The sequence below is a fragment of the Rhineura floridana genome, chromosome 2, assembly GCF_030035675.1.
Source record: "Rhineura floridana isolate rRhiFlo1 chromosome 2, rRhiFlo1.hap2, whole genome shotgun sequence".
In the NCBI taxonomy this organism is placed as follows: Eukaryota; Metazoa; Chordata; class Lepidosauria; order Squamata; family Rhineuridae; genus Rhineura; species Rhineura floridana.
This window is the reverse complement of record NC_084481.1, coordinates 105,083,029-105,227,207: the sequence shown is the minus strand read 5'-3', so window position 1 is coordinate 105,227,207 and position 144,179 is coordinate 105,083,029. Positions and strand designations below refer to the sequence as shown.

Sequence of the window (144,179 nt, the reverse complement as noted above, 5' to 3'; positions counted from 1 at the left end):
CTTTGGTGTTCAGTGACACATCTTTGCATTTGAGGACCTTTTCTAGTTCTCTCATAGCTGCCCTCCCCAGTCCTAGCCTTCTTCTAATTTTGTGACTATTGTCTCAATTTTGGTTAATGACTGTGCCAAGATATTGCTAATCCTAGCTAGAAACAGCATAGGTTTATGGTTTCATGAAGTTTTGTACTGGAGGCTTCTTTCCTGTCTTGATGTGTTGTATCTTGCAGAAATCCCTGAAATTGATCTTGGACAATTTCCTGACCTTGTTTCTGGATTTTATTTATTTATTTATTTAGTTTAATTTATATACCGCCCTAAGCCCGAAGGCTCTCTGGGCGGTGTACAAAAAGATAAAAACAAGCACAATATATAAATACAATAAATACAATAAATCAAAAAAACAAAACAAACAATAACGAACCAAACAACATCCAAAATATGGAAATGCTATTTAAAATACACTTTAAAATGCCTGGGAGTATAAAAAGGTTTTCACCTGGTGCCGAAAAGATAGTAGCGTCGGCGCCAGGCGCACCTCATCGGAGAAACTGTTCCACAGTTCAGGGGCCACTACTGAAAAGGCCCTGGTTCTAGTCATCACCCTCTGAGCCTCTCGATGGGATGGTACTCGGAGGAGGGCCTTAGATGTTGAGCGTAGTGTACGGGTAGGTTCATATTGGGAGAGGCGTTCCACCAGGTATTGCGGTCCCATGCCGTGTAGGGCTTTATAGGTCAAAACCAGCACTTTGAATCTAGCCCGGAAACAAATAGGAAGCCAGTGCAGACGGGCCAGAACAGGTGTTATATGAGCGGACCTTCTGGTCCGCGTCAACAATCTGGCCGCTGCATTCTGGACTAGCTGTAGTTTCCGAACAGTCTTCAAGGGCAGCCCCACGTAGAGCGTGTTGCAATAGTCCAATCTAGAAGTTACCAGAGCATGAACAACTGAAGCGAGGTCGTCACTGTCCAGATAGGGACGTAGCTGGGCTACCAATCGAAGATGGTAAAAAGCATTCCGTGCCACCGAGGCCACCTGGGCCTCAAGAGACAGGGAAGGATCGAAAAGAACTCCCAAGCTACGAACCTGTTCCTTCAAGGGGAGTGTAACCCCATCAAGAACAGGATGAACATCCACCATCTGAGCAGAGAAGGCACTCACCAACAGCGTCTCAGTCTTGTCTGGATTGAGCTTCAGTCTGTTAGCTCCCATCCAGTCCATTATCGTGGCCAGGCAACGGTTTAGCACGTTAACAGCCTCACCTGAGGAGGATGAAAAGGAGAAATAGAGCTGCGTGTCATCAGCGTACTGATGACAACGCACCCCAAAACTCCTGATGACCGCACCCAGCAGCTTCATGTAGATGTTGAAAAGCATGGGGGACAGTACCGATCCCTGTGGGACTCCACAATGGAGAGTCCAGGGTGTCGAGCAGTGTTCCCCAAGCACTACCTTCTGGTGACGACCCACCAAGTAGGAGCGGAGCCACTGCCAAGCAGTACCCCCAACTCCCAACTCCGTGAGTCTTCCCAGAAGGATACCATGGTCGATGGTATCAAAAGCAGCTGAGAGATCAAGGAGAATCAACAGAGTCACACTCCCCCTGTCCCTCTCCCGACAAAGGTCATCGTACAGGGCGACCAAGGCTGATTGTATTTGGACCCCAACTGATTCCCTGTGCTTGACCTTGACTTGTTTGGATTGTGTGGCACCAGCAACCCAGCCTATGTTACATGGAATAACTCTTCAGCAAAAAGCTCTCCTTTAAAAAAGGAGAAAAGAGAGTTAGATTTGCTTTCCGTTCCTGGCTGCGAAGGACAGAGGAAAATCCCATCCTCCTATCCCAAAACAGAGAGCTACCTTGGATTCATCTTTCCATCATAGCAATGAGTATGCCTAAGAGGAAATCCTTTACATGCACGACAATACACCCAAACATTCCAAATGACTGCTACTTATGGGCATAATTGCCCATTGATCTGTTGAAAGGCAAGCCAATTTCATCTTGTTGTTCCTGGTGGCTTCTTATGATGTGATCAATACTTCCTCTACTAAATCTTAATACCTGTTGTCATTGTTTAGCTGTTTTGTACAACGCTCAGAGATCTTTTTATATATTAAGTGGTATAGAAATAGTCTAAATTTCAATGTCCTTGTTTTCAACTTTAAAGTTACATAAATCTTCTGTTATTACTTTAGTCTTCTTGATGTTGAGCTGTAGTCCTACTTTTGTGCTTTCCTCTTTAACTTTCATCAGCATTCGTATACAAATATAGAATTTCTTTAAAAAAAAACTAAATTGAAAGTCTAAAAGCTTTGGAAAAAAGGAGGGTTTTTAAATAAGACTTGAAAACTGAAATTGAGGGAACAATCTGCAAGTGCTCTGGGAGACCATTCCAGCAATATGGAGCAGCAAGAGAAAATGGATAAAGTCGAGCTAAAGAGCAAACAACTCTGGGATGGGTAAGAAGCACAGAGTTTGAGGAGTGGAGATCCCGAGCAGTGCTATAATGAGAAATAAGAACTGAGAGATAAGGGGAAGCCAGATCGCATAAAGCTTTAAAAGTTAAAACAAGAAGCTTGTGCTGAATCCTGAAATAAACAAGGAGTCAGTGAAGGGACTTCAAAAGTGGAGTAACATGCTCAAAATGACAGGCAAATAACCTTGGCAGCCTTGAATAGAAACCAAGGGACTGATACGAGTTTGTGGAAGACCAGTCAAAAGAAGATTGCAACTGTCAAGGCAAGAAATAACTAAAGCATGAACTAGTGTCTTTGCAGTGGAAACAGACTAGCAATATTATGGGGGAGGGAAATGGACAAATTCGGGGGGGTTGTTCTGGTTTTTTTCCCTAGAAACTCTGGGGAGGAGGTGACATTTCCCCCCCTGATTTTTTCTAGGCCTTCACATCTCTATTTGCCAGTATCTGACTGAATCCCAACTGAAAATTGCAACAGTCCAGAAGCACCCAATGAAATCACTACCTGCTTTTGCATTACTTTCTAGAACAGCCTTTGCCAACCTGGTGCTGGCACTCTAGTCCAAAACAGCTGCAGGCATCAAGTCAGCAAAGGCTGATCTAGATGATCAGCAACATATGAGGAGGGAAGCTGAGAAATTATTGTTAGAATGCATTGCAAAGCACCAAAGAGAAAAATCTCTATCCAAATACATGGTACGCAGCTCTAACTAGGTGTGGAGTACTCTGATAAGAACAAAGAATTACTTAACTTGATCAGGTCAAGGTCCATCGAATCAAACATTCTGTCTGTTTCTGACAGCACCTAGACAGGACTTCTGGGAAGCTTTCAACTAGGGCATGAAGATGATGGTAATCCTCTGTTCTTTGTCCTTAGGATCTGTCTTCTCTTCTGATTAGCAGTTGGCTGTCTGAGGGTAGGTGTCTGAGGATATTTTGCTGTCTGAGGCAGAACAGCAAATCACCTCCACCTAGTCTTGGTGTATAGCACCCAAGGCTAGTCCAATTTATTTTGGAACCTGAAGCCAAAAATTCCACAATCACGTATCTCCCTCTCTGAAAGAAAAACAATATAATAATTATTAATATGTTAAATTAGTTAGTTAGTTAATTTGCAGCCTTTTCTTGACACCCACAGCAGCTGTGTAGCCAGTCTTCCTCGTTCAGTGGGGCAGCCACATTTCTAGGTGGGGCATTGGGGGAGAGGCACATACCTCCAGCCAATCCCTCCTCACCTTCACAGGTGGAGAGGATGTGAGGGCCAAGCCAGGAGAAGGGAAAAAGGATGACCTTCCCCCTCACTCCTTCTTCATTACATGAATGAAGTTTAATCTGTTGAATTGTCTTACCCTTTTTTGAGAGATCCCCAGGAATACCAGACTCAAAAGTTTGACTTTGCCTATAACTACAGTTCCTTTTCACCTGTGGTCTGTCCTGGTGTTCTGACTCTTCATGAACTGAACTACTCTGGTAAGACAGTGAGCTCGATGCTGCATTAGGTATCTCAATTTTAGATTCCACCTGAATCTTTAGATTCCTGATCTTTAGATTTTCCTTCCTGTTGGAGAATCAAGGGAAAACATTTTAACTGGCTGCTATATAAAGGATGAACCAAGCAATTGGAAACTAATTGTGGAAAGCAATCAGAATGTTTTTACTGGTTGCTGGGTTGATTTTTCTGTCCAGAAACACTGAAAAGGCCTCATGCTGAGCTGTACATATTGGGAAAATCAGAAATTACGCCTGAGTTACAGCTTAGGAGTCCAGCCAGTCAGCTAGCTAACTGCAGTGTACACACCAAGACTATATTTCTATTCCTGTTGGTCTGTTTTCATCCTTTGCCATCAGGTAATCCAGAAAAAAAAATAGCCACTATGATTGTGAGTATAGTGAGTGATTTAAAAGAGTAAAGGGTAGCCATTTTTTCAGATCACTTTAAGTTATCTTTTTATTTCACCCTTTAGCAATAAGCACCCAATCCCAGAGCTTGGCAGTAACTCATTATTTTTAACGAGTTACTTTTAATTCGTTACAATTTTAAATAACGAGTGGGTAATTCCATTACATTTGGCAAGTAACGGAACGAACAGTAATTTCCCTACTTTTCAGCTTCAACTTTAACGTTTCCACGTTAGGTTGGACGTTACTTGGGGGCAGGAACAAGGGGAAGTCAGCTCCTGGCTGTGATTGGTTAACACAAGACATGTGCCTCACACTGATTGGACCTCTGCGCAGACTGTCTCTTCCCTCGTGCTCTGTGTTAGGAGGCACGATAGAAGAGATGAATAGGCAGGGGGAGCCTGCTAGGGTCTGACTCTGAGAGGAAAAAATGGACGCCGGAGGAAAAAGCCAGGGCAAGGAAGGCAGAATGGCAAAGAGCTGTGGAGGTGAGTGACGATGATTTGTGTGTGTGTGTGCCCCGGTGTGTGTGTTTTCGGCTGGAGTCTCTGGTTTTTTTGGGGGGGGCTCTGGCTGTCTGGCTACCACCCCTTACTCTCTGGACTCTCCGCTTCAATTAAAAAAAAAAGTTTCTAGATGGTCTAATTCCCGAGATATACACCAAAACGTAACCCCCCCTGCACAACTTTTTTTTAAACAGATCATGCTCTAGCTACAACTCCCATCAGCCCAATCCAGTGGCCATGCTGGCTGGGGCTGATGGGAGTTGTAGTTTAAAGTAACTTTTCAAAGCTCTGGCTGCAACCCCGCCCTTTCATGATTGTGAGTAAAGTGCAGACTTGTGTTTGTGTTGTAAATCTCTCTCCCTCCAACCCTATTTTTAAAGAAATTAGGCAGGGTTTATCACAGTTTTTATTATGTAGGAAACTAATACTCATTTTTTAAAAAAATGAATGAAGTTTATTTATTTATTTTTATTATTTTATTTATATCCCACCCTTCCTCCCAGTAGGAGCCCAGGGCAGCAAACAAAAGCACTAAAAACACTTTAAAAATCATAAAAACAGACTTTAAAATATATTAAAACAAAACATCTTTAAAAACATTTTTAAAAGCTTTAAAAACATTTTTTTAAGAAAAAATTTAAAAACATATTAAAAAGCAATTTCAACACAGACGCAGACTGGGATAAGCTCTCAACTTAAAGGACTTGTTAAAAGAACAAGTTCCTTATCACTTGAGGCTGCAGTTTTCCCTGGTTGAGTAAGCCCCATTGAATACATTGGGACTTGCTTCTGAGTAAACAAACATAGGATTGCACTATAAATATCTTTACAGGTTATATAAATAAACATATTTGATAGTCATGCTTATATAAATATTTTCATAGAATCATAGAATAGTAGAGTTGGAAGGGGCCTATAAGCCATCAAGTCCACCCCTCTGCTCAATGCAGGAATCCAAATCAAAGCATTCCCGACAGATGGCTGTCCAGCTGCCTCTTGAATGCCTCCAGTGTCGGAGATCCCACTACCTCTCTAGTAATTAGTTCCATTGTTGTATGGCTCTAACAGTTAGGAAGCTTTTCCTGATGTCCAGTCGAAATCTGGCTTCCTGCAACTTGAGCCCATTATTCTGTGTCCTGCACTCTGGGATCATTGAGAAGAGATCCCGGCCCTCCTCTGTGTGGCAACCTTTCAAATACTTGAAGAGTGCTATCATATCTCCCCTCAGTCTTCTCTTCTCCAGGTTAAATATGCCCAGTTCCTTCAGTCTCTCCTCATAGGGCGTTGTTTCCAGTCCCCTGATCATCCTTGTTGCCCTCCTCTGAACCTGTTCCAGTTTGTCTGCATCCTTCTTGAAGTGCAGAGACCAGAACTGGACACAGCACTCAAGATGAGGCCTAACCAGTGCTGAATAGAGGTAAACTAATACTTCACATGATTTGGAAACTATACTTCTGTTAATGCAGCCTGATATAGCATTTGCCTTTTTTGCAGCCACATCACACTGTTGGCTCATATTCAGCTTGTGATCAACAACAATTCCAAGATCCTTCTTGCATGTCGTACTGCTGAGCCAAGTATCCCCCATCTTATAACTGTGCATTTGGTTTCTTTTTCCTAAGTGTAGAACTTTTACTTCCACCCAGTTTTGTCATGCTGTGTCCCTATAAGTATCCAATTGCATACTATGGTTGTACAATACTTCCTTTACATTTTAAGTATGCCTTGGGGTAGTCATGGTTCTCCATTGTTTTCATCCTGAGGGGCAGATAGGCTGAGAAATGGTGAGTAGCCCATGGTCACCCACTACACTTTATAGCTTATTTTCATTTTGAAAAATTAATTAAAACAATTTACATGCAGGCAAAATTTATTAAGCGGATTCACACAATATGTGTAAAGCACATCCAAGTCGCATTTAAAGCGCATGACTTCCCCTAAAGAATTCTGGGAAGTGTCATTTCCCCCTCACAGTTATAGTTCTCACCACTCTTAACAAACTGCAGTTCCCATGATTCTGTGGTGGGATTCATGTGCTTCAAATGGATGTTGAATGTGCTTTAAAGGAATGGTGTGGATCTGCCCTAGGTATGATGTTCATTCAAGAGTGAATTGAAAAGAACAATTTTAAAAGATACTTCTTACTCTTACTCATTTTTCAGACCTCTTTCTGAAGTAAAGGGTCAAATCTGTAAAAATATTTGGAGCAGCCACATTAAAAGATAAGGGCAGGGTATTCCAGGCAGGGGGTTGCCAACCCTGCTTGGATATGGATGTCTTTGCAGAAGAACCCTAGTCAAGGTTTACCAACAGCACAGTCCAAACTATATCTACTTAGAAGTCAGTCCTGTTGAATTCTATGGGGCTTAATCCCTTAGTAAGTGTGTTTAGAATTGCAGCCTTCAGGAGCCTCCATCTTTACTCCCCAAAGCTCCCATCTAACATCTCCACAACACTAGGCTCCTTTGTCTCTGCTGTGGCCTTCTGGTGACTGCCCTAGCCTGAAGGCACTTAACCCTTCTTGCTGAAAGCAAGTAGGCTAGATTAAATGTTCCCTACCCAGGCTCATATATATAAAATATAAACGGCATTTTGTCAAAAGTATTTTTGTCTACATTTTATACCTCATTCTTGGTTTTCCAAGCTTGGCATGGAATGCTTCTCATACAGAATTAATTTGAAATGCTGCATATTTATTATCATAATCATCATATTCAAAATAAAAATATATGTACCGCCTTCAAGTTGATTCCAACTTATGGTGACCCTATGAATAGGGTTTTCATGAGGCTGAGAGGCAGTGACTGGCCCAAGGTCACTCAGTGAGCTTCATGGCTATGTGGGGATTTGAACCCTAGTCTCATTTTGTTCTCACAACAACCCTGTGAGATAGTAGGTTAGACTGGCCCAGGCAGGGTTATTCAGTGAGCAAATAGGATCTCTTTTAATTGTGCTATCGACCTGCTTACTTCCACTCTGACTGGGGGATCTTGCAGCATGGGGAAGAGATGGGGGCACATCACAGCTGAAGTTTACCCATATAGGAGCATTATCTCTTGTTTATTACAGAGACGCCTGTTGCAGGTTTTGCTGCTGAGAGCAGCAGTCAGTTAGTGCGACCACTTGAGTCACAGCTTGTTGATCCTGAGGAGGCAAAACTAGAAAGTGAGGTTCAGAAAGGAGGCCCTGTGCACGAGGAGGAGGAGGGCATGAAGCAGTGCCAGTTGCCCACAGCCACATCTGCAGAACAGCAAGTACCATGGTTTGGCTTTGAGAAAGCTTGTACATTTGTGAGCCAGAGTGGGAAAATGTTGTTGTACGATGCAATTACTGCCTTCCAAGGATCAAAAATCTGAGATCAGCTGTTTCCCCCTCATCCAATGTGAAGAAACATTTTGAGGTAAGCCTTTGTCATGCTGGTCCTCAAAGAGTGTCCATTGTCTATTTATGTTTAAATTGTGAAGTTCCTCTTCCATTTTTTCTTGGATTCATGCTTTGTTCTTCTTCCTCAGAGGGCACACCCTGAGAAGCTGAGAGCAATTGAAGACGCAATAAAGGCAAGGAGACGTGGCCTTCCTGAACCAATGCATGACACCCCTCCTCCCAAAATGCTGACGCAGCAGCAGACAACCCTTGAGAGGTGGGGATCTGGCAGGGATCTGCTTCTTCTGGCAGTCTGCGTACACCCTCGCTTCAAACTAGATCAGCTGGAATCGTGTCAGGCCACCACCCATACCAACAAGTAAGAACATTAGGGAAGCCCTTTGGGTGGATTACTCCAAGGGAAATGTTGTCTCAAGGGAGGCATCAGAGGGCTTAAGGTGGTAGGCAGGGGCTGGGCCTTTTCTTCCTGGGGCTCCTCATCACAACCTTGGGTTGCTGCAGGTAATCCTTAAGGGTCTGCTGTGCTGCCCCATCAGTGTGGTGACTTGGTCACCTTCCTACCTTCCATGTCATCATCCACAGGCTCAGGCTGGACCCTGAACCAGGGGACATGACAAGCATCAGGAAATGAAGAGCAGATGATGGTTTCCTAACATATATGTGTTAACAGATCCTCTCTCTTTCTTAGATACACAATGGAAGCCTTGTTGAAAGCTGAAATAAAGATGGGTGTACTTAATGAGGACAGTGATCAGTCTTCAGATAAAGACCAGGAAGGAGATGACTTAGAAGATGACTTCTTTAACTTTCTGCCCCAGGGCAAGAAGTCAGCAGTGGACACTGCTGAGGAGGAACTGGTGAGGTACCTGAGGTCTCCCAGCAGGGAAGTGTCATCACTCCATGGCTTTCCACGTGTGCTGAGGTGTTTTTTGCAGCACAACACAGGCATGCCTTCAAGCACCGCAGTAGAACGCCTGTTCAGTACTGGTGGCAACGTAATGACTGTAAAAAGACATTCCTTGTCTGACATGCTCTTTGAGCATCTTGTTCTTTTGAGACATAACAGAAACATATTATAAAAGCATTTCAAGTGTAAAATTTGATTTCAAGAGTTGGGGTATCTTCATTGCTTGGGGGGATGTGAGATTCTGTTATGCCATTATGTTAATCTTATGGATAAATTTTTTTATTCTACTACCCCCTGTATGTGTGTGTTTATTTTTAATATTGTTTTAGGCTTCTTAGATGTGCAGCAGCCAAGGCCAGCACCTTGTAGGAGTTTTTTTTAAAAAGTAACTGAAATGTAATTGTAGTGATTACTTTTGAGAAAAAGTAAAGTAATCAGTTACTTTCAGAGCAATTGTAATTGTAACGGTAATTACTACTTTTGGGCCAAGTAATTGTAACTGTAATTTATTACTTTTTAAAAGTAATCTTCCAAGCTCTGCCCAATCCTGTCTACTCGTTATAATAATTGCAGAATAAACAAACACTTACTTATTGCTGGCTTAATAGACAGCACAAATGAAACTGAAAATAAAAAGCACAGCAAAGGAAAGTCCAGGTTCCAATATACCAAGTTCTAATATTTAACTCATAAGCCCATAATACCAAGTTCTAATATTTAACTCTTCAAGGGTCATGTTACTATACAGGCTGATTTAAGTAATTATAGGGTAATTATGATCATGAAAAATCCACCCTCAGTCATGGAAAGTCTTGAGTAAACAGACTTTGCAGGGCTCTTCCAGATGAGGCTTTTGTTGTGCACTCACCATGCCTTATTCACTGAAATTTTCAGAGGGTCTTATTCTCAAATTGCTCCTGTTCTTAAAACAAGCTATCATTCTTTAAATGGAGGTAGTCATTGTCTGTCATATCACAAATTAAAAAGAACACAATTAAAAAAAATCAGGGGGGGTGAAGCACAGCTTGGGGGGGCAGTGCCCCCAACTACAGGACTGACCCACAGTCACCTACCTGAGGCATCTGCCTTACTCAGCTTAATGATAGGACCAGCCCTATCAGGGACGTCTTTTTCCACACTCTCTGTCTCCAGACTGTCAGGGATTCAAGTGCATACCAGAAATTTAGGTTTTCAAAAATGTTATTTTTTGTGGTTAGGAACATGATGGGGAAATGTACTGAAAAGTGTGGGACGAATGAATTATACATGAAAAAAAGTATAAACACCACACAAGCAAATCAGGATGAATTTGCTCATTGTCGTATAACCTCCCATAAAGAAATCAGAATGCATGTTCAATAGAGACTAGACATAATCCAACCTCTGTGTAAGCTTTGTATAAGCAAATCTGGAGGGATGTTCAGTAAGCAGGTCATCTGGAGGAGCCCTAAGAACTTAAACACAAGCAATGTGCTTGTGAAAGAGCAGAGAGGCAGCTGGGTGCCATTTCTCTCTTTCTACAGCCCAAAGCGCTTTGGGGGTAAAACCTTTGAAGCATATTTAGTGATGACTTCAGAACTATAAAAGGGACACTTCTCACTTCTGCATATGGATTCCTTTGGCACATGCAGTTTAACCTGCCACTTTTCTCAGCAAAATGCACGAAGCGATGGTTAAGAAAGGGAAGCTGCTTCTGTGTATCTTTTCCTCAGAAAAATCCCATGATTTAAACATATACACACCATTCACAAGTTACTGACACAAGTGATGTGTGTGTGGGTGGAAATGGTGCCTGTTCAAAGATGAATGTGTGGGATGTATAGTTTTTTTCATGTCCAAACAAATTGCAGTTGCTCCTGACCTAACTAGACTGCCACCTCAACATACTCCTGCAATGCAGCCTGCTGCAGTGCAGGCACATGGCACAATGCAGTCCAGCAAGTTGCATGTGCATTGAAGCATATGTAAAAGGGAACAAAACCTGTGGGAATGTCATGGAGCAGCCCACATTTGTCAAAGTCAAACACTCTTCTGCTGATAAACAGAATCGTAAGACTAGAAGCCCAGATCCTGTGATTCCCTAAGAATCGGATCCTCAGGGTCAAAAGAAGGCCACTTAGGACTAGAGCCTCAGTAGATGATAGGGAGGCATTGTCATATCCAGGCACTTGTCGGTTCCATACCTGAATAAACACTTCACCCTACTTTGTGAAATGGACTAACTTCTTCAAAACTACATAGTATTTTCAACATGCTCTCTCAATCACAAGACAGCCCACTCATGTGCAACAGCAGTACAGAAAATTCAGCAAGAGAATCTTGCCCCTCAAATATGTACCCTAGCTCAGCAGTTAGCAATAGAGCCAGAGCAAGCCTAGCTGGCTAGATATGCGATTCTGATTTTTGCAGAGGCATCTCAGTTGCCACTACCCATTTCACAGTGGTTAATTCATCCTTCCTCATTTGTCAGTATCGAGATAGAAAGCTTGGCTTTCTATACTTGTCGTATCTGTGTTTCTGGCCTCCCAGGTTTACTTTTTCCATGCCTTGGAATGAGCGAATGGAGTCATAAAACTGAAAGGTCATCTGGTTAATCTAGTAATCTGCTCTAATTTATGGCATAAAGTAATAGTACTGTGCCTGTGTTAGCTATTCTGATATGGAGTGCCCATATAGATGAGATTGGTGGACAGATGCTGGAAGCAAGTAAGCTATGAAGGGCTCAGGTGAGTGAAGATATTGTTGCAGTTTAGGGCACCACATCTGGGGACAGGAATACGAGCTGCTACTGCTATCTGATGTTCATCAACTCTTCCCTCTTCTTACTCAGGCCAATGATTCTTTGCTGGATTACAGCGTAGGAACAAAATATATAAACCTTACTTGGCACTCTTCAAAAGCTGGAAGAAGCTGAGTCCACACCTAATGGAAAACCTAAGAAAAGAGCAGACGGATTAGGGGCAGGTCCATACCATACATTTAAAACACATGACTTCCCCCAAAGAATCAGGGGAAGTATAATTTGTTGAGAATGGTGGGAATTTGTAGTTCTGTGCAGGAGAAACCACAGTGTTTCCCATCTTCTGCATTACAAGAATTCAGGATGACTCTTATTAATCTTTGAGGAGGGGGAGAGTACATAGTGTTATCGGTTTGGAGTTGAGATGGATGATTTAAATGAGTCCCCTTCCAGCCTCTGATTTGGAATCCTGCTCTTGGGAGTGAGAAACTCGCTGTGCTGGATCTAACAGAGTGGCCAGGTGAGTTAATGCCCATTAACTGGGACAGGGAGATCCTATTGTTATTGAAACTCTTCAGGAGAGTCCCCCCCCCCGGGGGGCCAAGGAGAGGCTTGAGTTTTTAGTAGAGAGAGAGGAAATGCTGGGAACTGGACACACAGAGAGAGGCTGGCTTCCTGCACCATGGCAGTGCCTCCTGTAAGCCTGATGGAAAAGTAAGATACTGGACTGCTGAGACTTTGAACCCCCCCATCTTTAGCTCAGGTTGGAATGTGTGTAAATAAATAAACCATATTTCATAAAGACACCACAGTCTCCGCTGACCTTTCCAGGGCAACCAAACCCTGGGTAAGCACAGGGACCCCTGGAGATCTCTCAGCGCTTGGAGATTGGGGTGGCATGCAACAATATGCTTGTGTTAGTAACTTGTTTCATTCCATTCTCTCCCACTCCTATGCACAGCATTCATTTCCAAGTCTTTATTCACTTTTCATATGGAGATGACATCACAGTCCATGGCAAGTGCCTGCTGGGCCCTTTTCATATAAAAGAGACACTTCTTCACAGAGAAGGAACTTTAGAACAATCAAAATCTCAAAGAAGAGTTGGGAAGACCCTATCATACTTCTAAATTAATCAGGATATCTTCTCCATGCAAGTCACAGATTCTAGTGAAATAGTGTTTTCCTCATGAGTTACCCTGAAAATATTTCTGCAGACTTCACGTTCAGAGCTCCCAAAGGAAGCTGCAAAAACTAACTGTGGTCCAGTTCTGAGGTAATATTTAGGACAGACAAGATGTTTCCTGGAATGGTTCTTGTGGGTGCATAGAAGCAAGATGAATGGACGATACATTAAGGAAGAACTCTTTACTACTATATAGAGATAGATGAATACGCCCTGATTCTCTTCAGGCTGACCTACAGATGAACTGATCTCTTTCCCTCAAAAGTTGAAATAAATTGGTTCATATCCCAATACAATCCAAGGAGCTCAGAAACTGAAGAGGCACAGGTCGCTCCAGACTAACACTGTTTTGCAGAAGGGATTCAGTCACATATCCAGAAATTTAGGTTTGTGTGATTAAAATGGGTTAAAGCATTCTAGTGCAACAAATCCACTTGTTTCTTAAAAATGGACTTTTTGCAGTTAGGAACATAATGAAGAAATGCACTAAAACATGACAGGGGAATGACAGGAAGACATATAACATCAGTGCAAACAAATCAGGATGAAATTGGGATGAATGTTCATTTTTGTGTAACTTCCCTGCAAACAAATAGGAATGAATTCTCAGTAAAGAGCAGACATCGTATAGCCTCTGCACAAGCTTTGTGCAAGCAAATCAGAATGAATGCTGAATAAATAGGTTCCTGGAAAAGTCCACAAAATCTCTGCTCCTGTTCCCTCTTGTCAGCAACTAAAGGGAAGGGAGTGCTTGGGGGACAGGGCTAGTGGGAGGGCTTTTGTGGATAAGGATGGCTAGGATAGGGAGGAGGGAAGCCAGGAATTCTCTGATTTAGAGTAAAATTCTGCTTTCTGTATTTATTGGTATTTAAAACCTTTTTTTGTTTTAAAATGTTATTTTAAAAAAATGTTTAAATGTAATCTGCCTTTGGGGCCCTTGAATGGAAAGGTGGGGTTAATATGTTTTTAATAAAGAAAGAAAAGGAAGGAAGTGTATGTGCGCTGTCTCCCCCACACTCATTATCAAACATAGGCAGCCTCAGACCATTAGACCAGGGATGAGAAACCTGTGGCCTTCCAGATGTTGTTATCTGGTCCCTGACCACTGGCCATGTTGGCTAGGGCTGATGGGAGCTAAAGTCCAGTAACATCTGGAGGGCCACAGGTTCCCCAGCTCTACATTAGACTGCTGGTCAATCTAATCCAATATTGTCTATTTTGACCAGTGGTGGCTCTCCAAGATTTCAGGCAAGGGGCTTGCTTCTGAGTAGACAGACATAGGATTACATTGTAGATGAGGTCCCCAATGAAATTTAGTTAATGTTCTATTAAGGAATAAATCTAGTTTGTGGCTATAATACAAGCCATTCATTTACAAACCAAAGCCAAGTCTTCCAATATCATCACTTCTTTTATTACTAGCAGCAATTCCCTTGCCACTTGTTTTATTATGAGGCACTCACTGCTATACCAGGTGCCAACCTCCTGCTTCAAGAAAGAGAACGCTCACCTCTCTTAAAGGGAAATACATGCCTGTTTTCCTTAATGCTGTATGTCATGTCACATCAGGCCACACAGACTGATAATAAACACATAGGAACCATGCTTAGTACACTAAAGAGTTAAAGGTAAAGGTGTCCCCGCACTTGTAGTGCGAATCGTTTCTGACTCTTAGGGTGACATCTTGCGACGTTTACAAGGCAGAACGTATATATGGGGTGGGATTGTCAGTTCCATCCCCGGCCTTTCTTTACCCCCCCCCAGCATATGCCGGGTACTCATTTTACCGACCACGGATGGATGGAAGGCTGAGTGGACCTGGACCCCTTTTACCGGAGATTCGACTTCCTCCTTTTGTTGGAATTGAACTCCGGCCGTGAGCAGAGCTTCGGCTGCGTTACCACCGCTTACCACTCTGCGCCACAGAGGATCTTACTAAAGAGTTACTCTAACATTAATGAGTGTTAATGTATTTAAGTAAAGGGGGAAATGACTACTCAGTGAGACCTTAAGGGCAGAGCTTGGAAAAGTTACTTTTTTGAACTACAACTCCCATCAGCCCAATCCATTGGCCATGCTGGCTGGGGCTGATGGGAGTTGTAGTTCAAAAAAGTAACTTTTCCAAGCTCTGCAGGGTACAGTAATGTCTGATTTACTTTGCAATTTTAGTGAAGTTTTCTATAGGAAATCATTTTCTTTTGCTTTTGTTTCTATGAATATGTGAAGTACAGCAACACTTTGCAAAATTTATACTAAAAAAACTCCAAACATAATTGTGGAATAATGGCACTGACTTCTGCAAAATAGTCTCCAGTGGACCTCAGAAGTGTCTCAATTTGCACAAGATAAAACAGTGGGAGGTGAAATATATTCTAGCAAAATGCTAGGTGTGCTCTATGTTTTTAATTGATCGTGAACACCTTGCCTTAAATAAAGTGGTTTAAACATAGCAGGCTGAAAACATGCATCCTTTTTTTCCCAACAACTAGAGTCATTGCTAAAGTAGCAGCATATTGTAATCAGTCTGATTTTACATTAAACTGCGGTTTCAGGTCCAACTGTTAATGCACCCAAAATAGAAATAGACCATAACCTCCAGTTTGAAACAAAAAAGGCTATCTTCACCATCATATGACATTGACCAATAAAAAAGGCTTTGAAATGAATAAAAATAAATTTGACACAGATTTCTAGGATGAATAATGAGGGAGATAAAATTTTCTAGTTTAGATTCTCTGTAGAAACATTAGTAACACAGGAAAGAAGCAAAGTAAGAAGAACACCAACAAACATACAAAAATATAATTCTCCATCTTTGGAGATGGCAGGTGTTGCCACCACTCACCATATGCTCAGAGGCACATGTTACCAAATTCTTCCAAGCTACACAGCAAGTGGATTGGACTGTGAAAGACCAACCCAAATTGTGTTTGCATTTTGACAACTTTGTAGGGCAGTACAATATCTCAGAGAGGAGGTCAGGTCTCCTGCTCCCCTGGTGCAATCACTATAGCTACCCAATTTCCCTGCTTTTTAAAGTTTGGTAGAAATATCTGTGGGCTATAGGTACATTCTTAAACCGCAAGGTTTTTTGCCTATTAGTGAATATGTAGTACTTCTAAATGATCATACCTTATTATTTCATACTGAGCATATGTGAAAACTATGTTATAGTTATTTTTGCACAGATTTACAAACACAATGCGACAACTAAATGCATAGCTGCTAAAGGCTAAGGCTGCAATCCATGTCTACTCTGAAGTAGGCTTCATTGGATTCAGTAGGACGTACTCCCAGTTAAGTGTGTACTAGATTGCAGCCTTAGTCTGGTTTCCGTTTCTTTTTTTTAAAACAAATTATATAAAACTCGCAATTTAGGGTTTATCATCATTATTATTATTATTATATAGATGCCCCTCATAACCTGAGGCCCTAAATTGTAGCTTACCGTATTTTCCGGCGTATAAGACGACTTTTTAACCCAGGAAAATCTTCTCAAAAGTCGGGGGTCGTCTTATACGCCGGGTGTCATCTTATAGGGCGGGTGCTGAAACTTCCGAACCGGACTAGAGAATCTGCGGTCGCTGCATATGGTGGGGGGAGCTCAAAAATGGCCGCGGCCGCATCCCCACCGTATGGGGCGACCATATGAAAGCAGCAAGGGCGGTGCTGTACAAGTACGGTAGAAGAAAATCCACTCACCAGGATTCGTGGAAAGAAGTGACTTAACGCGGTCCCGATGACTCCTGAGGACTGCAGTGAAGCGGCGCAGGCGCGCATGTGCGAGATCTGAGAGGCAGAGAAGGAGGTAATAGGATACAAGGGCGGGCCAGACGGGTGAAAGAGGCGTGTTTGCGCTACCGCTCTGATAGTCTTGGAGACAGGGAGGGCTGGGCAGGCAGGGAGAGCTGACCAATCCAAGCAGGCTTTGTATACAACAACCAGCCAATCGCCGGTAAGGTACATCGCTTGCCGTGATTGGCTGGTTGTTGTATACTGGGTACAACATACAGTACAGCACCAGTATCTGTACCTGTTCATACAGTATAGCACCAGTACATACAGTACAGTATACAAATGTCCAACAGTTAAAACCCCATCATGGCTCCACCAGCAAGAAGAAAGAAATATGAAGCCAGTTTCAAACTTAAAGTTGTAAACTTTGCCATGGAACATAATAACTGCGCTGCTGCAAGACAATATGGAGTAACAGAAAAGATGGTTCGGGACTGGAAAGCAAATGAAAAAGCATTAAAGAGTATGCCAAGGGGTAAGTGTGCATTAAGAAGAGGCACCCCACATTGGCCAGAACTCAAAAAACATGTAGCAGACATGGTGAATGAGCATCGCCAAAACGGTTATGTAGTGACACGAAATAAAATACGTTTGTTTGCATTTCAGTGGGCCAAATCTAACCCAGATCACAGCAACAGATTTAAGGCCACTGTATCCCGGTGTACTAGATTCATGGGAAGGCATAATATGGTACTGAGGCAAAAGACAAAAATTGCCCAAAAATTACCTGCAGATCTTGATAGCAAAGTAAATAGTTTCCCTCGATACGTAATACAACAGCACACTAAACTTGGCTATGCGTTAAGTAGTATTGGAAATATGGATGAAACTCCAATGAATTTTGATATGGTTGGAAATAAAACTGTCCATCAAAAAAGTGAAAAAACAATTTTAATTAAAACAACAGGACATGAGAAGTCCAGTTTTACAGTGGTACTAGGATGCACAGCTGATGGCGCCAAACTGAGACCAATGATTATTTTTAAAAGAAAAACAATGCCGAAACTCAAGTTCCCTGTTGGTTGTTTTGTACATGTGAATGAAAAAGGCTGGATGGATGAAGAAGGGGTAAAGCTATGGCTTGATAATGTATGGAGCAGGCGACCAGGTGGACTTATTCAAAAACGTAGTCTACTGGTGTGGGATATGTTCAGGGCTCATTTAACTCCCAGCACCAAGCAAAGGCTTGCAAGACTAAACACAGATGCGGCAGTTATTCCTGCAGGATTGACATCATTGGTACAGCCACTGGATGTGTGCCTAAACAAGCCATTTAAAGATCGCATTTGAGAACAATGGAATGAATGGATGGTTAGCGGCGAAAAGTCATTCACAAAAGGAGGAAACATGCATGCTCCACAGTTGGATGTTTTGTGCAAGTTTGTCATAAAAGCCTGGAATGATATTGATGCAGAAACAGTAATCAAGTCTTTCAAGAAGTGTGGCATATCAAATTCATTAGATGGTATGGAGGACGACTACTTGTGGCAAGATGAAGAGGAAGCCGAAGCTGAGACCACACCATCTGATACGGAATTCGATCCATACGATGACTGCCTTACAAATATATCACAAGATGTCATTGATGTACTTATGATATCAGATGACGAACAGGAGGATTTTGAAGGCTTTTAAAGGGAAACTGTCACGCCAGCAAAACCTGTAAAAATACCGTAGCTTGCAGTTATGATGGGCGTTGCTAACTCGCCAGGGACTTGCCCGGCACTTGCTCTCTATTGTTTGTTATCTTCCTCCTATCATCATCAGTTCCAGTTTGGTTGTCAGCTTAGAAAACAAACAGCATGGCAGCTCCCATGGGTTTATTGTCTTATCCTTCCTTTCAGCTTTAGAGTGAATTAGGAAAAGTTTAATCCACTTGCACTGTTTTATGTTTACATGTTTGATGACAAACAGCCTTATGTTTATAAGTGACAGTTTTCCTGCTAAGTACCTGCATGTCATAAGCAGGGGTAGTCTTATACGGCGAGTATATCCCAAACTCTATATTTTAACTGGAAAAGTTGGGGGTCGTCTTATACGCCCAGTCGTCTTATACGCTGGAATATACGGTACTTAACATGTGCATAAATCTGGCATTGCTGTTACCTTTGGTACCCTCTGACACCATAAAGGCTTGTCATGTCTTCAGTGAGCTTTGTGCCAGTCTAACATTTAGTGAACTACATATTACAAGCCAGATATGGAGTTCCACTACCCATCTTTGTCTCATGGGGACATGGGGATATTTTCAGGAGAGAAATAGCAGGTGGGCAGGTACTTAATGCTTCCCCTCCTGTTGATTGCACCCTGCAATCTTTCCCCCTAGCTGTTTTATACCAGTTGACTCTTAGAGCAGATATAAGCCCAGCTGGGCAGGGGAGGGCCTCTGGATGGGTTTACAGGGAACAATAGGCAGGTGAGGGGAAAAATTAAGCAAGCCCATTTTCACCCACAAATGCCCTTCCTAGCCATACATTGTTGGTTTTAAAATGTTATTTATACATACTTGTTATTGCCAGAACTAACAAGAAGGGGAAGAAGTTCTGACCCAAAGGTGGCTGCACTGCTTTCTGCAGGTAGATCAGAGCAGTACCTGTAAAATGCTGCTTTGTACAGCTGCTCAAAGGGCTCCAGTCAAAAGCTTTGTTGGCTGGTAGCTCAGAGGGGGCAGGGTAAAGTAACCTTTGTTCCCTGTCACAGAAATGTTTTCTCTTCGGCTCTGTAGGGTAGATGTGTGGTACTATCAACTCTATATATAATATAAAAGGCTTTTTAAAAACAAAGGCTGAGTATACGCTATACATTTAAAGCACATTGTCATAGCATTCAGGGAGCTGTAGTTTATCCCTTGCAGAGCTATAATCCCCAACACTCTTAACAACTACATTTCCCAGGATTCTTTGGGAAAAGTCATGTGCTTTAAATGTATGGTGTGTACAAAGTCACAGTTCCAAATCTGCAGAGGCATGGTGTGGAGGGTAGGTATTGGTTCTCATTAGTGATGTCACAGGGACATTGTCCAATAGGTGGCTGTGGCAATCACACAAAAATGTAGAGTAGTACAGGGTGCGCTTCTGGAAGTTGTGGAGTGGGGAGCTGGGATTTTAGCATATATCTCCTGAAGTGCTATGGTTTGTAAGGCCAGCTTTACCAGAAAACATGAAGCAAACATTTTAGGCAGCAGATTTGGAGTGTGTGCATCATTTTCTAGCATCTTTTTTGTCTTATTTTGTTTGTTTGTTTCATAAATAGCATATGTGCCTCATCCTTCTCTGCAAGCAGCAGACACAAGGAAGCTAACAGCAAAACAAGATAAATAAACTATACGCCAATAAAAATGAATTAAAACACAATAAAATACTAGTTAAAACAACAGGGAGAGAGACAGCCCTTGTCCAGAAGAAGCTGGGAGTATCATCATTTTGGATTTTGGCCTTCAGATGTGAAAGTATCTCATCAGCTGTGCTAGTTTAGCAGTGATCTTAGAGCAACACGGAGAAAAACATGCATCACTCGCATAAAAAGAAAATGAAAGCACTTTCTTATTTCTAAAGGTGTGCAGTCGGTCAACATCCTAAGAACATTCACTTCCACAACAGGTATCTATATTGTGACCTGCAGCAAAGGGTTTTGTGATGGTAGGGCACTGAATCGGCAAGCCCATAACTTGCTAGCTACAGTGGGATAATGGTGATGTTCACATTGTGATCCAGTGTGGTGGGGCAACCATAGCGTCAAATTTCTGCCATAGATGTACTGCTTTCTCCATTTCCACCTCTGGTTGATGCATTTGCTGATCTGGTTGCTGTGGGGAGTAATATCTGCAAGCATCTTCACATTTAGCAGTGTTCTTGAGAACCTAACAAGGAATCAGAGACCACAACTATGTCCAGATAGCCGTTTCCTCAGTGATAATGGATCTCTTCTTTCCCCCACCTTTCATACATACACCACGATCACAGCAGCCCATAGGGAAAGGCCCATCGCTCAGTGGAAAAGCATCTGCCTTGCATGCAGAACATCCCACATTCAAGATAATACAGTAGGTAGTATTGAACTAATTGGACTAATGGTCTGACTCAATATAAAGCAGCTTCCAATGTTCCTGTCCAACCACTTTCCCACAGTATGATCTTTCACTGCAGGGGAGTGTGTGTGTGACTATCAGAAGCAGGTGGCTATGGTTGAGCACATGGGTCTTTCCTCCTTGACTGGCATTCACATAAGATTAGCAGCACTCACATGGTTGTGAACTTGTGGTATTCACACACACTTCCTAGAGGCATGGGATGGCACCCTTGGGAGGTGCCTTCCACACTGTTGGGTATGTATGAAGGGGGACTTTGATACAAACCCTGAAGTAAAGGGAAAGGTACCTCAGCCAAAGTAACCCAAGGGGATTAAACTGTTGTGCTGAGTTGCTAATTTGGGCTATCCCTCTTGTCCTGATTCATCTAGTCTGTACTAGCGGCGATCAGTAAGCCTGAGGACTAGCATATTCCTATTTCCACCCACTGATCTGGAAGTATATATCAGGAAAATAAGTTCAAACATTGATTGATTGATTGATTGTATTTATATACCACCCCATAGCCGAAGCTCTCTGGGAGATTTACAATAACTAAAAACATTAAAAACAAATATACAAATTTAAAAACACATATTTTAAAAATCATTTAAAACACAATTTAAAACCATTTAAAACACATGCTAAAATGCCTGGTAGAAGTCTTCACCTGGCGCTGAAATGATAACAGTGTTGGCACCAGGCACACCTCGTCATCAAGATAATTCCATAATTTGTGGGCCACCACTGAGAAGACCCTCTCCCTTGTTGCCAGCCTCCCAGCTTCCCTCCAAGTAGATACCCGGAGGAGGGCCTCGGATGTTGAGCATAGCGTACAGGTGGGTTCGTTTCGGGAGAGGCGTTCCATCAGGTATTGTGGTCCCAAGCCGTGTAAGGCTTTATAGGTTAAAATCAGCACCTTGAATCAAGCTCGGAAACATACAGGCAGCCAATGCAAGCGGGCCAGAATCAGTTTTATATGTTCGGACCATCTGGTCCCTGTTACCAATCTGGCCGCTGCATTTTGCACAAGCTGCAGTTTCCGAACCGTCTCCAAAGGCAGCCCCACGTAGAGCGCATTGCAGTAATCTAGCTTGGAGGTTACCAGAGCATGGACAACTGAAGCCACATTATCCCTGTTCAGATAGGGGCATAGCTGGGCCACCAACCGAAGTTGGTAGAAAGCACTCCGTGCCACCAAGGCTACCTGAGTCTCAAGTGACAGAGATGGTTCTAGGAGAACCCCCAAGCTACAAACCTGCTCCTTCAGGGGGAGTGCAACCCCATCCAGGACAGGTTGGACATCCACCATCCGGTCAGAAGAACCACCCACTAGCAGCATCTCAGTCTTGTCTGGATTGGGCCTCAGTTTATTAGCCCTCATCCAGTCCATTGTCACAGCCAGGCACCGGTTCAGCACATTGACAGCTTCACCTGAAGAAGATGAAAAGGAGAAATAGAGCTGTGTGTCATCAGCATATTGATGCCAATGCACTCCAAAGCTCCGGATGACCGCACCCAACTGTTTCATGTAGATGTTGAACAGCATGGGGGACAGGACTGACCCCTGTGGAACCCCCTACTGGAGAGTCCAGGGTGCCGAGCAATGTTCCCCAAGCACCACCTTCTGGAGCCGACCCGTCAAGTAGGAATAGAACCACCACCCACTCCCAACTCAGCCAGTCTTCCCAGAAGGATACCATGGTCAATGGTATCGAAAGCCACTGAGAGATCAAGAAGAATCCACAGAGTCACACTCCCCCTGTCTCTCTCCCAACAAAGGTCATCATACAGGGTGACCAGGCCCAAAAACCAACTGAAATGGATCCAGATAATCAGTGTCATCCAAGAGGGTCTGGAGCTGGCCCGCAACCACTCGTTCAAGGACCTTGCCCAGGAATGGAGCATTTGCCACCGGCCTACAGTTATTAAGATTTTCTGAGTCCAGGAAGGGTCTCTTACCACCTCTTTCAGGCAGCCAGGGACCACCCCCTCTCACAGAGAGGTATTAATCACTTCCCTGGCCCAGCCAGCTGTTCCATCCCTACTAGCTTTTATTAGCCAAGAAGGGCAAGGATCCAGCACAGAAGTGGTTGCACAAACCTGTCCAAGCACCTTGTCAAAGTCCTCAAGCTGTACCAACTGAAACTCACCCAAGAAATTGGGACAAGGCTGTGCTCTGGATACCTCACTTGATTCACCAGCTATAACATTGGAGTCTAAGTCCTGGTGGATGCTAGAGATTTTATCCTGGAAGTGCCTAGGAAATTCATTACAGTGGGCCTCAGATGATTCTACCATGTCCCTGGGGCCAGAGTGTAATAGCCCCCAGACAATTCTGAAGAGCTCCGCTGGGCGGCAGATTGATGGCACATGACTAGGGTTGCCATATTGCCCGGATAGCTGGGTTTTACCCGGATTCTATGCATGCCACCTGGCGCCCGGCTAGCCCCGTACATGGCCCGGATTCTCAGCTTTAATTTAAAAAAAAAAGTAAGTTTCTAGGTGGTCCAGTTCTCGAGATATACATAAAAACATCAGCCACCCCCCTCGACTGTTAAATCTTTCTTTAAACAGTACTGTACTATAGCACTTTGTAGCTTTAACCCCGCCCGTTCAGCATTGCAGCCAATCAGGGATTGTGTTTCAGTTTCATTGACCTCAGGCAGTGTCTAGAAAACAAAATGGTGGACCCACCCCACCCCACCCCGGTTTTCAGGTTTTTTTCCTCTTGTGTGCAGGAGTCGGAGCTTGGGCAGTGTTTTGAAAACCTTCCCAATACTTGCTTTTTGTAAAAGCAATGCTAATCCCATATGCCCAAAGTAAATCCCATTTAATTCAATAGGATTTACTTTGAGTAGACATGTTATGAATGTGCTGAAAATCAATGGGACTTTGGAGTGAATGTAAAAAAGAATTATGTTTGTGTTCTAACTCTTTCTGTTTCCAGTCCAATTTTAAAGCAAGTACGCAGGGCTTACTTAGGTATTACAGTTTTTATTCTGTAGGAAAGTAATACTGATTTTTCTGCAATGACCAACTGGTTTGACAATAAACTATTATATGGGCTGTATGTATTTATACATCTGCTGTGTGTGCGTGTGCGTGTATGGAGTCTTTCCAACACCCCTGTGAGGTAGGGTTGGAAACCAATGCAACTGCCAACAAGAAATAAAGCCATTTAAAATCCAATGACCATAAAACAAGTATAAACAGTTGCAAAACAGCGTAAAGTGGCATGATTCGGAATTTTGGGTTGTGTGAATGAAGTTGCTTATCACTTGAGGTTGCAGTTCTGTCCCTGTTTGAGTAAGCCCCACTGAATACGCTGGGACTTGCTTCTGAATAAATAAACTTAGGATTGCACTATAAATATCTTTACAGTTTGTGTAAATAATAAATATATTTGATAGTCATGCTTATATACATATTTCTTCATTTATCATATTTTTGGTTTTTGATTAGGAATCCTGACTGGTTGTGAGATGCTTAGTTTTTTGCCTTACTCATTGGAATCTTGTTGTGGTTGGTATGGTATTACATTTAGGAAAGTGTTACTGCCTTCTGTGTTTTTTTTTCCTATTTGCATTTCGCTTATCTTTAACCTCACTCCGTTACAGCCATAGAAGCAACAGCAGCATATGCAAGATAATTAACTCCCATTAGTGATAAGAACAAGAATTTATAATTATTATTTCAATTAAAACAAGAGGCTTATCAATACTTTGAAGAGGACCAGATATTTATTTTCTTTCTGAGCCCAGGACTGGGTCTTTCATGATGCCCGGGGAGCAGGAGAGTAGTCAATAAGACAGACATCCTGGCATTGGTAATCTAATTAGCAAGGTATGTGTGGGGTTGTTGCACACTTCCAGGCCCAGTTTCATTTTGAGTATGGAGGTGGAACCTGTGTAGATGTGGTTGAGAATTTTTGAGTTAAGCAAAGCTCTGCTTTTATAAAACCTAAGAAACATACAGATACTTTGAATGTCTGAGTGCCTGCCCCAGTGGAATACTGGAGGAACTTGTAAAACTTGCTGCAACAGTATTTACAACTGAGCATGTGGTGTGAAAGACTCCTTTTCCTAACATTTTGGCTTGTTTTTCTCCACTCACCACATCTCTGAAATATATTGTATATGTTATGGTTAACCGTGCTGCTGCCCTGACTTACTTTATGTTTGTTGCTATTTTGTGTTTTTATTATGTTTTTATATTGATTGTGTATTTTTATTGTTTTTATTATATTTGTAAGCTGTGCTGAGCTGTTTTTAACAGCAAAAGGGCAGGATATAAATTCTCTTAATCAATCAATAAATACTCCATAGTGTTGGAAACTAGGCATTTAAGGCTGAAAATGTTGCTTAAAAAAAAAAGATATCTCACATCTTTCCCCAGTTTTTGGTGGTAATTCCTAGGCACAAAAACAAAACAACTGGACAATCCAAATATTAATATGCAAACATTTGCATAATATGCAAATAATATGCAAATAATTTGCATAATATGCAAATTAACCTGCCTGGATTTGTGGAACTGGAATATGGCAACCCTACACATGACTCAAGACCCACAAAAAGGCAGGCAAAGCAGGAGCTGTATCAGCCAGCCAGCTTATGTATTCCCTCCAGAGAAGGGACAGGTGGATGATATCAGCAACAGCTGGCTGAGTACCTGGGGCCTGGTCCTGCAAGGCATGACACCTGCAGAGCAGAAGTCCAACAGGGAGAGGGTGGTGGTGGTAGTAGCTGAGCAGCAGCAAGCAAGCAAGAAGGCAGGCAAGCAGGCAGGCATGGTGTGTAACACCTGTCTGGTGCTTTGACTCCCCTTTATAGGCACTAGACTATGCCAGGCAGCTATAAGTATTTCTCAGCTCAAGGGAAATAAAACATTTGTTATTGGAAGGTACAGCTTTAGACAAAGCTCTAAAACACTGGCTATGTTTAGTTTAGACTCAGCCTTCTCTCTGAAGGATCTCATTAATTTGATTTAGAATTATCTGTCATGGTACACAAGTCAAGGGACTAGCAGCTTTGAGCCATCAGAAACATTAGCAGAGACAAAGAATACAACTAATAGGCAACTTCACATACTGTCATAGGGGGCAGGGTTATACATGCTTTAGTACAGTCTCTGATTAGACTCAAGAAAACTCTATAGTTTGCTGTGATGTTATTTCCTCTTTGATTCTTTTCCCCCTCCTCTTCCTCCTTGCTCTGCTGCCTTTTTGAATTCGCCATTACCACATGGAGCAAACAGGTATGGTGTTGCTTGCCAGAAGTTGAAAATTGTGGACTAAAAGTGACTTCCATTTCTTCTTTCTAATTTCCTAAGCTGTGCCTGTATCACTGTATACATGAAGTGTTTGTGAGTAAACTGCTTTTATATACTTTACTGGGGAAAATGTGATTGCTTTATTCTGCTAGACTGTGTGAGTCAGTACGAAGGGTGGAGAGTGGGACTGGTTATTGCTCATTCTGTTTTTTGCCATTTTACTTTGCTAGAGATAGAACCACATAATTGTTTTAACCCATAAACCCCAACACCTCTTGGGGCCCGTGTATGGCATAACATCAGTGGAATTCAAACTATTTATTCTCCATCAGTCTATTCCTGCCCCCCAAAATAAGCAGTTCGAAGAAGGGAGGTTTGGTTGTCCTTTTGATTTTTACCAAAGAGAAATCTGAGTGGTATTAACAAGGAGAGATGAGAATGTTTGGTGCAGTTTTCCGTTTACATTCCTCAGCTCTTTCAGTTACCTGGATCCTAAATGTGTATGTCTAGACCCCCTACATATTCTCCACAGTAAGGATGGATGGACTATTTCCTTGATTAAATATCCCATAAATTTTGCTTAAGGTCTGAGAGTATGCTTGCCAATAACATTATTTTCTTTCTAGTGAAATAAACTGGTTTTTAATGCATGTTTATAGAGGTCCGGATGGATGAGAAATATTGCTTGGTGGCGGGGGAGGGAAAGATGTTGATTTGCCAAGATAGCCTCAGAACTTTTACATTTCAAAACAGCATTTTTAAGCCAAACCCTCATCACAAACAATATCTAAGACAAAGGTTTTAGTTCATGTATTTAACAACTTACATAATGGAGAGTAACTTGAAGACAGCAAAAAAGAGTAGATCCATGTACTGAATGGGTTCTACAGATTTAATTTGTCATTAATGAAAAGATGTTTACTATAAATCTTTTTTCATCAAAATATCTGGAAATAAAAAACTATAATTATCATATGTTATAGATGGAATAATTAAGAGCATTGGAAGCTCCAAGTGGGCAGAGGGTCCCTGTCTGTTATTCAGAGGACAGCAGCCAAGATAAGCCCATAGAGGGGCTGCCAAAATGGGTTTAGATTCTTCAGTACGAAATATTAATTTCAAAATATGTAATATATAATAAGTCCAATAATAAAGGGCAAGTCTCCACACTGTGTAAGATTCTTTTAGATACTGACTCAGGCACACACACACAAAATAGTAATATGTAATTTGTTGTATGCTTAAAAATACTTTTAAAAATCAGATTTTTATTTTTTAGCCAAATAAAATGCCCCCCCTCATGCTACATTGTAAAAATTAAACACACAAGCAGCAAAAAACAAAGCAAAACCCCACGGACTGAGACAGTAGAGGTGGTTAGGTAATTTTGGTCTTTGAACTTACGGCCACCTCCCTCTTCAGATGGTAATGCCCCCCACCCTTGTTTAGATGGTAATGTGTATTACATCCGTTACTTCAGAATGTGGTAAGCCGGTTCTGCTGTGTTCAGAGGACTTCCTTCCTGATCACTCTGCTGACGGGGGCCCCGAAGTCCTGCCCTGACAGCACCACTGGGCTGAGAAACAGAAATGTAAATTCACACTCAATCACTGCAACCACTGCAGACACTAGCATGGTAGGATCCTGCAAAGTAATCCATTTGAAGTCAGTGAGTAAGTATTGTGTCATCAGATGTGAGACCTAGATCAAATGGGGGCAGCTTTATGTCCCTTCACCACAAAATGTCCACATGCCTGTTATTTCTATGGGAAGCTCTGGCTCATTGTTGGCAAGAATGTACAAGATTGTTTCTTGCACCAATAATGTTCATAAATGATATATTCTACACTGATACTATTCTACACTGATACTCATGTGACATAGTGAGGGGGAGTCAAAAAAGCATGCATAATGGGACTGGTGGAAATTGACTTTTCAACCCACTCCCTTCCCCTGAAAATGCCCTGGGTGACCCAACTGAATTGAATAGGCTGTGGATGGCGGGGGGGGGGAAGATGAGGGTGACAGGAGAAAGTCTGGAAATTGGATAAAGAGCCACCCAGCAGTGTGGAGTATGGGGAGGGGGGCTGGGGGGCTAACGTGGAATAGGAAAGTCAGCTTCTGCCATCTCCATCATGTGCACTTTTCTCTGTACCTAGTTTTTGTAAAAGAGCATAAAAGTGTGGGTATGGGCAGCAAGTTATATTGCTCAGCTCTATGATGTCATGGCATTAGTTACTAGGTGGCTGTGATGTCTGTACAACCACACTTCAGGCTGCACAAATGGTCATCATAAGCCCATTAACTGGAAGAGGTGAAATGGTATTTCCACCATCATTGTGTTTTTGTGTTGGGAAATTGCAATTTCCATGCAAAATAAGTTCCTCCTTGAGAGAAATGTCTAGCTTTTCCCTGACAACTGAGTAACATCCCACTTTTTATCATGCAAAATAGTTTGGAAATGCTAAAAGCTTTGCAGTAGATGACCTTTGTTTAGCCATTTTCACTGCTGAATGCCACTTAGGATTATGCCATATTTTAAACTCAAATGAAAAGAAAGCCACTCTGTCCAGAGACCCAAATAAAATGTGCACAAAAACCAAATTCTCAGAATACAATTTTAATACAAGTACCAGAAACAGCCCAAAATGTTCTGGGGCCTGAAGCAGAAAATCCAAATGGAACCTGTCACTGTGATAAAAATATAACAGACTAAAGAATTGACAGCTTATAGCTCAACAGTACCCAAACCAAGAGGGGAGCTATCTCTCCTCAGCTGTCTTCATGGTAGGGCTGGCTCCAACACATCCAGACCTCTACTATGCTCCTAGCAGCTTTAGCCAACCCCCACTAAAATCTCTGTCCATCTCTCTCAATTAAAATTGCAGCAATAAAACCAAGCTGTGTCTGAGCCCCCTCCCACTAGCTAATGGGTGTCACCTCCCAAAGACATTCCAAAAGTTGTAGAGAACCTCCCAGCTCTCAAGGACCATTACTGTTCTTTTGTTAAATTCCCTGGCTTGGTTTCCTATTGACAGTAACGTAAACAGTCTGCATTCATAATGGTGCGGCTCAGGCAAGTTCTGTTTAGCTTATATGATATTGAATCAGAAGACTTGAGCCAACAGAAGTGTGGCTGCAGGCCAGTAACAGAAAGGCAGCCTGTCAGGTCTAAGTCTCGTGAACACCAATTTCTTTTTCCATGGCTGGCATTTAGATACTAGCAAGTTGGAGGGGATACAGAGCTGACATAGCAGATGTGTACTTAGGTTGCAGTGAAATATTTCACATGCATTCGAGATCTCTGTTGTATTCAGGGAAAGATAATGATGTTGGGTTTTTTACACTTAATAGTTTCAACGCAGATCATAGCAAGCTGCTTTACATTAGTTTAAAGAAGTGAAGTGATAGCAAACATAACAAAATAGACTATCATTAGGGGAGCAAGGATTTAATCCATGCTATATAAAGGTAAAGGTGTCCCCGCACTTATAGTGCGAGTCGTTTCCGACTCTTAGGGTGACATCTTGCGATGTTTACTAGGCAGACCGTATATATGGGGTGGGATTGCCATTTCCTTCCCTGGCCTTTCTTTACCCCACAGCATATGCTGGGTACTCATTTTACCGACCACGGTGTCCTGTCCAGAGCCGAAAGAATGAGGCTGGAGTGTGTGTGCAAGTAAATCTCATTTTATTAGAGTAATGGATACATCAAAGGCATTGCGCTTCATGGAAACTATACACTAACTCACTAAAGTCCCTAACTATACTCTAGACATGCTCTGCAACGTGTGAAGGAAGTTGACTCAACGACCCCCCCCCCCCCCGGGAGCAGCAGGCTTATATAGGAAATGTTTTTGAATGTAATCTCTGACTCCTTCGTAATTCCTGTCTTTGCCCTGTCCGTTTCTCTCGGCGGCGGGAACAAGGAGACAGGGGACGCGCCTCCAACTGCTCATCCGAAGACACCTGCTCCCGAGCAACAGGCTCGAGGTCAGGAGGCAGTGCCACACTGGAATCCTCCTGGGAACTGCTTGGAAAAGGAGGGACTGGCACTGACTCCGAAGCTTCCTCCCACAAGTTCTCTGCGTCAACTGGGGGCGGCGCGGGCGGCTCCTCGGAAAGGGCATTATTCATGGGAACTGGCTGGAGAGAAGGCTGCCCCCCTCCCGTACGCTCCTGCTCAGACACAACAATCCCCAACTCTGCTTCTTCTGACTGCGAAGGAGCCTGAAACTCATGCCTCCCCCCTTCCTGTCCCTTCTGAGTTGGCTGCAGCGCAACACACGGATGGATGGAATATGCTATGATAGACAACGGGGGGAGCAAATGGAGAATCAGCAAATATTTTGAGAGTGTCTGCTAACACTTCACTACCCCTTGGAATCATCATCCCTGCCACTTTTCTCAGGGTGTGAATGAGGAATTAGATGGCCCTCTCCCAACAATAAACCATTGTTTCCTGTGTTATTATGTATTGTTGTCTGTTTTCATATGCACAGTCAACAGCTTAGGCTGTGTACATATTACCATTTACTCTGGCTCCAGTGCACTCCCACTGCTAGTTTTTGAATCTGTGTACACATGCCATTAGACACAGTCCAAAGGTATCCTGTAGTTTCTTGTGAAATGCTGCCATTTAATGTGTTTTCCCCCCAAGCTAGCTTTGATCAGTCTTGAAAACTAGCATTGTTCAAGACGCAGTGAATAACAGGTGTGTGCATTTGAAACACCAGGGAAAGAAAATTTGCCAGAGAAAGGAGACTTTAATGGGTTTAGATCACCAAGTGGATTATAGACAACAGTAAGTTTTCCAGCACATTGGAAGATTAGCTGCATGATCCTAACCATATCTACTCAGATGTAAATTCTATTGAATTCCATCTGGTTTACTCCCAGGTAAGGGGTGTTAGGATTGCTACCTTGAGATGTAATCCTATTCCCCCCCTTTACTTGATAGTATGCTCTACTGAACTCAGTGAGACTTCTGAGTAGTCATACACAGAGTTGCAGTTTCCAGCTGCAAACTTAGGCCTTCACACTTACTTGGAATTATGATAGATGCATGAAGATGATTTCTGGGGGTGGGGGTGGGGGTGGGGATGAAAGAGTCACTAATTGGAGGTGGAGGGGTGGGGAAACCAACCAGGCAACTCACATCAGGTGATGACTTCTCCACCCCTACTGTGGGCAGAGAGCAGGTCACGTGGAAACAGATAAAAGCATAGCGATCTGTACAGTGTGCACATTTGAACTGAAACACATTGGGAGGAAAGCTGACTTTGCTATGTTTTAAGACGGTAATGTGTACACAGCTTTAATATTTGTGTCTTCTCCAAGGAGTGTTTAGGTTATGACTTGTACATTTTGCATTTCAGGATGATGCTGTTGTTTGTATGCCTGTTCTCTTTGTTTCTTTCTTTGTGTGCCTCAACTGATATATGTATGTATGTATCATTTTTTCAGCATGGGATGAGGTTATTGTTACCTACAGAAGGAAGTCCATGCTGTGATGGAGAAAGGGTACATTTACAGGTATTAAAAATAACCAAGGCCAGATTTTGACCCCTTAGCTGCATTAAGGTTCCATTACCTCACTGGTGCCATGAGAAGCTCCTTCCATATCAGAGACAGCATCTAGGAAATCCACTTAGAAAGAGGTGTCATGATAGTAAACAGGGGCAGGAAGAGTTTTTTTCAGAGATACAGGAGATGTTTCACACTCCATGCCTAACTGCACATCAAGTTTGCTAGAGCAAACCTTTTGTTCTTTTAAAAAATACTGCCTGTCTGACTCCATTCCCATCTGTATCCTCTTCTTCCCAAATTAACCTCTCAATATGAAGAACCTGTTTTGATTGCTGAACTTGCACACTCAGGAGTTTATTCCCACATGCTGGGTAGATTGTCTGTGCTGCAGGGGGGAAAAACAGGAGGCAGGAAAGGGAAAACTGACTGGACTACCTCTCAGCAGAGGATAAAAGCTGTCTGGCCCAGGAACATCTGCTCGGAGCCTAATCTTCACCGCTCAAGTAGCTCTATCCTTAGGGGCAGTGTATTGAGCAGGGGTGGGGAACCTTTGGCCCTCTGGATGATGTTGGACTACAACTCCCATCAGCCTTGGCTATTGACCATGCTGACTGGGAGATGTAGTTCAGCAGCATCTGGAGGGTTTCCCACTCCTCATATAGGGCACAGAGCTGGTAGCAGGTTTACCTGCAATCAAATTCTTCATGACAAGGCAATGATTTAGAGGTGCAACAGCAAAAAGGAAATGGTTCCTCGGATGGACCAGTTATCTCCTCACTACCCACTTCTACTGCAGCAGTGACTATTGACAATGGCCCTGACTGGCAAGAAGAGCTAGTGTTAAGTAGGGTAACCAGGAAGGGGCACATCTAGAGACTGGGGCACAAAATGGGCAAAAGATCTTGACATACATCAATTGCTGTTAAAATCAACCTAAGTTAAGTAATGTTCTCTTTTCCATAAGGAATAATTAAACATGTTTTCAAGATGGCAGAGGAAAAGTAAGGTATTGGCAAACTCCAAGGTTTAATGATGACAGAAGACCATACAGAGTGGGAGCAGTGTAGTTTCCTGATGATGCTGTGTGGGCAACCTAACACAATAAACAGCTGTGGAGAACCTCATTTTAGTTTCAGAAGGCTCAAAGCCTAACCATTTCACAACAGCACCTTGCATGCCTACACATAGTTATGCCTCTGTGCAAATGGACGGGCTGTCAGCTGGCAGGCACTTTTCCCAAATATTTTCTTTCATTGTTGCCTATAAGCTATGCTATTAAGTACTTCCATAACGGTTGAGGAAAGTTGGCACAGATGGTTAAAAATAATGTCCTTGTAAAGTTTTTTTTCTAACAGGTTGCACCATAGTGGGCCATTGGTGGAGGAAGGTGTTACAGTCTCATTTGGTCTCTTCAGCCATTGAATAAGGTCATACCACTGAGCCACACAATCTTCTTCCAAGTCCTGCCATCTCAAAGCTCAGACTTGGCTGGAAATCTTCTCAGCTACTGCATTATTCCATACATAGTTATATCATTCTTGTTCTGTACATCCATCCTCCTCTTTCCAACACTTTCCTGTTATTTGTCTTGCAGCTACCAATAAAAAGGTGAACATCTCTTTCAGTAGTATTGCTTTGTTTTGTTTGTCAAAAGAGTCAATAACACCAAAATGTTTTTTAAAAGATTAGTGTGCCCAACTAATTTGCTACACTCCACCAACACCTTATCCAAAAATTCTTGAATATTTGGACAACCCAACCACATATGTTAGTATTCCCAAAGCAATATAATCCTTTTTCCAGCACTTAAGTTCAACAGAGCCATAGACAGAACTTAACCTTTGAGGTGTAAGGTACCATTTTCATAAAACTTTAAGTATATTTTCCTATCAAGGGTTTGGTTTGCTTTGAGCAGGGGCAGGCTAAGTAGTGAGAATGTTGAATTTCAGCAGCAGTGCCCTTACAGGTTCATAACCATGCTTAACTAACCCTGGTGCCACTTCCTTTGGTGATAGTAGAGCATGTAACTGGGCATAGAAATGACTGTTTACGGCTTTCTGGCATATAGTCCTGTAGACAGTGAGTTGGGCCTGGATATAAAACATAGGGACCAACTTCCTGCTCAACCATGGCCATTCTCAAATTAGTCGCCCTCTGACTCAGTTCACCACTGCAAAATGGGAAGAATACAAGGTTGTCATGACAATAAAAGAGTAAGAATAAAGATAGTAAACTATTTGGCGCATAAAATGATACAGAAATTAATAATGTCTGTTTTATTAGTTTGACTAGAAGAACTACTGGGCTCTTCAAATATAGCATTTCCTAAGTTATTATGTACCCAATTATGACTGAGCTATGAAGATGTTTCATATGTGCCAATGACTAGAGTTCTACTATTTTTCTAAGGCATTACCTAAAGCAGCTCAGACACAACAGCGAGTAGCAAGCAATAAATCCATTGGCCCATGACTTCATAGTCAACATTGGGGGATATCTAAGACTCCACTTTAACACCAATGTAGTCTGACAAGCTCCCTTTGAAACTGTACAGTGTATATATGTACGTGTGTGTGTCCATGCATGTGTGAGTGTTCTATGAATGAATGAATCATAGAGTTAAAAAGGGAAGTATCTGCATTGCTTATTAGCTAGACATCCCCCACACGTCTGCCACAAACACTGCAACATCCAAATGATTTGTGACGGTTCATCCATAGCCAATAATTACTGCAAGCAGTTGCCTGCCAGAGGACTAAAGAGAGATGAAGGGATTGCACCTGTAGGAAGTGTTGTGATTAATTACCTTCAGTAATCAGTAATTACCTTCAGTAATCGGCCCACATCCCTGACCCACAGTGGAGAGGGGAGCACAATTTCACTCATGTTATTCTGCCAATTCTGGCAATGAAACATCTTAAATATGTCCCACTAGGTAAGAACACAGCATAATCAGCTGAAATTCCATCCTCCTGTTTTAGCCAGTGTGATGTGGTTAGAGTGCCAAATTAGGACCTGGCAGATCAGAGCTCAAATCCCCAGTTAGCCAGAATGCTCACTGGGTGACCTTGGGCCAGTCATTCTCTTACAGCCTATCCTACTTCATAGGGTTGTTGTGGGAATAAAAAAGGGGGGGAAAGAACTATATGCATGCCACCTTGAGCTCCTTGGAGGCAAGGTGGATATAAAGGTAATAAATAAGTGCATATCCTATTCACCTGGCCCAGTGTTTCATTTTATTGTAACTCTCAATTCTTCTGCTGAGGACAGTTAACAACAATAATAAAAACAGAAAAAAGAAAATGATAATTTAAAACAGCAAAATATCTTGCTTGTGAGCTTCCAGTTTACATTTGCTTGGCCATTGTGGAAGAGCATTCTGGACTGAACAGTTGTTTGACATAATCAAGCAGGGCACTTCTCGACAAAGTCCTGGAAATTAGTTCTCACCTGCTCTTCTCTCAGGCTCTGTCTTGATGAGAGCAGATGTACTGAAGAAACACAACCGATCCTTACACACACACAAAAAGCCTTTGGCATCTATATTGCCTGAAACGCCATCTGGGATTTTATCTTTGAATGCATCTGTTAGCACCAACAAAGGAGGAAACATTCATGTGCTTAACATATACTCATGCATCCATGATTACAGCTGGATGGCTAAAGTATAAAATGATGCAAAGATACTCACATTCACACACATGCAACTCTGAACATAAATAGCCGGGGGGGGGGGCCTTGAGGAGTACTTACCATACTGATAAAGATTCAGTTACTGATCCTTCCTGAAAATATATGAGTGTTTGTTTTGTTCCAAGGGCCTTTATAAAGCTGTCTGTCCAAGTACTTCTTGTACATGAACACATCTAATTTTTATACTCCTACAAACCCATATTTTCGTCCGCGGAAGAGTGAGGGTGCAATAAGGGGCTAACAATAATTGCAGACCATCCAGCAAACAGAGCCAGAGGCCTGGGGCTTCTCTGCCATTACTAAGAGGCACATGCAATATGCTGTTTTAATTGCTGCATGCACTAAAAGTGCAGTAGAAGGGGGTGGGGCTGGAGCCAGTATTCTGTGTTTATTGCAACACCCAGGCTGGGAACAGCTTGCGTGCCATCCTCTCAGCATACTTGATTCTATCTCTCATCACCATGATTAAGCATAAGTAATGTCAAGCTGTTCAGTGCCTAGGCAAAGTAAAATAAATAGAGACATATTATAGGAGGACACTGCCAAAACATTTTCTCATATATTTTCCGCCTAGGGTGTTCCCAGTTCATATATATATGCGTTCATATATATACCCATCTACAGTTGTTGACATACTGTCGGCATGTGGCTAAATTGCACACCAGACTTGACTAATATTTATGTACTCTATATAAGGTGCTCAGAGGGCAACATCAGTTCTTTCAGCGGCTAGGTAGGTTTAGACACCTGCATTTCTCTGACTAGGCTTTTCATCCTGAAGCATGATTTGGGTCATTCTGTTTTTGGTAGATTTTAGGCTTATGGGCTGATTTTGACAGCTGTTTAGTGCCAACAGCTTTATACCTGGCCGGGTGAAGTCAGTGGGGAAGATGAGACATACATCTCCTAGGCAAACTAGGCCAAACTGGTCTAATATTTGGCAGGGCTTGGTTTCTAAAATGAGGCTTAACAGATTTGTGATCCTGCTTAGATGCTCTATGGCCTGGAAGCCTTTTCTCCTAATCCGGGTTATGAAGGTCCTGGTTCTGGTGAAAGAAAGGCACATTAGAGGTGCTTTTCTAGTCTCTGCTTCTCATGTATTCAGGAGCAGGGCTCCAGCACAGTTTATGTATGTTTGGAAGGGAGAAGTAGCAGTTCATATTTGACACTGTCCACAAGTGTTTTGTACTCTAGTATGAGTTTCTGAGTACAAAAAAGTAATGTAAGAGAGCCAGTAGCTTAGGGGTCATCAGCTGGCAACCCTGAGCCAAATCTGCCCCAAATACACTTACCAATGGTAAGCTTAGCATCAAAAGTTGTGTGGCTGAATAATACTTAGCTGCAAGACTTTTTGGGGAGGGACATCCTCCATTATTGTTGCACACTGACCCTATAGCAAAACTAGTTGCTAACGGGGCATTAAACAAGAATCAGAATGGCATCTTATTCAGACGGTGGAAACAGATTGCTGACAACCTTCAAAAGGCTATGGAAGGAAATGTAAATTGTGCCTCCTGAAGCTGTTTATATCATTATATGCCACATGATTCCGTACAGGGCTTTTTTCTTAATTAACTCGTATCAATACATATTAGTCCCAAACAGGCATTTGTAAGACAAACTCAAAATAAAGGACAAAGTTAAGAGAGTTGGTGGCAGTAAATCCACCTAAGCTTATTAGAGCTTAACTCTGGAAACTGTTTCCCTGTACAAATGCTTAGCTCCGTAACAGGTAAAGTAATGAGAATGTGCCTTGGAGCATGAGAGTTGCTTTTCTCTTGTCATTGGGAAAACCAGAATCACCATCTCAGGAATTATGGATAAGGGTTTCCAGGGCAGCAGAGGGCATGACTTCCAACTCTGAAACAAACCCAGAAACATCTGCTCTCCCTCCTCCTAAATGCCTTTCAGGCCTAGCTGTAGTTTTAGGGAAAAGTACATGTGGCAAGATCTGCTCATGGAGCCTAATCAAGTGTCCAAGTTAGGTTGCATGACCAGTAATTTTATATAGCTAACATGAATAGGCAGTAGCATAATCTTCTTCCCTGCCAGTCCACCGCAGCAGCACTTGCACTGGTGTGGTACTATGACTGAGCATCTCCCTACTGTTGTATGGGTGACAATAATTCCAAGCATCAGTGGGGAAACTATGCTAAAGGCACAATCAACCTGTGTGTGTGTGCCACACATGTGTGCATTCAGATGGCACACACATGTTGAAAGAACATATGAGAGGAGCTGTGTTAGGGGGACTGGCTGCTGCACAGATCTGCAGTGGAGGTGGGGTAAACTCCTGCAATCTCACAATCCTCCTTGTGTGTTCTTTCAATGCATGCTTGCATGTCTGAATACTATTTATCTTAGGCTGTGAACACACTAGTCACCAGAACAAAGCGTTTCCATTAGCCACACCCTGGAGGGGGAACAGATTGATCTCCCAATCAGTTGCAAAATATATTTGAAGCTGAATTTAAAAAAACAAAAACACTCAAGCTGCTCCCACCAGGTTTTACAGTAAAAAGGGGTGGGGTTTGACTAGCGTGGTGTGCCCCCGTTTCCAGAAGAGAGAGGTGGAGACGCACTGAAACTTGCACAACAGTGAGTGTGTTTCTACCCTTAGTCCACCAGAAGAAAAAGTGTTGGGTAGAGTGTATGTCCTTTTTATATAGAGCGTTATCATTTACCATATGAAAGCGGTATGGGATAGCTACAATATATTCCTTTTATCAAAGTAAGATGTGCACTATTGGCTAAATTATGGGAATTGGAATATTTGAATTTCCATTAATGTACAGATATAAACATAAGAAGCTGAATTTTCCCCAGATCTACTTGGAGAGGCTGGGGATTGAACCTGGAAACTTCCACATGCACAGCAGATTCCCTATAAGTGCAAGTTGAAATTCCTTTGGGAGTAGAATCAGGATTTTTAAAAGGCTCTACTGTACACACTATCACAAGCTGAGAATCCCTTCAAAAGCATTGCATACCATTTAAACACTATTCTTCAATTTTGGGTTCCCAGATGTTGGTGGACTACAACTCTCATCATCCCCAGACAGCATGGTCAGGGATGATGGGAGTTGTAGTCCATCAACATCTGGGGACCCAAAGGTAAACAACACAGACTTGAGGCACTTACATGCTTTGCTGTGATGATGAGTCACAGTAGATGCAAAACAGGAAGTACCTCATAAAAATTATTTTTCATGTTGCAAGCATTTAAAGCTATCATTCTTTAAATCCTTGCAAATGTAAAGAAGGGCTGAAGCACAGAATCCTCTTCTGTATTTTTTCTAAACTATCTCCAATCAGAATGGGGAATGCTTCCAGAATGTGTGATTTGCAGGTGAATGATCTGTTTCTCCAGACGGACAATCACCAACAAAGCTCTTTTGGGGGAGAACACTCTTCATCTGCAATCCCATACATACTTACCTAGGAGCAAGCATTGAAAACAATGAGACTTCTGATCTTAGACATGTATAAATTGCACTGCTTGATTTGCTTTCTCAGCAACCAGTATGTAAAAAAGCAAGCAGGTGTAAATCTCACAGGACAAACAGAACCTGCTTTTCTAGTTGTGTCTTCCCAAGTCATACCTAATTGCATGTTTGATGTATAGTGAATGTTCATGAATATAATTTTTTGAAAATGTGGGAGTTCTTGGAATTGGCCTAAGAATAAACTTGTCCTGCAGATATTTTGTTCTTTTTTTTTTAACCTTGCTGGAACCATAAAAAACGATTTCATGAATCCTAGAGGGTTGTCTGTTCTTTGAACTTTGGATTACAAGTGGATATCATTTTTGTTTCTGAAGAAACAGCAACTGAGAATGAGGGCTCGGACTCAGAAAGTCTTGTGGAGAAATTGCCAGTTGTGTTCCAGACTGGCAAGATGAAAAGAAGATTGCCTCACATTTCTTAAAAGGAACTGTACTTGTGACAGTGGTTCAACGGGTGTTATTTATACCAACTTGATTAAATCTGAAGATCACATCTGATCTAGGAGCAGGGTGTTCAAAATGAGCCCAAAAGGATTTCCTGGGCCTGGTACACTGTATATAGATTGATCCCCCTACATTCCCACCCCCACCTCCTGGCAATCTACTGGGAAGAACTGCCACATAGGTACATATATTAACAATATGAATAGTTATTTTGAATCCCTGTTAACAATAGACAAAAAATACTCAAAGTATGTGTCGCTTCCCAACATCGGTGACAGAACCAACTCTCAGCCTAACCTACCTCACAAGGTTGTTGCAAAGATGAAAGGGGAAGGAAGACCCAGGAAGAAAAGTGAGGTGCAAATACATCATGTCATATTCACAAACCATGCAGTGTGTGTGGGGGGGCAAAACATGCACAAAGGCATCTCCCCCAATTGCTTTAACTGCAACATTCCACACTCCTGATATTTTACAGCAAATTACAAAAAAATCAACAACTTGCCAACATACACAAATTCTTTAAACATGTGCAGCTTAACTGAACCCTCAGCCTAACCTACCCCACATGGTTGTTGCAAAGATAAAAGGGGAAGGAGGACCCAGGAAGAAAAGTGAGGCGCAAATATATCATGCCATATTCAGACATTATGCAGTGAGGAGGGAAAACATGAAGAAAGGCAGCGCTCCCTTTGCTTTAATGACAACATCCCACAGTTCTGATATTTTACAGCAAAATACCAAAACCAACAAAAGCTTGCCAACACACACATGCATGCTCTAAACATGTACAGCTTGACTGAATCTACCTCACAAGGTTGTTGGAAAGACTCAGTACAAACACACTGGAGATGTAAAAATACATATACCCCTTATAACAGTTTATTGTCAAAACCAGTTGTTCATTGCAGAACTTTTAAAAAAATCAGTATTAGTTTCCTACCAAACAACAGCATTGATACCTAAGTAAGCCATGCCTAATTGCTTAAAAATAGGACTGGAAGAGGAGAGACAGAGAGAGAGATTAACAACACAATCCTATGCTATGTTTACTGAAAAGTCCCATGAACCTACAGCACAATTCTAGCTATGTCAGCTCAAAAGTATGTCCTATTGAATTCAATAGGGTTTACTCTCATGCACTGCAGCTTTACTCCTAAAAAAAGAAGCCCCTCTTTAAAACTGTTGCTGTAGATGCTGCTGATTGGGCCATGAGCAGAGTGAAAGAGATGAGCAAGAGAGGATTTCAAGTGTGTTTCAGCCCCCCATGCTACTTTTACCGTAAAAAATGTTTGCACATTAACATTACACACAGCCCTAATCAGCATCCTCTGAAAGAAATGAGTAATAACTGCCTGATTTTTCTAACAAAATTAAGATCACATGAGAAGATCCTACAGACATATAGGCTTGGGTGCCTTAGCCAGCATTAGATAGCAGGTTATAAAGTTATTTTGACTGTTGTTTTATAAAATGTGTTTGGCTAGATTTAATACTTCTTGCCATTTCTGAATACCTCCGAGTGTATGGTATGAAAAGAATGTTTGATGTGTGCAAACGACTGGGATCCAGGTTGTTGCTTTTTTCCATACCATGCGCAGTATACTCCTGAACACCATATGCTGTGGAGGAACAACAGGGAAAGGCTGCTGCCTTGTGCCTTCACGTCCTGCTTGAAAGCTTTCCGAGGCATCTGACTGGCCAATTGTTAAAAAAAGGTTATTGGACGACAGGGACTTTTAATCCAATCTAGCAGAATTCTTCTTAGGTTTGTTTCTGCTACCACTCTGTCTCTTGGTCAAATGCCCTCCTTTGTGATCCTTACCAGATAAAAAAGCTTGTTTTTATGCGTGCCGTCTGCTGTGTTCCTGCTTCAGTCATGTTGAGGAGGCAGACACTCGGTGCTATTTTTGGACTCTTGTGGCATTTCTGGTTTGGACCCAGCCTATGGCAACTAATGCATTTTGGCCTTGCATTTCCTATGGCCACATCATGCTGCTGGTCTATCATGCTGTAGCTTCATTTCAATTGAAAGGTTCATTGGATTGTGGAACAGGAAGAAGGCAGGGAACTCTCTCACACACATAATTGCAAACATATGCAAATGATCTGTACAGAGCACAGTTTGTAATCCTGATCATGGAGGAGGAAGGGGCAATCACTTATCTCTGATTCTCACAATGGTCCATAGAATCTGAAACACTGGTCCCCCTGTAAACATGTAATCATGCAAGAGTGCTTAGGAAATGTGTGCAGACTGCATTTCCTTCAAAAAATGGTGCCATCTGGAAAATAATCACTTTGGAAAGACAGCTTGTGCTTTTCTGTGTGCCCATCACTAAAAGAAGCCAAATCAGGGGAAAAGCACAGGAAACCAGTTCAAAACGGAGTTTAACCCTCCTGGCTTTTTTCCCATTCAACAAACATAGGCTCAAGAGAGACAGAGGAGTTGAAGATAAGTGGTGTAAGGCAAGGGTTAGCCTCAGACAAAGAGGGGGAGTACTCACCTATTCCTTCTCCTCTTTAGCTCCTGGTACTCTCCCTGACCGGAGAGTCCACAGAGCTCCTTTCTCCATGACCTCCCATGCCTTTTATATGCCCTTTTCCAAGTAAGTCTGCTTCCTACCCTCCTTGCTGGTTTTTCATGTCCACCCTGTCCTCAAAACCTGGGAGTGCAACTAGATGTGCTGGGCCACACACTCTGTTCCCTATACAGTGAGGGAAGGGAGATTTACACTGTGGCAGTGGGGAGTGGGAGCCAAGCCTTCCCTCTTCCCCACAAGGTGGATAATGTAAAAAATATTAACCAATGTGTTCACCTCCAGCCACATAATGAATTAAAAAGTCTTTAAAACCTTCCACAAGATGCCCAGACCTTGAAGAGAATGGGCCACAGGCAATGGTAGCCAATAGAGCACCTTGGACAGTTCCTTGAAAGTTCAGACTAAAACCTGGAGTAGATTCAACTGCTCCGCTGACATGGAACCATCAGCTGCCACTGACCATAGAATAGACTGAATATCTCTCTCCACTACTGCAGAGTTTTTTATAACTGAGAACTGGTTGTTATGAATGCCTCTCTATGCTCTTACCATTATACCTGTAAGAGCATAGAGAGCTGGCATGTAAGAGTCCCAGCTGCATCACAGGACTCACTGATGCCAATTCCTCCCCTGGATCGCTAACTTTGAGTGGCAGCAGTAGCAGCAGATAGCCATTTTAATTTCTTACAATGCATTTGATTTAGTGTCTTTCTCCAGGGCACTGTGGGAAATTGAAATGATTGTCTATTATTGTTCTGCAAGGTAAGCCTGTAGCTGGGGCCCACCACCCTGGAGTCTACACTGGAAAGCATTATCAAGAGTCACTCTCAGCAGACCATAATATAACATTGCAGGAAGGCAATGGTCTCAAAAAGTATTTAAGGGCCAAGCTGAAGACCTAAGTCTTAAGGTACAATCTTATGGCCCCTGGGAAGAGGTTCCAGGGGACACAGGATAGCTGGATATTCCTCTCCAGATGCTGGAGACAGAGCTCTGATACTAGGGAGGGAGATCAGATGTTGGATCCCTCCCACATGCCAATGAGGCCTCCTGTGCCTTGACCAAACCAACACTGGAGTTCCAACAACTGTAAAGGTTGGAGGGGCATGCCAAGGGAGGACTGGAAACTAAGTCGTTTGGATCTGAAGGGTCCAAAGCTATCCCAGTCCCCTGACTAGAGATGTAAACTTTCTGGAACTTTTGAAGCCATGGGGGGGGGGACTGGTTTTGTTTCCTTTGTTTTTTCTTCCCAGAAAAAAACAAGACGCAGAGGAGGAGCACACCTATGCTGTATCCTTATTTCCAGATGACAACCACATCTCCATCGATGGCACAACTTCACAAAACATTTTTCAAAAACTGCTTTGGGAGGGAGTGATCAAGAACAGAGATGTGTCAGGGTGTAAAGAGTGATAAAATAAGACATTCTCCATACTGTTTTTCTTTTTTACATCTATAAGTTACTTATTACTCAACTCAACAATTATCTTTTAAATACTATTTCAACTGCACATCTCAATCAATTTGATATGCTGGGTCCTATCATAAGTACACCTAGATCAGATAGTTTCTTGACCTTCTGGGATTATCCTTCTAAAAAACCTTTAAAAATAAATAAAGAATGCAAGTCATAAAACAGGCAAATATGGCAGTCAGTTTACTTCTTGTGTTTTTCAGCAGGGCAGATTTTCTTCATTAATATCTTTCGACATTCATTCATATTCCTTTCTTTTTCTGTTCAAGGCACAGAAGCACCCCGCTGTGCATTTCAACATACCTGCTTTCAAAACGGTCCACAAAACATTCAAGGCCTTAAATGTCATTCAGAGCACAATCCTATGCATTGTCTACTCAGAGGTACACTGGGTTCAGTTTAAGTGTCTGCATAGGATTGTAGCCTAACAGATTTATTTCTTTGAGAGCCTTGTGATCGATCAAGCAACGAGCGAGTGGCTTGCTGGACACTGTCATTTAAGAACATAAGAACATAAGAAGAGCCTGCTGGATCAGGCCAGTGGCCCATCTAGTCCAGCATCCTGTTCTCACAGTGGCCAACCAGGTGCCTGGGGGAAGCCCGCAAGCAGGACCCGAGTGCAAGAACACTCTCCCCTCCTGAGGCTTCCGGCAACTGGTTTTCAGAAGCATGCTGCCTCTGACTAGGGTGGCACAGCACAGCCATCATGGCTAGTAGCCATTGATAGCCCTGTCCTCCATGAATTTGTCTAATCTTCTTTTAAAGCCGTCCAAGCTGGTGGCCATTACTGCATTTTGTGGGAGCAAATTCCATAGTTTAACTATGCGCTGAGTAAAGAAGTACTTCCTTTTGTCTGTCCTGAATCTTCCAACATTCAGCTTCTTTGAATGTCCACGAGTTCTAGTATTATGAGAGAGGGAGAACTTTTCTCTATCCACTTTCTCAATGCCATGCATAATTTTATACACTTCTATCATGTCTCCTCTGACCCGCCTTTTCTCTAAACTAAAAAGCCCCAAATGCTGCAACCTTTCCTCGTAAGGGAGTCGCTCCATCCCCTTGATCATTCTGGTTGCCCTCTTCTGAACCTTTTCCAACTCTAGAATATCCTTTTTGAGATGAGGCGACCAGAACTGTACACAGTATTCCAAATGCGGCCGCACCATAGATTTATACAATGACATTATGATATCGGCTGTTTTATTTTCAATACCTTTCCTAATTATCGCTAGCATGGAATTTGCCTTTTTCACAGCTGCCGCACACTGGGTCGACATTTTCATCGTGCTGTCCACTACAACCCCGAGGTCTCTCTCCTGGTCGGTCACCGCCAGTTCAGACCCCATGAGCGTATATGTGAAATTAAGATTTTTTGCTCCAATATGCATAATTTTACACTTGTTTATATTGAATTGCATTTGCCATTTTTCTGCCCATTCACTCAGTTTGGAGAGGTCTTTTTGGAGCTCTTCGCAATCCCTTTTTGTTTTAACAACCCTGAACAATTTAGTGTCATCAGCAAACTTGGCCACTTCACTGCTCACTCCTAATTCTAGGTCATTAATGAACAAGTTGAAAAGTACAGGTCCCAATACCGATCCTTGAGGGACTCCACTTTCTACAGCCCTCCATTGGGAGAACTGTCCATTGATTCCTACTCTCTGCTTTCTGCTTCTTAACCAATTTCTTATCCACAAGAGGACCTCTCCTCTTATTCCATGACTGCTAAGCTTCCTCAGAAGCCTTTGGTGAGGTACCTTGTCAAACGCTTTTTGAAAGTCTAAGTACACTATGTCCACTGGATCACCTCTATCTATATGCTCCCTCTGTTTGTGCTCCCTCTGCTGGTTGGCTATTCCACCAACAAACCATGTGGGAACTATATACAGGGGAGGAGAGGTGTGGTTTTTTAATTCCTTATTCACAAAATAAGTTCTTATTTGCAAACTGGTTGCCCTGTATGATGACCTATGTCAGGAGAGAGATAGGGGGAGTGTGTCCCTATTAATCCTCCTTTGTCTCTCAGCAGCTTCCAATTCCATCAACCTTGGTATACTTCTGGAGCAACTGTCCAAGTTGTGGGTGGATGGCACTGCTTTGCAGTGGTTACGGTCCTGCTTGGATGGTTACACTCAGAGGGTGGTACTTGGGGAGTATCAATGGGCCCCGTGGTGCCTTCAGTGCAGGGTCCCTCAGGGTTCAATTTAATCCCCCATGCTATTTAACATCTACATGAAACTGCTGAGTGGGGTCATCCAGAGATGTGGAGTACGATGTCAGCAATATGCTGACTATACACAATTCTATCTCTCCTTTACAATTCCAGGTGTGGCAGTAGATGTGCTGGACCAAAGTCTTGCCTTGGTAATGGGCTGGATGAGAGACAATAAACTGAAGCTCAATCCAGACAAGACTGAGGTGCTGTTAGTGGGTAGTTCCCTAGACCAAATGGAGAGGATGTGGCCTGCTATTGATGGGGTTACATTCGCTCTGAAGGAGCAGGTGCATAGCTTGGGTGTACTTCTGGATCCATTACTGTCGCTTGAGGCGCAAGTGGCCTCAGTGGCGAGGAGTGCCTTCCATCAACTTCAGCTGGTGGCCCTGTTATGACCCTATCTGGACAGTGATAGCCTGACTTCTATTGTCTATCCTCTAGGCTTGATTACTGCAATTCATTATATGTGGGGCTGCCTTTGAAGACAGTTTGGAAACTGCAGCTGGGGCAGAATTCAGCAGCCAGTTTACTCTCCAGGGCAAGATGGTCTGAGCACATAACACCAGTTTTGGCACAACTGCACTAGCAATTAGTTTCTGGGCTCAATTCCGCCCCACTGGGAGAAACGGATGGATATTAAATAAACAAACAGACAAATAAATAAATTCAAAGTATTGATTTTGACCTATAGAGCCTTATACTGCTCAGGTCCCCAATACCTCAAGGACTGCCTCTCCTTGTATTAACCAACCTGGACCCTGCATTCAGCATCTGAGGCCCTTCTTTGTGTGCCTTCTCCGAGGGAGGTGCGGAGGGTGGCGACACGTGATCAGGCCTTCTCAGTGGTGCCCCCCCGCTTATGGAACACTCTCCCCAGAGAGGTACACCTGGCACCATCATTATATATATTTTTAGGCTCCAGGCAAAAATATTCCTCTTATCCCAGGCATTTGGCTCTTAATTTTTGTTGAGTTTTGGGAGAGCTTTTGTCATTGTAGCCCTTTTTAAAGGGTGGGTTGTTCTACTGTCTTATTCGTGTATTGTGTTTTTTTAACTTTCTAGTTCTGTTAGTTTTATATTGATTTTAATCTTTTTATTGGGTTCATTTTATGAAGAAACTCAATCTTTGGGTTCATTTTATGAAGAAAAGCAACTAATAAATTTAAAAAATAATAATACAAATAATATATAATAAAACAACTAAATAAAATCAGAATGTACTTTCCATTATAAATGTGCTGGTCAGATGAACCAGCAACAGAGTACTTCCTCCCCTAAAGATCAAGCAATTGAAGATCTGCCAAAGTATATGTTTAACATATAGAATGGCATTTTCCAGGTTTGTTAAAGGGCTGTTCCACAAATAGCATTTTTTCAGGTGTACACTAAGATGTTTGAAGTGAATAGGTAAAAAAGTTAATGTATAAATGACAAAAAACACATTTTGGAGACACATGAAGTGCATTTCTCTTGAAGACATAGATGGCTGCAGCTCCCTGCTGAGTGTGCTCTTGGCGGCAAGCCGAAGTCTGGTGCTGCATAATGTGTGAAATGGCTCAGCGACCAAAGGATAAAAATATGCTACGATCTTTGAAAGGCTTCATTTCACACTGAAATCAACAAAGGGGTAGCTGTCTTAGTCTACTGTGGTAAAAAAACCCAACAGAGTCCTATGGCACCTGAGATACTAAAGGCGATATCCAAGTGTGTTGTCCCACTTGCGCAATGGACTTTCTCTTGCACAGATGGGATAACCTTCCTCCCTGCAACTCCCTATGTGCCCCAAAAATTACCTCTGAAGGGTTGGGGGACCCTCTGAAACAGAATGGGGGCACAGAGGGCTGCAAGGGGGAGGGGAGGAAAGGGAATTCTACAGCATCTGCTGGCATGATACTGGATTTTGTCCAAATAAGTTTACCGTTTTTAAGAGCGAGAGCATAATTATAGTTGATTGGAAGGCCTTGCTTCCCCAAAAGACTGAACTGCTTGTGATAAGAAAAATGACAAGAAAATGAGGGATGAATGAATGAGTTATTCTGACTGGTTAATGAAAACTTTGTCATTGGCTGCTTCCAGACTGCTGATATATTCCGGTGGGGTTCAATCACATACTGGCAGCTGTAGGTTACACAGTTATAGCTGATTGGGAGGCTTTGCGTAACAAACCCCACATCCCCAAAATATTTTTTGCAACAAGGAAAGTGACAAATGCACTGGAAAGTGTGGAAGAACACTTAATTTGACATAATATAACCTAACCTCCTTGCAAACAAATTAGAATGAATGCTCATTAAATAGCCAGTGTCATCTAACCTTCCTGCAAACAAATCAGGATGAATATTCAATAAACAGGTTGTTCAGAAGGGACCATCGTTAGATAATTTAGTCTTGTTTAAAAGCTGTTTGAATAAGATTGAATCAATGTTTTCCCTGTACAGTAGGGCCTCGCTTTACAGCGTTCCACTTTAAGGCGTTCCGCTGATGCGGCGCCTTTCATTTTCAATTTTAAAGGTTTTTTCCCCTTTTGCGACGTTTTGCGCCATTTTCGCGTCATTTTCACGTGACGCGGCCCATTAAAGTCAATGGGGTTCCGCTTTACGGTGTTTTCCGCTTTACGGCGGGGGTCCGGAACGGAACCCGCCGTATAAGCGGGGCCCTACTGTAACTGTGTGTGTTTCACTGCCTTGTCCTATGAATGCTAAACTCCTGCAATCCAATTTGTCCAAATTCACATATATATGCACTGATACAGTTAATTTATTTTAGAGTCTGGATTTCATGGTCTTATTTGGGGGGGGGCTTAGATGGTAATGTGTATTACTTCACTTACTTCAAAATGTGATGAGCCAGTCCTGCTGCATTTGGGAGTCTTTCTGCTCATTCCGCTGAATGGGGCCCTGGACTTCTCCCCCAAAGCCTAGGAGTAATGGCACCACTATACTGATCAGATCAATCTTTTTACAGACTACTAGCCTTTCCCTGCCCCACACCAAAGATACTACACAGCCAGAAGTTGTTTCAATAACTCTACCAAGGTTGGATCAATTCATTCACCAGATCACTTTCATGAAAAACATCTGTGGGAGCTGCACACTGTGTGCGCTTCATTCCTCCCCCACTCCTGCTACTGCTACACAAACCATAGTCTGGTTTATCACATCATCCAAACCAAAGCTCACAGTTTGTTTCTCTCCAAATAAACCTTGAGGTGTAAGCCAAGAACAAACATTAGCTTCTGCTCACGGTTTGTTTGTAGAGAAACAAACATGAGTTTGGACTCAGACAACATGACAAGCCAGGCCATGGCTTATTTCCTGACAAAGTGGAGGTGGTGGTGATGATGGTGAGAAATTAAATCCTTACTATTTCAGCAACATACACCACCATGCTGCTCATTTACATTAAACCACCATTTGTTTTAACTGTGCTTATTGTGGCATTTGAACCAGGTCGGTCAATCTCTAAGCATGTAAAGGACAAAATGTTGCATTTATTTTTCAGAATGGTAGAGAAAGAGTAACTGAGATATAAGCTGTTGTAAATCTTATAAACCTTGGAACTAACATCAATAGTCTGTACTTGCATGGGACTTCAGAGCTTTTATAAGACATAATTTAACAAGGTGTAAATGAAGATAAAATGGATGCCATTAATCTTCCAAGGGGGGGCGAGAGGCACATAAGCATGCAAGATGCACGTAGTAATTTGACAGTAAAAAGGATGATAAAGAAAGAAAGAAAGAAAGAAAGAAAGAAAGAAAGAAAGAAAGAAAGAAAGAAAGAAAGAAAGAAAGAAGCTTATTTCCGGCTCCATGTATCACACTTCATTGCACTTTGTTACCTGGCAATATCTAATAGTAATTCAAAGTTTTGCTTTAATTTACACAGAAAGATTAATTTTCTAGTGGGAGAGAAGACAACCTAATCAAACAGGCATTATGTGGTATATGCCAGACCAGATATATAACCAGAAATGGCCAAACAAGGCTCTGACCATTATAGAAGCATCACTGCATACATTTAAAGGCTTACCCATATTAAAGCACTTTCTTCCCATGATTCCTAATGCTATTTAGCTTTTCTAACTTGCATTGTAAAGGCCACCTGCATATTAAATGTTTACAGGCTGCTGGCTTACCACTTGATGAGTCCTCCCTTGTTCTCAAGTCCGTTGTTGCACATTTTGAGAGTCCAGCTAGGGAGAGCTGTGCCCCATCTCGGATCAGTTCTGTCAATAGGGATAACTTTGACTGGTTCTTCCCCTTTCACAGTACCTTGATGTCACAAGCCCAGCTCTCTCTCTCTCTCTCTCTCTCTCAAGCATTTTGATAATTTTAAGTAAAGTATTAACATACAAACAAAAATGCATGACTATGGCTAAGTTAATGTTCTCCTTAGACGCTATAACTGTGTATTTAAATGGAAAATGGAAGATGCTGAATAGGTGGGAAGAGGGAAGATTTATGTGGTGGAGGGAATGGGGTAAAGTAGTATTGTTTAGATTGTTGATGAATATATATGTTTTTTCAAAACTTCTAAATAAAAAATAATAGCAAACAAAAACACATTTGCATGTTACTTTTGTACACTTCCAACGGTACCGATGTTCATCAGTTACAAGCCATTTGCCGAGAGACCCACCTTGAGCCATGACAGATGATTGTTTGAGAAGGAGATCTCTCCAGAAGACTTTCTGCACCTATTGTATTTTTCTTCTTCAGTCCTGTTATGCATAAATGTTATAAAGGGAAAACAAAGAGAAACAAAGCAATCCCACTACACCATTCCATGGAGTACCCTATTATGCTGTTTCAACTCCTCTGACAAAGCCAAACTCTCCTCATTGGCTTCTGTCTACAGAGCAAGTGCTGGGGGGATGCCTTGCCTTTTGGGGATAGTGAGTGGGCAGAGTTAACATTTTTGACTCATCCTGAATAATTTAATATTTTAGCTTTAAAAAAACAGGAATAAGACTTTTGCATAATTGCTTTGTCTCAGTGACACTAAGAGAGTGGTGATGTGCTTATATTCATGCTCAGCATCGATAAGAGCACTTGAGCACTTCACATACAGTAATCCTTACGGGAACCCTACAAGTCAGTACTCATCAACTCCATGTCATAAAGGGAGGGCTGAGGCTGAGAGAGAGAAAGCGACTTGTCAAAGGCCACCTAGTGAGCTCACAGCAAAGGCAAGCTTTGACCTGGGGAATTCTGAGCTTACAACTCAAATATCTGAAGAACTAGGATAGCCAATGAAAAAGGGAGGAGGGCTCTTGGATCTTAAATAGCTGTGCAGAAGGAACCTTAGCAGGTTGTCATGCAAGTGGCACCCACTGAGATTCCCTCTTCTGCTGAGTCATTAAAGGTTGAAAACATGTTACAAGGCAAAGCTGGGGCTCCAAACCCAGGGTCTACCTTATAATATGAATGCAGAGATGGAGGGAGCCTTTGTAGTGGAGACTGTGTGGATGGAAGTGTTAACCCCTCCCCCACTTACAGTGGCTGCATACACACCATACATTTAAAGTGCATTATTTTCCCTGAAGAGTCCAGGGAACTGTAGTTTGTTAAGGGTGCTGGGAACTGTAGCTCTGTGAAGGGGTAAACTACAGTTCCTAGGATTCTTTGGGGGAAATAATGTGCTTTAAGTGCCTTCAAATCCCACACCCAGGTCATTTTTAGCATGCCTTCCCCCAGAGCTGGTCTTTGAAACTGCTGATGGTGGGAAAACATTCATGGGGGGGGGAGCATTTCCTGAGAAGAAGTGTCTGGTAATAGAAGGGTTAAACATTCCTCCTCCACCACCACCCACTCACCAATTATCCCTTCAAATGTTGCCCTCACAAGTGTGTTACCTCAGCTAATGTAAATTTGGGAACACACATTTACTGGCATATTACGTAGTTCTACCCTTTACCACTGTCCTATGATAGACTTTGCTTTTATAACAAGGGTTTCGTGGATAAATTAAATTTATTGGAATTATGGTTTAAGAAGTGACCTCCGTAAATTAGTCTGTGCCAGGGCTTGGAGAGTGAAAATAGCTGCTGTGGGGGAAGGAAAAGGTGCCTCTCATCTGTGCACAAGTCCACTGTCTTCTCTATAGCTCTTCTGTAGTTGTGGCTGCAAGCAGATGTATGAATTTGACCTTTCTATCCCCATGTTCATCCATGTAAGAGACACAGCAAGGCTTCAAGCTGAGACAACTAAGCTAGGCTGGTAACATGCCCAAGCACAACTTCTTGACCATGCACCACAATAATCCTGCTCAGGTCACTGGTTGCAGTGGAAACATGACAAACCCATTTATCCACTGACATAACAAGAAAACCCCCACTGTGTTCAAATAGTGTCATATGTAGGCAGCCTTTTGAAAATATAAACTGAGAGAATTTTTCCAGTGCTAATTTTATTTCAAGTTGAATTAAGCCAAATATAATGACTATATTTTTTTTTGTTTCAAAGCAGCAAGTCCAACCTGGAACCACCCCTCACTGTGGTTATTCTAAATGTACCTACTCCTTAACATGGTCATGCTCAAAAAAATATGGTTCTGCAAGCTTGAAGCAGAAGCAGCCAGTGTACAACCCTGATTGGCTGGTCCCTCTTTATTGAAGTTTGGTATGTATAGCAATAGAGTGCAGATGAATAGTCTGGTAAGACTGGTGACTGAAATAATAAAGAAGGTTTATTACTACTGGGAAATAAGGCCATTCTGACTACAGGTATACACGTGGCCATTGTAGAGCCAGGACGCTAGCACTCACTCAAACTAACTAGATGAAAGAGGAAGGAAATAACGCCTGAGAAAAACAAACAAGTTGTTACTAAAGAAGGAATCAGTGAGGGAAGAATAGGTAGCCTTTCTGTCTATCACACAAACACACACTGGGTCAGGTTACTTGTTACAAGCGTTGGTGCTTTTCTTGCAACACTCGATGTCATCACCAGAAAACCTACCCTTCATATCTTTGGAGCAGTTGTACACTTTAAGAAATAAATCATTATTTTATTTTGTTTAATATCTAGACTACGACCTGGGAGACCAGGGTTCGAATCCCCACACAGCCAGGAAGCTCACTGGGTGACCTTGGGCCAGTCACTGCTTCTCAGCCTCAGAGGAAGGCAATGGTAAACCCCCTCTGAATACCACTTACCATGAAAACCCTATTCACAGGGTCGCCATAAGGACTCGGGATCAACTTGAAGGCAGACCATTTCCATTTCATAGTTGACAAATGAACACACAAAAGCTCATGTGGAACTTTAAACTTTTTTTAAAAAAGCAAACAGTCCATCTGAAGCACGGGAGAGGAGCCCAGACAGATGACATAGCCAGCGTTCAGTTTGCTGCTATGTGAGTCTGTCATTTCATTTGCAAAATTAGAAGGCAGTCATAATTCACCCCAGCAGTGAAAAATTCAGTGTTTAGCAATGTTTTTATATAAAGTCTTCACTCTGCCACCCTAGACTCCTGCTGGGAGGAACGGCAGGATATAAATAAAATAATAAATAAATAAAATAAAATGATATTTTTAACGCTGCTATAATTCTGGTGGAAATTACACTCAGTGTAATTATTTTACTTTAACTGCAATCATTCTTGGACTGAAAATTGGGACATACAGTAATAAGTACTTTATTTGTTGTCATTTGTTGCCTTTCAGAGTCTAAACAAGTGGTGAGATGAAATTTGGTACCTATTTGAATGTTTGAAACTTGTCTAGCCAGGAGAGAAGTACTCTATTGGTCAACAGACATTAATCAACAGTATTAGAAGGATACGGAATGCTCTCTTCTCTGAGTTACATCTGGCACCAACTTTGATTATTTTTCAGATGTACCATCACCACTTTGCTCAGACAATTAAAGGGTATTGATGTAAAAAGGTCAGTGTCTCACCTTCTGTGTTTTTATGATTGTCTTGGTAATTTTTATCTGTTTTAAATATCTTGCATTTTAACAGGAAATGTGATTTGATTTAAAGGAGCGTCCCTCCAAGCTGTCAGCCCATGCTTTGTGATCAGTAGGGGAGGCCCTACTTGTGATCTGTTCAAATGCTGCAGCCAGAATAATTTCTGGTTTTTGCTTTTCTGACCATATTACTCTGGATTAAATAATACTGGCTTCAAGCTCATATGTTCCACAAAAGGCCTAACCTTTTACTTAAACAGCCCTAAATGGCTTGGGACCTGAACAGTTGAAGAACTGTCTCTTCTCTCATGAACCTGACCACTTGCAGTTATCTTCTGAGGCCCTGCTCTGTACTCCATCAAGAGAGCTGCAAATGGTGTGGGTGTGGGACAGGGCCTTTTCAGTGACAGCACCCCAACTGTGAAACTACCTCCCCAAACAAGATACATTGTCCCCTTCTCTGTTGTCTTTTTCGATAGGTGATTAATAATTTTTTCTTCCTCCACACTTTTAGTGGGTTTTAATCTTGCTATCTATTTTTTTTAACTCTTTGATTCTGGCATTAATGCTCCCATTTTTTAAGGTGTATTGAGATTTTACTTTTGTAAACACCTTGGGGTGGTGGTCTTAGGGTCAAAAGGTAGTATAAAAACATGCTTTATAAATAAATAAATAATTAAATAAATTGTTTTTTTAGATTTACTCTTGAAGTCTGTTGTAAAAATTTGTTTGAATTCATGATGATGAATGTAATGGCAATAATGTCACATTTTAACTTTCCAAATATGTTATTTTATACATTGTCCTCCATCCCCATATCCAGCAACATTCATAATCAGGGATGTAGGAGATACTACAGTTCTAGTGTTGATCCAATGATGTAATGTAGTGGTTTACCCAGCTCATCAGTGGGGCATAGAGACCTTGCATCAACTGCCAGCAGTAGTAGGAGCTTAACTGAATGTTGCCATGAAAGTACATTTCTTCAAAATTGTATATCAACTGCATTATAACCTTGTTTGATTCAAGAAAATGGGTGGATTAAGGCATACTCCTGTAAATCAAATATGGTATATTCATGCTTGGTTGGAACGTAACCATTTGGAATGTAACAATTTTAAACAAATTGTTAGCAATTATGCAGTGTCAGATCAGAAAAATACATCTGATCGAAGTATTTGTGAATGAGTGGTATTTATTTACTTGTTATTGGAATAAGAGTGTTATGCAGGATGTCAAAGCCTGTGTTTGATATATGTTCTTTAAAAGAATTTTCTAGAGACCTTCCTTTTTCTCTCCCCCCCTTTTAAAAGTGTTTTCATTATGTATTGTTTATGTTCCAGTTTATGGACTTTTTTTTGTTTTTATTTTTATGGATGAGTTTTGCAATATAGGTTGGCTTATTATTAATGCTTTATTTTTAAATGCACACACACATATATAACTCAGAAGAGCTATGAAGTACAAGAAGTCCCTTTAAAATTACAATTATCACTATATCTCTCTCCATTGGGTATAAATGAGGGGGGAGGAATGGCTTTCTGCACAGGAGACAGACTGAGACAGGGAAACAGTTAGGATGCTGGAGGCTTCTATTCCCTCCCCCCCAAAAGGGGGGCTACATATATGCCCCAGTCTTTAAAGGGTATGGTGGGCGTGTGGGTGTCATATTGTGAATTTCATTTCATTCCAAGATTTCAAGATCACTTGAAAGGGCCTTACAAAAAATGGGAAGAAAAACAGACACAAAAAGATGGAATGACTTTTCCCAGCCAATCTAGGAACATTCCTAGCTCCTAATATAAAAAAGGAAGTGAAATTGATCTTCAGGCAAGACAGGTACACTGCATTCCAGAACTGGGAAACAGCTGCACATGTAATGCACAGACATGATTTGTAGGGGAGCATTTTACTCACCATGGCTGCATGCTTTCTGTCTCCTTGCTTGTCTCCCTTTAGTAACTTAAGATGTCAGATTAAGATAGATGTAACATCCTCCGAGTAGTAGTAGTAGTGTATTTGGGGTGTATACTCCCAGTTCCTTATTTCTTTCTACAGATTATGGCTATTATTTTTGTGGGTACAGTCCCTTGACAGGGTCTCTCAATGCATTTTCTCAAAAGCATTTTCTACAGTTCCTTTATTTTCTACAGACTTTGTCTATTATTGCCATGGGTACAATCCTTTGACAGTGTCTTGTGCCTGACGAAAGCACTGGTCATCCTGGCCATCTTCACTGGATTCAGACTCGGATTCACTGATGTGTTTTTCTCCATTATATTTAATGCAAAATCTCAGTTTTGAGCATTTCATAGATCAGCTTACATAGAATTCTGCATCTCTACACAGCATAACTAGGTATGACTACTCAAGCTAAGATGTCGTTGCAGCAATTAGACATACCTCTTGAAATAGGTTCCGGATGGGCATTCTGTTTGTGTGGGGAGGGTTTATTTGAATGGAACCGGGCTAGCCATCTGGCACTCCTATGAACAGGTTGAAAAGCTGGCACCCTCTGTGATGGTACTTCATTGAGATCCTCCTTGTACACTGCCTCTGGTTGAACCTCCGATCCCTCCTCCTTGAGAGGAGGTGTGAGCAGCAGCAACTTGGGCTATTACGAAGGGCTGAGGGGAGGGAAAGGGGCTGGCTCATTGTCAGATAGCGTTTCAGATGCAACTGGAACTACATGGGCAGAGCGGTCAAAAGTCCTGAAGCCTTCTCCTGTTTCAGTCCCCTCCTGGTGCAACCCACTGGTTCCCTCCCCTGAATCCCAGACTTTTTTTTTTCTTGATCACTCTAGGAACACTCCATGTGGCCCATGACACTAGGCTGGATGCAATTCAATGCCATCTCATAGAACATACTGCCCTGAATGTGGGGCTGTATGGTTTGTGGTGGCCCAGAACATACTTTAGAATGTACATCCACAGTTCCTTTTCTACATATTTGAGTATTATTGGCATGGATCTGCACACCTGACCATGTCTTGCATCCAAGGAAAACATCGGGCTGATGTGATTCAATGCTGTCTTCTACAGGATGCCCTCCTAGGGTATGGGTGTATGATCTTTGGAGTGTATATCACTTCCAGTTCCTTGTTTTCCCATATATATTCTGGCTGTTATTGGCGTGGGGGCACCATGTTTGACAGTACCTTGCTCCCAAAGGAAGTATTGGACCATCTGCAATTCAATTCCATCTTATAGAGGACACTCTCCTGGAGGTGCAGATGTATGATTTGGGGTGGCCCAAAGTTTACTCTGAGGGGCACACCCTGAGTTCCTTATTTGTTATTGTCATCATGCATTCATCAGTGTTGCACCAACATGGTCATTCTGATTGCAAAAATTATTGCAGACCTCGAAGGGAACAATCTTCCAGTTGTGGAGATATGTGATATGAAGTATACCAAAGCTTGCTTTGGGATTAGGGACATATGCATTTTAGTTTTTTTTCAGGTTTTCTGACTAAGCTGTGTTATAAACTGTTGTGCAAATAAGGAACAGGGGTTTTGTAATTAACTTCAGCATTACTTTACTGCTTCCAGACCAAAACCGCCTACCAGTATAGGAAAAAAAACACAAAAATTCTGAAACTTTGAAGCAGAAGCCAGCTGTGCGTGGTGCTGATTAGCTGGCCCCCTGTGATGTCACCAAGAAGCCCCCCAATCCCTCAGCAGTTCTGCACTTAAAAAAAAATCATTAAAATAATTAATAAGATGATGACAAATGCATGATAATCCATGAAACATGTTTAAAAGTAAATGGTAGACAGCTTGCCGGAAGCATGGGAAGGAGCAAGACTGAGGGCTGAGTCCCCAGGATGATGTGAAGGTTGCTCTGCAGTTGGGGGACTTGCTATGAGCTCATTTTTGTCTACATCTTTGCCTTCATCCTTCTTCATCTCTTAATTATTACCCTACCATCCACATCTCTCTTTAAATTTCTTAAGACATTTCAGGACTTTAACCACTAGGTGTCATGAGTATTCAGCTCCAAATGTCTTTCTTACATTTTAATTGCCCAGCACTCAAGAAAATTCAGTTTGGTTCCCAGTGGAGGCTGTCTCTGCTCATGACCATCCAGAAAAAAAGTCACATGACTGAAGTCACTGCTCTACCCAACAAAGGCAAAACAAGTCTTATGCATACCTCCTTGGTAGTTAATCCCATTGAACCCAGTGAGACTTAGGGTTGTATTCAATGTAGTGCTAAGGCAAATGTTCTGCCAGCACACAGATTTCTCTTTGCGCAACAAAATGTTCTCCACCTCTCCTCTCCCCATGCATCCCCTAAATCTGTCCTGGGGATTCCCCTAACCCTCTGGAGCAGATTTGGGAATGGTGCATAGCACACATGGGGGGCGGGGGGAGGAAAGGGAAAAGTCCCATTCTGCTAGTGCTAATTCTTGCATTAGCGCAATTATTTCATTGCATACTGCCCTTAGTTCTGAGTCTGCAAACATGTGTAAGGGTCTAGCTGTGCTCTTGCTTCAGCTTGTTTTTAATATTTTTTAAATTAAAATTTGCAAATAGATAACAAGGAAACAACAGAGGCCCCTCTTGCTTCAGCTTTTAACTGCTAAAGACCTTAATTAATTAAAGTAAGGTAATGTCAACCTCTGTTGTAGAACTTCAATATGCTGGTGATAATGTAGTCTCTGCACATTCAGAGAAAGATCTTCAAACTATCCTAAATGTCTTCGCAGAAGCATATGGAAAGCTTGGGCTCTCACTTAATATTAAAAAAAACAAAGTGCTTCATCAACAGGTGCGAACTAGTCCCTCTGTAGCACCATCAATCCAGCTTAATGGTGTAACGTTGGAGAATGTTGATCACTTCCCCTATCTTGGCAGCCATCTCTCTGTAAAAGCTGACATCGATGCTGAAATTCAACATCGTCTGAGCTCTTCGAGTGCCACATTCTCCCGAATGAAGCGTAGTGTTCGAGGATCAGGATATTTGCAGGGAGACCAAAATGCTTATTTACAAAGCCATTATACTACCAACCTTACTGTATGCCTGTGAAACATGGACCATTTATAAACGCCACTCCCAACTGCTTGAAAGATTCCACCAACACTGCCTCTGGAAAATTCTGCAAATTACTTGGGAAGACAGACGGACTAATTTTAGCATTTTGGAAGAAGCAAAGACTACCAGCGTTGAAACAATGATCCTTCAACACTGACTTTGCTGGACCAGCCATGCGGTTCGAATGCCTAATCACTGTCTTCCAAAGCAGCTATTTTACTCCCAACTTAAGGATGGAAAATGGAACAATGGTGGACAGCAAGAGAGGTTTAAAGATGTTCTTAAAGCGAATCTAAAAAAATGTAGCATGAACATCGACAACTGGGAAGTCTTGGCCCATGAACATCCCAAATGGAGGTCGGCTATTATCAAAGGTGCTGTGGACTTAGAAGAAGTACGAATACAGGGCGAACGGGACAAATGAGCTAAGCAGAAGGCAGGTCAAACAAATCCTCATTGTGACCATCTTCCATCTGGAAACCTATGTCCTCACTGTGGGAGGCTGTATGGATCCAGAATTGGCCTCCACATTCACTTATGGGCCCACTGTTAAAGACCTTATCTTGGAAGACAATCTTACTCGACCACAAGTGATTGCCAATGAATGAATGAATGAAAAGCAGCAGTGGCTAAACATTTTTGGCCTAAAGGCCACATTCACACTTGGCAAACCCTCCAGGGGACACATGCCAGCAGTGGGTGTGGCTACCGCACTCTCTCACATACAAGTGCACACAGGGCATACACATCTCTCCACCTACCACTGTTCCGTGTCTACTTGTAATTTGTTTTCTTTTGGTCACTGCCGCCAAAATTGGTGAGGTCTTGGAAGACCAGAAAAATTTGCTGGGGAGGGGCATTCAGATCAGGCATAACCTGCACCAATGCTTTTAGATCTTGCATCATATTTTAGTAAACAGCATCTCTCTGTTTGTCTCCAAAGGGGTTCACTTAAAAAGCGCTGCAGTTGGCCATAGTTGTGTTTAATTTCCTCAATCCAAGTTGGGGAAGTGCTCTGATGCTGAAATCATTCATATATCCTACTCCAAACAGAGAAAGAAAAGGTTACTGTATTCGGGCAGCAAGGAGTAGGGTAATGAGCAACATCACCTAAGTGCAGTCTTTGCATGTGGCTTTCTAAATTAATATCCATGCAACATAATCCTATGCATGCCTGCTCAGATGTAAATCCCACTGAGCAGTGCGATTTGCTCCCTCATAAAACAGCTGGTATAGCACAGTGGGGAGGAGAGCCTGGCTGGGAGTCCAGAGTCTGTGAGTTCAAATCCCTGCTCATGTCTCCTGGGTGTCAAGTAGGGTTGCCAGGTTCAGGGCCTGAGACTGATCCTGTATCTTTAGGAGAAGAGAAAGTTAGCCAAGTGCAGATATTTTTGCAACATTGTAATGGGAAAAACCACCAGGTGGAATTCTCCCTTCCCCCTGCACAATTTTTAAAGATACGGAAGACCTCCTGGAGGCTGGGCCTGGCAACCAAGAGGTCTTCTGCATCTTTAGCAGAAACCAGTAATGATTTGAAACAAATGCTGTTGAAAGTTAAAGAGGAAAGCACAAAAGCAAGACTACAGCTCAATGTCAAGAAGTCTAAAGTAATGACAACAAAAGATTTATGTAACTTTAAAGTTGATAATGAGGACATTGAATTTGTCAAGGATTATCAATACCTTGGCACAGTCATTAACCACAATGGAGACAATAGTCAAGAAATTAGAAGGCGGCTAGGACTGGGGAGGGCAGCTATGACAGAACTAGAAAAGGTCCTCAAATGCAAAGATGTGTCACTGAACACCAAAGTCAGGATCATTCAGACCATGGTATTCCCAATCTCTATGTATGGTTGTGAACGTTGGACAGTGAAAAAAGTGGGTAAGAGAAAAATCAACTCATTTGAAATGTGGTGTTGGAGGAGAACTTTGCGCGTACCATGGACCGCAAAAAAAGACAAATAATTGGGTGTTAGAACAAACTAAACCAGAACTATCACTATTATTTATTCATTTATTATTATTATTTGATTTATATCCCGCCCTTCCTCCCAGCAGGAGCCCAGGATGGCAAACAAAAGCACTAAAAACTTTTTAAAACATCATAAAAACAAACTTTAAAACACATTAAAACAAAACATCCTTAAAAACGTTTCTTAAAAAAAGCTATCAAAACATAGTCTAAGATTAAAGCTAAAGACTACAAGCTAAAATGATGAAACTGAGGACACATCATGAGAAGACATGATTCACTAGAAAAAACAATAATGCTGGGAAAAGCAGAAGGGAGAAGAAAAAGACGAAGGCCAAACAAGAGATGGATTGATTCCATAAAGGAAGCCACAGACCTGAACTTACAAGATCTGAACAAGATGGTTTATAACAGATGCTATCGGAGGTTGCTGATTCATAGGGTCGTCATAACTCAAAATCGACTTGAAGGCACATAACAACAAAACCCGCTCTACTCATAATAAACGCAGAAAAAACAAACGCTTACTACTTACTGCAGGCAAACAAACATGTTTCTTTATTGCTGGCTGGGTAGAGAATTCAACTGAAACTGAATAGCAGAGCAAAGGAAAGTTGATGGGATGCAGTCTAAAGCTGGCCCATAACAAAGTTCTAATATTTAACTCTTCAAAGGTTATGTTACTGCACAGGCTGTTTCTTTCAGGATTACTTAAGTAATTATAGGGTGATTGTGATAATGAAAAATCCACCCTCAATCAGGGAAAGTCTTGAGTGGGAAGATTTTGGGGGACTCTTCCAGATGAGGCGTTTGTTGTACACTTGCCCTGCCTTATTCACTCAGTTTTTCAGAGGGTCTTATTCTTAAATTGCTTCTTTTCTTAAAACAAACTATCATTCTTTAAATGGAGGTTGTCAACGTCTGCCATGACAAATTAAAAAGCCAATTCCCCCCAAAAAAATCCTGGGGTGGGGGGATACCTCCCCCCAGGGCTGAGTACAGGTGATCTTGAATTTTCTACCACAGCTGCATGCACTTCTGATTAGCTCAGCTGCTTTTCTGTTCAACACATAAGAGTGGCCCAGGTTGTATGATGAGTAGCACGACATATGATTATTAAATAAGCAAAAGTTCATTAGGATACTATTTTCTTGTCTTAATTTTTAATTCATTTCCCCACTTTTCTAAAAAAATAAGCAGGGAAATAAAAGTAAACAGAGATACATTTACAGATGAAAAACATATACAGGAGGCTGACCTGAAGAATTATTATTCATCAAAGAATCATAGAACAGTAGAGTTGGAAGGGGCCTATAAGGCCATTGAGTCCAACCCACTGCTTGATATAGGAATCCAAATTAAAGCATACCCGACAGGTGGCTGTCCAGCTACCTCTTGAATGCCTCCAGTGTTGGAGAGCTCACCACCTCCCTAGGTAACTGGCTCCATTGTTGTACTGCTCTAACAGTTAGGATGTTTTTCCTTAAGTTCAGCCGAAATGTGGCTTCCTATAACTTGAGCCCATTATTCCGGGTCCTGCATTCTGGGACGATCAAGAAGAGATCCTGGCTCTCCTCTCTGTGGCAACCTTTCAAGTACTTGAAAAGTGCTATCATATTTCCCCTCAGTCTTCTTTATAGTAAAATGTCTTCTACTTCTTTTCTGCTGCCTTTTTACGACTGTAGCAATACCCATAGCAGCCAGTGAAGATTAGGGCTGTGTACACAAAGCAATTTAATGTGGACTTGATGCATCCCATGTGCATGTTCTTTGCACCATTCACATGATGTTGCCCTAATCCAAGAGGTAGCCCTCACTTTTCCCCCATTTAATTTTGAATTTCCCAATCCATGGATAATGTGGTAAGGGGAAAAAATCCAACATAAAACCACATGTTGCCTAACTGTGGACGTAATGAAGTGCATTGTCTGTGAAGGGTTTTTTTTTACATGCTAGGTGCCATCTATCACAACATCCCCTATTTAAGCTGACTAGGTGCTCCTTGTTGGGATGCTGGTGGGGCTGGAAACAACGCACACACACATTTTAAAATAAGTTGTTTAAATCCACTCTTATATGCAAGTCTGTTCTCTCTGAAAACTTTTGTCTCAATTTAAAACAAACAAACAGGCACAGGCACAGATAAACAAATCCTGCTGCTGCATGCATGCCTACAATGGACCTCAGATTTCTGCACCTCAGAAAGGATGGGGAAGTACTAATTGAGAGGAGGAGACAACAACACACAGTGCAAATACATGTCATCAAGCACTGGCCATTACTGTAGACAGAAAACACTGAGACAGAAGGGCAGTGGCCTGAGGCCTGAGCCAAATTGGGCCCATTCAGATGTTTCTGGGCCTCCTCGGCCAAGTAGGGTTCTGACAGCCATCGATCGGATTCCATGAGCCAGAGCAACCCGGGGATGTCGGGGCATGGTACCAGGCAGGAAGAAGAGGCAGCGATCCTCTGGGGTGCAGGTGCTGTTTTGCAAAACAGCATTGTGCAGGATCATTCCCTCTTCTCATGAGCCTAGAGGGGAATCCTGGGTGATGCTGTTTTGCAAAGCAGCATCAGGCAGGGTAAACTGACCCCGCTCTCAGTAGGGAGGGAGGAAGGAGACACATGTTTAATTAGTTTTTTTTTTAACTTTAATTAAACATGAGCCCCACCCCCTTGAACTTATTTGAGAGTGGCTCTGAGCTGGGGCGGGTGGTGCCTGGGTTGACCCAGGCTGGGTCAGCCTAATGCCCTCTCTCCATATTGAAGCCATGGAGCAGATAGAAATAGTGTGCACAGCCCTTTGGGATAGTCCAATTGAGAGCATGCATGTGTGGATGAATGTGCACAAAAGTGCATATAGAAAAATTGGATCTGTGCGACCCAGGGGTGCATTAACACTCTGGTGCATACACAGCTTAGAAGGCTCTGACTGTTTTCCCTGGACTGTAGAGGATATTGCCCAGCTAACAAAGTACTTAGTTGCCTCTGTGCGCTTTCAGTAGCTTTCGTGTACATGTTTGGCACTCTGGACAGTTGTCTAGTTTGTATCTGTTGGTGGATCAGCTCCATTCTGAGTGTTAGTAAGCGGGGGGGGGGTAGGGTTGCCAGATGCAAAGAAGACAAGGCTCCTGCACCTTTAACTGTCATGTAGTAGCAGAGAGGATTTCAGCAAGTGTAGTTTCTCACACAGCTGCTGCCATTTCCTCTTCTACACTACTATTAAAACCCTCTTTTTCACCTTTCCCCCAGGTTGGGTGCCAATCACTCTGCCAAGCACAGAAAAAAAAGGGCCATCCCTCCCAGGTTCCTGATTGCTCTGCTTCTGTAACCTTTGCTTCTTGTTCTTGCTAGAGGAAGTTAATTTGGTGCCAAAAGTGACATCAACTTGTATTTAGGCACCTGTATTCTCCCACAAAGCAGAGACATGCTCTGATAAACATTGCTGAATACACACACAATGATTGACCAATTAACCTCTTCTGATATTGTCATAGTCATCAGATATCTCTCCAGTGCAATTCTTGCCAGGTTAAAATTTAAGGGTTATTCAGGAGGTCATAAAAGAATAACCCTCAGCTTCATTTTAGCCTTTGCACAATATTAATATAAGTTTCCAAATGTAAAGGCCGTAGCACAATATCAGATGATCAGATGTAATGGGTAGTTAGGCTGCTGGGGGACAGACATATAGACGTTTATCCCAGTTGGTTGTGACATCCTTCCCCAGCACCATCTGTGAAGCTCTCACTTGTGGCTACCAGCAGACAGGATCGTCAGGTTTATTTTTACCTTTCACCGCACTAGCACAGATCTCAGAAGATCCCCCTGCTAGGCCTTACTACCCAACACTCTGTATCTCTTATAACCTTTAGACTGTGCCTTAGTCTCTGCCAGGCTATCTCGATACCTTGTGTCTATGGGTATAGGTAATTCCCAACCGCCCCTGCAGCCTCTTGCACTGAAGCTTACAGCCCTGGGTTTCTCTGTGGTACTGGATACAATATCTTTTCCTCCGCTGCTGCCACCATTTGATACAACTGTTCAGCCTTGGTTACTTGCTATCCCCCCTGGTTTGTGTTTCCCAGCTGAAGGAATAAGGCTTTTGTTTAACCGAGAAATATTGATTAAGAATTAGAAATAACATGATTACTTAAGAAATGTTTCACAAGCGTATGGTTTCATCTATATTCTGTTATGTACTTGACTTACTAATTGCCTCAGAACTCCGACTCACTCTCAACAACAACAACAACCTCCAAACACCACCTCACAGCCACCACTTCAATTCACCACCAAACCTCCACACAGATTCAACTGTCATTCTTCCATTTATACTCCCAGCCATTCAAACGCTCAGCCAATCCTTCAGCATTCTGCTGCTCATGTACGCCTCCTCCTCTTTCACTCCACTTACCATATATCTTCTATATAACCAGTACTTACCATATTTACAATATAAGCAGGAACATCACATTGGTATCTGTAATGGATTTGAATTGATTTTATGTATGTGCAAGCTGTTTTTATACTGTATATAATTTTTAAAAATTGATTTTATATATGCAGTTGTTATATAACTTTTATATATGTTTTTCTTATATTTTAACTTGTGTCAGGATGCCAGATGGGAAGCGATTCATAAGTGAAATAAATAATAAACAATAATGTTTCCCCCTTTAAAAATAAGATCAGGATAGGTATAGTTGGAGAGGAGACATGCATGGCTTCCAAATAGCATTGTAAAATAAGACTGAACAGCATTAAATGTTGTGTGGCATTGGTGCAGATATTTGTGTATGCCATTTTTGTGTTTAAAGGCTTAGATAAGTATTGGCAGGAATGTTGTGGTAGAGCTCAGGTCTAAAGCATGTTGAAAAATAAACAGAACAAAAGCATTAGCTGGATGGAAGACATTTTGATTTCATGCAACAAATTAGTACAGCCCCTAGCCTCCACCTCCTCATCATAATTGGGACCATTCCTGATTCATGCTAGATAAAGGGCAGATTATTTGGCTATGGCTACTGGAAATCCACTGTGCACTGTTTGGCTCTCTGCCTAGTATTGAGCTGATCATGTGCTGGTGCCACCACAAAAAAGGATTGGCTTTGTGCATACCTGGTGATATGCTCCAAGCACAGCCTTGGGTATAGGGGCAACTGAATATTACTGTCTCATCATAGGCAAGGAATGAATAAATACAGAAATTTTGGGTGGCCATCATGCCACTGAAGGTACACTCAAAAGAGAGACACAGCCAGCCTAAACCAGGGCAGGGAAACATGCGGCCCTCCAGATACTGCTGGACTCTATCTCCCATCAACCCCAGCCAGCATTGTCAGCGATAATGGGAGACATAATCCAACTTCTGAAGGGCCACAGGTTCCTCAATCTGATCTAAACTCTGTGACAAATATACCTGTATAATACACATGTCTGGAATCATGTTCATACTTGGACTTCCGGGAAGGGTGACTTCGCTTGTGCCTGCTTTTGGGACGGGCTCCCGCCTCAAAAGAAGCTTATTCAGATATAAATCAGTCAGAACATTTTTTTTTTTGACTGATGAAATTTCTCCCGGGCAGGGAGAAACGTAGAGATCAACCTCAAAAGCCTGTTTTTGTTGGGAGGACTGGATTTCATTAATTTATGAGATAAGGTCCAGCCAACAATGCCGGACGGACTTTCGAACAAGCTCTATCTGCTTAAGCGATACGTTTATCTTTTCTTTAAAGAGAGAACGGACTAACAGGCAAGCACCCTTCTTTCTATTATTTTTTTTACTTAGTTTAAATTGTTGCAGCAAAAGGAGATTTGTCAGATTGATCGGCTTTGGACAGCTTCTGGGTGAGCTATAACTCTTCTCTGTTATCCACAAAATTAACAGCTTATCTCTGTTTCTGTCGCAAAAAGCTGTCCTGGAAGTGCATTCTAAAGATATACACAGAAGAGGGATTTCTATTCCTGATTTCTATTCCAAGGAATATTATATTGTCTGGGACTATTCTCTTTTTGGTCTATTTTATTTTGACGAATCTGCTTCTTCACGACGCCACTAACTGTTTTGATGCTGGGAACTAAATTTGTTTTGCATTCTTGAACATAGAGAGATAAGGCAGGTTGCTCTGTTTATACTGTGATGTCATCAAGCCTGGAATATTAACCCAATTGTTGCTGAAATAAGAAGTGGTTTTTCTTTATTTTTGTTTTGCTTTGTTTTCGTGGTTTTAAAAATGGCAATCAAGAAAGTGGCTGAGAATCTGGAAGTAACTATGTTTCAGAAAATAATGGATGAGATTGAGATAACGAAACAAACCCTGCGACAGGGTAGTAAGGAGCTGAAAACTGAACTGAGCAAAATGACGCAGGAGTTTAAAGAAATAGGGGATCCTGTGAGAGAGGAGAATGAGATCAGAGATGAGAAAAGAAAAAATAAAGGGAAGATACAAGCCCTAGAGATTGGAACAAATGTGGAATTGGAAAAAGATCTGGAGTTTATGGATTTTAGAAATAAAATCTATTGTTTGGAATTTAACGTTATCTCTGAAGAAATTAATGAAGATATTAGAGATAAAGTTATCAATGGCTTGGATAATCTTCTGGACTGGAATGATGTCATGGAGCTTGATATAGAGAAAATCTATGGAATTAACTGCAGCCATGTGACAATGGAAAAACTCTTAAGAGATGAGCCAGTGCATTTTGTAAAAAAGAAGAACACAGATATGACTTTACAACAGTATTTCAGCAACTTATTCAGAATGGATGGCAAGAAAATATTTGGGATAGAGGAAATTCCCATCAGACTCTTATTATATGACTATGGCTACAACAGCAAGATTATTATGGAATACTGATAATGGAAGATTGGACACTGAAATTACTGGACTTAACAGGACTATTGAAGATGGAAGATGGAACTAATAGGGATAATGGAATAATGGCTATTGAAATTATTGGACCTAACAGATTCTGATGAGATGGATTAATCGAAATGTTTATTTGGACTATGGTTATGACAATAAGATTATTATAATTATTAACGAGATGGATTAATTGACATGTTTATTTGGAGAAAAAATGATAGATATATTTCTTAAAGAATTGAAACCTCTCTTTGACTTTTTGTGGAAAGAATAAAGTAATGTTTATGAGATTTGATGATTAATTAAGATAACTACTGGAGGAAAGTGATTTTATAATATGATTTAAGAGACAGGATTGTTATATATTGTAGACCTATAACTGATTTGATATGTGACAAATGGGAAGTCAACATTTTATTTTTTTTTGTTTAATCATTTTTGTTTTGTTTTGTTTTTCGTCTTTGAATGTTTTATGATTTTGTTTTCTATGTTTTATGAAAATTTGAATAAAAATTATTGTAAAAAAAAAAGGAATCATGTTCATACTTAACAATTTTTTAAAAATTTATTACATTTATATCCTGCCCTTCCTCTCAGAGGGACCCCAGGGCAGCAAACAAAAACACAAAAAGCACTTTAAAATATATTAAAAACAAAATTCTTTAAAACATATTAAACCAAACATCTTGAGAAACATATTAAAACCAAACATCTTAAAAACATATTTAAAAAACAATTAAAAAAAACTTAAAAAGCAATTCCAGCACAGACACAGACTGGGATAAGGTCTCTACTTAAAAGGCTTGTTGAAAAAGAAAGGTCTTCAATAGGTGCCAAAAAGATAACAGATAGTGCCTGTCTAATATTTAAGGGCAGAGAATTCCAAAGTGTCTGTTCTACAACACTAAAAGTCTGCTTCCTGTGTTGTGCTGAATGGACCTCCTGATAAGATGGTATCTGCAGGAGGCCCTCACCTGTACAGCACAGTGATTGACTAGATATATAAGGGATAAGATGGTCTTTCAGGTATCCTGGTCCCAATCTGCATAGCGCTTTGTACACCCAAACCAGAATCTGCACACCAAAACCAGGACCTTGAACTTGGCCCAATTTTGAGGTGTACATTTTTAAAAAAAGTTAAGCTGTAACCTAAAAAACTTAATGTCTGCAAAAGTTACAAGGCAAAAGTAGGTACATTTTATAATACCAATCAGTATGCAACTAGAAATTCAAGAGCCTGATGTTTAAAATTTGAAAATATTACCTCTCTTTTTCTGTCTGTGAATTTAAAGAGGGATAAGACTTCTGAACTGTGTTTATTTCCTCATAGACCTGCATTTTCCAACACAGCTAATCTCCCTAGAAATAGGTGAGTGATGTGGTGTGAAGCTGGCTCCCTGGGTATGATTTTGTTTTTAGGGTAGCTGAAGGCACTCAGGGTGGGAATCTGTCACGTTAAGGCAGGCTCCCTGTTGTTCTAAGGCACCCTGTGCAGTTAAGCTGCCATATTCATCATTGTGCAGTCACTCGCCGCTAAGGAATGAATCCAGCACTGGTTTTAGTCCTAGCCTGGGGTTTCTCCCCTCCAGAAAGTAAGTGTTGGGAGGAATTGCCAGATCCTTAAGGATATACTCCTTGGCAAAAAGGATATAAATCTCTACTGACAATAGCTTTCATTTATAGCACATAAGAGCAAATGGTGGCTGAAGATGCATTAATCATGTAAGGCTGAGGTCCAAATGCTGGTGCTGGACATAATGCACATTGAACAGAGTTTGTGTCAAGAATAATTACACTACTTCATTCATCACAGTACTGCAGTGGTGGGAGAAGTTGCATATGCCAAAATTCTCCCTTTTATGAAGCTATAAGAAACACAAAACCTTTGCTCCGTAATGAATCTGGCAACTCCATCCAGGTGAAAAGGATGCATAAACACTATTTCATAATGTAATATAGGTGAGCCACAAGTAGAACCCAGACTTTTGCAGTGGCATTACCACTGCTGATCATCTCCTACCCAGGCAGTTATTCTCATTTTTCCTTACAGATGCTCTGCACCTTTAACAGCTACAAGTCATGCAGAATTCCAGTGGGTTCTGCTTTCTCCATCACTACATGCATGGACAACCTGCACCAACTGACTCTCTGCCTTTTGGAGAACAAAGTTATCAGGAGAACAGGTAGCAAACAAACTTATTTCCAGGACAGGAAAATGGAAGCTAAAACACATAAAGGCAAGGGGAGCTGCATTCAAAGCAGTGCTGCTTTTTTCCCGTGGGATCTACTCTAGTTTGGAAGATGCAGTACCAAAAAGAGTTGACATCTGGATATGGTACCTAAACTTTTAAATTAAATGCTCTGATGGTATAGCACTTATGGAATACAATAGGACAGGTCCCTGTCTCAGGGGGCTTACAATCTAAGGGCTTGTCCACACTGGAGTTTAATGTGGATTTGAAGCTGCTTGTGTTTCTATTTTTAATGTTTTGCAGCATCCCCTTGATATCCTTGTCATCCAAGTGGCAGCTCGCAATTTGCCTGTTAGGTTTTCTTGCTCTGTGGATAATCCAATAAGAGGAAAAACATCTAGTATATAAAAATTGTATGTTCCTTGGCTGTGGACATACTGAAGCACAATGTGTGGCTGGAGTTGTTTTTTTAACATGTGTGATGACCTTTCACTGAATGCTGCCAATCGCCACACCTCCCTACATCCATTTTGCTTCCATCAGTTTGCCTTTTTCCGTCAGTTGTTGCTGAAGGCAAATTTGCATTTTTTTTAATTTTTAAAACTGCTCTTTTGCACAGAACTGCTCTTGCATGAAACAGCTGTATTGAAAATAAAACGTGTCATTGCAGTTAAAGGAGGCAGAAAAGCAAAAACAGGAGGAAAAGACATGACAGCTTTCATGCTAGCGACATCAAATCCTTTTCTGGCTTAGAGTGACACACACTTTTTTTTACTTGTGACTGCTCTTTTGTGCAAATCTAGTATATCAAAAACTTGTATTTCAAAAATAAAACATTAAAAGCTATGTGCACACAGGTAAGCAAATACCCTGCCTGCATGCCCACAAGGGACTTCAGTTTTCCTGGTTTGGAGCAACACACAAATTTATTATTATTGACATCTCTTTTGTGCAAATCTGTAGATCAAAAAACGTATTTTGAAAAAGATGCGCACATGCCCACAATGGACCTCAGGTTTCTGAACCGTGTTTTGAATTGGTAAGTACTGATGGAAGGGAGGGGACAAAAACACACAGCTCGAATATATCCCATCAGGTATTGCTCAATAATGTGAATAAATTCAGAGTGCTCATGTGTGGGCAAAAGCGGCCAAAAGCACAAATGGAAACAGTGACCCATGTATGCGTCAACATCTTAATGTGGATACAGACTAAAATCTGACACAAGAAACAACAGAGAGATGGGAGGGAAGTGGAGACAGGAGTAAAACAGGGGACAAAATATACTTGCAGCTGTTTCAGTTATTCATGTTTAAGCTTGGTTACAGCTTAGTTGCAGGAGGGCATGGAAACTGGGAAGGGTTGGAGATACTATGTTGTCTGTCTTTGGTTCTTTTTCCATATTCTTTGCAACCACCTTGTGCATCATATTCTAGGCTATAATTGGCAAAAAGACTTGTTTCCAGATGTGTGGCAAGCCTTTGAATGGCCTTGCCGTGAAACAGTGATGAGTGATTCAAGAAAATGTAGGATCACTTACCCCATATTGTGATATTATGGTGTGTTTCTCCATCCACACTCCACTGATTGATGGGGAAACATAATAAGATGATGCAATCAGGTAGGGGAAATGATCCTTTGCTGTTTTGGGGATTAGCCCCATGCTGGTTATGCATTTCCGCTCTTATAGGAGGTAGCATTTGGTGGTTGTATTTAAATAAGTAGGGAGATGATTGTATGTTTATATTGGTATATTTTATGGGTTCTATTAAACACAGCGCTGAGGTTAGCATTCCATCAGCACAAAGGATTTCTCCTTGTGCAGCCAAATGTTCTCCCCCTCTCCTTCCCCTGTGTGCCCCAAATCTGTTCGGGGGGGGGGAATTCCCTTACACTCCAGAGTTGGAGATAATGTGGGGCACGTGCGGGGGGGGGAAGAGGGAGGAAGTCCTGTTGTGCAAGCGGAAGTTGTTCCGCTCCTGCAATTATTTGGTTGAATACTGCCCTATATATTTACCTTGTTTAAAGCACCCTTAGCCATGCTGAGCCTTAGGCAGCAAGCAAATGTAAGTAAAACAAATCCTTAATTAAAATAGGCACAACTACAAATCAGAGCTATATACAATTTCTGAAGAGGCTGGCTGATGTTTTTCCTTTGAGGAGAAGGGATGGAACAGCAAGTGCCTGCAGTGGTTCTCTCATAATTAATACCGACATTTCTCATGCAACACAAAGGGTGCATGCAGCTTGCCTGAGACTCTTTCTCTGCGTGCCTCTTTGCTCCCACACATCAAGACTTTTTATAGCGTGGATTACTGACATATTTCTTTGTTCAGATACATTCTTTGAGTGCTCCATTTGCACACAGGGATGCTTTTAATACCAAGCTAGAACGGAAAAGCCTAGCTTTGATCAGTCTTAGATTATGATCCCAAACACCCTCACTTGAAAGTTTAGTTCAATTAAAGTTTAGTATCCTTTAGTGTACTTTGTGCCCCACTCTTCTTCCAATGATCTCAGCATACATGTGGATTATCTATTTTTATCCTTAGAACAGCCAATAAGGTAGATTAGGTTGAGAGTTAGTGCCTGGCCCAAGGTAACCCCATGAGTTTCATGGCTTGAACCCATGAAAAGTTAACAGCCCTAGCAACTAACTACCCAGTTGTTGTTCACAACAGCAACTCAAGGCATTAATTAGGCCAGAGTCCTATGCATCCTTACAGCCAGGCATTTTTCTGTATTAAGCTCTTGATTTTGCAAGATATTTGCATGGACCAAGACAAAGAAAGAATAAGAGCTTAACAAGTAGTAAGGCAGGACTTCCGGGAAGGGTGACTTAGCCTGTGCCTGCTTTTGAGACGGGCTCCTGCCTCAAAAGAAGCTTATTCAGATATATCAGTCAGTTTTTTCTTTTTTTTTTGACTGATTAAACTTCTCCCGGGTAGGGAGAAACGAAGAGATTAACCTCAAAGCCTATTTTTGTTGGGACGACCAGATCTCATTAATTTATGGGACGAGGTCCAGCCGACGAAGGTGGGACGGATTTTCAACAGCAAGCTCTATCTGATAAAGCGAACGTTCACCTTATCTTCTAAGAGAGAACGCACTAACAGGCAAGCACCCTTCTTTCTATATTTTTCTTTTACTTGACTTAAATTGTTGCTGTTTAAAAGAGATTTGCCAGATTGATCGGTTTTTGACATCTCACTGGGGAGCCGTAACTTCTCTCTGCTACGCACTAATTAATAGCTTATCTCTGTTTTTGTTGCAAAAAGCTGTCCTGGATTTGCATTCTAAAGATATACACAGAAGAGGGATTTCTATTCCAGATTTTTATTTTGAAAAATATTATACTGTTTTGAGACTACTCTCTTTTTGGTCTATTTTATTTTGACGAATCTGTTTCTTGACGATTGCCATTAATTGTTTCGATCCTGGGAACTGCATTTTGTTTACTTAACTATTGGAGAGATAAGGCTGTCTGCTCTGTTTATACTGTGATGTCACCAAGTTTGGAGTATTAACCCAATTGTTGCTGAAATAAGAAGTGGTTTTCCTATATTTTTCTTTTAAAATGGCAATTAAGAAAGTGGCTGAGAATCTGGAAATAACTATGTTTCAGAAAATAATGGATGAGATTGAGATAATGAAAATTGAATTGAGTAAAATGAAGCAGGAGATTAAAGATATAAGGGTCCCTGTGAGAGAGGTGACCCTGGAAGGGGTCCCTGTGAGAGGGGAGACCCCGGAGATTGGAACAGGGGTCCCTGTGAGAGAGGAGACCCTGGAGACTGGAATAGGGGTCCCTGTGAGAGAGGAGATCCCGGAGATTGGAACAAACGTGGAACAGGAACAAGATTTGGAGTCTATGGACTTTAGAAATAAAATCTATTGTTTGGAACTCAATGTTATCTCTGAAGAAATTAATGAAGATTCTAGAGATAAAGTTATCAATGGCATGGACTATCTTCTGGACTGGAATGATGTGATGGAGCCCAATATAGAGAAAATCTATGGAATTAACTGCAGCCATGTGACAATGGAAAAACTTTTAAGAGATGACCCAGTGTATTTTGAAAAAAAGAACAGAGATATGATTTTACAGCAGTATTTCAGCAACCTATTCAGAATGGATGGCAAGAAAATATTTGGGATAGAGGTAATTCCCATCAGACTCTTACTATATGACTATGGCTTTGACAGCAAGATTATTATGGAATACTGATAATGGAAGATTGGATATTGAAATTACTGGACTTAACAAGACTACTGAAGATGGAAGATGGAAAATGGAATTACTAGAGATAATAGAACAATGGCTATTGAAATTACTGAACCTAACAGATTCTGATGTGATGGATTAATTGAAATGTTTATTTTGACTATGGTTATGACAATAAGATTATCATAATTAGTAATGAGATGGATTAATCGATATGCTTATCTGGAAAAAAAAATTGATAGATATATTTCTTAAAGAATTGAAACCTCTCTTTGACTTTTTGTGGAAAGAATAAAGTAATGTTTATGAGATTTGATGATTAAGTAAGATAACTACTGGAGGAAAGTGATTTTATAATATGACTTAAGAGACAGGATTGTTATATATTATAGACTTATAACTGATTTGATCTTTGACAAATGGGAAGTCAATATTTTACTCTTTATTTTTTATTTTTGTTTTTTTTTTTCTTTTTTTCTTTTTGTTTAACTATTTTTGATTTTGTTTTTTGTCTTTGAATGTTTTATGATTTTGTCTTGTATGTTTTATGAAAATCTGAATAAAAATTATTGAAAAAAAAAAAAAAAACAAGTAGTAAGGCAGAGGGCTGTAGTTATTTTATTCACATAGTTTTGCATTATTCTATTGGATTTTATATGTTGCTCAACAGGCATTCAACCACATCTTTTCTGGCTTGCAGGGAAGCTAGTATCTTTTGCAAGCTACTGGAGGAGGTCTGCTGTCTAAAGGTATTAAGTTCTATAGCAAGCCAGCCTGTTTAAAAGAACACATCCTAGTTAACTTCACAATGGCGCCTTTAGATTTTGTGATTTGGATTTTCCAGATCTGGGTAGTTCTGCTTGAGTAATTTGATTCAGGCTTCTTCTTAAAGGTGATTTGAATGATACATAGCTAGTTAAGAGCACAACCTGAACAGTACCCTTCTCACCCCAGGGAATGGAGGATAGCAAGAAAGAGAGTTGGAAATGCTTCTTTTACTGCTAAATGTGGTTCTCTCCCCCCTCCCCCTCCCCCACCCCACAACTGGGTCACACAGAGGGGTGGCATTATGATGTGTTAATAAATCAGCCACCTGCGATGTTTGCCTGGTAAATGTATTACTAGAATTCCAGGTGGAGAGCAAAAAAACTGGGAACATCAACGGAGGTTTATTTGTTAAGGGTTAAATGCATCTCATCTCCTGTATACATCACTACAGCTCACCTATACCTAGGTCTCCCAGCCATGGAAATTCTCTGCCTTGCATGCTATGCCCATGCAGGCTGTGACCTCTGCATAACTTTTAGCATGATGTCTGTGCAGGTTTTTTGCTGCCCTCTGTGAAACTATTCCTGTGCCACATTTCTGACTGCTTTTAAAAGCTTCCCTCCTCTGAGTTTAGCATTACTGTGCCAAATACCATGTGGGAAACTCCTGTGCTGGCACACCCAAATAAAACAATTTATTACTGAACAGTTTTTCATAGCAGGGAACTGAAAGCACAATTTTTTATAGTTTATCAATTAACAGTGCAATCCTAACCATGTTTACTCAAAAGTATGTCCTACTTAATTTTACCTGGAGCTTACTCCCAGGTAAGTGAGATTAGGATTGCAGCTTAATATAGGATCTAAATATCTTTAGGTAAAATGGAAGAACACAAGGGGGATAATAATAATAATAATATAATAAATTTTATTTCTAGGCCGCCTATCTGGCCGCACAAGCAGCCACTCTAGGCGGCGTACAAGATCAAGTAAAATACAACATACAAACTACATAAAAACCCAAGAACTACAATATAAAACGAAACCGAACCCACCCATAGCTAAAACCAATAAAATTAGGCTACCCCAGGGATCTTGTAGGCCTGCCTGAATAGCCAGGTTTTCAAGGCTTGGCGAAAACTTGGCAGGGAGGGGGCATGGCGAAGATCATAAGGGAGAGAGTTCCAGAGGGTGGGGGCCACGATTGAAAATGCCCTCTCTCTGGTCCGCACCAGTCTAGCTGTTTTGACTGGTGGGACCGAGAGAAGGTCTTGAGTGGCTGATCTAGTCAGGCGGCATATTTGTTGATGCTGGAGGCGTTCCTTCAGATAAGCTGGGCCGAGACCGTATAGGGCTTTAAAGGTTAGTACCAACACCTTGAATTGGGCCCAGTAAACAACTGGTAACCAGTGTAGATCTTGTAACACCGGAGTGATGTGATCGCGGCGACGGCTGTTCGTAATCAAACGTGCCACCGCATTCTGTACCAGCTGCAGTTTCCGGACCGTTTTCAAGGGTAACCCAACGTAGAGCGCATTACAGTAGTCTAAGCGAGAGGACACCAGGGCATGTACTACCCGTGGGAGAAGATGGACAGGCAGATAGGGTCGCAGCCTCTGTATTAGATGTAATTGAAACCAAGCTGCCCAGCTCACTGCCAAAAACTGAGCCTCCATGGACAGCTGGGAATCAAGGATGACCCCGAGGCTGCGGACCTGGTCCTTCAGGGGCAGTTTTACCCCATTGAGCACCAGGTCTAAAGCTCCTAATCTTTTCCTGTCTCCCACGAGCAGTACCTTGGTCTTGTCAGGGTTTAGCTTCAGCCTATTTCCTCCCATCCATTCACTTACTGACCCCAGGCACTTGGAAATGGTCTCCACAGCCAACTCTGGCGAGGACTTAAACGAGAGATAGAGCTGGGTATCATCCGCATATTGGTGGCACCGCAGCCCAAATCTCCTGATGATGGCTCCCAGCGGCTTTACATAGATGTTGAATAGCATGGGGGCAAGGATAGAACCCTGTGGCACACCACAATTGAGAGGCCAAGGGTCCGAGACCTTATCCCCCAATGCCACCCGTTGATGTCTGTCTGAGAGATAGGAACGGAACCACCGTAGAACAGTGCCCCCTATTCCCATTCTCTCCAGACGATCTAAAAGGATACCGTGGTCGATGGTATCGAAAGCCGCTGAGAGATCCAGGAGGACGAGGAATGCATGTTCTCCTTTATCCAACGCCCTCCTTAAATCATCCACCATAGCAACCAAAGCTGTTTCAGTTCCATGACCAGTCCTGAAGCCAGACTGGAATGGATCCAGATAATCTGCTTCATCCAAGTGTGTCTTTAACTGTTCGGCCACCACTCGCTCGATGACCTTGCCCAAGAATGGAAGATTAGAAACTGGGCGAAAGTTGTTTAAATCTTGGGGATCCAAGGAGGACTTTTTCAGAATGGGCTTTATTACCGCCTCCTTGAGGGCTAATGGCACCACACCTTCTTCTAAAGAAGCATTCACCACTGCCTTGATCCCTTCGCTCAGTTTCTCTTTACAGCCCACAATGAGCCATGTAGGGCAAGGATCAAACAAGCAAGTGGTTGGCTTCACAGTAGAGAGCACCTTGTCCACTTCCTCAGAGGGAAGTGGCTGAAACCGATCCCACCAGACCGGAATGCAACTGGCCAACTCTGGCACACTTCCTGTATCCACGGCATACGGAATCGCACTCTTTAGGCGTGTCTTCTTAGCGCAGTAGACTGTCCTGATCAGCAGGTGCATCTCTGTATCATTATTCTTTTTTTCTTTGTTTCTTTTTACAAGCAGGAACCATAGATTTCCAGGCTGTTTTTTTTACTTAAAATTGGCCTCCAAAGCTGGGATCTACCTCTTAAGCTACTGGTCAGGAGGATGGTTGGTGTACTTATAGAGTACGATGTTTATTAGCTACTCAGGCAGCTAAGGTTTGGTAGACTGCAGGAAGGGCAGTGTGTATTCCATAAACACAAGGGGGGGGAATTAACACTGAGTGCAGAATTCAGCAATCCAAGAAACCCAGTTTCCCCGCCTCTTCTAAAGTAAGTTTCTAGTCCTGGTTTCTGGTCTGGTAGGAAGAATATTGGAAGCTAGAAGACATTGCAGTAGGATTTCCTGAAGTTGTTGGCAGAGGGAGAAATTGACTTGAGTACCCGGCATAATTTCTCCCCCTTTCTATAAAAAGCAGGATAAATTATGCAAAATAAGCAAATTTGGGTCAATAGGTTTATTTAGAATAATTAATACAGGTTGTAGAATTCTGATTTCCTTGTTAGAAAAACTGGCTTACTTTGATTGGAACTGGTTTTTTAAATTTTTATTTTAAGCACACACAAAGCCTGGGTTGTGTAGGCACCTACTTGATGAGGTAATAGCATCTGGGCAGAGCTTGGAAATGTTACTTTTTTGAACTACAACTCCCATCAACCCCAGCCAGCATGGCCACTGGATTGGGCTGATGGGACTTGTAGTTCAAAAAAGTAACTTTTCCAAGCTCTGCATCTGGGTAACATTAGATTTAGCCAGCACCTGAATGACTATGTCCAGGGCAAGTTTCTTAGCGAAGTCTCCACTCATCCTACTTAAAAAACAAAGATACAAAAAACAACCACCTCTGAAACAAACCCAAACTGCAACCATTCCTTCCTGTCATTTTCTGTTCAGTGGGCTACATTAGACTGAACACAATCCTTCACCCACCATCTTGGTGCGCAGCCTGTGTTTTCATTGGCCTGTTTCAGAGTTCCACTAAGGAAGGGGAGGTGGGATTGTGAGGCTCACTGAGTCCTGGCAAAGTTGTTCATCTCCTTTAGCTAAGGGGGCTAGGCTGAGGCAGGAGGGATAGAGTGGTCTTTCAGTGGCAGCTGCTTGCTTAGCCTCAAAGGATGTAATGCCAGTTTAGATTATCTTGCAAAGCATCCAAGAGTTTTTCCTGTCACCACTTGGGGGCAGGGGATTGAATAAGTAATCAGACCAGATGCATGTGGCATTGTGAAATAAACCACAAAGGGGTTTTGTTGCCTTGCACTTCTCCTTTGTTCTGCCACTGGAGTGCCAAGCTTCTGGCTTGTGGGTTACCATTTCTTCATGTTGGCACAAGGCTGTAATATAAGTCAATTCAAGATCTCTTTGGGCAGGAGGGATGTGATTACTTATTTTGCAGCATCTTTATTGGACTATCTGAGAATGGTAATTTATAGTTTTAACTAGGAGAGAAAATGCCTGTGCCAAACTGATCATTGCATAATACATACAGATAACCAAAATCAAGAGATGCCATGATAGTTCAGAAAACAACCAGCTCATTAAAGTTTCAGGTTTAATTTTTTGGAAAAGGAGGAGTAGGAGGATGTGCATGTATGTAAAAAATAAATAAATAAAAGGAAGCAGCAGGTCATTGTGTGTCTGCATGTTCAAAATACAAAAGTAACATTTTAAAGCCTATGTTGGTAATTATTTCACTTGCCTTGTGAATGCTGTACTGATGCTGCTAGTCTGATGTGTGCAGATAATAAAGCAATATCTGATCCTCCACATTCCTAATAAATCCATCTTCCTGATATTATCAGATTATATATATAGTATTGGGTAGGGCCAGAGAGAGAGAGAGAGAGAGAGATGAAGTTATTAGTAGACATTCCAGAGGATATTACAATAAAACACCAATAATATTTTTTTCACAAAGAATCATGAGTCCTTAATTCATATGAATTCTCCTTGAATCAAATTCATTCTGTATTTACATCACATCCAAAACAGCCTTCCCAGTTTTTGTATATTGGGTTTTAAAACTGTATATACTGTTCAACCACTGATATATCCCTACAGGACAGGTTACATTTGGAGAAGAGAATACTGCAGAATTTATGAGTGATGGTTGTACACACATTTATTTCAGTATACATGTGTGCAGAAAATAAACAAAAATGCAAACTCCTATTTAGTGGGTCCTGATCTTAATAGACCTTGAAGTCAGATTCACTAGGAACAGACTAGTTGCTCAATTTCACACATTCTGATTATCTTGGCTGTAGTTCATTGGCTCCAAGGTCCTACAGATTCCCCCTCCCCGTCTGAATTTTGTATGCTGGTAATACAAGCATTCAATCAATACCATTGCACCTTCTGTGTCATAGTACTGCAATCTGTATGTATTTATAAGAACATATCTAGACCTCTTTTCAGCCTTAAAGCAAAGCGCCCCCCCCAGTTTACAATACACAAAAACAGTCAAATCATCAAATGATTTAAAATGGGCAGGGAATCTTTTTTGAGCCTAGGGCCATATTATCCCAGCGGAAAACTATCGGGGACCACATTCCAGTGGTGGGTGGGGCAGATTCACACACAGTCACACATCTTTAACACAAAGACAGGCTGTGTACACACCAGGAAGTTAATGCGCACATTAGTCACACAGATCAGATTTTTCCATGTCTGCTTTTGTCCACACAGAAGCACTTCCAATTTAAATCTGTCTCAGTGTTTCCTGTCTACCCTCCCCGCCATTAATACTTCCCTAACCCTCTGTAATTACCAGAAAGCTGAGATCTGTTGTGGGCATGTGCACGGGTATTTGTTTACCTGCGTGCATGCACCTTTTAAAAAAATTATTTTGTCTGTGGAATTGCACAACAACAAATTTCCACAAATGGAATTGCACAAAAGAGCAATTTCAAGAATAATTTTTAAAATGTCATGCTGTGTCCGACCAGACAGAGAACCAGCGGCCCACTAAGGAGCACCTCATCAGGGTAAAGAGTGGTCAGGCAGAGGGCAGCATAGATGCCTTCAATCTGCAGACCCTCCCTCTTCCCAACACAGAAAAGCTTGGAGAAGAACAAAGAGACATTTCACACACAACCACAAATGGCTAAGGCAGGAGAAGGAACATGATTTGGGGAAAGGGATTTAGAAATTGAGCAAGTGTTTTTCTTTTTCTTTCCCCATTTCCTTTCCCAACTCCTATACCTGCAAGGGCAACATTTTTATTTTGAATAGAGCTATTTTTCAAACAAGCAGTTCTGCACAAACTGCTCTTGTAAAATCTTTTTTTTTTAAGTGTGAATGTGCCTTCAGTAACAACCAGCAGAAACAGACATGCTGTATCCTTTCCTTTGGGCTGGTGAAAACAAAATGGCTAGGCTGTGCTCAGGTAAGAAGCAAATGAAAATAGAAAGTGTGGTAATAGCACAAAGCAAAAACTTCACCACACTTATAAAAGAAAAACACCCACACAATGCACTTCAGTCTGTCTACACTCAGGATCGTACAGGTTTATGCTGATTTTTTTCCTCACATTATCCACAGATCAGGAAAATCTGAATTAAATTGGGGGAAGTACAGGCAGCCACTTGAATGAGCATGACAGGAAAAACTTGCACACGTGAGATGCATGGAATCCACTTGAAACTGCTGTGTGTACACACCCACATAATCACAAACCTTTTCCCCTCCATGGAAACAGAGGCATCTATGAACAGGACAATCCAACCTGTGGGTGGGCAGAAGTAGGCTGCCATGGAACCACTGCTGCATCCACAGCTCCATTGCTCACACCAGCCAAAGTGGAAGGGTAAAGGGGAGGCAAACTTTCCACCAGCTTCGAGCTGGTGACATGATCAGGCTCAAAGCCTTCAAGCAACGGCAGCGAGGCTGGCTTGGGATGCAGCAGATCCCAGGCTGGCTCAGCCTCATCTTGCCTCCAGAATGCCCCATTGTGGATCTTTCTGTAGACTACCAGTGATGGGGATCCCACCAGTAGTACTTTTGCCTGCATGTTCGACAGGCAAAACTGAGAACTCTGTGCTGCTGGAGTGATGCTGGTGTCACTCTGTGGGCAGAGGCCAGCAAGACTGGATGGAGACACCCACACCCACCCAACTCCTCCTCCAAGCCCATCACAAAGGGGGTTTGGATTGCACCTGTAGTAACTCAATTCAAGTTTCACCTTCCATTTACTCCATGCCCTTTTTTTTAAACCAACATCCTCTCCAGTATGCTTTCTCTCCTGACTGTCCAAAAAGCAATCCCGCCCCTAGTCCCAGCAAAAGAATGCAAATATCAGTGACAGCTAAACTGCAAACCTCACTCCAACTTCAAACTGCAACTGCAAACTGCAACTTTTTGCATATTTGCAAGGAACACTAACCTATATCTGCTAAGGCATTTCCCCTTCTGTTTTGATTCTCTTGCAGCAGTTCTTCTTGCAGAGGAAGACTTTGTAAAACATCAAAGTTCTTTCCCCTGTCTGCAGTTGATGGGTAGAAGGGAATTCCCAGGCAGAATGAAATTCAGCTGTGGGTCGGGGATTCCATACCCTGATGTATGAGGTAGGTACATGTATATTTAGGGGTGGGCAAATCTGTCAGCTCTGTTTCTAATTTTTCCAAACTTAAGTTCAATTCTCCACATTTTCACATCATTTTGAGGATTTTTTTAAAGTCTTCCTGAAAATTCATCAGCGTTTTGGTGCAAATACACACATTTTGGCAATTTTCCCTAACAGAATGCATTCCTGCATGTTACTGACTATATGCATTTTTATGCACACTTTACCATAGTATTACTTGGATGAAAGAAGCACATTACAAAATTTTGGAAGTGCAAATTGCAAAGAAGAGCTCTGGTTCAATTCACAAATTGGTTCAGAAAATGTGTGTTTGGGAGGTTTGCCTTTAAACGCAAACTGAATCAAATTTCTTTCCTATGTGTATTCCAACCTGCCTCCACAGGAGTATTAGAAGTAATATGAAACCATATACGCGCTGCTATCATGTGTCCTTGAGGGGGTGTACTGGGCCATCTTGGAAGCATTATTTCCATATTCCCAATGCCAGCTTCAGCAATAAAGTCACGGATAATCTTGCCTCTGGAAGTGGTGGTGGTAGTGTTATAATGCATCCAGCATGATGCCGCCCTGGGTTCCTGCTGGGAAGAAGGGCAGGATATAAATCAAGCAATAAATAAATAAATAAATAAAAATGATAACTTACTTCCATTTAACTGTTTTAGGTTAGGGTACCGGTGTACAGTGACCCCACATTCATTATGGCACCATTTTGGAAGAATCGTTTACCCTGTCACCATTAGAGAAGCAGGGCTGTCTACACAGGTGGGAATGTCTAAGTTAGGAATAAAACTTTTAAAAATGATTTTGAATACTTATTCGAGTTTGATATAGTTTAAATTTCAGTCCCAGTCTTGTCACCTGAAACCATAGCCTTGTTGTTCCTCATGTTAGGGCCACATGCCCCCATTTTCAACATAAAGAATCCACTAAACACCCCCTACTCCTCTTATTTAAATATCATTTATTACTTTACAGTGTTATAAACTGCAAATTCTCCCAAGGATTATCTGGCAGGTAACAGCAGTTCAGGAAAACATCATCCAACACTTCTGAGAAGTTCCATTCTTTACTCTCAGAAGTGTACATTTTTTTTGCCCTTTTCCACCTCACCTTCTTTGCTGGATTGGAGCTGGGGTGCTGCTTCTTTGCTGTATATAGTGTGGTAACTTTGCATAAAGGGCAAAAAAATAATGTGATTGGTGGTAATGCTTAACCTAATTGATGACAGTTATTGCTTCTGGCACAGAGACTTTTCCATGATGATGGAAAGACCCTGGGATTAACTCACCTATACAAGCTTGTAAAACTCATAACCCATATTTTCTAACAAAAGGAAAAATATCTGTACTTTATTATTTTTTAACCAAACTTTCCCATGAATCGTTTTCACCTGAAGCAACCACAATTTTTCCTGGATTTATTGTGATTTAAATAGGCCTTGACTCACCTTGCCAGGCCCATTACCCATTTTCACTCTTGGACACTGTACTTGCCCAGAAACAGGTATGATTATATTTAGAAGCTCTCCAAGGCACTAAGACAGTGTCCTACTGCTGCGCCCCCCACCCTGTTTCTTCATGATTCCCCTTGCTTAACCTTCTACGCTGCCTGCCCTAGGACAGAATTAGAATCTTGCTGGCCACAGCAGCCAGGGAAAGAGGTTGGATGAGGGGATCCATGGAGGAACCAGACAGGATGCCAGCAGTTGTTTCCTTTGGACCCACCGTGGCATCTGCAATGGAACTATTATTAGGTCAGGCTGGAGCGAGACATTATTTACTATTTTATTTATATCCCACTTTTCCTCCAAGGAACTCAAAGTGGAGTGCAAACATAGTCTTCCCCATCCCAATTTTATTCTCACAACAGCCTTGTGGGGTAGGTTAGGCTGAGCGGCAGTGACTGTTCACCCAATGCATTTCATGGCTGAGTGGGGATTTGAACCCTGGTCTCCCAGATCCCAGTCGAACACTCTAACTGCTACACCACACTGGCCTTCAGTGTCACTGACACTGAGTGTTTACAAAATAATTGAGTGGTTATTTTACACATGTATACCTGACATTTTAAGCTGAGGTTCCTTTTACAAATCAAGCTTGTTTTGCATAATTTATTCCACCTCTGCAAATCAAGGGGAGGGGCAAAGAAGCAACAAGGCAGTGAAGCACCACCTCCTAACCAATGGAAAGACTGTCTGCTTCCCCATACATCCAGACAGACACCTCAGTTTCATATTCCCAGGTATTGTTCCAAGTACTTTGTAGACTGCAACCTTACAGGCTTCAGATATATTTTGAAAAGGCTCCTCACCACTGCTCTGATTGCTCCCTGCGGTTGCTTCTCCGTGCAAGAGGAGACAATCCCACTGAACTAGCCACTGCATCAACCACCACAGTTTGTTGAAAGGTTCCACCATGGCTGCCTCTCACTTCTTTGGCTTTGCAGTATTTCACAAAGAAGATGTTATCCATCCAAAATGTAAAACTCTAACTGCTCTGCTGATTTTTTAAAAAAGATGCAGATGGTTCAATGACACATTAATTCAGATTCTGATTTATTGTACAGATCTCTAAATCAGGTGTGATTGAATAATACTTAAGTGTCCTTTGGTGCCATTTTATCACAATTTTAGTGTGGCATGCTTCACTGGGCTTTAAAGTACTTATGGCACTCCCACAAACTGAAATAACCTGTTTTAAAGGTTCCTTTGTATGTGGCCAACAGCTCAGTCATCTGCATGTATTTTCCAGGTAAGTAGGTATAGGTTTGCAGTCTAAGGAAAGTCATCTCAGTCTACTCTAGATCTCAAGTTTTGCGGATGAGGAAATGGCATTCTGGTTCACTGGACAGCATTCTGAGGTCTGTATATGCCTAGCGGACAATGCATTTTTTTATAATACTCGACTGATAGGATTTTTAAAAATGCTATTCTCATTGCAAGGCTCCCCAAATCCTTTAGAATTAGGTAGGATAAAAAGTGGTGTATAAAATAAATATCTTATTGAGTTAGTTATAAAAAATGTTGTTGTGGCTGCTGCTCTTATCTTTTTCCTTCTCCGTCAATTAAAAGCCGCTGCTTATTCCTAAAAAAGTCATGAAAAACGCAAGCCAGCCTCCAACCTCCCACGCGCCCATAAGAAAAGATATCACTAAAAAGCTATCGAGAAAGACAGAGAGTACAATGAGCAATTTCTATAAACGACTGCAGCCCCTGCACCACGAAACGCGGTCCCTTTACGTCACAAAAGGCGACTGCCGAATGGAGCGATAGAAAAAGGGGGGGAAGAAACTATGAAGGGTTAGGTCCGGAGAAGCCATAATTTCCGGGTTCTAACTGATGACGTTTCTTGTTTGAGAAGTATGGATTGAGGATGGGACGGGGCTAGAGGGAGCGACCGTGGGAGGGGCGTGGCTTCGCTCGGATGACGCCAATGCTGAAGGGGTTGTGGGCGTGGCTTCTATATCCATAGGCGGGGCTTAGGTAGCCGGGGGCGCGGCTTTGCGGAGGCATGTGGCGGACCCGCCGCGGTGGGGACTGTCGCCTCTCTTTCCTTTTGCTTCTGCGGCAGCACTCCTTCCAAGCGGGCCCGGAGGGGATGTGGCTGCTTTGGGGAGGGTAATCGAGTCTTCTTTCTTTGGGTTCTTTTCGTGGGCGCGTTGGGACCCTCGGGCTTTGCAACCTGTGGGAGCGCTTCGGGCAGCGCAGGTGGAGAAAGGAGGAGGGGGAGGTTGGTTGGTGGGTCCCACGGCGCCTCCCGAGTTCTCGTTGTACCTTGCTAACTTTGAGCCGTGAGGACGGCCAGATCCCATGGCCTTGGATGCGTCCTGTGCACCCTAAAGGGCGAATCATCAATCCTGCCAACCAAAGCTGCTTTTTTTGGGGGGGGGTCAGTATCATTTAAGTTAGTGCCTCGTCCGATTGCGAATTGTCACCTGCCCTCTAACTCACCTCAGCTTTGCCCTGCTGGCCACCCAAGTTTTCCCCTTTTCCTCCTGCGAGGAATGAACGCGCACCTGGATTTTGCACGGTTTCATTCTTACGTTGGCAGAGGGTGGAGTTAACGTTTCGTTTGGCATAATACAGCTGGGGTTTTGTTTTTTCCATTGGTATTCCAGCCCTCTCCACTTCTCTTGATTATCTCTCCCTCCCCCCCCCGCCTTGAAAAAAAGCTAGTTATCTCTAAAGGTGGGGTGGGTAATTTTTTTTGGGGGGGGGTATGAAGATGACAGACCTGCAGATTGGAATTCTTTCCCTGGAGCAGTTGAGGCAATTGTTGAGTGAGCATTTTTTACACTGGCTCAAAAATGTGTCACTGCAACTCTAAAAGTAGCATCTGAAATCACAGTTCTGTCTGTATACTGTACTGGGAGAATGTTATGTTATCCAGTTGTTATTTTTCTTCCCTATGAAAGGGTAGGTGAAGTACTATACCAATAATATTTCTTGGGCAACTGTTGACCTGCTAAAGATATTTTAATAAATATCTAATTTAATAAATATGCTAATAAAGATATTGTTGACCTTTACTCTTCCTCACGCAGTTTAAGTAGCTAGAAAAAGTTGGCTGTTAAAGAAAATGGATAAAGAAACCTTAAATATTAGATAGATGCCATCTCTGTTATTTTTTGGCACCTTCTGAAGACCTTCCTCTTTTAACAAGCTTTTTAAGTAGAGACCTTATCCCAATCTGTGTTGGAATTGCTTTTTAATGAGTTTTGAAAGCTTTTTGAAAAAAGATGTTTCTAGAGATGTTTCATTTTAATATTTTTTAAGGATGTTTTGTTGTAATATATTTTAAAGTCTGTTTTCATGATGTTTTAGAGTGTTTTTAGTGCTTTTGTTTGCTGCCCTGGGCTCCTGCTGGGAGGAAGGGTGGGATACAAATCCAACAAATAAGTGAGACTCCTACACAGAAATCCAGGGAACCATGCCTCTAGATTTTGTCTTTCTTCCTGGCGTGTTCTCACTTTAAATTAAACTTTTAAAAACATAGCAGAAAGGCATGTTGTATATATTCTCCTCTCTTTAAATAAATTGACTTTATACAATTGTAACCATATCTTCAGACATAATAGGATTGCATGCAGAATTATGGCTTGTATCGTAATACATCAAGGAATTCAAACTTGTGAGGTTTTATCCAGTATTTTATAAATTGACAGTCTGAATCAACTGCATCTATTATTTTTCTGCTTTATCTCTTGCATTCCTGAGCATCACTTCCTGACAGCAATTCGAGACTGCTACTTTTATTGCAGTCACTTTGCTCTCAGGAGCATGAGAGGGATATAGCCAAAGAAATAGGAAAATAACGCCGTTTATTCCTCCTGTACTGGTGCTCCAATTGACTCCATCTGCAGTCCAGACTGGTACCCCAAACTTGATAATGAGGTTGCGAACCAGTGTTTAGGGTGCAATGCTTTGCAGCCAATTGTGTTTGCCACAAGTCTGCATGGATGCTGCTTGCTTTTTATTTCTGAACTCAGTATTCAGGGTGTATATTGGTCCTATGAGGATAGATCTTGATTTTGCATTCTATTGAAAGACTTTTTGAAGTGAACTTGTCAGTTTTGTGCAAAGTTATACTTGTAACTAACTTGCATTCACACTGTATTTTTTTTCCTTGCATGTATATCAGTGCAGGATATCCTTGGAGATTTGCCTGTGGGGAAACATAATACCAGTTCAGCCAGCCCTAATTTCTTTGACTGAACGTCTGCTGTGATAGTGGAAATTCCTGCTGGCCGCTTCTGTGATTGGCTGCATTTCTGTCCAGGAGAGTAGTTGCCGGTGAGCAGGTGGGATTGCTTGTGTACATAGAAAATATTGTTTGAACTGCTTGCAACATCTCTCACAATCAGCTTGACAAAAGTACATCTTGAATCCAAATAGAAAACTATGCTTGTGCTTGCAGCAAGTTTATTTGGAGAGTTCTCCGACACTGGAGGCATTCAAGACGCAGCTGGACAGCCATCTGTTGGGAATGCTTTGATTTGGATTCCTGCATTGAGCAGGAGTTGGACTTGATGGCATTATAGGCCTCTTCCAACTCTATTTTATTATTCTATAAATAAGGGCAGTTCACATAGAAAATACTGAAATTATCTGTGTTTGTAATTCTTGCCTTTCCACTGAAGAGTTATCTGCTTCATACATTGGACCCCTGCTCTACTTAACTAAAGTCCCAACTGCTTTACTTCTATGACCCACACAGAAGCCCAATTTCCTATCCTTCATTCTTTTTTATGTTGGGCTGGCTTGTATATCATAGCTTGGCTGGCTTAGTTGTGTCATCTGGAGATAGGTGCCCACACAGCACATTTTTTCCAATCTGCTATATGATTGGGCCACACTTAGGAACATAAGAACAACCCTCCTGGATCAGGCCAAAGCCCTTTCTAGGCATGCTATCCTCACGGTGGCCAAGCTGTTCTCAAAGCCATTTTGTTTTCACAGTGGCCAACCAGGTGCCACTTCTAAGCAGGACTTGAATGAAGGAGCACTCTCTCCAGTTGCAGTTCCCAGCAACTTGGGGCTGGATTGCATGGGTTGATCCACAGGGGTATGATTTGGTATGTTAAAAAGGCCCTGACTTGTGGCAGAAGACTGGACCTGATGAGCAAAGGTCCAGATATCTCCCTTTCAACTTCATGGTTTGAATTTAAGAGGAACTTTGAACAGTGTGGCCAGTTAATACTAAGAATATCATATCAAGAGATTCCTTATCTCAAGAGATCTTCATACTGTGATTAGACGCCTTTCTGAAAGATAGTGCCTAGTATCAGTCTGGCCTAGGAGAGGTGCGGCTCACTCTTTAGCTGCAGATACCTGTGTTCTGCTGTGTTTCCTAAATACTTGCAGAGAAAGCTGTTTGCTGGATTTTTATTTTAGCCACTCCTAAGGCTGGTACAATGTCACTGACCTTTTGAAAGTGCCAGAAACCTTGAATGTGTATGTTAGTGTGCTCAAGCATTCCCCCCCCCAAAAAAAATCTCCTGTTCTCTCCAAAATCTCTGTGGTTTCCAAAGGCAGTTCACAAGATGGTATGTCTCTAAAGCTATATTGTGAGTGTACATAAACACTCCCTTCACAAAAGATGAATGGGCTTAATCGTCTCTCTCTACCCCAAGTTTTTAAAGTATTCAGAAATTCCTTCAGGCTTTGAAAAATCATGTTGCTGCTTGTGATTAGAAGTCTATATTTTGCTCCTTATGATCTACAGCGCAGCCCATGGTGGCTGGAAGAAGAACGTGTAACTTCTGAAGATGTACTTTCCTCTCTCCCACTCCCTCATTACACAATCATGTCTCTTAGCTATGGAGTAAAGATGGGGAGAAAGAGAACCTCCCCTTCATATTGTGTAGTGCATTCATAATGATGTATGCAATCATGGTGACTAACATATTGACCTTAGACATGGGGAACCCAAGTTCAAATTCCTACTCCTCTATAAAGCTTGGGGGCAAAATGAGATGTGATAGTGGGACATCTGTGTTAGGATCACCCACTATTTCTTAAAAGTTCAGTAGTGGTCATCAGAACCCTTGCCCCCGCTTATTGGGTTATTGTGATAGGATTAAAAAGGTGTCTCTAATCAGACACCAGTTTTAAAAACAACAAACAGAAATTCACACAAGCTTGCTCTGGATCCTTATAAAGTTTCTGTTAATCACTTAAAATATACACATAATTGTGACTAACAAAACAGGTTTGTATTTTTCTAGCAAAACATTTCAGCTTCTGCCTTCATCAGCTGCTAACATACAAATGTTATGTTATAGGTGACAGTTGTAGAGCTTTTGAGGACAGAATGCTCAGGAGGCTTCATTTGCAGGAGCTAAGTGATGTTAGTACTGTCCTCCAGGCTGAGGCCATGTGGTTTTCACTGTGTCCGGGGTGTATATATCCTGAAGTTCTCCCCCCTAGTTAACGTTGTTGGATCTGTTGACATGTCTACAGCTGTTATAGATAAGTGTAACAGGCAGTGGTTTTCAGTGTTGAAATGTTTTGCAACTGGTTGCTCCTCTTTCTTAGTTGAAATAATGCAATTTGTGGTTTCTGAAATGTGTGTGTAGGTCAGCTGTAGTTTTTCCTACATACTGAATACGACATCCTGGGGTTTTTTTTGCATTTGATGACATATTGCAGGACTTGCAGGTGATGTTCTGTTTGATGGTAGTATGTTCTACCCACTCTGGTGCTTTTGAAAGTAGTTGTTGTGATGTTCCTATATTAATGTATATATGGTAAGTGTTGTTGTTTTAGAAGATACATGGTAAGTGGAGTGAAAGAGGAGGGGGAGTGAATGGGCAGTAGAATGCGAGATGATTGGCTGAGTGTTTAAAATGGCTGAATGTATCAAAGGAAGAGTGAGAGTGGAATCGGGGGAGAAGTGAACTGAGTGGGTTGCTTGGTGAGGTTTAGAGAGTTGTTTACCAGGAGGGAGGTGGAGTTCGGATTAGTATTGAGTAAAACCATGTGCTTATGTGCCTTAAGAAGAAATCTTGTTAATCTTGTTAGCTTTGTTATCTGTAATAAATACTTAATTTGGTTTACCAAAGGCCTGATCCTTGGCTGGGGTTTCACAGACCAGAAGGGAGGGTAAGGTAATGACCAAGGCTGAAGGGGAACTGTAACAAATGGTGGCAGCGGTGAAGAGAATAACAATACCAGTATTCAGAGTCTCTGGGAATACTAGTTTTGGGACGTTACTGGTGGTTGCCTAGCAGGGGGATCTGTTGAGATCTGTGCTAGAGCGGATAGGTAAACCATAAGAGAGTGCGGTCCGGACTGGTGGAGTCCCTGGTGGTGCCTAGAGACAGGCAGTAACCACGAGCAGGTAGGAACCTGACAGGGAGAACCAGGGAAGGATGCATCACAGTGTGTAGGTCAGCTGTAGTTTTTCCTACATACTGAATACGACATCCTGGGGTTTTTTTTGCATTTGATGACATATTGCAGGACTTGCAGGTGATGTTCTGTTTGATGGTAGTATGTTCTACCCACTCTGGTGCTTTTGAAAGTAGTTGTCTCCATAAGGTACACACAGGTGATGTGACGTTTGGAGTGACAAGGATGTGATCTGGGATTGCTGGTAGGTGACTTAAGTACAGCTCTTACTAAGAGTTTACGTAAATTAGGAGGCTGGTGAAATGCTATAATGCTATCTACAAGTGAAACCTGCAACAAAATTTTGCAGTGTGACCTCTTAAGAGTAGTTCTTCTGTTCAGGTTTCCAGCCCAGCCTTTCCCTTTAAATGGGGTGTGTCTCCCACACCACCCCTCTGTTCTCTTTTTCTTTTCTAACTGTTACTATACATTCTGTAGTTGCTGAGTCGTCATTGGGTTGCGTTTTGGATTTTTTGGCCTCTTAGCTGTGTTTTGGCTACATCCATGTTGTCATTCACTACCTGATATTTAGAAGGAGTGATAATGACAGGGCAACTTCACATTTGTTTGGCACTTTAGTTATTGTACGATGTGCTTTCCCTCATAGTTGGTGGGTGCTTTACTTGCACAAGTTCACTCTGTAATAGTGTTTTCATAGAATCAAACTTTCAGTTGAGGGATGCACTTGTCATTTTTAGAAATGGTTGCTATGTGAGAATCAGGGTTGATTTGATTTAAATCATGATTTAAATCACTGCTCTGAAGGACTCAATTTTAATGATTTAAATTCCAGTTTAAATCACTAGTGAGGAACATTCTATTTAATCATCATTTCTTTGAAGCACATTATTGTCTAATATAACCTTAATAAATTTTCAGAGATGTAGGTTCCATTAGATGGTAGGTGCACACTAAGCAATTGTTATGGATTGTTTTCAGATCAATTTTCATTAAAAAAAATAGGATGATAATTTGGTCATTTTAGTAATAAAGCAGAATGAACTCCTGAAGTCATTCAGGAACCAGCTCCAACTGTTAAATTAATTACGATTTTTTTTTCATGATGTGCCAGAATCACCACCACCAAACAGGCTTTTAAATTGTACTAATAAGATTGTTTGTCGTTCTGGTTAGTTTTCTTCTTTAACAAACAACTTAATAAAACATGCACATGGATTTTTGAATAGTTAACTATTTGAGTTTTTGGATAAATGTAAAGTTCTTTAAAAAATAAAATTTAGGCAATTTCAACAAAGTGAAAATGAGAAACTTAAAATATTGGGTGGTATAGTTAACTCAATCTTCTTCTTCATTTTTGTTGCCCTTGTTCTTTGTCTGGAAAAGAAATACAAGCTTTCCTGCTTTTTCAGTTCCCAATTTATTTCTCAATTTAGAAAGAATTAGTCCCAAGGAAGAGAAAAATCTCTCCACATCTGCAGAAGAGGCTACTGTTGTTAAGACCTGGGTTACCACTTCGGTGGTCTCCTCCTTGTTCAGATCTACTCCCTCTCCCCAAATTCTCTATTCATTGACTTTCTCTATCTTTGCACTTGGAGAGAGGCAAGGCCGAGAGAGAGAGAGAGAGAGCGCACATGTGCATTTCATGTAGACAACCTGATCAGTCCTATTCTGCAGATAATCTCCCATCTCCATAGACTGCTGTTAACATATTCATAGAATATAATTAGAAGTTGTATAATTAGTATTCATGATGATACCTTTGAACTAGGCTCTTTTTTACTAATTGTTTTAAAAAAATTCTGAAATCTGATTTAAATTTTTAAAAAATCATTTTTTAATAATTGATTTTTGTCAACCCTGGTGAGAATCTGCTTTCTGCCTCCTTTGATAACATTTTAAAGCCTCTGTTCTTTGTATTTTACAGATAGTGTTCCAATCGTAAAGGTGTGTGCAGTCCTCCCTCCCCACACACCCCAAGTCCTGGAATGTAGGAAGCTGCCTTATATTGAGTCAGACCATTGATCCATCTAGCTCAGTATTGTCTTCGATGATTGGCAGTGGCTCTCTAGGTTTTATTTATTTTATTTTATTTTTATTTATTTTATTACATTTTTAGACCGCCCTATAGCAATAAGCTCCCAGGGCGGTGCACAGCATAATTTTCAGGTAGGGAAAGGTATTTTCTGGTCCTACCTGGAGATGTGAGGATTGAACCTGGGATCTTCTGTATGCAAAATATATGTTCTATCACTGAGCCACAACCCTTCCCTGCATCCGGTTTCTGTCATAGTACTAGAGTGAGTGCATGTGTGTGTGTGTGTGTAAATTTGGAAGCCAAACACATGATCTCTTTGTGTTTAGTGTACTGTTGCACTTTTTAATTTCATGATTGAGTCTTACAACTTTGTGTGATACTTCTTCTCTGGGGTGGGAGCAGCAGAACATTGGACAGCAGAATGAGAATTTCTGTGAAGCAGCTTTTTCCCATACTCCTATTCAAAATGGTCTCCATCCTCCTACACACATCTGGTGTTTGAAGCTGTGAGCCTGCTTTACAGAAGAGGGAATATTTATCTACTGTGGTTTTTAGAGACCCATGTCTAAAAGCCACAGTGCACTGCTAGGAAAATATTTCATATCATTTATTTATTTTGTTTGTTAGAGCATTTATATCCTGCCTTTCCTAATAAAAATACACCATCCAGGGTGGCTTACAGTATATTAAATTGCAATTTCAGAAGAACAATAAGCGCATTACCAAAGAGGGAAGGTCAGTTGTTTTATTTTATTTTTTTTAAATCCTCTACGCTCTGTGTGTGAGACCTTTTTTTAAAGCTGTTTTTAAAAGGAGGGTGCTCATACTGTTGGTTACAATTGTAATTTTTAGGATCAAGTGCCAACAATGCTGTGGTATTCAGCTAGTAATCATTTTGCAGAAAATAAACTTTTTCTCTCATGTATGTTAGTTGACAGGGCTGGTTCAAGACATTTTGCTGCCTGAGGCAACAGACAAGATAGCACTCCCCATTCCAAGTTCAGAAGCCAGCTGGACTAGCACTTGAATTTGACATGAACACTGACAGCAGGAGAGTGTCCTTCTCTGCATGCAAAAGCAGCAGGCTACCTTTGGGGGCACAGGGCTGGCCATGTGGAACACAGTTCAAGCCTCCCAACAGCTGGATCCCACCCCCAGCTTCTGCTGCCTAATGGTAGGGCCCGTCCTACCTGTTAGTAGTGTGTCTACTTGTATAACTAAGAGAAGGAGAGAGAATTATTACCCATTATTATCCCACAGAAACACCAGGGTGGACCGAGAAAGCTCCACCACATCCAGCTTGGTCAGCAATCAACTGTAAGGTATAGGTGCAGATAGAAAAACACAGGTATCTAGAATGATTGGGATGGAGGTGGCAGTGGCTGGAGAGGAAATCCTGGATGCAAGCTTTATATTATGAGGCAACATAAGCCCTTTCAAAATAATTAGTATTAGAAAGACGTTTTGGCATCGAATGGTATTTGATGGAGTGCTACTGAGAACTCAGGACAAGGAAGAACTGGTGGCCTCAAAGGCTGGCACACCCCTTCAGCAAACAGTTAATGTCAATATATTTACCTTCTTCTGGAGCTCAGGTTCTAGGATGAAACTCTCATTGAGTTGTTTTGTTTTGCAAGATTCAGTGACTATCCTGAAATTGCCCTGAACAAGGTTTATGGTCCCATATAACTTAGACCAGGTGCATGTAGTATTATGAAGTTTCCTGCTGGTTGTCTTTAGCTGATGAGGCTATCTGGTGAGCAGGAAAACTGGGATATGAGGGAGACAGTTCTTAAGGCAGCGTTATGGATCAAGTGACTATTTTGGTGCCTGGAGGAAAGGTGCTGTTCTTGGCATTGCATATACAGCAGGGATGATAAATCTGTGGCCCTCCAGATATTGTTGAGCAACAGTATCCATCATCTCTGATCACTGGCCATGCTGGCTGGTACTGATGGGAACTGGAGTGGAGCAACAACTGGAGGGCCACAGGTTGCCCTCCCGATATACAGAGTCCATCACCAGTAGTGGTTAGAAAGGGCTGTCTAACTTCCTTGGAGCATGGGAGAGGTCTTAATTGGTTCTGGAGCCCAGGTAGGTGTGTGTCTGCTGCTATGTGGATGAATCTACCTGCTGTGCTATCAAACTTGGGTGAATTGGGGTGCAGTCTAGCTTGTCTGGAGCTGACTACTGGAGGTGTAAGCAGAAGGCTGGTTTTCAAGGTGTAACAGCTGCTCCTTGCCAAATGTTAACCTAAAGAAGAGCTACGTATATGTCATAAGCAGGATGTATCTGGACAAAGTTCGCCATTCTAGACAGAAGATCTCTTTCCACACATTTTGAAAAGGAGTGCTTGAGTCTATAAAGGAGGCTCTTGTCGTTGCAGTAAGATTTCTAAACCCTGCCCCTTTGTGACTGCATATCACTGCATCACCCAGCAAGTTGTCCTTGAAACTTCAGAGACCTTTATTAGCATTTTCTGATGTAGCTTGAGATGTTGCTCAAGGCAAATTGTGTGTGTATTTGCAGAAATGCTTGGGGATGCCCAAGGCAAAGGTTTTCTACTTTTTCATCACATTATGTACCACCAGTATGGAACCTGTGGCCTTCCACAGGACAGACTCCAGCTCCCATCAGCCCAGCCAGCATGGCCAATGGCCAGGAATGATGGGAGTTGTAGTCTCAACATATGGAGGGCCGCAGGTTTCCTTGCAGCTGCTCTACACCCATGTAAACACATATGTACTAGCCTTTCTTCCTGCCATCCAACTGAGACTACAATGCTATAAATATACACTTACCTTGGAGTAAGTTCCACTGAAGACAACAGGGCTTACTGCTGGGGAGACATATATAGGATTGCACTCTAAACTCCCAAGAAGGCACCATGTTGTTTTAGTGTTTGTTCCAGCTCCTAGTGTACTAATCGTTGTGCTAAATAAAAACAAAATAGAAATGTTTTGAATTGATTAATGTAATTCATTATTATACTGCTTTTTAGAATTTTTATTCAAAACAAGTTCTTCATTTTAAAACTTTGAATAAAGCTCTTCCAATTTATATGCATATACATAAGCTAAAATGAAAACTGCATGGTTCATAGCTATAACATAATGATGATGTCACATGGCACATGTAGCATTGATATCCAGTAGATAGTTGCCTTCTGTGAGGGCATTTTTTTTCGCTTCATCCATGTAAGCTTTGCAACTCTCGGCACCTTGGGATGCTAAAGTGCTCCTATGTCTAGGCATGCCAGCAGTATTCATCCTCTGACTGAGAATGGTGCCCCCTTTTTAGTGGTAAAAATGATCTTCTTAAGGCAGTTTCTCATTGTAAGGCATCTGGTAAAAATACAATATTGGTGTGTCAACTGAACTGTAACAAATTATTCCCTCCCCTTTTTTATTCTTGTGAGGAAGAAAGGTTGGACTCTCACCAATAAGAGAGATGCAATAATCAGTATACCTATAATGTGTCTAATAATCTGTCTATAAAGCTAATAGGCTTTCCTAAGCTCACATATTAAGGTACAGTTTGCTCAGCTACAGAGGAAAGGGGGAAATGTTGTGGTGGGCCAGATGGTTCCAGAGAAAAGGGAAGTTGTGGCTTGAGGAAAGATTTCACTTAAATCTGGGGACTTTCTGGATACAAGCTGGTATTTGGAATTATAGGGGGAAGTACCTGTAAAGGTTAAGGGAATACAGCATGTGTATAGATAACCCCACCCCATCAGGAGATGTTGGTTACCACATATGGAAATCTGTTTTCTGTCACTGTGGCTATAAAATCCTGTGTGTCTAAGTCACAGGCAGAGAGACTTTCTTACTCTCTCTCCTGATGTACATCAGTGTTTTTCTTTATTGCAATAAACTTGTCCAATTGACTGTTTCTCCTAAATTTGATTGGTGAAGTTATTTTCCTTCCACACTTGGAAAGCTTAAAGCCTCTAGAAAGGGCTGACTTCTATGCTCTCTTTTTTTTCCTGTTGCAGAACCAAATAGTTCCTTCTACAACTGGGAATGCCTTTTGCAAGTGCTGATGTGGTAAGTTTTTGCAGGGGGAGGGGGTTGGTGCCTGCCTCACATCAGGTTGTTTTTGGCGGGCAGATAAAACTTTCTGTGACTGTGGGACAGCATATATAGGACAAGAAAAGCGTGGGGCTTACTATGTGAAGAGATTTTGCTTGAGGGAAGTCCAGCTTGTTTAGAGAGGTGAAAAAGGTACGCTGCTCAAGCATGAGTATTGGTTGGGAATGGTTGGAGTTGGCTGTAGAGTAGACAACCCATATTAAGGGTTTGCTACACAATGCACATTCAGAAGGGTGCCACACCAATCTCATCTCTTTGAGTATGCCTTTATAACTATTGAGACAGGAGCAGGTCCCCTAGGAGGAAAGTTACAACATTTGAGGCTTTTTAGTTTAGGGAAAAAAGAGAGATGCAGGGGGGATGACAAAGGTGTTGAAGATAATGCACGATGAGGAAAATGACCCCCTCCTCATAATACTAGAACCCAGAGGCCATCCAAAGAAGTTGACGGTTGGAAGATTCACAAAAGGAAGCACTACTTCACACAGTGCATAGTTATGGAATTTGCTCCCACAGGATGTAGCAATGGCCCCCAGCTTGGATGGCTTTAAAGGGATTTGGACAAATTTATAGCGGATAAAACTACAAATGGCTACTAGCCATGATGGCTATGTTTTGCCTCCACTGCTGGAGGCAGTATTCCTCTTATTAACAGTTGCTTGGAATCACAAGTGGGCTGGGTGCTAGGGAGAGAGCTTTTGGGGTTCCCATAAGCATTTGGTTTGTCATTATGAGAACGAGGTACTGGAGTAGATGGGCCTTTGGCCTGATCAAACAAGGCTCTTACGTTCTTCATACACGTACACATGCACTCAAAACACACATTTGTCACATTCATATGTTCTAGAGGGTTGGATCAGGAGGGCTCCAATGTTCACAGAAATGACTGAAACGCCTGCTACGGGAGGTGATTATCAGAGATTTCCCCTTCTCCTGCAGCATCACCTACATTGTCCTGGAGGGACCCCAACTCACCAGAGCAGTCTTCTAGGGCCTACAGGGACGAAGGAATTGCCTAACCTCCTCCTATCAAGGCTTAGCTCATGGGAACTCTAGATCCATCCCTGTGTATTTTATAGATGTAGACATAAAATATAATTGGGCTTAGATGTAGAAGGCCCAAACACTGACAAATCTTTTTGGGTGTCCTTGGGTGTGATGAGAGAATAACGATGGGGAAAAAAACCCTTCATACACTCCAAGGAGTTATTTTTCCGACTTCCTGTGGCATTTTAGTAAAGGTGTTGTTCAGGTAATTGTGATTTATTTCTTATTGTCAGGATGAAAAAGCATATCTCGCCCTTCTGTTGTGGAGAGATAATCTCTTCTGCACATGGAAGAGCGTTCCAGATGACATGGCAGAGGACTACTGCTTATCTGGAGCTCCAGAATGGAGCACCTGGCACCCATTTATCAGATTTCTACTGTTCTCAGCAGAAAGGGGAATTTATTTTCTCTTTCTTGCCCCGTTGGCTTCCAAAACCTGTTTCCCAGGAGCCTGCCACACTATAAACTGGCTGAGGCTTTGCTTGAAGTGGCTCATCAGGTGGGGCAGAGCTGGTATCGTAGCCTGCAGGCAGGTGGGTCACTGTTACTTACCGGGGAGTGGGAAGAGACTGCAACATGGTCAATGCCCCCTCTGCCTCTCTCTGACAGTAAGCAACAGCAAACCCACTGGTAGGAAGCTAGCCCCACGCAGTAAGCTTCCTCTGGGTTTCACACATCCTCACTGTGTGAATGGAGAGAAAAAGAGTTGCTCCAAGGAACTTACAGAGAATACACTTCAGATGGGCCACACTTGGGGGAGGCTATTGCCATAGGTCCTGTCAGGGCTGATGCCCCAGAGGAAGGGAGGCAATTAGCAAGGGATTGATCATGGAGAAAAAGCAGCTCAGTCCTGCTTAAGAGTGAGGAACTTGCCCAGAGGGGAACCTTGTTGGCTTCTTGCATCACCTGACCCTAGCTGGACTCGGAGCTGCAATCCCACCGTCCCTCCATCTTCATGGAGGGACAGGAGCACAGCACTGCAATGTAGCAGAGGTCAGGCCAGGAGTTGCCTCTGCTTCCAAGTTGCCATGATGTTGAAGGGAACACGTTCCTTGAGCCCCGCTGCCAAAGTCCCCACTTCAAGACATCTGATGCCTTGCAGGTCCTAAACAGTAAGGATGATGTCTTTCTGTGCTACTGGTAGCTGGCAAGGAAACTCCTTGCCAGTTTCCCACCTGCATCTGCCAGGTACATTGACTGGATGTAGTATGTACCATTACCATGAGGTAGTGTCATGATCATTGTATTGATTCCATGAAGCAGTCGAACAGCAGCATGCAGCTGTTTGTGTTAGCTACAGTAATGCTAGTGGTAATACGGGTGGGAGGATGTGATGAGTTGGAACTACAGCAACAATTTTCTTTTATGATTATAGGAGGGGAAAGTCCACAATAAACACATGACTCTTGACCTGTGTCTACAACACAGGCTACAACACAAAGATGCAGCAGCCAGAGTTCAAAGTGCAGAGGTAAAATCCTCATCTGACAGCATTCTTTTAGAACTGAATATGCTCCTCCTCGCTTCAAAGGTTGTGTGTGCATTAGTTCTAATAATTCAGAGAAGCTTCTGTTTAATGTTTCATTATATATTCATAAGAATGTAATGCATCTGTGGCTCAGCTCAATATCAACATAAAGTAGTCTAGAAAAGACATTTATTACTTAATATCAACTAATATGCATTGCATGTTTCCTCACACTTTGGCTATGGATAGGACATGTTCCATATACAATTTCCATTCCAGAGGCGTAGCAGTGTTTCTCTTTTGCATTAAAAAAAATACAACAGTGATGAAGTGAACTATATAGTCCATGTAAGCTTATATCATAATAAGCTTTCAGGGACTACAGTTCACTTAGTTATATGCATGGAGTGTTATCCTGAATTACAGAGGGGGAGAACTGTAAACAATGATGTCAGAGAGAAATAAAGTGCAGAAAGGTTCAGACAGTGATAATTATGTAACAGTGGTAATTCACAAAACAGTTGTTGACAACACAGACATCCTGCATTGGAAGCTAAAAGGCATATAAAGTGCATCAGACAATCCACTAGGGAAAAATCCAAGCAGGAACCCTTATATTAGCTTTTCTTAGGTCCAGTTTAAAAAACACAAAACAACAAGCTTAATTTTTGAGTTTCAGAGAATTATTTTGCAGAATTCTTCCTCAGGCCTTCAACTTGAAAGCTAGTCCACTGCTTGGTATTATTAGCTGGCCCTTAAAAAAAGCTATTTGATAACTGAGGTGCTGATTCTTGAAGTGCTTCTACATTTGCACCCTACATCTTCTCCAAAAAGCCCAGACTAGTATATATTTTATCTTTGTAATAACTCCAGGAGGAAGGTTAAGTGAAGAGAGTGCCCTACCCAAGGCTACCCAGTGAACTTCATAATTGAACAGGAATGGCCCTGCTCCTCAAAGTCCAGCTTGTATTAGAATATAAATACTGCCTGACTGAACTGGATCATGGCTAGCATTGTGTGTTTAACAGCAGTCAGCTAAGTGCCTCTAGAACAGTCTTTCCCAACCTTTGGGTCCCCAGATGTTGCTGGACTACAATTCCCATCCATTCCTGACCACTGGCCATGCTGATGGGCTGATGGGAGTTGTAGTCCAACAACATCTGGGGACCCAAAGGTTGGGAAAGGCTGCTCTAGAACAAGGGTAGCTAACGTAGTGCCCTCCAGATAATGGACTACAATTCCCATTATCCCTGACCATTGGCCATGAGGTCTGGGGCTGATGGGAGCTGTAGTCCAACATCATCTGGAGGGTATGATGTTGGCTACCCCTGCTCTAGAGGCTCACAAGCATGAAGGTGACCACAGCCTTTCTCTGAGCAGAACATCCCCAACAGTTGAAGCAGATGGTGCGTTACGCAGCTACATCACAAAGAAGCAGATAATGTGTAAGAGTGCAAGTGCACACCTGGACTGTATCTCTTTGGCAAATGCCCATAAAGGAGGACAGGGCCTAATAGCTCAAGTACTGCATCCTGCATCTTATCACTGGGACTGAAGTTGGTAATTATTTCCACCTCCAAAACCTTTAAGCCCAAAACTTCTGTAGCCTTTCATGGTTTTCCCCCAATCACATTCTTTGTCCTTCCCCCTGCCCCACCCCCATAACTATCAGTATTCCCTATTTTTAAAAGTGCAAGGTGTGCACCTCTTGTAGATGCTGCTGTTCCTGACCATATACAAAATAACCACTTAATGCTTTCTTAAGTCTAATGGAAGTATGTTGAATTTATTTATATTTATTATTTCAATTTATATACCGCCCTTAGCAGAATAGCTCTCAGGGCGGTGAACAAACAAGGTAAAATACAATATATCATGGTAAAAAATCACAAAAACATGTACAAACAAACAACAGAAAGCACAACAAAAACAAATACAACACAAATTAAGAAGGATACATATTAAAAATAGAAAGATTAAGAAAATTAAAAGATTAAAATGCCTGGGAGCATAAAAAGGTCTTTACCTGGCGCTGGAAAGATAGAAGTGTAGGCGCCAGGCGTACCTCTTCGGGGAGGCTGTTCCACAACTCAGGGGCCACCACAGAAAAGGCCCTAGATCTAGTAACCACCCTCCGGGCTTCCCGATGAGTTGGTACCCGGAGGAGGGCCTTAGATTCTGAACGAAGTGAACGGGTAGGTTCATAGCGAGAGAGGCGTTACACAAGGTATTGAGGTCCCATGCCGTGTAAGGCTTTATAGGTGAAAACCAGCACCTTGAATCTCGCCCGGAAGCAAATAGGGAGCCAGTGCAGACGCGCCAGAATAGGTGTTGTATGCGAAGACCGACTGGTCCTCATCAATAGTCTGGCAGCCGCGTTCTGCACCAGCTGAAGCTTCCGAACTGTCTTCAAGGGCAGCCCTACGTAGAGCGCATTACAGTAATTCAATCTTGAAGTTACCAGAGCATGAACAACGGAGGCGAGATCGTCCCTGTCCAGATAGGGGCGTAGTTGGGCTACCAGACGAAGATGGTAAAATGCATTCCGTGCCACCGAGGCCACTTGGGCCTCGAGAGACAAGGAAGAATCAAAAAGAACCCCCAAACTACGTACCTGTTCTTTCAGGGGGAGTGTAACCCCATCCAGAACAGGGTGAACATCCACCATCTGAGCAGGGAAGGCGTTCACCAGCAGTGTCTCGGTCTTGTCTGGATTGAGTCTCAGTTTATTAGCTCTCATCCAATCCATTATCGCGGTCAGGCAACGGTTCAGCACATCAACAGACTCACCTGAAGAAGATGAAAAGGAGAAATAGAGCTGCGTGTCATCAGCATATTGATGGCAACGCACTCCAAAACTCCTGATGACCGCACCCAGCGGCTGCATGTAGATGTTGAAAAGCATGGGGGACAAGACCGACCCCTGAGGGATTCCACAATGGAGAGTCCATGGTGTCGAGTGATGTTCCCCAAGCACTACCTTCTGGTGACGGTCCGCGAAGTAGGAGCGGAACCACTGCCAAGCAGTGCCCCCGACACCCAACTCCGCGAGTCTCCCCAGAAGGATACCATGGTCGATGGTATCAAACGCCGCTGAGAGATCAAGGAGAATCAACAGAGTCACACTCCCCCTGTCCCTCTCCCGACAAAGGTCATCATACAGGGCGACCAAGGCTGTTTCGGTGCCAAAGCCGGGCCTAAAACCTGATTGAAACGGATCTAGATAATCGGTTTCATCCAAGAGCGCCTGGAGCTGGCCGGCAACCACCCGTTCCAAAACCTTGCCCCAAAAAGGGACATTCGCCACCGGTCTATAGTTGTTCAAGTTATCTGGGTCCAAGGAGGGTTTCTTTAAAAGAGGTCTCACTACTGCCTCCTTGAGGCTACCAGGGACTACTCCCTCCCTCAAGGAGGCATTAACCACTTCCTTGGCCCAACCGGTGGTCCCAGCCCTGCTAGCTTTCACTAGCCAAGATGGGCAAGGATCCAGAACAGACGTGGTTGCCCGAACCATTCCAAGCACCTTGTCCACTTCCTCGAGCTGCACCGACTGAAACTCATCCAATAATGAAGGACAAGGCCGTGCTCCAGACACTTCAATGGATTCATCTGTCGCAACATCGGAGTCAAGATCCCTGCGGATACATGCGATCTTATCTTGAAAGTGTCCAGCAATTTCGTTGCAGCGGGCTTCCGATGTTTCCGTAGTATCGTGGGGGCCAGAGTGTAAGAGCCCACGCACAACTTTAAAAAGCTCCGCTGGGCAGCATAGAGGCAGCAAAATAAAGCTTCTTTGCTGTCCTTACTGCTTTTGTATACAACTTATTGGTGGCACTTACCAAGGCATGATTGTATCCACTGGGAGTTTTCCTCCATCTGCATGAATGAATGAGGAAGAAACAGAACAAGATAATCTTTTACGATGCTGACTTTGCCCAAGATTGTCAGATTTAACAAAGAAAACATGTAGCTTAGATCTACAACTGCTTGTAGATCTGACGGCAGAACTGATGTGCCATAGGAGTCTGAACACTGAGTGTACTTTTTTGCTGGCAATAGGAAAAAACATTAAAAAATTTACTATGATGGGCCAACCTGAGGTTTAATTTGTAAACAGATGTTCTAGACATTAAGTCAGGTTTTTGTGTTTATATTTTAATTGAATAGTGGGCTGATAGGGATTGCTGTGTGCCAATAGCTCTGTGTATGTAGCACAATGACCCTGGTGTTAGCATAATGCTAGTTGTAGCATTGTATTGCCATCATGGGCAAATCAAGGATATCTGAGTGGCACTTCAGCATGGTGTGGTGTCACTGCATGTAGAATGACTACAATCGCTGAATGTGGGGTTGCATTGTTGTACAAAGCTGTTTAGTGAAGGGTGGTGCCATCCTAGGGGGAATATCTGAATGAGGAAGTGGGTGTGATTGGTGTTAGTTGGGATGCAGACTGAAACTGCTTTTTTCTCCTGACTGCAGCTATTAAAGCAGAATGATACCCAGATCTGCCCCACAACAGGTTTTTTTGTGGATCCCCAATAATTTTAACTAAAGGCTCTGCATTTCCTAAGGAATTTGGGAAGGAGCTGAGTGATAAAAGAATGTGATCCAGACTGAGGTTTATCTATCATCCTAAGGGCTTTTCAGTCACCACAGCCCAGTTACATTACCACAAACTTGGCTGCCTGTGTCGTAGTAGAATATATAATGAGGCGAACCTCCTTAGGTTTCTTTATGAAGGATGTGTTTTGCTGCATTGTGCAACTATAGAGCTATACATGTCTCAACAGCATTCATGAACACTTTTGAGTTTAATGTTCTGGATAAATTCTAAAAGTATTGCAAACAGTTCCAAGCACATCCTGCTGTAGCAAATTTTGTAACACAGTGCTAGAACCACAACTTGAAGGAGACTTCTTCTGCAATCCAGTCCTATTCATACTCACTTGGAAGTAGAATATGGCCAAATGTTCATATGTTTTGATTCTTAGGTTCAAAATAGTGGTTTTGAGGGGATAAAGATATTTCTTGAAAGAAAAATGAACATTCATGTGTGTGCTGTTCCTTGTCTTTAGTACCTATTGCATTCATAAGTTTGTGCTATTAACTATGCAAAGGAGTTGTTATCTCTAGCTTTGTATGAGGCTCTTAGGAAAACCAGCAGCATGCATCCTTTCTAAGATGGTTCTCTCTCAGAGGGGGATCAGCAACGGGAGGCTCCTGGGCCAAATCTGCCCTCCTGAGGGATGTTACCTGGCCCTCCAGTTGCTAATTAAAAGACAAGGGGGTGGTTCTGGTGTCTATTGGAATGGAAACTTTGAAAAATGGGAGGAGGACTTAACTGTTACTGAAAAGGGATCTAGGGCTATGTCAGCATAGTTTAAGGGACAAACTTGATTAATTATTATTTATTATTAATTATTTATTAGATTCATATCCTACCCTTCCTCCCAGTAGGAGCCCATTTGTGTGTGTGTGTATGTTCTGTTGCGAAGTACCCTTGTGCAGCCAGCTCTGCGCTTATGTTTACAGAAGCAGTTGGCTGGTGAGGAAATGAAGAATGAAAGTCACATTTGTTTGACAGTTGCACAGCTGTACTGTGTGGGAGAAAGAAACAAATGCAGAAATTGGAGATCTTTAATGCAAAGAATGGTGTGGATGTAACCAAAATAGCACTTCTACATGATGGTAAATACCCACACTGCATGATCCATAGGCCACCTTGCTGCATCTTCACTTGAGCCCATGTTCTCATTGAGGCAGTAAACCTGTGCTTGGGCTATACCATTTCAGACAACAGGTAAGGGCTCACATGACTGAATGCACTGCCATACAAAAATATAGCTCTACCCCTCAGCCTTCTCCCCGACAGGCCAGCCTTTTTTGTGCAGGAAAAATGTTCTTGTATGGACTTGCCTGTAGTCTGAAATGGTTCAGTCCAGACACAGGCTTAGTACTTCAGTAAGAGCTAGACTTGGATTGTGAAGATCTTCCTCCCTGCAGAGGCTACTGTTGCTGCCAAGAGTATAAGCCAGTGAGCTCTGGCCTGAAGAAAATGGGGGAAATCTTATTTATCACCATCTCTCCATTATTTGCGTACTTTCCCTTATAGCTCTCTTACTACATTCCTGTGTCGTCTTAAATGGGTATTCTATTTATGCATATATCTATCTCTGTTAAATGTTTATTGTTTGATTGTCATTATTAATACTTCATTGCTAGAAAATGTAGGTTTGTAATATTTTGACGGGTAGTCAATAATTCCTTTTACTGCTGATGTTCAGAAGTGACTGTTGGTACTTATGTAGCCAAAATACACTGTTCGTGCACAAGAGGGAGGTACAGGCAGGATAAAACATGGGTAGCTCCACGGTTTGCAGAAATGTGAAGAATGTTTAAGAAAAAGACCCCTAAGGATGGGAACCCAGAACACAATCCAATGAGGACTGAGTGTGCTCAGTGGCCACAGGGTGCTGACTGACTGGCGGGGAATGGGAAGCCAGGTGGGAGGGAGAAAGGAATGTAGTATTGTGGAGGAGGGCACGGCCAGCTGATTGGAACAGTGCACAGGAGTGCTCCACCCTGTAACATTTTGTTGCAGATGCCCCTTATGATATATAACATAATTTTTAAACTGCATCTTTTGCCCAAATCGGGTGCCTTACAACCAACAATGTGGAACAAAAATAAACAAACCTGTTGACGTCTGAAGGTGCCACAAGACACTCTGTTGCTTTTGCTGTAACAGGCTAAAATGGCCACCCCCCACCCAAGGTTGTTACCATACTATTGTATAGCTGATTTCCTTTGAGGCTCACAAAAAGAGAAAACCAATTGTGCAGAGATCACCTTCTGCATTTGTAGTACTTTCCCCTCTGCATTTATAGCTTGTTTGAATGCAGACTTCACCCAGAGGCCATTTGGGAACTAAGCTTTCAGTTGTAGCTTTTAAGACTTCTCTTAATCTGCAGCAGTGTGTGAAAAGCAAAGAGCTCCTTGTCACCACATAGCAGAGTCTGCGCATTCACAGTTCCACTTGTGCCTTTCACTCATGTTTAGGCCCTGGAAGGCAACAGTCCGGTTTAAAAGGCAGGTTTTTATTCCCTGGAGGTGTTTACATCGACAGATTTATTGTCCAATCTTGGCTTTTATACAAGGGGGTGTTTGGCAGTTCATTTTTCTTTATATTCAACTGGATTGTTTCAAATATTCCAAACCAAGTGACATTTCATAAATGGAATTGCAGCCTAGTAATTTTTCATAGTCTTCAAAGAGCAATGCAGTGTACCATAGCAGCTTCTAGAATGTGTTGGCAAACAAAGCTGTGTGTGTGTTGGGAGTAAAAGAGGGGGGACATTATATTATATTGAACAAAGTTAAGCTTGACATTTACAGAACTTTCCATGCATCCCCTCTATTCACATGGGTAGAGATCCCATAGGGTTCCCATATACAACCAAGGTTTTATTGTCCTGCTGATAGTGCATTGTTTTGTTAAAGTGGAGTTGTGCTTTGTTCTTATGGAGGCTGTAATTGGGCTTAGTGTTCCATTCTTCGTGTGACTTCCTATAGTTCTCCTTCCCAAGACATACGAACATCAGAAGCTGCCTTATACTGGTCAGACCACTGGTCCATCCAGCTCAGTATTGTCAACACTGACTGGCAGTGGCTCTCCAGGGTTTCAGGCAGGGGACACTTCCACCCTATCTGGAGATGCTGGGGATTGAACCTGGGATTTCTTTAATGGGGGAAAACGAACCTGGGTCCTTCTGCATGCAAAGCAGATGCTCTGCCACTGAGCTACAGCCCTTCCCCAAGATAGAGGAAATAACCAGGTAGAAGAGAAGGAGAGAGAAACAGTCAGTTGTTGCGTAGAACCAAGGAATAGTAACCATTTCCTCCATGGATAATAACACAAATCCTACTTGCTGGGGGAGGGGGGCAAAGTTATGAGCGTTTCCCAGATGGTCTACCTTCTGTGAACCCTTTTAATCTGCTGAGGAACATCTGTCAAAGAAATGATGGAATGCATTGCAGAGGGCTCTTCTGAGGTATGTTCTGGGTCATATATTTGATTTGTTAGGCCTCGTCATTGAGTTGTGTGAATTGAATGTGCCCTAGAAGACTCGCAATGCTCTCTGGCAACTATTCATTGTAGGGGACGATGGCAATTGCAGGATAGCTGTCTTTTAGGGAAGCTTGTCTATCAGTGCTAATCTTCTCATTGAAGAATACATGATAATATTAGGAAGCACCTCGAGGTTTACCAGAACATAGTTTGTTTTGGAGAGCAAGTTGACATGTCTATGTGGTAGCTTTCTTTAATCTATACAGTGACTGCTTTCTCAGTATAAATGGATGGTACCTGCTGTGGAGAGAACCTCCACAGAGGAAGTAGTCAGGGACTAAGCAGATGAAATCTATTTTTTGAAAAATGTGTGTGTATGTGTTACGTGCCTTCAAGTTGATAACAACTTATGGCAACCCTATGAATCGGCTACCTCCAATAGCATCTGTTGTAAACTTATTCAAATCTTGTAAGCTCAGGTCTGTGGCTTCCTTTATGGAATCAATCCATCTCTTGTTTGGTCTTCCTCTTTTTCTTCTCCCTTGTTTTTTTTCCAGCGTTATTGTCTTTTCTAGTGAATCATATCTTCTCATTATGTGTTCAGAGTATGATAACCTCAGTTTCATCATTTTAGTTTATAGTAATAGTTCTGGTTTACTTTGTTCTAACACCCAATTATTTGTCTTTTTTGCGGTCCATGGTATCCACAAAACTCCAACACCACATTTCAAAGGAGTTGATTTTTCTCTATCCACTTTTTCACTGTCCAACTTTCACATCCATTCACCGAGATCGGGAATACCATAGTCTGAGTGACCCTGACGTTGGTGTTCAGTGACACATCTTTGCATTTGAGGACCTTTTCTAGTTCTGTCATAGCTGCCCTCCCCAGTCCTAGCCTTCTTCTGATTTCTTGACTCTTGTCTCCATTTTGGTTAATGACTGTGCCAAGGTATCGACAATCTTTGACAAGTTCAATGTCCTCATTGTCAACTTTAAAGTTACATAAATCTTCTGTTGTCATTAATTTAGTCTTCTTGATGTTCAGCTGTGGTCCTGCTTTTGTGCTTTCCTCTTTAGCTTTCATTAGCATTCGTTTCAGATCATTGCTAGTTTCTGCTAGTAGTAGGGTATCGTCTGCATATCTTAAATTATTGCTATTTCTCCCTCCAGTTTTCACAGCTCCTTCATCTTGGTCCAATCCTGCTTTCTGTATGATATGTTCTGTATACAGATTAAACAAATAGGGTGATAAAATATACTCCTGTCTCATGCCCTTTCTGATGGGGAACCAGTCAGTTTCTCCATATTCTGTCATTACAGTAGTCTCTTGTCCAGAGTATAAGTTGCACATCAGAACAATCAGATGCTGTGGCACCCCCATTTATTTTAAAGCATTCTATAGTTTTTTGTGATCTACACAATCATAGGCTTTGCTGTAATCTATAAAGCACCGAGTGATTTCCTTCTGAAATTCCTTTGTCCGTTCCATTATCCAGTGTTTGCAATATGATCTCTGGTGCCTCGTCCCTTTCTAAATCCAGCTTGGACATCTGGCATTTCTCGTTCCATATATGGTAAGCGCCTTTGCTGTAGAATCTTGAGCATTACTTTACTTGCATGGGATATTAAGGCAATAGTTCGATAATTATGGATAATAATGGAACCAATTACCTAGAGAGGTAGTGGGCTCTCCGACACTGGAGGCATTCAAGAGGCAGCTGGACAGCCATCTGTCGGGAATGCCTTGATTTGAATTCCTGCATTGAGTAGGGGGTTGGACTCGAGGGCCTTGTAGGCCCTTTCCAACTCTGTTATTCTATGAATTACTGCATTCCCGAGATCCCCTTTCTTTGGAATTGGGAACTGAGTGCTTCCAGTCTGTGGGCCATTGTTTTATTTTCCATATTTGACAACTTTTTGACAAAATTTGGTCAGATTCAGTCTCAGTAACTTGTAGCAACTCTATTGGTATGCCATCTATTCCTGGTGATTTGTTTCTTCCAAGTATTATAAGTGCAGCTTTCACCTCACATTCTAAAATTTCTGGTTCTTCATACAGTTCCTCTGTGAATGAATCTGTTATTCGTGCATTTCTTTTATATAATTTTCAGTGTATTGCTTCCATCTTCCTTTTATTTTATCTCAGTCAGTCAGTATGTTCCCCTGTTGATTATTCAACATCCCTACTCTTGGTGTAAATTTCCCTTTTATTCTCTAATCTTTTGGAATAGGGCTCTTGTTCTACCTCTTTTATTATCCTCTTCTGTTTCTGTACAATAATTATTGCAGAAATTCTCTTCGTCCGTCCGTACTAGTCACTGTATTATTGCATTTTGGGTTCTAACCGTGTTTCTCCTTTTGCTTTTGCTTTCATTCTATCTTTAACCATTTTAAGAGTTTCATTAGTCATCTGTTGAGGTCTTTCTCTTTTTAATTAGAGGTATTGTCTTTTTGCATTCTTCACTGATAATGTCTCTGACTTCAATCCATAGTTCTGCTGGTTCTCTATCAGCTAGGTTTAAAGCCTCAAATCTGTTCCTTATTTGATCTTTAAATGCTTCTGGGATGTTATTTAAATTGTATTTTGGCATTATGATTACTTTGGCCTTCTTCTTTAGCTTTACTGATTTTCGATATTACCGGTTCAGGATCTGTACCGCAGTCTACTCCTGCAGTCTTGTTTTCGCAGAAAGTATAGAAGTTTTCCATCTCTTGCTTCATATTATATAATAAATTTGATTCCTATATTGACCATTTGGTGATGTCCACGTGTACAGTCGTCTTTTCCGTTGCTTGAAAAATGTGTTTGCAGGAAACAAATTGTTGGCTTCACAGAATTCAATAAGTCTCTCTCCTGCTTCATTTCTACCTCCTAAGCCCCATTTTCCCACAATTTCTAGTTCTTCTTTGTTCCCTACTTTTGCATTCCAGTCCTTCATGATTATCATAGCATTCTGTTTGGGTGTGTGATCAATTTCTTCTTATACGTTTGCGTAAAATATCTCCATTTCCTCTTCTTCTGTGTTTGCCCTTGGAGTATAGACTTGGATGATGGTTATGTTGATAGATTTCCTGTTAAGTCTCACTGATATTACTCGCTCAGACCTAGCGTTATAGCTCCTAATTGCTTTTGCTACATCACTTCTCACTATTAGAGCTACCCTGTTTCTTCTTAATGTATCATTTCCTGCATAAAATACATTTTTGGTTGCCTGATTGAAAGTTTCCCATACCCGTCTATTTTAATTCACTTACTCCAAGTATTGTAGTATTGATATGTTCCATTTCTTTCTTGACAATTTCTGACTTTCCCTTGTTTGTTTGTTTGTTTGTTTATTTATTTATTCATTTATTTATTGCACTTGTATACCGCCCCATAGCCGAAGCTCTCTGGGCAGTTTACAGCAATCAAAAACATTAAAACAAATACACAATTTAAAAACATATTTTAAAAACAATTTAAAACACAATTTTAACATTCAGAACAATATAAAAACAATTTAAAAACACATCCTAAAATGCCTGGGAGAAGAGGGAAGTCTTGACCTGGTGCCGAAAAGATAACAGTGTTGGCGCCAGGCGCACATCATCAAAAAAATCATTATATAATTTGGGGGCCACCACTGAGAAGGCCCTCTCCCTTGTTGCCAGACTCCCAGCTTCCCTTAGGCACCCGGAGGAGGGCCTTTGTTCTTGAACGTAGTGTACGGGTTTGTTCGTATCGGGAGAGGCGTTCCATCAGGTATTGTGGTCCCAAGCCGTGTAAGGCTTTATAGGTCAAAACCAGCACCTTGAATCAAGCTCAGAAATACAGGCAGCCAATGCAAGCGGGCCAGAATTGGTTTTATATGTTCGGACCATCTGGTCCCTGTTACCAATCTGGCCGCTGCATTTTGCACAAGCTGCAGTTTCCGAACCGTCTCCAAAGGCAGCGCCACGTAGAGTGCATTGCAGTAATCTAATTTGGAGGTTACCAGAGCATGGACAACTGAAGCCAGGTTATCCCTGTCCAGATAGGGACATAGTTGGGCCACCAACCGAAGTTGGTAGAAGGCACTCTGTGCCACCGAGGCTACCTGAGCCTCAAGTGACAGAGATGGTTCTAGGAGAACCCCCAAGCTACGAACCCGCTCCTTCAGGGGGAGTGCAACCCCATCCAGGACAGGTTGGACATCCACCATCCGGTAAGAAGAACCACCCACTAACAGCATCTCAGTCTTGTCTGGATTGAGGCTCAGTTTATTAGCCTTCAACCAGTCCATTGTCGCAGCCAGGCACCAGTTCAGCACATTGACAGCCTCACCTGAAGAAGATGAAAAGGAGAAATAGAGCTGCGTGTCATCAGCATACTGATGGCAATGCACTCCAAAGCTCCGGATGACCGCACCCAACTGTTTCAATGTAGATGTTGAACAGCATGGGGGACAGAACTGACCCCTGTGGAACCCCATACTGGAGAGTCCAGGGTGCCGAGTAATGTTCCCCAAGCACCACCTTCTGGAGGCGACCTGCCAAGTAGGAGTGGAACCACCGCAATGCAGTACCTCCCACTCCCAACTCAGCCAGTCTCCCCAGAACGATACCATGGTCGATGGTATCGAAAGCCGCTGAGAGATCAAGGAGAATCAACAGAGTCACACTCCCCCTGTCTGTCTCCTGACAAAGGTCATCATACAGGGCGACCAAGGCTGTTTCCGTGCCAAAACCAGGCCTGAAACCCGACTGAAATGGATCCAGATAATCGGTCTCATCCAAGAGTGTCTGGAGCTGGCCTGCAACCACTCGTTCCAGGACCTTGCCCAGGAATAGAACATTTGCTACCACCCTATAATTAAGATTTTCTGGGTCCAGGGAGGGCCCTTCGGGAGAGGTCTCACTACTGCCTCTTTCAGGCAGCCAGGGACCACCCCCTCTCGCAGAGAGGCATTAATCACTTCCCGGGCCCAGCCGGCTGTTCCATCCCTGCTAGCTTTTATTAGCCAAGAAGGGCAAGGATCCAGCACAGAAGTGGTTGTATGAACCTGTCCAAGCACCTTGTCAACGTCCTCAAGCTGCACCAACTGAAACTCATCCAAGAAATTGGGACAAGGCTGTGCTCTGGATACCTCACTTGATTCACCTGCTATAACACTGGAGTCTAAGTCCTGACGGATGCTAAAGATTTTATCCTGGAAGTGCCTAGCAAATTCATTACAGCGGGCCTCAGATGGTTCTACCATGTCCCTGGGGCCAGAGTGTAATAGCCTCCGGACAATTCTGAAGAGCTCCACTGGGCGGCAGATTGATGATTTGATAGTTCATGATGATTGTTCATGCTTCTCATAGTCCATGTTCCTGTTGTGTACATTGTACAATTCCGGACTCTCACAACTGTGCACTTCAGCCTCTGGGCTTCCGTTCAGCTTTGACCCAGTGGCATCATTGGTCGCAGCTCTACTTGTACTTGCCCGTTGTTCTTCCCCAGTAACTCAGTGAGTGCCTTCTGACCTGGGGGGCTCATCTTCCAGCACTATCTCATGTTGCATTTTGGATACTCTGTTCATAGTGTTTTCATGGTAAGAGGTATTCAGAGGTGGTTTACCATTGCCTTCCTCTGAGTCTGGATGCATCTTAGTCTGGTGTCTCAGCTTTGACCATTCCGCCTTGGGTGCCCCTGCTAGGAGTCTAGCCTCTTGGTCTAAACTCCTGATGGCATTGCTCTGAGCTTCTTTGATACTCTCAAACCCTCTCACCATGTTAAGGTGTGCATCCTAGAGGGGGTGAAAAACATGGTATATCTAAAATTGTGATGGCAACAGACCATAGAATGTTGCGTACAATAACACAAACAACATACACTCAAATATGAATTTACCATATATTCTTTCCCATTCTCTAGTTGACTGAAGTAAAAAAAATGAAGCAGACTGTACAGAGGGAGTTGAAAGGCTATAATCTGATTCTGATACTTATTTGGCTCTTTTGAATGCTAAGACAGTTCTAATGATCCATGGACTGTTCCTCAGTTTATCCTTTTTGCAAAAGAAAAAGCAAGGGCAAGAATGTCTGTGCTGCCGAAATGGGATTTGGAGGGTTCAGAGACCATGTTGATCAGGTGCTGCTTGATGACTATGACAACAAAGTCCCAAAGGTATCGGAAACCCTCTCCACAGTAACTCAGAAGCAGGGCTTTTAGCGTGGCTGCCCCTGTTCGACGGAACAGTGTCCCTGTTGAGACATGACAGGTGCCTACTGCCCGTGCTCAACAACTGAAGATATTTTTGTTCCAACAGGCCTTCCCAGCTTGCTGAATAGATCTCTGCCATGGGTGTCTATTTGGTATTGTTTTTTATCTGCTGTTCTCTGTGTTGTTTTAAACTGGTTTTTAGCTGTTTTTATTGCATTTTGTATATTGCCTTGGGGCATGTGTAGAAGGCAACTGAGAGAGAAATAAATAACAAAGTTTTTTTTAAAAAACTTACACTAGTGCACACCCTGTTCTGTTGTAATGGCAGTGGGCCATATATTACAAGAAGGTGGCCTTATGTCACCAATCTGAGTGATGTGACAATTTCATTAATCAGTTCATACCTCACAGGCAATTGCAGTGGAAGCTAGAAATACTGTAAACCGCCCAGAGAGCTTCGGCTATGGGGCGATATATAAGTACAATAAATAAATAAAATAATAAAACTACAAAATGGAAGAGCAGCAGGTAAATGCAGGAATGCAATGGTTTTGGGAGTAATAGCATTTGAACTCTTGAAAATAAGTGAGTGAGTTAATGGTGTCCATAAAGGAAAAAAAGGTTGATGTGGAAGAATCTTTTGGTAGAAGGGAAGATAAGGCAAAATAAAAAAAGTGTGGTATGACTGTGTGGAATACTGTTCTCACGTGAAAATTGCTATCTACATTATTTATGGTGGTAAATGGGGTCTAGAAAAGCTCTAGTGGTGTCCCAGGAAGTTTGTCTTTCATTTTAAGATCACTTTAGAGAGCCTGTAAGGTGAATGAATGGGAAGCAAGTGAAACCAGTTCAACTGTCTCACTTGAGAAGAACTTGAACAGGCAGCTGGAAGAGCCACACAACTTCTGCATGAATTGTTTCCTGGCGTGCCAGTTTCTTCAATAGTGGAGAAAATCTTCAAGAACAATTAGTTTCCAGAGGGATATCCATGTGAGTCTTTTGCGTCAAAAGTACAATAACTAATAAAAGCTTGAGGGATAAAAACATCCTATAGGAACACCAGCTGATTGACTATAGTATATTAACCAGGGTGAATGTTCGTTTTGAAGGGAGAGAGATGCTATATCTGAGATGAAGTTTTCACATTCTTTTTTTTTTATTTATTCCTCTGACTTCAGAAGGACTGTCCAGGTTACATGGCCCGGATTCTGTTTTTGTTATGCCTATATGTCATTTGCATTTTAGAGACTCTGCTTTATACTAAATCAAAGCATTCATGACCTGATAGTATTGGAATCCAGTTAGTTGTGTGCTGCATGTGCTCTTAGAATTCTAAGTAGAGAAATGAAAGCTGAGTAAACTTCTCCCAGCTACCTTGTTTTTTGTTTGAAACCTCCTGGAAAGCAGCTAGGTTTACTTAGACTGTGTCGCATGACATGAAATTAGGTGGTAATGGCTTACAATCAGAGTGGGAAGGGACCAGAGGACCATCCAGTTCTTGCACTCCAGCCCCACCACAGATCAGCCTACACAATCCAGACCATAGTATGCCAGAGTTGGAGAGTAAGTGCATCATGCTAATAGAACACATGGTTTCCTATGCCCTGAGCAACAACTCTAAGGTGCATTTTATTGGGAAAGGTGTACAGAACCCCCCTGCTCGATTTTGATGTACTAACACAGCCTTTCCCAACTAGTGGTCCAACAACATCTGGTGGCCCACAATTCCCATCATTCCTGACCATTGGCAATGCTGGCTGAGGCTGATGGGAGTTGTGGTCCAGCAACACCTGGTGGCCCACTAGTTGGGAAAGGCTGTACTAACACCAATTCACTACCACATGATGTAGCGATGGCCACCGACTTGGACAGCTTTATAAGGGGATTAGACAATCATGGAGGATAAGGCTATCGGTGGTTACTAGTCTTTATGGCTGTGTACTGCCTCCAGTGTCTGAGGCAATATGCCTCTGAATACCAGTTGATGGGGGGTCATGAGGACGAAGAGTGCTGTTGTGCTCATGTCTTGCTTGTGAGTTTCCCATGGGCATCTGGTTGGCCACTGTAGGACAGGGTGCTGAGCTAAATGGGTCTTGGCCTGATCCAGCGTGGCTTTTCTTACATTCTTAACGGGGCGCCAATGAAGGCTTCCTTCGTGGCACAAATAGAAGCTGGGAGAACAATTTTTGTCAGAGCCTTGGTAGGGGTAGGGTTGAAACTCTCCCCCCAGTTGCTATTTACATAACAAAAATGTGCAGGCTAATTGCATTCATGCAATCAACTTAACTGGCCTTTAGCATTTCTATAGCTTTTGTAATTGAACATGATGCAAGCAGTAGCCCAGCCTTTCCCCAGTGCATGCACGGTTTGATCTGAAAAGGCTGCTTTGCTGCCAATGAATTATTTTTTTTAAACAATGCATGATGAAAGACAGATATTCTGTAGTATTTGTAGGCCTGTGACTGAAAGATTACTGCTTAGTTAAGCTTAGAAAGCTGTTAGGGCTATTTATGGTGTGTAAGGATTAAATCTTTTGAAAAGCTCTTCCACATCATTGTACTACACATAGAGGCACATAGAGTACAGGTTTGACTATGGTGGTGTAAATGTGTTGCACGCCATATCTCAAATGTGTTTGAAATATTTTGTGTTGCTAATGGATTCTGTAATGCTGAGTCAAATTCCTATACGCTCCTTTCGGCACTGCTTGGCATCCCATTCTCCTCCCAGGGCAAATATTGATTCTGATTGTTCCTCATCTTGAAGTCTTGGTTGTTTTTGCTCATCCTATAGGAGTAGGTCACTTCTGCATTTGAAAATGCGTCAAGTTTGGGTTTTTTATTTTGCAGTCTTTATTTTGCCTTTATTAAATTTTGCCTTTTTAAAAAACGTAACAGTAGAAGAGGGAAAAAGAAATCCACAATAAATTCATAAACAATACAAACTTACTCAATATTAAATCAAATAAATTTTACATTTTTATAGGGTTCACAATAAAGTAAATAGTTTGGCATTCTTTTGTGTGTTGTTGGACAACCCCCCCCCCTCAATTTCTCAATAAAAAGATTCTTTGGCTGCCTGTTGTCTTTCATTCTCATTACGTTATTTACTGTTATTTGTTACATTTATACCCTGCCCTTCTTCCCAATAGGAGTCCAGGGCAGCAATTTTACTGTATGGACCACCTCCCAAACCCTTAAAACCAAGTCATCTGATGTCAAGAGTCCTTGCTTTTTCCCAGTTATAACAAATCATTATACAGGCAGCTTTTAAAAGATGTGTTAACTATTTCTCTGTCATTCGGTAAAACCAAATCTTTTACATAACCAAATAGTACAACTAATGGATCTGCTGTGTTTGTGTACGTTACAATGGCTGTGAAGGCGGATGAAGGCTGCAGCAAATAAAAGACTTCCAATCATCATGGTATCCATGCCATTGGATCAAAGCCTTTTTCTGTCAAGATTGTGTGTTGATTGTTGTGGGCCGATCTCCCCACATAAAACAAATTCACGCACAGGCGTCTTCCAATCAAAATAAAACAAAACAAAAGCCCCTTGGTGAATGGTGACAGCGGTAGGACTGAAATTCGGAAGCCAATAGTCATGGACCGGCACATGGGCGGCGGATACAGATTCAGTCGTCCTGGCTCAAGGACCAAGGCAGTTGAGTAGTTCGGCAGCTATATCCATGACTGAGCAGTCCTATTCAGGATCCACTCTGCTCACCTCATATGGGAAGGGGCTAGAAAAGATGCCCTAAACATAGTCTGCCCCATCTCTCCCTGACTGGATTACTGTGTCCAGTGGGGTCACCACTTAGCAGTCCCAAAAGACAATTGAATTTTGGAACATGGAATATACAAACATTGCTGGACAAAGCAGATAGTGAACGTCCTGAATGCAGGACTGACATCATGGCGAGGGAGTTGAGATGTTTTAATATTGACATAGCACACTCCAAGAAACTTGAAGAGCAGGAGAAGGGCAATTGAAGGAAGAAAAAGGAGGTTATACCTTCTTCTGGAAAGGACTACCTGAACAAGAATGACAAATACATGAGTAGGCTTTGATATTCAAAATAATCTTGTGAAGCTCTTGTCAGAAGTTCCTATTGGCATTAATGAACAGCTCTCAACTCTCCGGTTAAAACTCGCCAAAAACCAGCAGGCAACTATTGTAAGTGCTTATGCACCAACATTAGATGCTGATGAAGACATCAAGGAAAATTTTTATACCCAGCTGGACACCATCATATCAGAGATACCTAAGGAGGATAAAATTATCTTCCTGGGTATTTCAGTGCAAGAGTTGGGCATGATTTTGATTTATGGCCAGCAACCATTGGGAAACAAGGAGTTGGCAATAGCAACCTGAATGGAATTCTACTTCTGACTAAATGCACTGAGCATAATCTTGTTATTACAAACATGCTCTTTCACCAGAAAAATAAATTTAAAACATCATGAAAGCACCTTCGGTTGAAACACTGGCATCTCCTGGATTACGTAATTGTCCGTGCTAAAGATCGTCATGATGTACTCCTCACTAGGGCCATGACGAGTGCTGATGACTGCTGTACAGATCACCGATTAATTCAATCCACTATGGCAATTAATATTGTTTCTCAATGTAGACTCCAAGGAAGAAAACCAAGGCGTAGAATGAACATCCATGCCCTTCAAGATCCTATTAAGCGAGCTTGTTTTCAAACAATGCTTAAGAAATATCTACCTAAAGAAATCCCTGAAAACATTGAGGAACACTGGATTAAACTGAAAACTTCCATTATTGTAGCATGTGAACAAACTATTAGATACCAAACAAAGAAACACCAGGATTGGTTTGATGAAAATGATATTGAGATTGAACGTATCATCAGCAAGAAGAGGAAAGCCTTCCGGATATGGCAGAATGACATTGACTGTGCTGCTAAAAAGAAAATCTATGCCAGTGCAAAGGCTGAGGTTTAACAAAGAACTAGAGAACTTAAGAACACCTGGTGGATAAAGAAAGCTCAAGAAATCCAGTGTTTTGCAGATGCACATAACATACGGGGCTTTTTTAATGCCAGAAAGGCCATCTATGGACCAACAAATTACGGTACAAATCCCTTACGTTCAGTGGATGGTACCAAACTTCTTAAGGATAAAGAATCTATTACACTGGGTTGGAAAGAGCATTACCACGGCCTTCTTAATCGTAACTCTATTGTGGCTGGTGCGGTCTCGCACATTCCACAAAAACAAACTAGAGATGAGCTTGCAGTATCCCCTGATTTGGATGAAGTCAGTAAAGTCATTAATCAAATGAAGAATAACAAAGCTAGTGGACCTGATGGGATACCTGCTGAAGTCTTTAAAGAAGGTGGGCCTGAACTTACACAACAGCTTCATAAGCTTATTGAAAAGATCTGGATGAGGGAGGAGATCCTGGAAGACTTTAGGGACGTCATCATTATCACTCTTTTTAAGAAGGGTGATGGAACAGATTGTGCAAACTATCGAGGCATCTCTCTTCTTGCTATTCAAGGATCCTTGCAAATTGCCTCCTACCTATCTCAGAAGATATTCTCCCCAAATCTCAAAATGGTTTCTTTCCTTCCAGGGGGACAGTGGCCATGATCTTCAATGCACAACAGCTTCAAGAAAAATGCCGGGGGCAAAACCAATCCTTTATATATGGCATTTATTGATTTGACTAAGGCCTTTGATAATGTGACTTGAACTGCTCTCTGGACCATCCTTCTGAAAATTGGATAACCTGATAAATTTGTGAATATTTTTCAACTCCTTCATGACAACATGACAGTGACAATTTTGGATAACAATGGCTTTCAGAGCGACCCATTCAGAGTCAGATCAGGTGTAAAACAGATGCGTCATTGCTGTGACCTTATTTGCTATTTTCATGGCTATGATTCTACACCTTATTGAGGGGAAGCTTCCTACTGCTGTGGAAATCATATATCAAACAGATGGAAAGCTTTTTAATCTCAGTAGGCTGAAAGGAAAAAGTAAGGTAATTACAACCTCTGTCATAGAACTTCAATATGCCGATGATAATGTAGTCTCTACACATTCAGAGAAAGATCTTCAAACTATCCTAAGTGTCTTTGCAGAAGCATATGGAATGCTTGGGCTATCGCTTAATATCAAAAAAACCAAAGTCCTTCATCAGCAAGTACAAGCTAGTCCCTGTAGCACCATCAATCCAACTTAATGGTGCAATGCTGGAGAATGTTGATAACTTATCTTGGCAGCCATCTCTCTGTAAAAGCTGACATCGATGCTGAAATTCAACATCGTCTGAGTGCTGCATTCTCCTGAATGAAGTGTAGAGTGTTCGAGGATCGGGATATTTGCAGGGAGACCAAAATGCTTATTTACAAAGCCACTGTACTACCGACCTTCTTACTGTATGCCTGTGAAATATGGACCATTTATAAACCCCACTCCCAATTTCTTGAGAGATTCCACCAATGCTGCCTCCGAAAAATTCTGCAAATTATTTGGGAAGATAGATGGACTAATGTTAGCGGTTTGGAATAAGCAAAGACCACCAGTGTTGAAACAATGATACTTCAACATCAGCTTCACTGGACCTGCCGTGTTGTTCGAATGCCTGATTACTGTCTTCCAAAGCAGACACTTTACTCCCAACTTAAGGATGGAAAATGGAATATCGGTGGACAGCAAAAGAGGTTTAAAGATGTTCTTAAAGATAATCTTAAAAAATGTAACATGAGCATCGAGAAGTTTTGGCCCATGAGTGTCCCAATTGGAGGTCAGCTATTATCAAAGGTGCTATGGACTTTGAAGAAGCACGAGTACAGGGGAAAAGGGACAAATGAGCTAAGCGGAAGACACGTCAAGCAAATCCTCATTGCAACTGTCTTTCATCTGGAAACGTATGTCCTCACTGGGAGGCTGTGCAGATCTAGGATTGGCCTCTACAGTCACTTACTGACCCACCGTTAAAGACCTTATCTTGGAAGACAGTCGTACTCGGTCACGAGTGATCACCAATGAATGAATGAATGAATGGATCTGCTGATAATTCATATCCTATTATGGTCTCAATTTCTTTTGTTATGGTTGTCCAAATAGTTCATATTTTTTAGTAAGACCAGAATATATGATACATATCAGCATTTATTTCCTTACATCTCTGACATGTATTATTTGACCCTGAATAAATATGATTAAGCCTTGTGGGTGTCAAATATCCTTAATTTTATTGTAAGATCCCATCCTTAAGTAATTTACCAAGCTCGATTAGTCTATAGTTTTTCCATAAATAAATTTTTTCTGTTAGGTCATCATCTTCTATTTCCCCATTATAATATACAGCTGTGAGTAGGAAAATGTATCATGAGTTCTACTTGATATCACAGCTATAGATTTCACTTATTTTTGTGATGTTTATTTTAGAATTCTTGACCCAGTTATATATTCACAAAAAGAGCAAAGTTTGTCAACTCTGTAAATACCTTGAAAATGGAGCATTTAAATATGCCCATTTAAAAATCTGTTTTGTTTCTGAACTGTTAGTGCTTATTGACTATCCTGCAACAGTAAAAGTTGGGAATGTTAAATTGCAAGTTGAAGTGGTTGAAATCCTGGGGGAGGGGAAGTGAAACCCAGTGGTAGAACACACATCTTCATGCAAAAGTTTCAAGATCAGTCCCTGCCATTTTCAGATAGGGCTGTACAAGCCTGGAGAGCCTCAGCCAATCAATATAGACTGTTCTGAACTAATTGGACAATGGGCTGATTTGTTGTAAAGTAGCTTCCAGTATTGCTAAGGGCCAGATTCCATAGTTCTGAATACACATTGAAATGTGGACCCGGTTTGGGTGCCTAATAAAGAGGTAGTTCATGTCTCCTTATGTGTCTCAAATTTCAGTGTTTTGGTGCCATTATCATTCCACTGCAAAATCTTCAAATAGAATGTTAGAGGATGTAATGTCCATATGCACTGTAAACTCTTGCTTCTGAGTGGAGGCGTGGTGTTAAGCATAATTAAGCATAGTTTACTTGCTAGTTTTTATATTGCTGTTTCCACAAGTATGCCTATGTGAAATCAAAAAGACAGTAAGAGCAAAGTTCTGGCCTAATTACACCTGCAATTACTTAAGGCTGAAATGGTTTGTAGGCTGATATGCAAGGCTTAACACCATGCCGCTGCTCAAAAACGTATTCTCTTCCTCCACCACCACCACTACTTTTTTGGTATAACTTTTTCTCCCCTTGGGTATCATGGACTAATTTCTGCCATACATAAATTAGTTAATTTAATTTTTTTTAAGGTGCAACAGGACCTTCATTGTTTTTGTAGCCACAAATTAACATGGCTACCCACCCTCTGGAAGTTGAATTCATGATCTGTCTCTTGCAACAATTTATTCTCTGCTCTTTAAGACGCTGCAGGCACTTAAACCCAAGAAAGCCAGATGTGTCTTTCAGAGTCTGAATCCAGACACAGAGCAAGTTGCTCCTTTTTGCATTGTAAATGCTAGCTAGAAACATTATGGCATGTGGCAAGCCTGTGATATGTTATCATTTTTACATTTATATCCCACCCTTTCTCCTAAAGAAGCCCAGGGCAGAAAAAACAAAAGTGATAAAACAATACAGTTAAAATAAAAACATATTTAAAACATATAAAAATATCTAACAACATGTAAAACAATCACATATATAGAGGAGCAGATTATGGAAGTCACACGAGAGTGGGCTGCCTGTCTCACACATGGGAACAAAATTCTGCCTTTTCAGTATCCTGCCTGTCTTTTGTGATGATGTTGCTGGTTGGAAAGAAGATGTGCAAATTCTGTTTCCAAATGGATTATATTGCCTATAAAGAATATTTTAATCCTTCGTAATGAGATTGACATATTTTTAGGGATTTCTCTTAGGTATTAATGTCCTAAATCTGCCTTCCCACCCTGTTTTTTGCTTACACTTTAAGCAAGCAGTGTGAACAACCCACAGAGAGTCTTAAACTATCAAAACTATGGGGAATGGAATGAAAAAAAGATTTTCTGACAATAGTGGGTTTAATACTATGCATGTTTCCCCAGGTGCTACGGAGGTGACTATAAAGCTCCTCTATTCCCGTGGTGGGATAATTCTGCTCCCTGGACAGCAGCAAAATTCATTCTGCAGTATTTTAGCCAAGGAAGCAAAATAGGAGTTCAAGTTATCTCCTGTGCTGTTTGTATGTGTAAGTATAGATTTCCAAGAGAGTTAAGAAAATACTCTAAACACCGTCGTGTATAAAGCCATGAGCCTAATTAGGTCCACCCAGGCCTCCCCATTTGGCCTGCAAGTCAGTTTTGGCCATGCCACATCCACCTGCCCTTCACCTGACATCAGTTGTGGGGCAGATGAAGATGTGGCTGGGCTGAAAGGGGTTGATTTCAAACTGCACAGGCAAAAACAGGTCACTAGATCAGCCACTCAAGGCCTTCTCGCAATCCTGCCAACCAAAACAGCTAGGTTGGTGGGTACTAGGGAGAGAGCCTTTTCTGTGGTGGCCCCCACTCTCTGGAACTCCCTCCCATGTGACCTTCGACATGCCCCTTCCCTAGAGGTATTCTGCAAGGCCCTGAAGACGTGGCTTTTCCAACAGGCCTTTGAGGTCCTTGGGAAGGGTAAATCTTCATGATTTTACCATCTGTCATATGCTGTTAATATAAATGCTTTTATATGTATTGACTGTCCAGTATTTTGTCTACTGTTATTAACATGACTGCAATTGATATTGTTGTATTGTTGTATTTTATCTCATTTTAATGTACGTCGCCTAGAGTGGCTATTTGCCAGATAGGCGACAGACAAATTAAATATTATTATTATTATTATTACTTGATATCAAGTAATTGACAGGTGGGTGGCCCCATGGGGGGCAGGATCCAGCCCAATGGCCAGATCCACTTTTCCACTCCTGAAGTATATTATCTGCTGCTGGCTTAGACTAGTAGTTACAGATAATATCTGAAGAGTTTGGGGTGGCCCGTAACCTGACAATGGGTGGTAGGGAAGAGGAATGGAATAATGGGAATATGAAAGGAGGTGGTTGTTGTTGTTATATGCCTCCAAGCTGACTACGACTTATGGTGACCCTATGAATCAGTGACCTCTAAGAGCATCTGTCATGAACCACCCTTCTCAGATCTTGTAAGTTCAGGTCTGTGGCTTCCTTTATGGAATCAATCCATCTCTCATTTGGCCTTCCTCTTTTTCTACTCCCTGCTGTTTTTCCAAGCATTATTATCTTTTCTAATGAATCATGTCTTCTCATTATGTGTCCAAAGTATGATAACCTTAGCTTCATCATTTTAGCTTCTAGTGAGAGTTCTGGTTGAATTTGTTCTAACACCCAATTATTTGTCTTTTTTGCAGTCCATGGTATCCGCAAAGCTCTTCTCCAACACCACATTTCAAATGAGTTGATATTTCTCTTATCTGCTTTTTTCACTGTCCGACTTTCACATCCATACGTAGAGATTGGGAATACCATGGTCTGGATGATCCTGACTTTAGTGTTCAGTGATACATCTTTACATTTGAGGACCTTTTCTAGTTCTGTCATAGCTGCCCTCCCCAGTCCTAGCCTTCTTCTGATTCGTGGACTGTTGTCTCCATTTTGGTTAATGATCGTGCCAAGGTATTGATAATCCTTGACAAGTTCAATGTCATTGTCGACTTTAAAGTAGTTAGGGATAAAGGATATAATGGTGAAATTAGTACCTATTTTCTGAATTCCTTTTGTCACCAAAACACCCGCAAATGGGATCCAGATTAGGACAGGACTGGGTGTTAGGTGTTTTGATTGCACAGTTTTGCTTGTGCTATTTACTTGATTTTTGGCTGCTCACTGGTTCTCAGCCTGGCCTAGCCCACCTTATAGGGTAGTTGGAGTAAAATATGGGGGAGCAATGTACACTGCCCTGAACTCCTTGGAGGTAGGGAAAGATACAAGCATAACAAAGCATAGTGTGCTGGGTACTTCTAGATAGTTTCCAACTTCTCTCTCTCTCTCTCTCTCTCTGTCCCCCCCCCACCATCTTAAATATCTTTTTAGTGATGATTTCATCAACTTCTAGAATAATAATAAAATGCCAGACTGAAACAGTTTTATTTTGGAGGTCACAAGTATAGCCCTTATTGGCAGTAAAAGGAGAAAAAACAGCAGGGGAAAGACGGCTGCTATTGTTGCTGTTTGGGTGCATTTTAATTGTCTGTTTTGTCTGTTGTGTGTATGAATGAGATTGTGTGGACGTGTTTGTGTATATTTATGTGTATTTTTATGCGTTGTTGTGTGAATGTGTTTGTTTGTATTTAAATATTTTTAAAATGTGCCTTGGAGAGCATGCTTTGTATTTAACGGGGGGGCTTCCGGGGGCCCCAATTAGCGTAGTGATGGGTAATGGGAGGTATGGCGCTAGGAGGAGAACGTGCCAGGTAAGGGGAACTCGCCCCAGACAAGTTGTGTCTGTGCCTTGTTCTGGTTCTCCTCAAGACCACAGAACTGCTGGTTGTTCTATCAGCCAGCCCTTAGATCTCCAGGTGCTGCTTTTGAATGCCAGGTCGGTATATAATAAAACCTCCCTTGTCCATGATTTAATTGTGGATGAGGGTGCCGACCTGGCGTGTATAACCGAGACCTGGGTGGGTGAGCAGGGAGGAGTTGCCCTCTCTCAGCTTTGCCCACCTGGATATACGGTGCAGCACTATGGCAGATCTGAGGGCCGGGGAGGCGGGGTCGCTGTGGTCTATAGGAGTATTTTCTCTCTCACGAGGCATCCTGTCCAGATGACGACTGGTCTAGAGTGCCTCCACCTTGTACTGGGCCAAGGAGACAGACTGGGAATCTTGTTGGTGTACCGCCCACCTTGCTGCCCAACAGCTTCCCTAGCTGAGCTGACAGAGATAGTCTCGGAGGTGTTGTTGAGGTCCCCCAAACTTGTGGTGTTGGGGGATATCAACATTCATGCCGAGACTGTCTTATCTGGAGCGGCTCAGGACTTCATGGCCTCCATGACAACCATGGGGCTGTCTCAATTTGTTACTGGCCCAACGCATGTGTCGGGTCACACTCTTGATTTGATCTTCGCCACTGGTCATGGAAATGGTGATCTGGAGGTGGGGTATTTTTCATCTACTCCATTGTCATGGACAGATCACCGCCTGCTGAGTTTTAGACTTACGACGACTCTTTCCCTCTGCAAGGGTGGGGGACCTATTAAGTTGGTCCGCTCCCGGAGGCTTATGGATCCTATGGGTTTTCAGAGGGTTCTGGGAGTTTTACCAGCTGATAGTACTGGTGCTCCTGTCGAGGCCTTGGTCGAACTGTGGAATACAGAGATGGCCCGGGCTATCGACATGATCGCTCCCGCGCGCCCTCTTCGATGCAGAGCTCATACAGCTCCGTGGTATACCCCGGAGCTGAGAGTGATGAAGCAAGAGAGAAGGAGGCTGGAGTGCAGATGGAGACGAACTCCAGACGGATGCAATTATGCTTTGGTAAGTGCCTCTACTAAGTCGTACATAAAAGCGGTAAGGGCGGCGAAGAAGTCCTACTTCGCTGCCTCTATCAAGACATCTCTCTGCCGCCCAGCAGAGCTTTTTAGGGTTGTACGAGGACTCTTACATTCTGGTCCTCAAGATACCATTGAAACATCTGAAGCTTGCTGTAATGACATTGCAGGGCACTTCCAAAATAAAATCGCATGCATCCGTAGGGACCTAGACTCTGATGTTACGACAGATGAATCCATTGAAGTGTCCAGAACACAGTCTTGTCTTTCATTATTGGATGAGTTTCAGTTGGTGCAGCTTGAGGAAGTGGACAAGGTGCTTGGAATGGTGCGGGCGACCACGTCTGCTCTAGATCCTTGTCCATCTTGGCTGGTCAAGGCTAGCAGGACTGGTACCACCGGCTGGGCCAAGGAAGTGATAAATGCCTCCTTGAGTGAGGGAGTAGTCCCTGGTAGCCTCAAGGAGGCAGTAGTGAGACCTCTTTTGAAGAAACCTTCCTTAGACCCAGATAACTTGAACAATTATAGACCGGTGGCAAATATCTCCTTTTTGGGCAAGGTTCTGGAGCGGGTGGTTGCCAATCAGCTCCAGGTGCTCTTGGATGAGACCGATTATCTGGATCCGTTTCAATCCGGTTTTAGGCCTGGTTTTGGCACTGAAACAGCCTTGGTCGCCCTGTACGATGACCTCTGTCGGGAGAGGGACAGAGGGAGTGTGACTCTGTTGATTCTCCTTGATGTCTCAGCGGCGTTTGATTCCATCGACCATGGTATCCTTCTGGGGAGACTCGCGGAGTTGGGAGTTGGAGGCACTGCTTGGCAGTGGTTCCGCTCCTACTTGGCGGATCGTCGCCAGAAGGTAGTACTTGGGGAACATTGCTCGACACCTTGGACTCTCCATTGTGGAGTCCCTCAGGGGTCGATTTTCTCCCCCATGCTTTTTAACATCTACATGCAGCCTCTGGGTGCTGTCATCAGGAGTTTTGGAGTGCGTTGCCACCAGTACGCTGATGACACGCAGCTCTATTTCTCCTTTTCATCTTCTACAGGTGAGTCTGTGGATGTGCTGAATCATTGCCTGACTGCGATAATGGACTGGATGAGAGCTAATAAACTGAGACTCAATCCAGACAAGACTGAGACACTGTTGGTAAGTGCCTCCCCTGCCCAGATGGTGGATGTTCACCCTGTTCTAGATGTTCCTTGAAGGAACAGGTTCGTAGTCTGGGAGTTCTTTTCGATTCTTCCTTGTCTCTTGAGGCGCAAGTGGCCTCGGTGGCAAGGAATGCGTTCTACCACCTTCGGTTGGTAGCCCAGCTACGCCCCTATCTGGACAGGGATGACCTCGCCTCCGTTGTTCATGCTCTGGTAACTTCTAGACTGGATTACTGTAATGCGCTCTACGTAGGGCTGCCCTTGAAGACAGTTCGGAAGCTTCAGCTAGTGCAAAACGCGGCTGCCAGACTGCTGACGAGGACCAGCCGGTCAGCACATATAACACCTGTTCTGGCCCGTTTGCACTGGCTACCTATTTGTTTCCGAGCCAGATTCAAGGTGCTGGTTTTGACCTATAAAGCCTTACACGGCGTGGGACCGCAATATCTTGTGGAACGCCTCTCCCGCTATGAACCTACCCGGTCACTTCGCTCAGCATCTAAGGCCCTCGTCCGGGTACCAACCCATCGAGAAGCCTGGAGGACAGTTACTTGATCTAGGGCCTTTTCTGTAGTGGCCCCCGAACTGTGGAACAGCCTCCCCGAAGAAGTACGCCTGGCGCCTACGCTTCTATCTTTTCGGCGCCAGGTTAAGACCTGGCTATGCTCCCAGGCATTTTAAGCGTTTATGTTATAATTTAAATTTTTTATTTTTTATTTTTTTCTTTAGTTGCTGCTTGTGTTTATTGTTTGTTGTCTGATTTTATTGTTGATATTTTGTATTTTAACCTTTTTGTACACCGCCCAGAGAGCCACTCGCTATGGGCGGTCTATAAATGAAACAAATAAATAAAATAAATAAAATAAAGAAGGCTTTAAATGAGGCAAATTCTGGATTAGTTGTGTTGCTATTGAGGAAGTTTTACTTTGCTGTGGGAATACCACTTACCATGAAAACCCTATTCATAGGGTCGCCATAAGTCGGAATCGACTTGAAGGCAGTCAATTTCATTTCCATGGGGTGGTGGTCAAGCAGTTATTTTCTTTTCTTACCCTTCCTTGGACCATCAACTGTGGATGTGGCTAAGTGGCAGTGGACAGATGTAGTGGATTGTGTTATGTGGTCGTTATGTGATTGTGTTATGTGGTGGACAGATGTAGTGTATTGTGTTATGTGGTGGTTATGACAGAAATGTCATTAGTGGTTTGTAGCTATTAGGATGATTTAATGTTCTAAGAGCTGCCCTTTAGGTTGTTTTCCCCAGGTAGTACGGTATGCCATCAGGAGAGTATTAGTGCCACCTAGTGTCCAAAGGTAGGAATGCATGGGAGTCAAGACTTCAGCTGCTCCTTCCAGCCTGAACCCAATCCATTCCTGCCTTTGTCCTAGGTTGGATCCTCCTGCTTTAGCTCTTGTGAGTTTGTTCCTGTACCTTGCTCCTTTACTGTGTTTTTGTGGGTTTTTTTAACACTCTTGTGTGTGTTTGATTTCATCCCTTGTTTGAAAGAAAGGAAGGAAGGAAGGTTTCCGTCGCTGCTGTCCTGCTCCACCTGACCTCCCTGTTTAGGCCCAATCACCCTCCTAGCAGCTACTGGGCCTTCCCCCTTCTTCTCCCTCCAGTAGTCTGGAGTCCTCAGCTTTCTCCCTCCTGCACATCGATCATGCCCTATGCTGATTGCAGCCCATGTCTGGGGATCTCTCTGACTGCTGTGGCGGCTAGTAGTTGTGGACAGCTTTTCAACCACCGACTCCTTTACCGAGCACCAGAGCTTGCAACTGCAGCCCCGGTTATATCCTTGAGGTCTCTTCTCCCGACCACCATTTTGATTCTCTCTCCTTCCCATCATTGTGGTATCTCTCCTGACCGTCATTTTTATTTCTCTTTTCGTGCTGCCTTTATTTTTTAAACAGTTTCTCTTCTTTTTCCTCTAGTCGTGTTCATTCGCTCTTGTGTTTTTTCCTGTAATCGTGTTCATTGGCCTTGGTGTGTTTTTTAAAAAAATCCATGATTGTCTTCTATTTGGGTGTTCTGTATTTAGGCTCTGCCTTTTGATGTTTCCTTCCTTCCCACCTCTCCTCTTCCGGCAAGGCAAAAAAACCCACTTTATTTTATTTTGCTTTTTGGCTGCATACTGGGTGCAGTTAAATTTGTTCCTGTCTGCTTTTAAGACCTTATCGTGGCTGCATTTAGAGGTCAAACTGCTCCCCTCTACTCTCTGTGGTTAATTTTGGCCTCGCTAATCCACTGCGCCCGTCTACCTGTGTGTTGATTAACTAGGAGTCTATCCAACTAATGCCTGGTACTGCTCCCCTCTACTAAGTCGCTTCTCTTGGTTAAACAGAAGGCTTCAAGGAGAGCTTGCTACGTCAGTGTTCCTTCTTCCTGAGGCGGCTCATCAGAGGCTGTGGTGGAACAGCAGTCCCAAGAGCAGCACAGGCTGGAAGCACTCTTACCTGTTGACTCCTCTGTTGAGGAATTTGAAGGCTTTCCACCCCCATCTGCTGGGCAGGCCCCGGCTACTCTTCCCAGCTAAATGGTCTCTAAGGCTCAGATACTGCATAGGCTTCCATACAGTTCTCTCACCCACCTGCACCCTTTCAGCCCGAGCCCTCTGTTGAATCTCAGCTGTTGCCTGATCCACAAGCATCTCTTGACCCTCAATCTCCTTATGCTCCCTTGCAGAGTCTTCTCCTGAATTAGGCCTTCCTTGCTCATTTCAGAGATGCCCTGCTTGGGTCACTTATGGATGAACTTCAGAGGCCTTTTCCTGTGCCTGAGCCCCAAGTTCACTCTCTGCCTCCATCTGAGGAGCAAAGGGCATCATCCCCAAATCCCGTTGACATTCCCTGGTGAAGGGTCCGATGTTCTGTGGATACCGAGGCTGACCCACTGGATCCCTTCATCACTCTTGCTGATGTGGAGACTGAGCAGAGTGGTGAGTCAGAGGGGAAGAGGACCTATCACATCTTTTTCAGAGCTCGGACTATCATGCACTATTCCACAAGGCCCTAGCCACCTCGGAGCTAGAAAGTTTGGAACCCAAGCCATCATCTGCTCCTGTCAAGGGCACCAGGGTGTTGAGAACTCCTAAGTCTACTGTCCTTCCTTTCTGGTCCTGGACCCCCTGGACAGATTGGAGTGTGAGGAATGGGGCTATCCTCTCCAGACCCTCCGTGTGACGGCCTTCACAAACAAATTCTATTCCTTAGTTCCAGCCTTTATGGATTTCCTGAAAATAACGGCAGTGGATGGGCCCATTTTAAGCCTTGTCTCCAAATGTCTTCTCCCTAAAGAAAGGGATTCTCAATTCAAGGATGCTTCTGAGAGCAGACTAGATTTTGCCCTCAGGAAGACCCATGATGCCTCTGCATATGCAATTCAGGCAGCCTATGCTGCCTCATTGATCAGCAGAGCCTCCATGATGTGGTTGGATGAGGTAGTGGATGATTCTCAGCCCGATCCAGCTCAGCTCCGCAAGACCCAGTCAAGCTACACAAGGCCGCATCGTTTGTGGCAGATGTGACACTTGATGCTACGTAGTTTGCTGCCAGAGCTTATGTCCACAGGGGGGGTGGCTCACTGAACACTTTGGCTACACCATTGGGATGCCGACAATACTGTTCATATCAACCTTTCCACGGCTCCTTACTCTGGCTCCCTGCTGTTTGGGCATGAAGCCCTCAAGGCAGTGCTGGTGGATCCCAAAGATAAGAGCAAGCCTGTGTTGGCCACAACTAAGAGAGAGAATTGTTGTGCTGCTTGCAGGTCTTCTTCCTACCCCTACCAGCAGTCCTTTTGGGCCTGGTGGAAGGGGTCAGGATTTTTGGCCATCACAAAACTATTGGAACTGCATTTCCGTGTGCATTCTCAATACCAGCTGTCTGGGCGTCGGAGGAGGAGGTCAACTGCACCAGTACTGATGCCATTCTAGTTGGGGGCAGGCTTTTCCACTTTGCCAACATGTGGAGACATATTACAGTGGACACTTGGGTGAGAAACCCAGTGATTCACAGCTACTCTGTAGATTCCTCCCCATAGATTTCTTCCATCACCCATGTCCAAATCTCTGGAGAGATGTTCTGTGATGTTGGAAGTCATAGGTCACCTGCTCTCCATCAGAGTGATAGAACTTTTACTCAGGCATTTACTCCATCATTTCACTGTGCCCAAAAATGATTATTCATGGAGGGCGATCGTAGACCTCAAATTTCTCAACACCTTCCTCAGACGCTAGCATTTCAAGATGGAGTCTCTTGTCTATCATGGAAGCTCTCTGCAAAGGGGACTTCCTCACCTCTATTGATCTAAAGTAGACCTATCTTCATGTTCCCATCCTACCTGCCCGTTGGTGTTTCTGTGGTTCACTTACGGCCAGGACCATTTCGAATACCGAGCCTTACCATTTGGTCTTTCTTCAGCTCCACAAGTGTTCACAAAACTGATGGTGACCCTTGTAGTGCATCTCTGGCTCCAGGGTGTACGCATCTAACCCTACCTGGATGACCTGTTGGTGAGGGCACCTACCAGGGCTCAAGCCTGGGTCCATGTGCACCTCACCATAGCAGCTTGAAGGACCATGGCTTCCTCGTCAATCTGGAAAAGAGCCATCTTCATCCAACACATCTGGGGGCCATCTGGGGGCATATTGGACATGACCCGCGCTACAGTTTTTCTCACTCCTGAAAGAATAGCAACTACCATCCAGACAGCTCGCCATTTGACGTCTCACAAAACGGCAGATGTCATGTTCCTCACCAGAGTGCTGGGGCTGTTCATCTCCACCATCCACATTGTTCCCTGGGCTCGCCATCATACCTGACTCTCAAATGTGTGCTTCTTCTTTTCCAGCTGGATATTGCCAATTCCAGGCACAGAGGACTGCCACTGTCCCCGTTCCTGAGGGCATCATTTTGCTGGTGGATGCTGACTGCCAATCTGGTGAAAGGCACTCCCTTTCAAGAACTCAAGAGGAGCCTGATCACAACTGATGTCAGTCTTCTGGAGTGGGCCCCCCACTGCAACTCTTTCATTCAAGGGACTGGATGGCAACAGAAAGCATCAATCTAATAGAGCTCCAAGCAGTGTGACTAGCCCTCCTTCACTTTATCAGAAGTTTCCGCTGACTGACGTCAACATGAAGGTGCATTTGAACCATCGGGTGCATAAGATCAAAGGCCCTGCAAGCAGAATCGACCTTCATCTTCAACTGAGCCGAATGTTACCTATACTTCCTGAGGGTGGAGGACCTCCATGGTGATTTAAACATCACAGCAGACTGGCTCAGCAGGCAGCAGGTCCATCCTTGGAAGTGGAAACTGCATCCAGAAGTGTTCCACCAGCTGTATCACAGGTTTGGGCCTTTTACATTAAACCTCTTCGCCTCACCTCAGAATGCACAGCTCCCACGGTTTTTTACAAGGTACCAAGAAACGGAAGCAGAGGCAGTCAACACCCTCTCAACACCATGGCCGGAGGAATCCTTTATGCCTTCCCTCCAGTTCCTCTGCAGGCCCACATTATTCTGATGGCCTCCTTTTGGTCGCGTAGACCATGGTTCTCGGAGCTACTAACCCTCTCAATTCAGGATCCATGGGATCTGCTGTCCCAGGTGCCAATGTTTCATCCGGATCCTGAATGGTTGAATCTGATGGCCTGGGTATTGAGCGGCGCCACTTGAGAAGTTCAGGGCTTTCTAAGGGCATCATCATATCATGTTGACGTCCAGATGGCCCCCCACCATTCATATATACCAAAGCCCATGGTTAGCCTTTGCCAAGTGGTGCTTCAAGTGTCAGATTCGTCCTTCTGGTTCTATGGTCAGACACCTACTAGACTTCCTCCATACAGGGCTTTCCATGGGATTGCGGCCTAACACCCTGCATAGACAGGCCTCAGCCATTTCCTCCATCTTGTTAGCGTGACCTGGTCAGGCTTCCCTCAGATTGCATCCTCTTATCACCAGTAGCTAATCGTTTTCCATTCTGGAGTCTTCAGAAGGCCCTGCAACATCCTCCATTTGAGCCACTTTGATCTGTTCCGCTACGCCTATTTTCCTTTAAGCTGCTCTTCCTTGTGGCAATCACCTCTGCCCACAGAGCTTCTGATTTGGAGACCTTGTCCAGCACCTGTCACCTATGTGTTTTTCACAAGGATTCTGTGCTGCTACGTACAGATTAGGTGTTTCTCCCTAAGGTGCCTTCTGCCTTGCATTGCAGCAGGGACATCGTTCTTCCCTCCTTCTGCCCTCATCCAAACGATCCTCTTGAGAAAGCTTGGCTGTCTCTGGACATTCGTCGGGCCCTTAAAGTCTACCTTGCCAGGAGCAGGGAATCTCTATTCATATGCTTTCACCCAAGGACACTGGGCAGGAGGGTTGCCAGTTCCACGCTGTCACATTGGCTGTGTGCCTGTAATACCCTGGCCTGTGAGTCACTCAGAATTCCAGTGCCTCAAATTTACAGTCCATTCAACTAGGTCAGTGGCCACTATGGCTGCTTTTGCAACTAACGCTCCTATTTGCAGGGCTGCCATTTGGTCCACACCAAATCCCTTCATTAGGCACTATAAGGTAGATCGTTATGCTTCTGCCGACATTGCCTTCAGTAGGCATGTATTACAACAGGTATTGTCCTCCTCTTAGGCAGCCTGTGTTGTGCCCCAAACTGAGGGAGAGCTAGATTGGGGAGAGGAGTCAGATGAGGACGAGATCCCTTGGGAAGTTAGGGGAAGGGAGAATATCGGGGAGGGTTCTGACAGAACCCAGAATCGCATTCCCAGCACGTCCATGGATGCAGTTCACCTTCTGCAAGTCCGACGTCTGAGCAGTTGGGGGCAAGACTCTCTGGTCGCACCCTCCATGCCTGCACAGGAATCCCCGCTGGACACTTCCCAGCCAGTCAGCGTCCAGCTTCCAGAGCTGTGCTGTCACCTAGCGAAGCCCCCTTACTGATGTGCCGTTTGAGACTCACTCCACCTCCACCCCATGCGAGGAGGTGTGAGAAGAGAGACTTTCAAAAGGTGGAACTCAGGCGGAGTCGCTGTTTATGCGCGAAAACCTTCCCTACTTAAGCCAGTGACATCCAAGGCACAAGTGCTGAGTCAACTTTCCCCAAATGCTGCAGAGACTGCTTAGGATAGTTAGGAAAAGTAGTGAGTCAGAGTAGTCAGGTGTATGAAGCAGCCCACTTTGGATGTAACTATAACCTTAATAAAAAGAGAAAAAGACATCACCTCACCTCGGTCTGAATCCTTTGACTCTGGGCAGGACAGCCAGGGCCCACCCTACTGGAACTGCTTTGGCACATCCCCCCTGATGACATGCTACCTGAGGAAAATGGATATTGGTCTCACTGGAAAGGTGGCTTTCCCACGTATCATGCCATCAGGGCACTGCCTGTTGGGGGAGGCTGCCCGTTGGTCTGGAGGTTTGCGATCTGTGTATGTTTTCAAGGTGCATTGTTTTAAATGGTTGTTCTAACTGTTGGTAACCCTGTTTTCTCATAATGTTCTTACGCTGGGAGTCAAGATGGGTTATAGTTGTTTTGCTGTTCCTTCTAACTATTTTTTCCTTCAAGTTGAGTACAGTTCCTGTTTGCGACTCATCCAGAATGGACTGAGATCAGACCAGAAGGAGCAGCTAAAGTCTTGACTCCTGTACATTCCTGCCTTTGGACATTAGGTGGCACTAATACCCTCCTGATGGCATGATAATACATGGTTAATACATTTAATGCAGGCACTGCTTTGGCCTGGATACCCTAATTTTCAATAGTTAACTCCCATCATGTGCTTGCAGACCATTCCTTCACCAGCCTGGTGCCCTCCAGATGTTTTGGGCTACTGCTCCCATCAATCACAACCAGCACAGGCTGTCATAAGTCATTCTGTTAACAGTGCTGGGAAGGGAAAGAGGAGGGTTCCAAACCTGAGTTAATGAATGTTGTTGAATCTCTCCTGGCATCTTGTCTTTTCCTTGTGTTTAGCTTTTTAAACATATATAGAAGCCTGTGATGCAGTCCAGTTTTGGGATCCAAAGTAAGAGAAAGCTATAACAAGCAACTGGGCAAAGGCCTGGAAATAAATGTCTTACAAATGATTGGAAAGTATGAGTTTGTATGTGTATTTTTTCCTTTGGCAGATGTGCTACTTAAGGTCTGACAGCAGCTTTAAATCTGGAGAATACTATCCAGAGAAGTTGTTTCTTTCCAAGGCAAACCTTCAAGATGCAGGCGGCTATTGTGTCTTTTCTGCTCATCTCCTTATGTGTGTTTGAAAATGGTAGCTCCATCTTAAAGGAGAGTGGGGTCCAGGTAACACACATACATCTACTCAGTAACGAAAAGCATTGCAAACAAGCTTGTAAAGGCCCAACAGCTTCAGGTAAGATTACCATAACTACTTTCCTTTGGGGCAATAGGAGTCTGCCTGTACCATTCGCAGCATTTGTAATTATGGCTTGTACATATGCAGAAACTTAAATGACTTCACAGTTTTAGTCAAATTGAAAACAGAGCATCAGTTTTCCAGTTTTCTGGCTTGACTTTCTTTTAACAATGCAGCAAGCATAAAAGAGCTTTTGTGCATAATCCTAGCATGGAAATTGTGTTATATTACTTAACTTGCCCTACAGCCAAATGTCTCTATATTTAATCAAGTTTCACATTTTTCTGTGTCCTTCTTGCCCCATTACCTGAATGCCTTGTGGTCCTTGGAAAGTATTTAGAATCAAATTTGACATGGGCTTCAAGGGTCATTTAATTCAACCCCTTACATCTCTGGGATGTTCTTGATGAGGGATGGCCAACATGTAGCCCTCCAGATGTTGCTGGACTACATCCCTGCCTATTGCCCGTGTTGGCTGGGGCTGATGGGAGTTGGAACCTAACAACATTGGTAGGGTCATCGCTTAGCCACCCAGTTCTAGATTTAAACCATCCCTGACAGATGCTCATCCATTTTTTCCTCTTAAAAAGCCTTATGGGAAGAAGACTTCCGTTTTCTGACGGAACTGTGCTGCTGTATCCTAGACAGCTATTGTCTTGCTGACTGGTGGCAATTTTTTTACTATGACTGCTCTTCATGCCTCTGCCACCAGTCTTGTTTAAGGGCCTTTCGGAACTTACCATTTATAGTGGTATAGTTGCTGTTTGGTCTGATGAATTCAATTTGTAGCTGATTGCCTGCACTTTTGGTTATATGCCACTGTTATTAGAGAGTCAGTGCAAGGTTTTCCTATCCACATTAATGGTGGGTTATGCCCAAAGTGAGCGAAGTTCCATGGCTGTAGTCACATCCCTTACGTACCCTCCTGTTCCTCCATCCAGTAAATGACAGAGTTATGAGCATGAGCATGGAGATGGCCCTCTTGCATTTTGTTTTTTTTTTAACATAATGCTTAGTATTCCAGAATTCTAATCTTCTAGGAGTAGAAGAGGTTAGACAAGAGGGATGATGTGTGCCTGTCACTATAGCTCCTCCCGGAACTGAGCTTGCAAAATGTCAGCTTGCACTGGTCAGAGAGAAGTAGCACAAAACAGACATCTCCAAAACCAAACTCACCAACCCCCACCCCCTCCACACAAACTGGGACAATGCTTGTACACATGCCACACAAATGAAAATATTGAGGATTTGTATGTTTCCTGTTCTACTAACACTGTTTGCAGCAGAACTATTACTGTAACTGGACCACTTTGAATCCTTTAGTTACTTCCACACTGGCCCTTTTCTCTGAAATTATTATCCTCGTTCACTCACTTTTTACAGGGAAAAAAGACAATATTGTCAAATTGTTACAGTCCAGTATTTGTGTATTCATTCTATATATATTTAGGCCGTATTTGTGCCATTTCTTTCTTTAGTAAAACTCATTCTGGACAGGTAAAGCAATATTGAGGCTTAGCTCCATGCCATTAATTAAAAGTTTACTCCTTGTAGGTCCTGTTTCCTGTTGATAGTGGCAGGTAGATGGGTGATAATACTGCTGTATATGAAGACAGTCTTAACTACTGTAATTATTAATTTAGATTTATTCCCTGCCCATCACCCAAAAGTCCTAGGGTAGGGTCACAACAGTTTTAAAATACATCCTATATGATACCACCCTTTGAAATAGCCTCTTACTTGTTCCAGTGCCAGCTTGGGGGGGGGCATTAATTTCTGGTTTTGCTCCGGTCTTGTATGAAGTCCACTAATTAAAGCCTCCCTTTCTAACTGGAACAGAAAGTGACCAGGGGTAAATCAGGGGGCTATTCATCACAAATAATACCTGCATCAATCAACAAGGAGGAAAGGTTTCATTAATGTTACAGCGGGCCTGTTCACTGAACAGGACTTACTTGTGAGTAAACATTATAGAGAGAGATGAAAAAGGGCTTTGCTGGATAAATTTAGTGCTATTTTAAGTGCTAAGGCTTAAACAGTTTTTAATATTGTATTTTATTTTTTTGTGCGACCTGCACTGGTACTTTCTGGTGAAGGACAGGTAATATATGTAATAATAATAACTGAAACATCAATTTTTATTCCACTTCTAGTTAATTCCAGAAAAACAATGCCTCAGAACTGATAAATGGCTCTCGTGTGTGAGCTAAGACCTGAAAGAAAAATGATGGTTTTTTTATCTCATTAGCAAAGTTTAAACTCTGTTTGGGTAGATTATATGATTCATTTTATTCCTAATGAGAGTGATGTGATGATCTTCCTTTCCTGTGTCATATTCTAGGTAATCGCTACTGCTGGTCAGTGCTGTATCAGAGCTGCTGTGTCCTCCTGCGCTGTCCACAGCTGAGTGCATGTCAGAATGCCAGCACACAGGATATAAAAGAACTAATGGGAGGTAATTTGGATTTAATGGAAGGGTTCTTTGTCAGACACCTCCTTCTCCTGCTGAAGCTGCTACTACTGGGCTGATTCATAAGGCAACATTCTCTGATGTTACCTTCCAGATGTTTACAGGGTTTAAAAGGGTCTCTATCAGATTGCCAAGTTCTGTCATTGTTAAGAGAGGTAAAGGTCCTGGAGGTTGTGGTTACAGATTATTTTGTGAGCTTGATTATTTATATTAAAGTCATATATCCACCTTTCTAGGCAAAATATTCAAGGTTGCTTAAGATAAAGCAATATATAACAATATAAAGTATAATCAAACAATAAAACTAACAACAATAAAAACAGAAGAATCAGAAGATCAAAAAAACCAGTTGGAGGAGAACTAGCAAAAAAAAATCTTCCAAAATAAAATTTCAGCATGAAAGCTGGCAATGAAGAAAATACTCTGGGGAGAGTATTCTATCATCTGGAATCCAAGATGGAAAGGGCCTTTTTCCTTGTCCCCAGGAGTTGAACTTCTGTTAGAACAGGTACAGAGAGAAAGATCTTGGAAGCTGAGTGAAGTTCTTGAGCCAACTTATGTAATAGGAGGTGAATGCCGGGGCCCTTGGGCATCAGCTTGCCCTGGGCCCCAGCGTGTGTGTGCACATGCGCACGCACGCACATGGCCCCTCACGCCCCCCACCTACCTGTCTGCTGTCTTTTACCGTTGCCCTTAACGAAGATGGCGGCCACAGTTTCCCTAAGGGGATGACGCCTCCGCCACCATCTTTGTTGATGGCATGCATGTGTGCTACGCACGCGCATCTCTGCCATCAACTAAGATGGCGGCAGGGGCTTCAGTACCTTAGGGAAACTGCAGCCGCCATCTTCGTTAAGGGCAATGGTAAAAGACAGCAGACAGGTAGGTGGGGGGGCTGCGGATCACGGAAGGGGAGCAGAGGGGCGACTGATGGGGCCCCTGTAGCTCCAGGGGCCGTCAGCCCAGTGTCCCACCTGGCTGCCCTTTAGAACCGGCCCTGTTGCTGAGTTACCCTAGGGTTTAGTGTTTTAAAGGCTAATGCCAGCAGCTTGAGTTACTAAACTTCCAATCTTGTTTGGAGGACTGAATTTGGCAGCTGAAGATATTTCTCTTAAAAGAGACTACATCTAATCAGCTAATGAGTCCTAGAGAAGGTTAGCTCAGCTAACAAAGCCTGTATTTATTGGGGAGTAGGAGGATGGGATCATCACACCATGGTCTTCACCAGCACCTGACAAAAGTGAGCACAAGCAAAGGCCAAGGGATGACTGAAATGCCCCTCTATCTTCTAGTGCTTTAGAGCCCAGCAGAGAGTGTGGATTGAAGCTCATGGAACTGAGGGAGCAGTGCACTCTTCTATGAAAGGAGAGGGCTCTTCCATGAGGGTGGGGGCTGACACTACCAATCCTAGAGATACCCTGTCTAACAGGACATTTTCATCCTGTGAAGGAAATGAAGTTGTATGGATTTGAAACTACATGATTTAGGGTGTTCCCATTTTAAAAGTGCCTCTGCCATTTCTCCTGTGTGCCTCTTTCATTTTATCATTGCACCCATATTTTCCTGAAGAAAGGAGGTAGTTTTGGCATCCACGTCCTGTTGGCTTTCAAGCCAGAAATGGGAGGCTGTGTGTGTAATCGGAGTGGTTCTAGCATCAGCGGCTAACACTGGATTTTGTGGCAGAAGGGTCTTCTGCTGTAATTACGAGTGACACTGTAACAAAATGAAGCACATTAGGAACTGGGAAATCAGCCTTGTAAAGAGTCTGTGAGAGTTCTGCTGTGCATGTGCTTTTTAAAGGGCAGTTTTTCATGGTTGTTTCTGGTGTTTTAAATGCTTTTCAGAAACTTAGCTGCCATGTTAAGTTGAACATGTTCTTGCAGCCAAGAGCCAGTAATATTGCTGAGGAGTACTTTTCTTCATTTTCTTTCCAATATGTAGGTGAGTGGGCATGCTTTTGAGGTTGAGTGATAGAAGGACAAACATCTGGTGTCCCAGGATCTCAATCAAGCCCTTGGAGGCTACCCGTCTAGTTCCCAATATGGTCTCCAATCCCAAGCACACACCCACATCTACTCAGCAACACCCCTAAAGTACAGCTCTTAAGATACTTACCTACTGGCATTTTTCGAGCCCACTCCTGATTATATCTTTGTTTTCTTGTTTCTGTGGTGGAAGCAGAGGCCCAGGCCAAGTGATTTTTTAAAGCCCTCTTCGCTAGTATGATTAACAGAGGTTTTGACCTTTTATGCATCTCCCTATATGTCTCAACTGCTCCCTGCAAGCAGACAGGGCTTAAGCAGTTGAGGTGTGTGAGGGAGAACTCCAACAAAGTCTATGTTCCTGCTCACACTGGACAATGAGGTTAAAGATCCATTTGCCTATGTCTTGGTTTGTGGCAGTTGGTGGAACCAGTTTTGCCATCAGCCCATCCTTAATTTGAAATATGACATCTGTTAATAATGTTCTGCTAGTCAGATGTGGATGAGAATGCTGTACTGAAACAAACTGTGTGTACACAGCTAACCAACAATAATGATGTTAGACCACTGAAGATGTTTGTTTCTGTCATAACTAGTCTGAAAGATCCATGTGACCAATTGTTTAAAATATTTCCAATATCTGCTCTCTTAACACTAGTTGTATTTGTGTGTGAGTGTGTGTGTGTATAGACACACCACCATCTAGTGCATGTCCATAGATCCAAATCAAAGCTTGGTTGTTGTGGCTGGTTAATTCTGTGGCTCTCATTCACTGTAAGTAAATCGGAGGTGACACCCATCAAGTACAGCTCTTAAGACACTTATCAACTGTTATTTTTCAAGCCCACTCCTGATTATGTCTTTGGTTTTTTGTTTGGCCAGAATTTGTGATCCGTAAAAGGAGAGAGCATCCTGCAAGCCATCAGACACGTAACACAGAGAAGTCTAATCAAGAGCACGAGCTGCTGAATGATACGGAGCTTGCTAAGACAGAAGGAGAAATGCCTCTTTCACCAACTGTAACAAGGAAGGTAGCAGAAGATACTGCAGTCAGTGCAACAGAGGTGATTGCATCCATTACGAATAAGCCTGCCACTACCACCCCTGTCATCACCACCATCTCCCAAACTAGAGCAAGAGCCATGACCACAATTGGTAGCAGCGTAACTCTTAGCATTCCAAATACCTCTTCTGTTCCCAGCATCCCCACTCAGACTACGTCAAAACCTATCATACCTTTCCTTTCAAATGAAAGTGCTATTACTGTTAATACATCAAGTTCAAAAGAGACACAAGATGTTAAGATCATTTTGGGAGCAACTGAAACAACAGACACTCCTCCTAGGGCTATTGCTTCTGCTTTGACCACAGCAACAAAAATGTTAGTGCTTCCCACATCCCCCAAAACAGTTACTGCACTTAGCACTCCTGTACCAGTAAACTCTAGTAGTGTTAGAAATAGCTCGTCTACAGATGCAGCCTCCCACAGTCCACCGGCTTCAGGCTCCCACAGTCCACTGGCTTCAACAGTCACAAGCATGTCTCAAACAACTACGAGACCAACCTCGGCAGGAACAAAGTCAGCTCAACTGACAACAATTGTAACTGACAAGGCAAAATCAGCTCCAGACAGGGAAACTCCTACTGTCTCTGCCAAGGGGGCTGAAACCTCCACAACTACAGAGCAATCTGAGATTATGAGTCAACCAGTGATGGCAACAACTTACATACATTTCTTGTCAGTGTTTGCAACTAGAAGTCCAATAGCACCTCCCAAGTCAACAACCCTAAAACAAGGCCAAGACCAGTGGGATATAGGTAGTGAAGGTAGCTATCGGCCGGTAGATGTCAGTTTGCTCTCAGCCGTGCTTCTGTTTGGAGTTCTATTTTTTGTAACAATTGTAGTCTTATTTGCCATACAGGCCTATGAGAGCTACAGGAAGAAAGACTACACTCAAGTGGACTACCTAATCAATGGGATGTATGCAGACTCAGAGATGTGAAAGCGGTAGGCAAGAGGCATAATATACTGTTGGGGGAAGCTGAAAGCCTAGGGTGGCTATTCTTTCAGTTCCCTGTTCTGCCTATAAGACCAATGGAAAGTGCTTCCAAATTTCTTTTGGTGCAATGTAGGAGAAATGCCATGTATTCTACTTTTAAAAGTATTTTTTTAACTATCAGTTACAGGTTGCCATAGATATATTATTTCTCAGTTATCATTTCTGTTGTGCTAGTTTTGTTTGCTATTGCAAAGAGACATTAATGCTGCAGGCGGCCCTCCTCTGAGAACTCCGATGCTTCCTAGGATCACTTCCTCAGGTTCTGTTAATGCCCTACCTATCCCTACGCAACAAAAGTGAAAAGGGGTGTCCCCACACATGCAAGTTGCATCGGGACTGTGTCAATTACTGCTAGACCAAATGACTGACCAAGGCCTGGCAGCATTGGATTAGCTGGCACAGTCCCAAAAGCGTGACAAGCGCCCCCTCCCTTGGCATAGGTTGCGACCTCTTCATTATGGTACGTTTCACTTTCCTACTTTTAGTTACAGCACTAAACCAGCCATGGGGGAAGCTGCTGGCTCAAAATGCAATCTAAGAGTGATGCTTATTGGCCAGTTGTGTGTCTTGACATTTCTGGATGGAAAACTCTTTAGAACTGTGAAGCATTCCTAATGCTTCCTGTCCAGGGTAATGTTGGTGGGGCAGGCATCTTGTTTCAGGGAGCTCTCTGCTTGTTAAAAATGTGTATGCTAAACCATGTTCATGCCGTGCTATTTCCTGATTGTGAAAGTTCTTTCCTGAGGTGCTTCTGCATCTTTATATGATTTATTTTTGTACCATTCACTAAATAAATGAGGCCCTGTAGGGCATGTAAAGATTTACTGGCTCTATTTCCCTCCTCCTTCCCCCGTTTTGCCCCTCCTCAATTCCTCCTATAAGGCTTTCTAACTACCCAAATTTACAAGCAAACTGAATCCTTTCTTTCTACGGTTCCAAGCATTCCTGTTGCCTTGATCAAGCCATTCATGCTTTTTTCCCTCATCTATGTGATTCCCCCACCCAATCCCCATCTATCTCAGTCTTATGAATTGTTCCCAGTCCACAGGCCATGTATACAAGCAGCCGTGGATTTCAGGGTTGTTGAGCCTTTGTGGCCCACAGTCTGAATTAGGAGGGTTAACAATAAATGCAGAAAGTTCCAGTCTTGTGAACAGTTCAACACTTATTCAGGCCAGCACAAATTGTGAAAAATTCTCTTGATAATGGGGAAAATTGTTATAGGAAGCAACCTTTAGCTACAGATTTGGGAGCAAACTCAGTAATGACAAGCTCAAACACAGTGCTAAATAAAGGTCTAACAGCATTCTGAGTTTGGAGTCTGGTCCCGACTGAAAAGTCAGTAGTTCACCTAGAAAAGCCATTTACCTGAAAAACTTTCCAGCGTGCCTTTTTAACAGAGAGCCTCGCCCTCATGTGTTGACATATATTCATTTTCACAGCGCACAGACTGAATTATTTATAAACCTTGATTTCTCTTGGAAGAGGCTGACTGCTCCTTGGGCTGTGGAAGTCCTCTTGATATCATCGCTGTGCCAATACCCTGTAGATGGTTGGTCCTCATGTTCAGGGAGGTTGACATCTAAGCTCTTCCCCTCACGCAGCTGTTATGAGTCTGTTTACATTTTAATAATAGCACCCCTACATGCTTGCTGCTTTCAGCAGTTTTTCAACATTAATTGGTTCAAATGTTTTACAAATGGAAAACAAATGGTAGCTTAGTGGTAGAGCGTCTGCTTTGTACGTGTAGAAGGTTTCAGGTTTGATCTAACATCTTCAGGTAGGGCTGCGAATGTCACTTGCCCCAAACCCTGGAAAGCCACTGCCAATCAGTGTTGTCAATACTGAGCT

At 42.5% G+C, this 144,179-nt stretch overlaps 1 protein-coding gene and 1 long non-coding RNA gene across 16 annotated transcripts; both read left to right on the top strand.

Moving 5' to 3' along the window:
• The first annotated feature begins 31,493 nt into the window (after positions 1–31,493).
• Positions 31,494–33,390, top strand: LOC133378269 (uncharacterized). The gene is made up of 2 exons (XR_009760923.1): positions 31,494–31,537; positions 31,704–33,390. It is a non-coding gene; the product is annotated as an uncharacterized LOC133378269 (long non-coding RNA).
• A 51,953-nt stretch (positions 33,391–85,343) lies between these two features.
• Positions 85,344–143,148, top strand: C2H11orf24 (chromosome 2 C11orf24 homolog). Of its 15 annotated transcripts, none has more exons than XM_061609964.1 (8): positions 85,344–85,361; positions 87,643–87,802; positions 96,884–96,935; positions 99,403–99,498; positions 122,817–122,959; positions 135,572–135,813; positions 138,158–138,271; positions 141,151–143,148. In XM_061609964.1, the coding sequence occupies exons 6-8, from the start codon at positions 135,657–135,659 to the stop codon at positions 142,269–142,271; spliced, it is 1,392 nt and encodes a 463-aa protein (XP_061465948.1). In that variant the 5' UTR covers positions 85,344–85,361; positions 87,643–87,802; positions 96,884–96,935; positions 99,403–99,498; positions 122,817–122,959; positions 135,572–135,656; the 3' UTR covers positions 142,272–143,148. The 15 variants fall into 15 exon arrangements, with proteins under 15 accessions (XP_061465948.1, XP_061465945.1, XP_061465942.1 ...); XM_061609961.1 differs by lacking the exon at positions 85,344–85,361 and adding an exon at positions 85,471–85,619 and having other exon boundaries at positions 87,648–87,802; XM_061609958.1 differs by lacking the exon at positions 85,344–85,361 and adding an exon at positions 85,471–85,619 and having other exon boundaries at positions 87,643–87,794.
• The last annotated feature ends 1,031 nt before the right edge of the window (positions 143,149–144,179 follow it).

Excerpts from the sequence above, each read along its gene's own strand:
- C2H11orf24 (XM_061609964.1), top strand. The coding sequence starts at position 135,657 with ATGCAGGCGGCTATTGTGTCTTTTCTGCTCATCTCCTTATGTGTGTTT. Across the intron at positions 135,814-138,157 it reads TAAAGGCCCAACAGCTTCAG|GTAATCGCTACTGCTGGTCA; the intron begins GTAAGATTACCA and ends GTCATATTCTAG. Across the intron at positions 138,272-141,150 it reads TATAAAAGAACTAATGGGAG|AATTTGTGATCCGTAAAAGG; the intron begins GTAATTTGGATT and ends TTGTTTGGCCAG.